We start from the raw sequence: 140,342 nt of genomic DNA, 5'->3' as shown, positions 1-140,342 counted from the left end.
TCAGTAGCATATGGGGCTCCCACAGGAAAACTGCCTTGAAGTAGATGATCAGCCACGATCTGAAATGGAGGAACAGCCGAAAGGGGCCAAATGGCCTATTTCTTTGTGTCCATGGAATGAATATGATTTCCAATAGAAGTGTTAGAAATCAGACAGGTGACCTGTAGGATACTGCACTTCTCCCTGATTTTAAGAGATATGCTACTCAACTGTGGGCCCTGGTTCGGATGGTCATTCACCAGTTTCCTCCATCTACTTTCCCAACTTCAGGCCATTCAACTGTTGAGTGACCAATGCTAACTCTGTCTTTATCTGCTGTCCCTTCACATGTAACGCTCAACAGGAGTAACTGGGTAGGTTACAAGGATCCAGGGTGATTTCCTTAGCAATTTCCAATCTCCCACGTTCAAGTCCCAGTGATTCTGGAAACAAACAGGTGCATTTGTCAAAGCATGTGGGTGGCATGGTGGTTAGCACTGCTGCCTCACAGTGCCAGAGACCTGGGTTCAATTCCCGCCTCAGGCAATTGTCTGTGTGGAGTTTGCACATTCTCCCAGTGTCTGGGTGGGTTTCCTCCCACAGTCCAAAGATGTGCCAGTTAGGTGAATTGGCCATGCTAAATTGCCCATATTGTTAGGTGCATTAGTCAGAAAGGGGGTGGGTTGCTCTTCAGAGGGTCGGTGTGGACTTGTTGGGCCGAAGGGCCTGTTTCCACACTGTTAAGTAATCTAATTCGTAACCTCAGGCCATCCCAAAGACCTACCACAGCTAATGTCCTGCTTCATTTGTGCCGTCACTGTCCTTATTCAGAAAGCTTGATTGCCCATTTGCATACTGCAAGCTTCCTCAAACTGCAATGTGACGACAAGACCAGAAGGTACAATCTCTAAGGTGAATGTAAAATATCAAATATCAGGTACGAACAAGGCAGTTCTAACCAACATTCTGGTCAATTTTATCCCTTAAAACAGCATTTCTAGGGAAGATTCGATGATGCAGAATTTTCTTAGTACTGAACCTCCCAATAGCATCCCGTTCTTTTAATATTGACCAACAACAGTGCGGGGCTCCCTCAGTACTGACCCTGCCGACAGTGCGGGGCTCCCTCAGTACTGACCCTGCCGACAGTGCGGGGCTCCCTCAGTACTGACCCTGCCAACAGTGCAGGGCTCCTGTCAGTGGAATAACTGTCTCTCAGAATCATTTGGTATTTCTGTTAAGTGAATCACTCCTCCATGGGCAGTGTAATCAGAACCCATGGTGTGCACACAGTCAGCTCAATTCAGCATTGACAAGCTGCACTTTGTCTGCAGAATGGTCACATTTCTACTGATGGATTTACACTCACTCTAGAACCACAGTGGAACTTAAATATAACCTATTCTGCAAGTTGCAACACACTTTGCCAGGAGTTGGAACAGATACTGTTTGTGGAAACAAATTGGATTTCAGAGAATAATGGGCAACAAAGTCTTTATTTTGAGACAGAAATGTTTTACTTTAGAATACAATAAAGTATCAACTTCTGCCATTTGATAGTTTTTCTACTATTATCAGCATAAATCTCGGAGACATTCTCCAGGCCAACGTATGTACCTTTTGTCTCGATCTGTTCCAGTTTAATTTCAAACCCAATGCCCCATTCAGTTAGTCAACAGAAACCTTCAATTCTGCACCTCAGGAACAGAATGCGAATTAGACTCCAGGATTCAGTGTCTGTGCTGGTGCAGCAAGACTTTAAAGACAATGGACAAACACTACAATTCAGGATACAAGGGAAACCTGGACAATTTCTGTCAATGTGAAGGTGCATGGAACTTATTTCAGGTTATAAATGTCACCTCAATTGCCTGAAGACATCTGGAGCACGCTGACTGCTTCATTCAGTTGTTCAGTCCAGTCTCCATTCCCATTAATCACTCCTGAGTTATCTTTGAACGGGAGATTTTTGAACAGGATATCACTAAAGTGGTTACTACTGTAGGTTCTAAAACAAGAAAAATGCTTTCTTGGGAGAAGGGAAAGGGGTTAGACTTGGGTCAGAGGTGCTGAGGCAAGGTAAATGGATAAGAGGGAGAAATGAATGAAGATAAATGAATTTTAACTCTCAAATCCAAAGTACCGTCAGCCAGTGTGTTCACTCCACGGGAAACCAAACTGCTGGGGGCACAACGTGTCGTATTCTGGAACCATCTCTGGACAAAAATAAAAACCACAGAAGATGATCCCTTGACGTGGCTTCTTAGCACTTGCCATTAGTGGACTCGGAGTCAGGAATGGGGAGTGAGGGGTATCTCCAAAGGCAGGGGAATAGGGAAAGATGTGGGATTGTCTGTGTTACACTTCACAAAGAGTTCACGGAAGGCAAAGCAGAGCTGGGTACCCAGATTGTAAAAGAAACCACATTAATGCAAACTCCTTTGTCAATGCACAAATGGAAATTGCCAGCACCAACAGCTGCAGCTTATCAAGGCCTCTCCAGTCTCAGTCCTCAGTCTGTCTGCCTATAGTTAAAGGGGAGGATTTAGATTGACAATTTATCACACCCACTTGCACGATACAAAAATCATATTAACACCAGTCTCCTCTGAAGCGGTCTGGCTGTATTCACAGCTGAAGTGTCTATGTCATGTCATCAATGATGGCACACATGGCTGCGTCTTTATCACTAACTTCCTCACTCTTGGATGAGGAGTCTATCTGGGTTTCTGCTTGACCGCAGCCAATGCACTCGTCCGTGTCGAGGGGTTCAACCTTCACCTTGGCCATGAGGTCCCCAGCCTCAGGCAGGTCATCGGGAAGCGAGGAGAGGCTGCTCTGGATCAGCTCCATCACCCGGTCCAGATGCTTTTGGAAGCGTTCGGCCGTCTCCAGGCGCTGCCTCTTCTGCACCTCCATCATCACGCGCAGTGTCTCCCGGGCCTGGTGGGGGCGGTACTCGTTGATCAGGTGATGCATGTGAACAAACAGGAGCTTCAGGTCCTCCAGTTTCTCCTCCCGTTTGATGCTCCCGGGGCTTTTGATCAGGATGTCCAACAGGTCCAGGAAGTTCACCAGAATGGACATGTTGAGTTTCTTGAGCTCTTTCTTGTGGTCGAACTGCGAGGGGTGGAGCCTCTCGATGCCCTGACCCTCCAACGGGCGAATGATCAAGTCATCGCACTGGAACTGGTTACCAAACATGGTGTAGCTGTCCCTGATGGGAGGCGGTGGCTTCGGAGCAAAGCCTTTGCGGACATTGTCATCTGTGTACTCCTTGTAGTACTGCGCAGGAGGAAGAGGCAATGCACTCACCTGTTGTGGCTCACCCATTGCACTCAATGGAACTGGAACTGCAAAGGACAAAAAAATAAGGAATGAGCTCAAACCTGTGGCTTTCGTCTTCATTATCAACAAAGCTGCCACTCAACTGCTGCCCATCTGCTGCTACAGGTAGAATTGAATGTGTCAATTTTAAAATTCTCATCCTTGTTTTTAAAATTCGTCCACAGCATCACCCTTGCCTATTTCTGTAACCACTCCAGGCCTAAAAGATCTCTGAACCCCTTCAACCCTGGCCTCCAATTTTCACTGACAACAGGAGCTCCAGCTGCTAAGACCCTGATCACCAGTAGTCCCTTCCAAAACCTCACTAGCTCTGTTACCGCCCTTAAGACTTCACTTAAAATCCACTTACTTATATCTCCTCATCTGTCTGACAGTAGTATTACAGTGGGGTAAAAACAATGACTGCAGATGCTGGAAAGCAAATACTGGATTAGTGGTGCTGGAAAAGCACAGCAGTTCAGGCAGCATCCAACGAGCAGCGAAATCGACGTTTCGGGCAAAAGCCCTTCATCAGGAATAAAGGCAGTGAGCCTGAAGCATGGAGAGATAAGCTAGAGGAGGGTGGGGGTGGGAAGAGAGTAGCATAGAGTACAATGGGTGAGTGGGGGAGGGGATGAAGGTGATAGGTCAGGGAGGAGAGGGTGGAGTGGATAGGTGGAAAAGGCAGGTAGGACAAGTCCGGACAAGTCAAGGAGACAGTGCTGAGCTGGAAGTTTGAAACTAGGATGAGGTGGGGGAAGGGGAAATGAGGAAACTGTTGAAGTCCACATTGATGCCCTGGGGTTGAAGTGTTCCGAGGCAGAAGATGAGGCGTTCTTCCTCCAGGCATCTGGTGGTGAGGGAGCAGCGGTGAAGGAGGCCCAGGACCTCCATGTCCTCGGCAGAGTGGGAGGGGGAGTTGAAATGTTGGGCCACGGGGCAGTTTGGTTGATTGGTGCGGGTGTCTCGGAGATGTTCCCTAAAGTGCTCTGCTAGGAGGCACCCAGTCTCCCCAATGTAGAGGAGACCACATCGGGAGCAACGGATACAGTAAATGATATTAGTGGATGTGCAGGTAAAACTTTGTTGGATGTGGAAGGCTCCTTTAGGGCCTTGGATAGAGGTGAGGGAGGAGATGTGGGCGCAGGTTTTACAGTTCCTGCGGTGGCAGGGGAAAGTGCTAGAATGGGAGGGTGGGTCGTAGGGGGGTCCACCGACTCCCACAGCAACTCCCCTTCCTGGACCTCTCCATCTCCATTAGTGACGGCCAACTTGACACTGACATTTTTTACAAACCCACCGACTCCCACAGCTACCTGGATTACACCTCTTCCCACCCTATCTCTTTCAAAAATGCCATCCCGTATTCCCAATTTCTCCGCCTCCGCTGTATCTGCTCCCAGGAGGACCAGTTCCACCATAGAACACACCAGATGGCCTCCTTCTTTAGAGACTGCAATTTCCCTTCCCTTCCCTTCCCTCCCCACTCCTTTCCGCCTTCCGCAAAGACGTTCCCTCCGTGACTACGTGGTCAGGTCCACACCCCCCTACGACCCACCCTCCCATTCTGACACTTTCCCCTGCCAACGCAGGAACTGTAAAACTTGCGCCCACACCTCCTCCCTCACCTCTATCCAAGGCCCTAAAGGAGCCTTCCACATCCATCAAAGTTTTACCTGCACATCCACTAATATCATTTATTGTATCCGTTGCTCCCGATGTGGTCTCCTCTACATTGGGGAGACTGGGCGCCTCCTAGCAGATCGCTTTAAGGAACATCTTCGAGACACCCGCACCAATCAACCAAACCGCCCCGTGGCCCAACATTTCAACTCCCCCTCCCACTCTGCCGAGGACATGGAAGTCCTGGGCCTCCTTCACCGCCACTCCCTCACCATCAGACGCCTGGAGGAAGAACGCCTCATCTTCCGCCTCGGAACACTTCAACCCCAGGGCATCAATGTGGACTTCAACAGCTTCCTCATTTCCCCTTCCCCCACCTCACCCTAGTTTCAAACTTCCAGCTCAGCACTGTCTCCTTGACTTGTCCGGACTTGTCCGACCTGCCTATCTCCTTTTCCACCTATCCACTCCACCCTCTCCTCCTCTCTGACCAATCACCTTCATCTCCTCCCCCGCTCACCCATTGTACTCAATGCTAATCTCTCCCCACCCCCACCCCCACCCTCCTCTAGCTTATCTCTCCACGCTTCAGGCTCACTGCCTTTATTCCTGATGAAGGGCTTTTGCCCGAAACGTTGATTTCGCTGCTCGTTGGATGCTGCCTGAACTGCTGTGCTCTTCCAGCACCACTAATCCAGTAGTATTACAGTGCAGAAGGTTGTCAGTCAGCCCAGACGACAGGGGGGCGGGGGGGGAATTAACCCCCACTCCCCGTCACAGACCCAGACAGAGGGAGAATAACCCCGACTCACCATCCCCATCCACACAGGGTGGGGAATAACCCCCACTCCCCATCCCCAGCCAGACAGGGAGGGGAATAATCCCAAGACCCTGTCCCCACCCAGACGGGGGGGTGGAAGGAAATAACCCCAACTCCCCATCACACTCCCAACAGGGGGGGAATAACCCCCACCCCCCCAGAGGGGGAATAACCCCCACTCCCTGTTCCCACCCAGACGGGGGAGGAAGAAATAACACCGACTCACCATCCCCACCGAGACAGGGGGAGGGGGGAATAACCCCAACTCACTACCCCACCCCCCCCCCAGAGGGGGAATAACCCCCACTCCCTGTCCCCAACCAGATGGGGGGGGGGGGGGGGGAACAACCCCCATTCCCCATCCTCACTCCCCACCCCCACCCCCCACCCAGACCCAGACCCAGACCCGGGGGAAGGGGATAACCCCCACTCCCCGTCCCCACTTTAGGGGGAATCATCCTCACTCCTCACTGACACAGGGGGAGGTGAAGGGGCTGAACCGCTCACTCCCAACGATTTGGGGTTAAATACCCGCGGAGTTCCCGTTGATGTGATCCTTAACCGCGGGGATGGGGGGGAAAGGGCACAGGTGGGTACAACCCTGGGCCTGGGGGAGGCTCAAGCCCCAATCCCCGGCCTCACGTACTTACCGCCGCCGAGCAGCGTCTCCAGGCGACGGGCCGCTCCGATTGGTTAAACACCTGCAATGGGCAGTTCCCCATTGGATAGGTGAGCTGTCAGTCACAGTGACGGATGGGGCACATGATGTGGGTAGTGGGCGGGGTTATTACATCCGAGCATGCGCACGTCCCCATCTTTACACTTCCCAGGGACCTCCCTGTAAATGCATACACACACATACATTCATATACATACATATACACACACACATACATACATATATATACACATACATTCATATGTATACACACACATACATACATATATACACACATACATACATTCATATATATACACACACATACATACATATACACACACACATACATACATATACACACACACATACATACATATACACACACACATACATACATACATTCATATATATACACACACATACATACATATACACACACACATACATATATACACACATACATACATTCATATATATACACACACATACATACATATACACACATACATACATTCATATACATACATATACACACATACATACATATACACACATACATTCATATACTCACATACATGTGATCTATATGGACTTCAGTAAGGTGTTCGACAAGGTTCCCATGGGAGACTGATTAGCAAGGTTAGATCTCATGGAATACAGGGAGAACTAACCATTTGGATACAGAACTGGCTCAAAGGTAGAAGACAGAGGGTGGTGGTGGAGGGTTATTTTTCAGACTGGAGGCTTATGACCAGTGGAGTGCCACAAGGATCGGTGCTGGGGCCCTCTACTCCTCATTCTTGATGAAGTGCTTTTGCTGAAACGACGATTTTCCTGCTTCTCAGATGCTGCCTGACCTGTTGTGCTTTTCCAGCACCACTCTCATCTTGACTCTGATCTCCTGCATCTGTAGTACCCACTTCTGCCCAATTCCCAATCCATGACAATTCTCCACCCCATGTGCTTTAACTTTGACCTCTAACCTCTTATGGATGAGGGCACTGTATCAAAACCCTTCTGAAAATCCAAAAAAAACACATCCAATGGTTCTCCCTTATCTACTCTATCAGATACATCTTCAGAAAATCTCCAGTAGATTTGTTTATCATGATTAGCCTTTTATCAACTCAGGCTGGCTTTGTCAAATCCTGTTAAAGCTTTTCAAATGTTTTGTAATCGTGTTTTTTTTTATTAAAAGCTGTTTTCTCATCAACCTATTCAGAGATGTTATTGACACCTTTGGAGCAGGTGGGACTGGAACCTGGCTCAGAGGTAGAGATCAACTAGGAGAAAGTGAGGACTGCAGATGCTGGAGACCAGAGTTGAAAAGTGTGGTGCTGGAAAAGTGCAGCAGGCCAGGCAGCATCCAAGGAGCAGGAGAATCAACGTTTCAGGCATAAGCCCTTCTTCAGGAATGAGGCTGGTGTGCCAAGCGGGCTGAGATAAATGGTAGGAGGGGGTAAAATTTGGAGGAGGGGCGCTGGGAATACGATAGGTGGAAGGAGGTGAGGGTGAGGGTGATGGACCGGATTGGGAAGAAGATTGCAGGTCAAGAGGGCAGTGCTAAATCCGGAGGTTGGGACTGAGATAAGGTGGGGGGAGAGGAAGTGAGGAAGCTGGAGAAACCTACATTCATCCCATGTGGTTGGAGGGTTCCTAGGCGGAAGATGAGGCGCTCTTCCTCCATGTGTCGTGTTGCCATGGTCTGGCGATGGAGGAGGCCAAGGACCTGCATTTCTTTGGCGGAGTGGGAGGTGGAGTTAAAGTGTTCAGCCACAGGGCGGTCGGTGCACCCGATGTGGTCTCCTCTACATTGGGGAGACAGGCCGCCTACTTGCGGAACGTTTCAGGGAACACCTCTGGGACACCCGCACCAACCAACCCAACCGCCCCGTGGCTGAACACTTTAACTCCCCCTCCCACTCCGCCAAGGACATGCAGGTCCTTGGCCTCCTCCATCGCCAGACCCTGGCCACACGACACCTGGAGGAAGAGCGCCTCATCTTCCGCCTAGGAACCCTCCAACCACATGGGATGAATGTAGATTTCTCCAGCTTCCTCATTTTTCCTCCCCCCACCTTATCTCAGTCCCAACCCCCGGATTCAGCACCGCCCTCTTGACCTGCAATCTTCTTTCCGACCTCTCCGCCCCCACCTCCTCTCCGGCCTATCACCCTCACCTCCTTCCACCTATCGTATTCCCAGCACCCCACCCCTCAAATTCACCCCCCCACCTTTTATCTCAGCCTGCTTGGCACACCAGCCTCATTCCTGAAGAAGGGCTTATGCCCAAAACGTCGCTTCTCCTGCTCCTCGGATGCTACCTGGCCTGCTGCACTTTTCAACTCAGAGGTAGAGATGTACCACTATGCCACAAGAGGCCTTAATGCCTCCTGCTCCATTCACACCCCTCATTTTGGGAACTCCACCTACAATGCCGTGTTTCTTCTCCAGGCTTACAGGCAAAAGCTCAAGCAGGAGACCCCCCTCGTGGACACAGGTCTATGTACAGAGGAATGTTAAGAGTTTGAGTCCATTCAGTATTCTAACAACAGTAGGGTAGAAACTGTTACAAAACCAAAAGGTGCATGTGTTCAGGCTTCTGTACCTTCTCCCCGATGGTAGAGGTTGTTGAAAAACATTGCCATGTTGGGATGGATCTTTGAGAATGCTGGCGGCCTTTTCTTGACTGTGGGCCATGTAGATGGACTCTCTAGGTGGGAGGTTGGCCTTTGTGATTGTCCGGTCCAAGTTCACCACTCTCTCTGTAACTGTCTCTGACCTTTGAATGGTCCAGTTGCCATACCAGGGAGTGATACATCCAGACAGAATGCTCTCTATGGCGCACCTATAAAAGTTGGCAAGGGTATTCGCCGTCATGCCAAATTTCTTCAACTGCCTAATGAAGAAGCATATTGTTGGACCTTTCTAACCATTGCGTCCACATGAAGAGTCCAAGGAAGCTTGTTGTGGATGCTGTTGTTTTCCTATTATTTACTTATCTATGCTACTTAACTCTATGATCTGCCTGTATTGTTCGCAAGACAAAGCATTTCACTGTGCCTCGGTACACGTGACAATATATTTAATTCAATTCAGTAATTGGTGTTGTGGTTCTGTTTGTCGAGCTGGGAATTTGTGTTGTAATTGGTACCGTTTTTAACACATTTTCCCCACTTCAGCAGAGTCTAGCACTATAGGAAAGTGCCCAGTAGAGGGGGCATAAACTCTTTCATTCAGTATACACTTATAATGGGGGCATAATTTTATCAAATTTGAGCAAATGAGTTCAGGATCTTCACTTTGACTTGTGCATTCCATCATAAACTCAGGGATCAGACTGGCTGTAATTAAGTAATGAGTCAAAATTCCTGCCTAAAAGGTCACACCACAATTGGCGAAGTTGCATTTGTCTAGCACCATCTCAGGTCACTCCACCATCATGGCTTTACAGCCGATGACCTATTTATATTTGAAGTTGTTGTAATGGAGGAAATGTATCAGCCAACATGTGCACAGCAAGATCCCATAAGATTTCTTTAAAAGATCTTTTACTGACGTTGATTGGGACCTAAATGTGACCAGCCTCAGTTCACTGCTGAGAACTCCTTTTGCTCTTTTAAATGGTGTTCCTAAATCTATTTACATCCATCTGAGAAGAGGCTCAATATATACTTTAAAAATTTATACAAAGACAAACCAAACTTTTATCTTAATCATTAGTGCCTGTGCCTTTTACTTCCCAAATGTTAATTTTAAATCATTTCCACACTGTAAGTAATCTAAGTAATCTAATCTAATCATTCTGCAAACATCGATGGAAAAAGAAAAATCAGTATAAAAATTGCACAGTTAATATTAGGTGATAACACCAAAATAATTTATCAATAATAAAATATCAACGTAATAGCAAATAGTTATTAAAACGTACATAATTAATATCAGGTGACAATATAAAAATCAACATAAAAAACAATATCAATGTTTAAAAAATTGCACAATTGCTATAATATGTCCCACGAAACCTAACATTTCCAGCACCGAAGAATGATTTGAATCACACTGACTGAAGTTTAACTTAAACAGGAAAGGAGAAAGTATTTTCTGGCGAGTTAATGATTTATTGCAGGGCTATGTAGTTCAGCACAAAACGAATGCCGCTGCGAGCAGGGTTCGAACCTGCGCGGGGAGACCCCATTGGATTTCAAGTCCAACGCCTTAACCACTCGGCCATCACAGCACAGCAACGCCTGGCGGCGCCGTCTCTAAACTGAGTCATAGCGGTGGGCGGTGTCTCGACTCTCGAGGTGGGGTTGGTTAATATGAGTGACAGGCCCCGGACGGAGAGGGCGGGGCCAGTCGTGGGGGCGGGGCCAGCCGGTTACGTAACAGAGAACAGAAACAGCATCATGGGGACGGGGGAACAGACTTGCATTTGTATAGCGCCTGTCATTGCTTCTAGAACATCTGAATGTGTTTTACAGCGAAGAAAGTCATCTTATTTTGACGTATAATCGATCATAGTTTGTTTTGCATGGCCTCTATGACGTTTGGGGCCTTTTTCTCAATATCGTCTTGAGTTAGTACAGCTCAATTGTTGTAGTAGCAGTCCCATTTGCACGATAGAGACAACATTACTAAAACATGCAATTATTATAGAGCCTTTAATGTCATTAAATCTCTCAAGATGTTTTTCGAGAGCGTGGGTCAGATGCAAAATGTAACAGAGGCAACATTTAATTTCATCAAAATTTAACACAGGACCCACTGAGGCAACTGGAGATGTTTAGCGATGGAATTTCAGAGCTTGTGACCAGGTTAGCTAAAACAAAACTACTGCACTGGCAATGGTATATCAAGGAGGCTCAAGAGACTGGAGTTGAAGGTGCTCAGAGAACTGGGCTGCAGAAGGTTTGTTTGGGTGGGGGACTGATGCATAAGGGAATAGTTCTGGAAGAGTTATAAAGAACAAAGAAAATTTACAGCCCAGGAACAGGCCATTCGGCCCTCCAAGCCTGAGCCGATCCATTTGTACTGTCTAAAACTGTCGATCAATTCCTAAGCATCTGTATCTCTCTGCTCTCCACCTACTCATGCATCTGTCCAGACGCATCTTAAATGAATCTACCGTGCCTGCCTCTACCACCTCTGCTGGCAATGCGTTCCAAACACCCACCACCCTCTGTGTGAAGTACTTCCTGCGTGTATCCCCCTTAAACATTCCACCTCTCACCTTGAAAGCGTGTCCTCTCGTTATTGAAACCTTCACCCTGGGAAAAAGCTTGTCTCTATCCACCCTGTCTATACCCTTCATGATTTTGTAAACCTCAATCAGGTCCCCCCTCAATCTCCTTTTTTCTAGTGAAAATAAACCCTAACTTATTCAACCTCTCTTCATAGCTAGCACCTTTCATACCAAGCAACATCCTCATAAACCTTCTCTGCACTTTTTTCAAAACATCCACATCCTTTTGGTAATGTGGCAACTAGAACTGTCCACAGTATTCTAAATGCGGCCGAACCGATGTCTTGTACAATTTTAACACGACTTGCCAACCCTTATACTCAATACCCCGTCCAATGAAGGCAAGCATACTATATGCCTTCTTGACCACTTTATCCACCTGTGCAACAACCTTCAGGGTACAATGGACCTGCACTCCCAGATCTCTCTGCCCATCAACTTTTCCCAAGGCTCTTCCATTCATTGTATAATTCGCTGTAGAATTAGACTTGCCTAAATGTATCACCTCACATTTGGCTGGATTGAAAGTCATCTGCCACTTTTCCGCCCAACTCTCCAGTCTATGTATATCCTCCTATATTCTCTGACAGTCCTTTCTGCTTTTTGCCACTCCACCAATCTTTGTGTCATCTGCAAACTTGCTAATCATACCAACAGTGCCCTCTTCTAGATCATTTATGTATATTACAAACAACAGTGGCCCCAACACTGACCCCTGTGGAACACCACTGGTCACCTTTCCCCATTTTGAGAAACTCCCTTCAATTATTACTCTCTGTCTCCTGTTGCTCAACTAGTCCTTTATCCACCTAGCTAGAACACCCTGCAAACCTGAGACTTCACTTTCTCCATTAGTCTACAATAGGGAACCATATAGAGTCAGAGTCATAGAGATGTCCAGCATGGTCATCTTTGGTCCAACCCGTCCATGCCAACCAGATGTCTTAAATTAATCCAGTCCATTTGCCAGCACTTGGCCCATATCCCTCAAAATTCTTCCTATTCATGTACCCATCCAGATGCCTTTGAAATTTTGTAATTGTACCAGCCTTCACCACTTTCACTGGCAGCAAATTCCATACACACACCACCCTCTGCGTGAAAAAGTTGCCCCTTAGGTCCCTTTTAAATCTTTCCCCTCTCACACTAAACCTGCAAGGTTTGTGAAGGTTTGTAGCTCAGGTTGAGGTTTAGGGTGTAGGTTTGCTCGCTGAGCTGTAGGTTTGATATCCAGATGTTTCATTACCTGGCTCGGTAACATCATCAGTGGTGACCTCCAAGTGAAGCGAAGCTGTTGTCTCCTGCTTTCTATTTATATGTTTGTCCTGGATGGGGTTCCTGGGGTTTGTGGTGATGTCATTTCCTGTTCGTTTTCTGAGGGGTTGATAGATGGCATCTAGATCTATGTGTTTGTTTATGGCGTTGTGGTTGGAGTGCCAGGTCTCTAGGAATTCTCTGGCATGTCTTTGTTTAGCCTTTCCCAGGATAGATGTTTTGTCCCAGTCAAAATGGTGGGTTTTTTTCCTCCGTGTGTAGGGCTACGAAGGAGAGAGGGTCGTGTCTTTTTGTGGCTAGTTGGTGTTCATGTATCCTGGTTGCTAACTTTCTTCCTGTTTGTCCTACGTAGTGTTTGTGGCAATCCTTGCATGGAATTTTGTAGATGACGTTGGTTTTGTCCACGGGTTGTACTGGGTCTTTTAAGTTTGTTAGTTTTTGTTTGAGAGTGTTGGTGGGTTTGTGTGCTATTAAGATTCCGAGGGGTCTTAGTAGTCTGGCTGTCATTTCTGAAACCTGTTGGACTATAACCTGGTGTTGTGTGATTTTTAACTTTGTACACCCTAGACCTCGATGAGCACCTCGCCAAGACTTTCCCCACGCCTCCACTTCTTGCCTTTAAACAGCCACCAAACCTTAAACAGATCATTGTTTGCAGCAAACTGCCTGGCCTTCAGGACAATACCAAATAAATCTATCGTGGTAGACGCTGCAAGACGTGGCAGAGTGTTGACACAGATATCACCATTATACGTGGGGACACACCCACCATATACACAGCAGGTACTCACTTATGTAACATGGCTAATGTTGTCTATCTCATACGCTGCAGGCAAGGATACCCTTTAGGCACGATCCATTGGCGAGAATGATCAGAGGCTACGGCAACGGATGAATGGACACTGCACAACAATCATCAGCCAGGAGTGTTCCCACTCGGTCAGGGTACACTTCAGTGGTCCAGGCCATTCAGCCTCAGAATTTCAGGTGACCACCCTCCAAGGCAGACTTCGGGACAATGGCAAAGTGGCCAATAGCCAAGTTCAGTACCCATGGAGATGGCCTCAACCAGGACTTGGGGTTCATGTCACACTACAGATGACCCAACTACACTATACACTCTCTCTCTCACACACACACACAAGCCCACTCACACAGACCCTCTGTCATACACAAGCTCTCTTTCATATGCACACACACATTCTCCACACTCACACCCACACCTGTAACCTCTCACAGATTTATACCCCATTATACTCACACACAGACACACACTCTCACCTCCACATAAACGCAATCCCCTGCACACACACATATAAGTTTGTGGGGTGAATTTGTACATGGAGAATTACATTTTACTTTGATCAAAAGCTGCATAAATTCATGCAGGATTCTGTAACTCCCACTTCAGAAACAGTCTGACCAAACATTGGGATACAGACAGACTTCAACCTCACACCACAGATATCGCTGTGAGCAGAGTTTGAAACTGTGTGAGGATACTCCATTGGATTTCAAGTCCAACGCCTTAACCACTCGGCCATCACAGCACACACCACCAAGGCTTATCTGAGCTGAGATGGCACCTATTGTTAAAAGCTGTCTTGAGAATGTAACTTTAAAGAAGTTCTTGGATTTACATATGAAGGAACCAAAACTAACATGATCATTCTAAAAGATTAAAAATCACACAACACCAGGTTATATTCCAACAGGTTTAATTGGAAGCACTAGCTTTCGGTGCGCCACCTGATGAAGGAGCAGCGCTCCGAAAGCTAATGCTTCCAATTAAATCTGTTGGACTATAACCTGGTGTTGTGTGATTTTTAACTTTGTACACCCCAGTCCAACACCGGCATCTCCAAATCATTCTAAAAGATGAACGACTTAAGCTAAATGTTTTAAATATAACCTGTACTATAAATTCTACGTCTTTTGATTCTGCCCCACAACCACCTGATGAAGGAGCAGTGCTTTGAAAGCTAGTGCTTCCAAATAAACCTGTTCGACCATAATCTGGTGTTGTGTGATTTTTAACCCTAAACCTATGCCCTCTAGTTCTGGACCTCCTCACCTCAGGGAAAAGACCTTGTCTATTTACCCTGTCCATGCCCCTTATGATTTTATAAACCTCTATAAGATCACCCCTCAGCCTCTGACACTCCCGGGAAAACAGCCCCAGCTTATTCAGCCTCTCCCTGTAGCTCAATGTTGAGCTCTGTCTAATCAGAAGATATCAAACAGTCTTGGGGTTGACTCTGTTGCGCTCTGCCATGAGTATCCAAAGGGAGCAGATGTGGATGGTTTCTAATCAACCTCTTCAGTCAGGTCATCAGCCCTCTTGTGGTTCAGTGGTGGTGTCCCTACCCCTGGACTGGGAGGAGGCCTGGGTTCAAGTTCCACCTGCTCCATTTCTATCAGGAAGTAGGTTAAATACAAATAAAATTCAGTCACACTAGGGTGCAAGTCCCACGTGCTCGAGAGGAATGAAGCAAAACATACCTGAACATGTTGATGGGAGATATCTTCAAGCAGGTCACAAAGGGTCTCTTGTGGTGCGGTGGTAGCATTCCTACCTCTGGGATTAAAAAGGCCTGAGTTCAAATCCCACTTGCTTTAACTATGTGTAATTAGCATAACTGACATCTTTCTCTACTCTGCAATATCATGACAGACCCCTGGAGCAGGTGAGATATGAAATCTCCTGGCACAGAAGGGAGCAGATGTATTCTGTACAGCTCCTGATAGTCCTCAGTCATTATGACTTGCGATAATGTGTGAAGCTACCTTATTATGTAAGAAAGGTGCCTTTTCTGTTTAGACACATCAGTGGTCTACCATTGAGCCACAAGTCCTAGAGATGGACAGCACGGAACCAGATCCCTCGGTCCAACTCATCCATGCCAACCAAATATCCTAAATTAATCCAGTCCCATTTGCCAGCATTTGGCCCATATCCCTCTAAATCCTTCCTAATCATATACTCATTCTAATGCCTTTTAAATGTTGTAATTGTACCAGCCTCCACCACTTCCTCTGGCAGCTCATTCCATACACGCACCACCCTCTGCATGGAAAAGTTGCCCCTTAGGTCCCTTTTAAATTTTTCCCCTCTCACTCTAAACCTATGCCCTCTGGACTCCCCCACCCTAGGGAAAACACATTGTCTATTTATCTTATTCATGCCCTTCATGATTTTATAAATCAGCCTCTGAAACTCCAGGAAAACAGTCCCAGTCTATTCAGCCTCTCCCTATAGCTAAAGCCCTCTAACTCTGGCAACATCACTGTAAATCTTTTCTGAACCCTTTCAAATTTCACAACATCCTTCCCATTGGAGAGAGACCAGAATTGTACACAATATTCCAAAAGTGGCCTAACCAACGTCCTGTACAGCCACAAGAGATTGAGAAGATGAGTCCTTCATGGTAACCTCAGCTGGTGCGGGAATTGAACCCATGCTCTTGCTGTTATTATACATCACATAACCAGCCATTCAAGTTAACCAACCCAACATCAGTAAGATCATGGACGATCTGCTCTTGCTTCGACATCACTGTCATACCCGCCCTCCACAACTCCCTTCGAGTTAATCACTCCGGGTGGTGGAGAATTCAAAATATTGGTGACCCACTGAGAGAAGAAATTCAGTCTTATTTCCATGTTTAATGGGAGAGCCTCTTATTTCAAAATGTACCCCCTAGTTACAAATTCACTCGTGGGGAAACATCCTGTCAATATCTATCCTGTCAAGCCCCTTCAGAATTCTATATTTCCACAAATTCAAGTGACTGCCTTTCAGCAAGTGAGAGTAAAAATCGATAATATGAAACCGAGAACTCCTCTCTCTTCTACCTGATTAATTTTCATTGTCCACTTTCTGTTGTAAAGGTTTATTGACTGACTCAGAGTTGCCATTCTGTCCTGTTGGTTTTCCTGCGAACCGTCCTCACTGTGGTTTTATTCCTCATAGGCAAAGGGCCAAATTCATATCAAATTCTCCACTGATTGCCGATAAGATTTATATTACATTTTGCTTCTTGCACAGGTCAGCAGAATAGAATGCAATGGAGGAGAACTTGAGAGAAAGCCTTGCATTTTTATAGCAGCTTCCAAGATATTAGGTCCCTAAACACTTCACTGCCAATGATGTACATTGAAAGTATAGTCACTGTTACAGTGTGGACAACCAGATCCCACAAAGGGGGCTCTGATTTGGACAAGATAATCTAATGCAGTGACATTGGATGAGGGGTAAACATTGGCAAGGACTTAGAGGAACATCTCCCTGCTCTTCGTCAAAATATTCCCATGTGATCCTTTATATCTACCTGACCAATCACATTGGGCCTCAGAATAACATCTGATCCACAAAGACGTCACTCCAACAGTGCAGTGCTCCTTCAGTACTGCCCCTCTGACAGTGCAGCACTCCCTCAGTACTGACCCTCTGACAGTGCAGCACTCCCTCAGTACTGACCCTCTGACAGTGCAGCATTCCCTCAGTACTGACCCTCTGATAGTGCAGCACTCCCTCAGTACTGATCCTCCGACAATTCAGCACTCCTCAGTACTGACCCTCTAATAGTGCAGCACTCCCTCAGTACTGACCCTCTGACAGTGCAGCATTCCCTCAGTACTGACCCTCCGACAATTCAGCACTCCCTCAGTACTGACCCTCTAATAGTGCAGCACTCCCTCAGTACTGATCCTCCGACAATTCAGCACTCCCTCAGTACTGACCCTCTAATAGTGCAGCACACCCTCAGTACTGACCCTCTGATGGTGCAGCACTCCCTCAATACTGACCCTCTGACAGTGCAGTACTCCCTCAGTACTGCCCCTCTGATGATGCAACACTCCCTCAGTACTGACCCTCTGACAGTGCGGCACTACCTCAGTACTGACCCTCTGACAGTGCAGCACTCCCTCAGTACTGACCCTCTGACAGTGCAGCACTCCCTCAGTACTGACCTTCTGACAGTGCAGCACTCCCTCAGTACTGACCCTCTGACAGTGCAGCACTCCCTCAGTACTGACCCTCTGACAGTGCAGTACTCCCTCTATATAGTCTTTTTGATGGTGCATTTCCTCACTGTCAGTGCAGTGAATCATGGAATATTTACTGAAGCCTCTGGAGAGGGATTTGAACCCACAACCTTATGACTCAGACATGAGTGCACTATCCCCTGATAGTTAATGCACTGATGAAATGAAACTAATATTTCACAATTGTTGAATTGTCTTGGACCCTAAGCACTTACAGTCTTCACAGGAAACCCATGACTTTGAGCTCTCTCAGGTAAACTATTATGATCCTGGAAACCAGAGCCCCCGGAGGAAACGAAAGGCAGACACAGAGAGTCACCCGAGGCTGGAATCGAACTCGGGTCTCTGGTGCTGTGAGGCAGCAGTGCTAACCACTTCATGACAAATAGAATATTGAGGGGCCTGGAATAGATTGGACATGGAGCAGATGTTTCTACTCGTTAGGGAAACTAGGGCCATGGAGGCCAAGTCATGAAGTGTATGTTAAAACAGAGAGAGATTGGTACTAAATGAGTGAGGGGGTCAAGAGTTATGGAGTTAAAAATCACACTACACCAGGTTATAGTCCAACAGGTTTGTTTGGAAGCATTCGCTTTCAGAGTGCTGCTCCTTCGTCAGGTGGTTGTGGAGTGTAAGATTGTAAGACACAGAATTTATGCAAAAGTTTATAGTGTGATGTAACTGAAATTATACATTGTTGGTTAACAAACAATCAAGGCAGTTTTCAATGTATAATTTCAGTTACATCACACTGTAAACTTTTGCATAAATTCTGTGTCTTACAATCTTATGCTCCACAACCACCTGATGAAGGAGCAGTGCTCTGAAAGCTAGTGCTTCCAAACAAACCTGTCGGACTATAACCTGGTGTAGTGTGATTTTTAACTTTGTACGTCCCAGTCCAACACCAGCATCTCCAAATCATAAGGGTTATGGACGAATTCCAAAACTAGAGGCCGTAGGTTTAAGAGGGGAAAGACTTAAGAAGGACCTGAGGGGTAACTTTTTCTCGCAGTGGATGGAATGAGCTGCCAGAGGCAGTGGTGGCCTTGGTTACAATTACAAGATTTAAAGGGCATCTGGATGGGTGTGTGATAGGAATGCTGGCAAAAGGGACGAGGTCAGATTGGGATGTCTGGTCAGCACAGACAAGTCAGACTGAAGGGTCTGTTTATATGCTGTAAGATCTATGACTCTATGGATGGGGTTGAGAGAACAGACTAGACGGGCTGAATGACCTAATTCTCTTTCTGTATCTTATGGTTTTATGGTCAAATGCAGCCTCATTTGTGATACTGTCACTGTTGTAATGTAGCAAACATAAAACCCAATATTTGCACAATATGCTCTCGAAATCTGTAAGCTGATGTTGGATGTTGCCAGGGTTGGAGAATTTCAGATATAGGGAGAGGCTGAACAGGCTGGGGCTGTTTTCCCTGGAGCGTCGGAGGCTGAGGGGTGACCTTATAGAGGTTTATAAAATCATGAGGGGCATGGATAGGGTTAATAGACAAAGTCTTTTCCTTGGGGTGGGGGAGTCAAGAACTAGAGGGCATAGGTTTAGGGTGAGAGGGGAAAGATATAAAAGAGACCTGAGGGGCAACTTTTTCACACAGAGGGTGGTTAGTGTATGGAATGAGCTGCCAGAGGAAGTGGTGGAGGCTGGTACAATTGCAACATTGAAAAGGCATTTGGATGGGTATATGAATAGGAAGGGTTTGGAGGGATATGGGCTGACATGTGGGATTAGATTGGGTTGGGATATCTGGTCAGCGTGGACGTGTTGGACCAAAGGGTCTGTTTCTGTGCTGTACATCTCTATGACTCTATGACTCTATGACCAGATAATTTGTTTCTCAGGTGTCGATTGAGGGGTGAATATTGGCCATGACAATTGGGACTGGGTTCTTTTACAAAGTACTGCCATGGGGCTGAGAGGACAGACGGTCTTTCAGTTTAACGTTTTCTCCAAAAGACTGCTTCAACAGCCCTTCAGTATTGCACGGGAGAATCAACCAGGATCTTGCACCGGAACTTGAACCCACAATGTTGGGACTCAAATACACTGAATTGGTGAACATTGTAATGGGTAAAACAGCTCGCACTGCTCTGTTGCAGGTCCCTGGACCAGAGTATTCAGGCTGGTCGCATTACTGTGTATAATGGGATTCCAAATCTCACTGTCCTGGCCTAGCCCTGAGCCAATGGTCACTCTTTCCGGCTCAGGGTATGAGAGAATCGATTGCGTCCCTGGGATCCCTTGTGAGGCATGGGGAGGAGACACCACCCTCACTGATAAGAATCCAAAACTCTGCTCAAAAACAAACAGGATAGCCCTCTTCCTGATTTCTGATTCCACCTGCAGGGACCTTGAAATCAGGAATCCTTGAACTCCTCTGTGAGTATTTGGATTATCTATCACTATCCAATGTGAGTTATATGACTGTATTGGTTATAATCTCCTGAAACTGCTCAGAAAGAATGAGGTGATGCAACTTGCATTTATATAGCACCGTTAACACAATATAACATCCCATGATGCTTTCCATGAGTATTGCCGAACAATGTTTGACACTGGGCCACTTTCAGAGCTATTAGGACAAATGACCAAGTGCTTCATCCAAGAGTCAGGTTGAAAGGGGTGTTTTAAAGGGGGGGACATTTTGGGCACTCAGGCCCCATGGAGCTGAAGGTACAGCTGCCAATGGAGAGAGATGGAGATCAGGGAGACACCAAAATTCAGGGGATTGGACGAGCACAGAGACCTCAGGGGGCTTGAAGGACTGGAGGAGCTCACAGAGATAGGGAAGCAGGTGAGGAGGGATTTGAACACAAGGTGCGAATTTTAAAATTGAGGCATTTCAGGGCCTGGAGGCATCAGTGAATACAGAGGTGATGAGTGAACGGGATTTGGAGCACAATTAGCAGAAGGATTTATGTGAGGGAACCTTAATGAGTGGATGATAGTGTACCAGATGCACAATTACAGCCCCATGTGATATAATGGTACCAGGGACAGATGAGGTGAATCCTATTATACCACAAACAACATGTCCTTCCATGGGCCATCCTGGAGAACAGAGGACAATGAAGCAAACCTTGGACAAAGGAGTTACCGATATTTAATTCTTAACATGATCTGGGTTATTGTCTGTCCTGTGCCAAAGTGCTGAAACTGATTGGTTTAAAAAGACATGCTCATAAATAATTGACTTTAATCCCTGCCATCACTTAGTGCAGCTCCTGGAACTGAACCAATAGCGGTTTCATCTGAAGAGGGAGAGAGAGAGAGCGCGAGAGCCACGGCTAATTCCCTAACATGAAATTCTGTAGCAATAAATCACAAATTCCGGTCAGTCTGTATTTTTAAATTCCAGAAAAGCAAAGCATATTTACATTTCAAAAGTGTCTTTCAAAATCTCAATAGTCACTGTTGTAATTTAGGGAACGCAGCAGCCAATTTAGGCAGAGAGGGATCTCACAGCAGCAATGCAATGATGATCAGATAATCTGTCTTTTGCTATTGACTGAGGGATAATTGTTTCTCCTTCACTCGCAAAGGTAGATTGGTCATTGATTTAAAAATCTCCTTAAAAAGGGGAATATTCCAGCAGTCCAGTGCTCCCTCAAAACTGCTCCTCTGAGAGTGTGGCACCCCCTCAAGACTGACCCTCTGACAGTGCAGCACTCCCTCAGTACTGACCCTCTGAATGTGCAACATTCCCTCAGTACTGACCCTCTGACAGTGCAGCACTCCCTCAGTACTGACCCTCTGACAGTGCAGCACCCCCTCAGTACTGACCCTCTGACAGTGCAGCAGTCCCTCAGTACTGACCCTCTGACAGTGCAGCACTCCCTCAGTACTGACCCTCTGACAGTGCAGCAGTCCCTCAGTACTGACCCTCTGACAGTACAGCACTCCCTCAGTACTGACCCTCTGAAAGTGCAGCACTCCCTCAGTACTGACCCTCCGACAGTGCAGCACCCCCTCAGTACTGACCCACACACGGACGTACGCGCAGACAATTACACACAGACGCACGCGCAGAGACAATTACACACGGACATGCGTGCAGACAATTACACACGGACGCACGCGCAGAGTGCAGCACTCCCTCAGTACTGACCCTCTGACAGTGCAGCACTCCCTCAGTACTGACCCTCTGACAGTACAACACTACAACTCCCTCAGTACTGGGCCTCTGACAGTGCAGCACTCCCTCAGTACTGACTCTCTCACAGTGCGGCACACCCTCAGTACTGACCCTCTGACAGTGCAGAACTCCCTCAGTACTGGCCCTCCGACAGTGTAGCACTCCCTCAGTACTGACTGTCCGACAGTGTGGCACCCCCTCAGTACTGACCCTCTGAAAGTGCAGAACTCCCTCAGTACTGACCCTCCGACAGTGCAGCACTCCCTCAGTTCTGACCCTCTGATAGTGCAGCACTCCCTCAGTACTGACCCTCTGACAGTGCAGCACTCCCTCAGCACTGACCCTCTGACAGTGCAGCACTCCCTCAGCACTGACCTTCTGACAGTGCAGCACTCCCTCAGCACTGACCCTCTGACAGTGCAGCACTCCCTCAGCACTGACCCTCTGACAGTGCAGCACTCCCTCAGTTCTGACCCTCTGACAGTGCGCACTCCCTCAGCACTGACCCTCTGACAGTGCAGCACTTCCTCAGTACTTCACTGGAATGTCAGTTTTCTGGCAGAAAGATATGGGAGCTCTCCTCTCGGCTTCAACTGACAGTGTAAATCTGATATATAGGGTCCGACAACGTGTTCATCTGTTTGCATAGCTTGGCCAGTACAGAGCCATTTAACTTGCACTGCAATATTAATCCATGAAAGCAGTCATGACCCTGAACCAATGTAACTGTTGCCTGTGACACCTATGCACTGTACTATTTTCCCTACTCTTCTGCTAATTCCATGTGCGGGAGGGTCGTGTCATGGTTGGTATGGTTGCAACAGGATGCACTGCAGTCCCTCACCCCTTGTACCCCTGCTTTGTTCTTTGGCCAAGACAGCCAAATCTCGGCAGACTATTTGACTGTAGCGTGCATCACACAATGTCAGGTTTTTCGCCTTAAATGGGTAACCATTTAACGAGTCAGATCGGGACAATTGCACTGTGAGGCTGGCAGGAAGTCTTAGGATGACACCAGGTGCTGGGAAAGAGTGTGTGATAGAAAGACAGTGTTCCTCCTCTCTCTCTTGCTCACTGCCAGTGTCAGTCTTGTCAGACAATGGATGGTTTATGGATAGTCTGCGTGGGTTTGCTCCGGTTTCCTCCCACAGTACAAAGATGTGCAGGTTCAGTGAATTAGCCATACTAAGTTGCCCCATAGTGTTCAGGGATGTGTAAGTTAGGTGCATTAGTAAGTGAAATATAAAGTAATGGGGTAGGGGAATGGGTCTGAGTGGGATACACTTCAGAAGGTTGGCGTGGACCTGTTGGTCAAAATGGCCTGTTTCCCCATTGCAGGGATTCAATGTGAACATGGGGAGATTTATTAATAGAAGCCCTGTATAGGCTATTCAAACCCACACAGACACATATGCAAACTCCACACCACACAGGCAGTCACCAAAGGTGGAATTGAACCTGATTCCGGTGATGTGAGGCAGCAGTGCTATTCACTGAGCCACCATGCCACCCAAATGAGTCCAAGGCAGGCAGTGGAATTTAATGTGACCTTGTCTTCGGCGGGTCAGTGTGGATTTGTTTGGCAGAATGGCTGTTTCCATACGGTAGGGATGTGAGCAAGAGGAGATTTATTCATAGAAGCCCTACAGAGGCCATTCAGCCCATCATGTCTGCACCGGCCCTCTGAGTAGGATCCAACCCATATCTTGCTTCCCTCCTCCCCTGTGCCAGTAACCCTGTATTTCCCGTGGGTAACCTGCATATCTTTGGACTGTGGGAGGAAACAAGCAGAAACCCATTCGGACACAGGGAGAACGTGTAATCACCCGAGGCTGGTATCGAACCTGGGTTCCTGGCATTGTGAGGCCACTGTGCCTCTCCAATCTAACTGCCCAGAGGGCAGTGTAATTCAACCATGCAATAGAGTCACGATAATTCTGTGCTTTCCAGTCTTAATAGTCACCAGCCACATGTGGCAAACTGAAAATGCTTTGGATTTCAGATTTATCCAATTGCACTACAGATTACTGACAAAGGAGTGAGTGATTGACTCTGACATTAGACGTGTGATATCAATCCTCATATTTGCATGGTATTTGTTTAAGGTTCCAGTGTTTTCGTACTATGATGCTGAAATAAAAAGCATAGTGTCCAATGGTTTCTGAACATTGTGAATTGTTAACTTCCTTAGAAACTGAATGCTGAGAGATATTTGTTCTTGGCTAAAGATACGCATGCGAAGTAGATTGGACTGTGTTGTATGTATGTGGTTTCCAACCAAAATTAATGCTTGTGGTTAACACAGTATTGCCATAGCAACACATGTGATGAGTCAACAATGTCTGTTGGACAACACAAATGTAGAGTAAGCAAAGGTTCTGCTCCTTGCATGGGAACTGGTTGGGTGTCAAGGAGAGCACTTTTGCCCTTCATAAAATGATACAGAACAGAGGAAGGCCAAGCAGTCCATCAAGGCCCCTGCTAGCTCTTTGAAAGAGCCATTCAATATGTCCGCTCCAATTTTCAGCATCCAGTCCTAAAATCAAATCTCATTTCGCAGTGCTGTGGTGTCAGGAATCAAACTCACAACCTCTGGGCTCCTACTCCAGTACCAGGGTTGAGCCAGGGATCAGATTCACCAGCAGCATCTAAGATTTCAATGCATCGTATACACAGCACAGGAATAGGTCATTCAGCCCAACATGACTTGGTCCTTTAACGTCATGATGGGGAAGTGGAACTCCCTCCCTCTCGGCAGCTCTTCACCCTGGGAGGGAGAGGGGAGGGGGGAAATCTGTTCACTTGTAGCAACTGGAGTGAATCCAGGGAGGGACGAGACTCTGCAAACTCAGAGTATTTGAAGATCTGAAGTTGGAAATTTCAAAATCAACAGATGAAGGGCTTATGCCGAAAACGTCGACTCTCCTTAAGGCAGGAATAGGATACTGATTAAGGATGATCAGCCATGATCATATTGAATGGTGGTCCGGGCTCGAAGGGCAGAATGGCCTACTCCTGCACCTATTGTCTATTGTTTTATTGTCTATTGTCTATGATAGATCGGTCTTGCCAGATTGTATTCTGTATTTACTGCCCTACGGCAGGGCTTGGGACTGGGAAGTGGGTCATCAGGGCCCAGTAACTAGTGTGTGGGGAGGGGGTGTGCACTGTACCAGAATTGGGGGATGGGGAGCACCAGAGTCTATGATGTCTCCCCCATGGAGGATAGTATTTACCTTAAGGGATCAGTAATCCAGAACACTGACTAATAATCCACACAACAGCAGTTTGAAACTCAAGCGAAGAGCCTGGTCGTGATGAAAGTGACAATGAAGTTTCAGATAGTAGGAAAACTCAAACCACTCACTCACTAAAGCCTGTCAGAGAAGGAAATTTTCCAGCTCAATCTAATCTAGGTCCAGATGAAACTCCAAATGCACACCTACTCTGGACTGGCTCTGGAACATGGCAGCAATATCCTTTAATTTTTAAATCCATTGGCAGTGAGTGGTTCAAAGGAAATGGCTCATCACTTCCACTTCGGGTGTGCAAGGACAGGCAATAAATGCCAAACTTATAGTTGGCACCCACACATGAGGAAGGTACGTTAAAACAAAAACAGAAATTGCTGAAGAAACTCGGCAAATCCGGCAGAGTCTGTGGAGTTAATGTTTCCAGTCCAGTCACCTTTCTTTAGAGGTGACTGAAAACTCGCACTGTTAACTCTGCTTTCTCTTTGCAGACTCTGCCAGACCTGCTGAGCTTCTGCAGCAATTTCTGTTTTCATTTGAGATCTCCAGCAACCACAGTTCTTTGTTTCAACTGAGATGTTTTAACATAAAGCCGATCTCACAGGTCAGGGGCGAGACTGGTAACAAACTGTTGGCCCTGGGGGAAGAAGGGCCTCTGAACCATCCCATCCAGCAGGACACTGCCTGTTCCGCCCTGTCTGTCTTGTCCTGGGCCAACATCAGGAACACTAGACTGGCAGCCCTCATCCGAATCCAAAGAGGCCTTTTAAAGATGGCATCCGTGCCAAGGATGCTCCTCAATTCCAGGATATCCCAGCAGTCCTCGATTTACAAGAGTGTTTCCAGGAATGAGGAATGTCAGGAACAGATTGAAGAAGTTGGGATTGTTTTCACGGGGAGAAGGCTGAGAGGTGATCTGATAGAGAGGTTTTCAAAATCAGGAGTGGCTGGATAGAGTCACTCGGGGGAGAAGCTGTTCCCACTCATAGAAGAGCGATGTTCAAAAGATACAGGAGTGAGGCGAGAGAAAACGTTTTGACACAGTTAGTAGTTAGAGTCTGGAACACACTGCCTGGGAATGGTAGGTTCAACTGAGGTGTTCAAAATGGGTACTGGTGATTGTTTGGATGGACACAGTGTGCAGGGGTCTGGGGAAAAGACAGGTGATTGGCACTTGGTAATGCACCTAATGCAGGTACGATGGGCTGAGTTACCTCCTCCTGCATCAGAGCTGAAAATGTGTTGCTGGAAAAGCGCAGCAGGTCAGGCAGCATCCGAGGAACAGGAGACTCGACGTTTCGGCCATAAGCCCTTCTTAAGCCTTATGTCCGAAACGTCGATTCTCCTGTTCCTTTGATGCTGCCTGACCTGCTGCACTTTTCCAGCAACACATTTTCAGTTCTGATCTCCAGCATCTGCAGCCCTCACTTTCTCCTCCTGCATCACCTCAATTCTGTGACTCTGTAATTCAGTGACCAGTTGCCCTGGAAATAACACATGGTAAGATAGAGCTGGAGCCTTCAGGATGGAGTAGGTAATTAATGAGGCGAGTTTGATATGACAAGAAAACGTTTTTGTTTCTCTGTTTGTTCACAGGCTGTGGGTGTTACTGGCTAGGCAGCAATTATTGCCCATGCCTAATTTGCCCAGAGGGCAGTTAAGAGTCAACCACATTGCTTTGGGTGTGGAGTCACACACTAGGTAAAAATGTTCCTTCCCTAAAGGGCATTGGTGAATCAGGTAGGGGTTTCCTCTGATAATTGATGGTCATCATTAGACTCCACTAATTGCAGAATTATTTTTTGTTGAATTTAAATTCTACCATCTGCTGTGGCAGGTTTTGAACACAGGTCCCCAGAACGTTATCTGGGTTTCTGGATTAACAGTTCAGTGATAATACCACTAGACCATCACTTCCCCCATCCCATTCGCCCTTACGGTGAAAAACCCTCCAAGAAGGTGCAATTGCCACTTAGCCATGAAATGCAAGATTCAGTTCATAACACCATTAGGGTGCAGAAAGAAACCATTTGGCCCATCAAATCCATGTGGGGAATGTGATTCTTGGAATTAAATGTTGCATCCTGACTTAGTTCATTCCATTTCTGGAAGTATTGTCCCTTTCTGCGTGCAATAATGTTTGAAAGCTTCCTGAAGAAGGGCTCATGCCCGAAACGTCGATTCTCCTGCTCCTTGGATGCTGCCTGACCCGCTGCGCTTTTCCAGCAACACATTTTCAGCTCTGATCTCCAGCATCTGCAGTCCTCACTTTCTCCTAGAAGCTTTCAAAATATCCCAGGGAGGAGATGATCTCAGCATACCATAAAGCCAATAACTTGTGTGTAATTAAGAAGTAAACTTCACAAATATTCAGCCTTTCCTGAAGTGACTAAAACATATTCGAATATACCCAGTGCAGGGCATTAGAGAAATGCCTCATTCTGGTGTGTAAAACAGAAAAGGACAAATATCCTTTGATTAAACAGAGTAGATGAGTGTTTCTTTAATGTCAAGCCTGGAATCTGCTTGACAGTAGTTGTTGAGGACAAGGTACTGTTGATTGAATCCACCACCTCAAAAGAACAACTGCGGTTAAATGAACTAATATTCCTACAGTGCCTTTTATAAACTTGGGCTGTGTGTCTAGAGGTGCCTGAAGTTGACAGAACAGGTTAATAGGGTAGTTAAGAAGACCTATGAGATACTTGCCCTTATCAATCATGGCAGAGATTATAAGAGCAGAGAGGTTATGCTGGAGCTGCACAGAACTTCAGTTAAGCAACACCTGGAGTACACTGTGCAGTCCTGGTCACCGCACTATAGGGAGGATGTGATTGTACTGGAGGGGGTGCAGAGGAGATTCACCGGGATGTTTCCTGGGATGGGGCAGTATAGCGATGAAGAGAGACTGGATAAGCTCAGGTTGTTTTCTGTAGAGCAGAGGAGGCTGAGCGGGGACCTGATGGAGGTGTATAAGATTATGAGGGACATAGAAAGCCAGTGTTGCCCTTAGTTGAAGGGTCAGTAACAAGGAGGCATAATTTTAAAGTGAAAGTAGAAGGTTTGCTGGGGAATTGAGGAAAAGTCTTTTGACTCAGAGATTGGCAGGAATCTGGAATGCACTGTCTGAGAGGGCAGTTGAGACTGGAAACCTTTAAAAAAAATACATGGATGAGACTTGAAATGTCATAACATTCAAGGCTATGGGCCAAAGCGGGATTATTGTAGATACAGTTAGTTCTGCTATAACACGGTAGTTACGTTCTCATGTAACCTTTATAGCAGCACCATTTAAACCAACCATTATAACCAATACATGCTTTAAAGGTTCGCGTGAGAGAAACAGTGTTCTCAATTTGTCCATCGTGTTACAGTGAATTCACGTTAACAAAACGTGCATTATAACAGAATGACCTGTAGGTCAACACAGACTCAAATGGAAGAAGTGCCTCAATGATTTTATGACTTCCAGATGTACCAAAGCACTTTACAACCAATGACATTGCTTCAATGAAGGAGAAAGTAAAGGATGCTGAAAACATAAAATCAAAATAACTATTGCGGGGAATACTCTGGAGAGAGAAACAGAGTTGACGTTTCAGCTGGCTGGTCTTTTGGCCAAATTGGAGAAAAGTGAAATCAGTTTTAAGAATCAGTTGGTCAGGAGGGAAGGTCTGAGGTAGGGTGGAAAGGGAAAAGGGACAAAGTGCCTTTGAAGTTTAGTCATCATTGTACTGGAAGAAACACACAGCAGAAACCCCCAGATAGCAACATGGCATACTGCCCATCTACAAGGGGCACTAGAGTCACTCACAAATACGCATGCAAATATAGGAGCAGAGGCAGCTATTCAGCCCCTTGAGCTTGCTCTGCCATTTAACAGGATGGGTGGCTGATCTGCTTATGTGTTGAGTACCACGTTCCCCTCAAGGCCCTGTTCATTGTATGAATCAACTAAGCAAGATATGACATTATTAAAGTATCTGAGCTGGCCATGTAGACACAGGTGGAGAGAGACAAAAATGTGCAAACAAGTCAGTTGCCAGGAAAAATCATTGGCTTAATTTTATGCCTATTTGTCATTTTATTTCATTTTATTGGATTACTTTTACAATTAAGGCTGTTCTGTTTGTTAAGAGACCTATAAAAGTTGCTTGTATTTTAAGATTGTGCACAGCTTTTCCAGTGGACACAGTGGTGCTTAACCCTTAACCCTTACATTGCTGGATAAACTATGCCCGAAGTCATAATAAATTGTTAAATCTTACTAAAACCAGACCGAGCTGCTAGTGTTTATTTGACCGATCGTAGAACCGAGAGGCCCTTCCCAGGGGTCTAGATCTTCATCACGTTCCCCTCTAACCCCAGATAACCCTTGATTCCCCAGCCCATGAAGAATCTGTCCACCCCCACCTTAAAAATATCCGATGACCCTGCTCCACTGCCTTCTGTGACAGAGTTCCAGAGGCTCAACCCTCTGAGAGAAAAAAAATTCTCCTGCTTTCTGTTCTGAAAGGGTAGCCCCTAACTTTGAATCTTCTGCTGTAAAATTCTTTGGTACATCTTAAGGTTGTAAAATCATAGAGTTATCCAGCACACATGAGGCCTTTCAGCCCGTTGAGTCTGCATTAACCTATCTAAATCAGTCACACTTTCCCAGCACTTTGCCAGAATGTTATGACATTTTAAGCGCTCCCTAGTTCTTGACTAGAGGAAGAGGAAGAAACATCCTTCCCACATTCACCTTGCCAGGACTATTCAGGATCTTATTCCTTGCTTTCCTGGGCTTTCTCCTCTTCCTGCTGCTCTTCACTGATCTCTTCCTTACGCTTTTCTTTAAACACTTCCTCAAAATTTGCTGCATTTTCTTCTCAGCAGCTGGAGTGACAATTAACTTCAGACACAGAATAAGGGAAACTGAGCTTGGAGCTTCCTTTTTTTTGAGATACATCAGTCAGGTCATTGTCAAACTTCTTAACTCCAGTTCAAACAAGCCCAGCCTGTCCAACTTATCTTCATGAGACATCCAGGCTCCTTTATCAGCTACTATAAACCCATGAATGTTACAACCATAAAAGGACTAGGGCAGCAGATGCATAACAGCACCACCCTCAAGCCGCAAACCATCCTAACTCGGAAAAATATTGCTGTTCCTTCACAGTCACTAGGTCAGTCAAGTCACCATAGACCATAGGGCTGCTCTCTCATTAGAGAGAGACCCACAACTGGTGGTGATTTAACAAGAGGACCACCACACCTCAGGCAAGGGGAGAGGTTGAGAAGGTAAGTCCTTCATGGTAACCTCAGCTGATGTGGGGATTAAACCTACAATGTTGGCATCTCTCTGCTTCAGGAACCAGCCATCTCAGTTAAACTGACCCCCGGATGAGGTCAGTGCTCTGGAACTCGCTCACTAACAGCACTGTGGATGTCCATCCCTCCCAAAGACTGGAGTTCACCAGTTCCAGCTCATGACCAGCTTTGCAAGGTCAGTTAGAGGGTGCTCAATAAACGCTGTCCAAACCAGCAACGCCCATGAAAGAAGAGAAACCAGAATCTATTTTAGTGAAATAAAAACAGAAAGAGTTAGTGAAACGCAGCAGGGATGTGTCTGGCAAAATCCGTGGAGAGAGAAATGGAGTTAATGTTTTGAATCCAATTTGACTCTTCCTCAAATCCATTGGGTGAGACAGAAGGAGAAAAATACAGAGGGAATGGTCAAGTAAAGGAGAAAGAACTGAGTCACGTTATTTATTGTGGCCCAGAGTTACATTGTCATAGATTACTCCCTGTCACTTTACAGTCACTAACGTGACAATATAACTGTGGGGAGGGTAGGGTGGGGGTTGAGAGAGATGGAAACAGAGGGAAGATACAGCTGAGAGAATTGGAAAAAAATCAGGGAGCTCAGAGTGAGTGAAAGGAAAGCAGAAAATTGCACAACTTGATGAGCTGCTGACAAGAGCACAGAGTTGTGTGATTAAGGTGTCTGCTCGATGTGTTGTGTGTTCCCCTGTGATAGTGACCTGTTCACATTGCCTGAACAAACCCATAGCCCCAGAACACTCAGAGCATTCTCAGCACTCACTTGGGCCCTGACTTTGTGTTTGTTCAACTACAGGATATAAACACACAGCACATTAGAGTGCACTGTGGTTGAAAAGTGACAAGGGGGTCTCCATGGCAGTAAAACTCTGTGTTTGCAATCCTTCAAAGGGCTTGTTCCAGTCTTCGAGAGTTGGATTCACGGCCTGGCAGTCAGCTACCGGCTAAAGAGTGACTATCAAATTGAAATTGGCAGCTGACAGTAACACAGACAAAAGGGGACTGAGAAAGGGCAGTTAGTGTAGAGTGATAATTGAAAAAGCTCAACACAGGAAAAAATGAAAAATAAAAGAAATGAAACAGGAAAAATACTGAACTGAAATGCAATTACAGTACAAATATGGCCATTTTCAAAAGAAAAGTTCTAATGTTTATTTTTAAAACATGGAATGGATGAATGAAAAAGAAAAAAATGTTACATCAGGAGAGACTAAACAGACGATGTATTGAATAAGCTTTGAATAAATTGTACTTCATCTTTTCTGATTATGTGAACCAACTTCTACCCAGTATTGGTGCCTCTATGGTTCCAATCTCACTCTGAAGCCCATTCTGGAGATTGAGCACAAAGTCTAGATTGACTAATACCCAATGTGGTACTGAGGGAGCACTGCATTGTCAGAGGTTCAGTACTGAGGGAGTGCGACACTCTCAGAGGGTCGGGACTGAGGGAGTGCTGCATTGTCAGAGGGTCAGTTTTGAGGAAGTGCTGCACTGTCAGAGGGTCAGTCCTGAGGGAGTACCACACTGTCAGAGGGTCAGTACTGAGGGAGTGCTGTACTTCAGAGGGTCAGTCCTGAGGGAATGCCGCACTGTCAGAGGGTCAGTCCTGAGGGAGTGCTGCACTGTCAGAGGGTCAGTACTGAGGGAGTGCTGTACTTCAGAGGGTCAGTCCTGAGGGAATGCCGCACTGTCAGAGGATCAGTCCTGAGGGAGTGCTGCACTGTCAGACAGGGGTGGTCCTAAGTGAGTGCTGATGTGTTGGTAGGGAAATTCTACAAAAGTGCTTCACTATCAGAGGGGCAGGACAGAAGGAAAGCTGTTGGGGGAAAGGAGGGGGGATGCAAAAACATTGACAAAGGCAATATTTACCCTGCCAGGTGGATGTCAAAGATTCCATGGCTTCTGTTTTGAAGAATGAACTATTTTTTAAAAGAAAATGTCTCTTGTTCTGGGCCAATATTTGCCCCTTAACAGAGCTCACTGAAAACAGAAATAAAAATATGGAGCCCTTCAATTACACAGTGGATGTCTGAACTTACTTAACAGATTGATGTTAGAATTACAAAACAGAAACTGGTGGGCGGATGGTTTCTTATTAAATAGTAAAGTAAACGCAAGGGATCACATGGTCTAATTCTGCTCCCAGTTCACATTTTTGTCCCTTCCCTCTCTCCCTGATGGCTTTGCCGATAATGAGGGACGAGCAGAAATAGAGAACATGCAAACTTCTGTCTATCTCTTCTTCTCGCCTTCTTCCTGTCCCAACTTCTTCACTCTTGCCCCTCCCTCCATTCCTTTCCCCTTATCTCTCTCTCCCTGTCCTTCTCTACCTCCAGTTCTCTCTCTCCCTCCATCCTTCCCTTCCTCCTCCTTCCCACTCTCTCTCTTCCTCTCCCTCCAGTTTTTTTTGTTTAGCTGTCATTAGTGTAAACTTAGTTGTTTTGCTGTAATTATTGCTGTCTGGGATTGGGGGGGGGGAGGTAAAGGGGGATTTTAGTTTATCTTTATTCCCTTGTCCCTCCCCTCCACCGTCTCTGGCCCTTTAACAGCAGCTGCTTCCGCGGTGGGAGGTGCCTGATGATTGCAGAGTTCAGGGACACACAGAGAGAAATACACACACAACAGGGTTTCAGAGGGACAGACACAAGTAGAGACAGAGAGAGAGAGATCGAGATAGAGACAGACAGGGACAGAGAAGAGAAGAGACAAACAGACAGAAACAGGGTGATAGAGACACAAAAAAGAGTCCTACACTGAGAAACGGGGAGACAGACACACACACACGCACAAATATTAACGAAGAGAGAGAGAGACGTTGACAAACAGAGAGTTAGAGATCGAGAGAGCAGACAGAGATAGCCATTCAGTTAGAGAGCACAGTCAGTGTGACAGACACCAGGATACAGAGACAGAGAGAGTGCGGAGTCGTAACATGCAGCCTCCCCCCAGGAAGGTGAGCAGAGACCGATCCTGGGGAGGGGTGGGGAGAACACAGCGGGGTACAAAGTTGGAATAATCACCTCTTCTTTCCCCCACTCCCCAGGGCCGAGTGAGCCAGGAGGTGAAGATCAGTTTCTCGGAGCAGTTGTGTAAAATACAGAACAAGCAGCAGCAGGAAGCCGAGCTACTGGAGGACATCAGGTAAATGGGTCCCAGTCCCTGGGCTGTGTGAATCCCTCCCTTTAAACAGACTGTACTTAACGCCCTCACACCTGCCCCAGGCACCTCCACTCTGTACCTTCCCTCTCTCCCACCCCCACTCTGTGCCTATCCCCTCTCCCCTTTGCCCCACTCTGTACCTGTCCCCTCTCCCCTTTCCCCCACTATGTACCTGTGCCCCTCCCTGCCCACACGGCAACTGTCCCCACACTGTACCTGACCCCACCCCAACTTTGTACCTGCCCCTTTGCCCCTACACTCTGTACCTCCTCACCCCTCTCTCTGTGCCTTCCCCCTCCTTATTCTTCCCCAGTACTCCCTTGTCATACATACTTCCTCTCATTCCTTCCATATTATTATCTTCACTCAGCTCTCCTTCCTTGCTCACCTTTTCCCTGTTCCTTAATCTGCATTATGCTATATGCCCTCTACTTATCCCTTTCAGGTGCCAAATCCTTAGAAACTTGAACATAGAAGGTATCTGCCATTCATTATGATCATGGCTGATCATCTAACTCAGTCGCCTGTTTCTGCTTTTCCCTATAACCCTCGATCCCTTTAGACCCAAGAGCTATCTTAGGTCTTTTTCTGTTTCTTGAAAATGAATGCTTTGGCCCCCAAGTGTTTTCTATGGCAGAGAATTCCACAGGCTCGCCACTCTCTCTGGGTGAAGACATTTCTCCTTGTTACAATCCTAAATGTATCTTTGTAATGTGACCCCTAGTTCTGGAGTCCCCATCAGCAGGAATGTTCTTCCTGTATCTAACCTGTCTAGTCGTGATATGATTGTAAAAGTTTCTATAAGAAAAGATGGAACTGGAGGCTTGGATGGGAAGCGTGAATTAAATATTAGACTGACTGACCTGAGTTTGACCTTTTGCTGTGTAATATTGGGGAATGGATAGTTCCCTTCAACTTCCTGAATGGAAATGTCTGCGAGTTCCAATCTTGCAACACAAAAACGCAATTGGTCTTTAATAAAAGTTTTGAAGGTCAAGAGCAGTTCAGAGGAGGTTCACTAGATTGATCCCAGGGGTTTGTCATGTGAAGAGAGATTGAAGAGTTTAGGCCTATACACACTGGAATTTAGAAGAATGAGGGGAGATCAAATTGAGGTATTCAGGATGATAAAAGGTGGGGATAAAATACAAGTGGAATGGATGCTTCCTCTTGTGGGGCATTCTGGGACAAGAGGTCACAGTCTTAGGGTAAGGGGGAGCAAATTTAAAACAGAGTTGAGGAGAAACTATTTCTCCCAAAGGGTTGTGAATCTGCCACCCCAAAGTGCGGTGGATGCTGGGACAGTGAGTCAATTTAAGGAGGAGTTGGACAGATTTTTAATTGCTAATGGATTGAAGGGTTATGGAGAGAAAGCAAGAAAATAGGGGTGAGGAGCATATCAGCCATGATCAAATGGCAGACCAGATTCGATGGGCCAAATGGCCTAATTGTGCCCATATATCTTATGAACTAATGAATTATGTTATCATAGAATCCCTACAGTGTGGAAACAGGCCCTTCAGCCCAACAAGTCCACACCAACCCTCCAAAATGTAACTGCCCAGACCCAATCTCCCTACTTACTCCTGACTAATGCACCTAACCTACACATCCCTGAACACTATGGGCAATTTAGCGAGCCAATTCACCTAATCTGCACATCTTTGGACTGTGGGAGGAAACCCGCGCAGACACAGGGAGAATGTGCAAACTCTGCACAGTCGTCCAAGGCTGGAATCGAACCTGGTCCCTGGCACTGTGAGACAGCAGTGCTGACCACAGAGCCACCGTGCTGCAGACCTAGAGTGAAGGGATAAAATGGAAGGCAGAGCTGGATTGGAGGGACCCCAACAAGAGGTCAGGGTTGGATTAGGATGCTGGCTATGGTTTTGGATATGACAGAGATCAGAGAGGGAGAGATGGGGAGATTTGAAGATAGAAATTGAGATGTTGAAGAAGCCAGAGATCCGGGGTATGGGTGGTGAAGAAGGATTAAGTGGGATTTGATATTGGAGTTTTATAACAGAAAGAGCACAAGGCTGTAAAAGGCATAGACTGATTTGGTGAAAATTAACGATGACTTGAATTAAGGATAAGATCAAATAAATTCCCACCCTCAAATAGCCCATTTTCCCTCCAGTCTCTGAATTTGTTTTTGTGATGAATCATTGAAAAAAGTATGCATTTAATTAAAGCTTTTCATCTTGTATTCAATTCACAAGAAATACCACTTTAAGGAGAAAAAGAGATGAATATTGGTTTATCCCCTTAAATTTCTTGCTAATTGTCCTAGTCAGTACAAGATAAAAAAAATTCAACAAAATGTGTAATTTGTCCAGTAGCTTCTATACCTGTTATGGAGAAAATATTAAGAAATAGGAAACTGCTGTGGTTTAATGGCCTGAGTGACCCAGAGATGAATCTTCCAGTCCGAGAGACATGGTAATTTGAATCTGCTACAGATCTAACAACCTGCTCCAAGCTTCGATTGTCCATAGTGAAGTTTCATGAAATCCTTCTGGACAGGAAATGAATGAAAGGTAACATGTAGGTGACGTTTTGAGAGTATGTGTTAAATAAATAAGGAAGACACTGTGTGTATAGTTTTGGTCTCTATAATTGAGGAAGGACATAATTACATGAGTAACCATTCAGAGGAGGTTCACTCAACTGATTCCTGGAATGAAAAGAGTTCTCTTGCAAAGAAAGGTTGGACCTGTATCCATTGCAGTTTCGAAGAATGAGAGGGGATCTGGTATCTTTCAATGAAATCCCAAACGGTCTTGTTAGGGTGGGTACTGAGATAATGTTTCTTCTTGTGGGAGAGGCTCAAACTAGGAGACAGAATTTAAAGACAATGGGCTGAGATGAAGAGTATTTTTTTTCCTCTCTGAGGATCATTGAGGGGTGAAATTTTCTTCCCAGAGCACAGTGGAGACTGTCATTAATAGATCAACAAGGGAGGTGGAGATATAAGATATTGACAGCATGGTGGAGTTGGGACCACAATCAGTGGGGAGGCCTGATCTTCTGCCACTGCAGTCCATGTGATGTAGGTAGACTTACAGTGTTGCTGGGAAGGATTGATCATCCATGTTCTTAGTGAGTTGGAGACCCAGTACAAGGAGCTGAATGGTCCATTCCGATTCCTAATTTGTATAGTTGTTTATGCTTGTTAGAGTTGAGCAGAATGAGAGCTGGTCTCAATGAAGCATTTTAAATTCTGAGACATGGTAGCTCCAGAGGATTTGTTCACCGCCCCCTGCCCCCCACCCCATCCCCCACACCCCCCCCAATCTCCCCCCCCCCATCCCCCATCCCCCATCCCCCATCCCCCCTCCCCCCATCCCCCCTCACCCCTCCCCCCATCCCCCCTCACCCCCCCCCCCCATCCCCCCTCACCCCCCCCCCCCCATCCCCCCTCACCCCCCCCCCCCATCCCACCATCCCGCTTTGACACGGGTTCTAGAACTAGGGGCTAACACTCTCACATTAAGGTTCAGCTGTTTAGGACTGAGATAAAGAGAGATTTCTTTCCTCAGGGATGCGAACATGGAAAAAGGCTTGGGGATGATAATTTCTTGAGTGTATTAAACACTGATTGATCGTTTTGTCGGACACTCTGGAAATCAAGGAAATCGGATGGAAAAGTGAAGCTTTATTTATTCTTTCAAAGGATGTGAGCATCATTGTCGCGGGGCTGCATTAATTGCCAATCCCTCATTGCCCTTGAGAAGGTGGTGGTCAGCTTTTTTTTTTAGTGTCATTGCTGTCTGTATGGGGCAGGTACACACAGAATACTGCTGATAGGATGAGGTGAATAATGAGGGAAACCTTATTTAATATAGTAGCAGGCTGAATGGACTGCACCCTGTTCTAATTTCTTCTGAATGAGAAGTACTTGTGCTTGGTGATGTTCTTCACTATTAGCAGTTGGGAGAAAATGCTAAGTAGACCTCTGCGTGTCTCAACTGTACAGAATTGCATAACTTACTGTCAAAAAGTGTGGCGTTGGAAAAGCACAGCCGGTCAGGCAGCATCCGAGGAGCAGGAGAGTCGACATTTCGAGCATAAGCCCTTCATCACGTTCCTGATGCTGCCTGACCTGCTTTGCTTTTCCAGCGCCACACATTTTGACTCTGATCTCCAGCATCTGCAGTCCTCGCTTTCTCCCTGCATAACTCACTTCTTCAAATTTTGTGTGGTCTTGTTGTAGCCACGGTGAAAGCTAATAGGGGTGGAAATGCTATCTCACTTTCCACAGGCAGCATATGTTGGACCAGACTCTGGGGAACCCCCCCCCCCCTGCCAATTAATGATGAGCCATCAAAAAAAGGCTGGAGGTTATGTAGTCTGTAGTATGTAGATGTAATGGATCTAGGTTTGCTCGTTGAGCTGGAAGGGTCATTTCCAGATTTTTTTGACACCCTACGGGGTAACATCTTCAATGGGCCTCCGGGCGAAGCAATGCTGATAATTCATGCTTTCTATTTATATGCTTGGGTTTCTTTGGGTTGGTGATGTCATTTCCTGTTCTATTTCTCAGGGGGTGGTGGATGGGGTCTAACTTGATAACAACAAAACACATCAAGTTAGACCCCATCTACCACCTCTCCTGAGAAATAGAACAGGAAATGACATCACCACCCCAAAGAAACCCAAGCATATAAATAGAAAGCAAGAATTATCAGCATTGCTTCGACCGGAGGCCCATTGAAGATGTTACCCCGTCGGGTGACAAAATGTCTGGAAATGAACCTTCCAGCTCAGCGAGCAAACCTACATCCTGCACCTCAACCTGACCTACAAATCTTCTCAAAACATGTAGATGTAATGGCAGCCAGAGTTACTCACTTCAGGGAAAGAGGCCGTCTGGGTCTTTGGGACTGAATGAGAATCAGCGCTTTCAGGGGAAACAGTGGGGCGGGGGGGGGGGAGGGTGGCGGTGAGGTGCGGTGAAGGAAGGGAAAACAGGGCTTTTTAGCAAAAAATGATGTGGAAAATTAGGATACAGAATAATACCAGCATACAAAGAGGCCATTCAGCCAGCCATACCAGTGGCATCTCTTTGATACAGCATCCAACTTGTTTCACTTCACTGCTGTTTCACCTTAGCCCTGAACATGTTCTTTTTTTGAGTCTACTCCAGTCTGTTTTCTGGAAGTTATTTATTAGTTTCCACCTCCTGCCTCTCCCTTAGATGTCTTAAAAATCATGTGGCTGGAAATAACAGTGGGTCATTACAAGCTAGGGTGTCAATGCTGCAGGAAAGTTCCACTTCATAGCCTCAAGTTGGTGAAAGGTGTCAACATTTGAAATGACTGTCTTGCCTTGTGGGTCGGGACTCTCTCTAGGGTTTGCAGGCTGAAAGGAAAGGTCATGCTCCTCATCTTAGCTGTGAGAATTGTGGCAATGAAGTGTGATAATTATTAGAGCCTGGAAGCTATTAATCTCTGCAATCAAGCTGTTAGAAAGAGGTGGGCGCAGGGGAATAAAAACAAAACCAGGGAGGATCACTCTCTGAGTCAGGGTCAGGACAATTAAACACAGCCGCAAGTGTAAAATGGAAGAAATATGAATTGCAGTAGACAATTCTTAACATCTGACAAATACTTGAAAGGAATAAATATAAAGATTTTTGAGAAAGAGCTGGGAAATGAAACTGAAAGAAAATCATATGAAATGAAATGCTCATTCAGAGAGCCAGAACATTCTGGGAACCTGGGTTCAAATCTCGCCAAGGCAGATGGTGGATTTTAAATTCAATAAAAATCTGAAATTAAGAGTCTAATGATGACCGTGAAACCATTGTTGAGAAAAAACCATCTGGTTCACTAATGCTCTTTCGGAAAGGAAATCTGCCATCCTTACTTGGACTGGCCTACGTGTGACTCCAGACCCACAGCAGTGTGGTTGACACACAACTGTCCTCTGGGCAATTAGGGATGGGTATAAACGCTGGCCTAGTCAGCAACATCCTTGTCCTGTGAATGAATAATTAAAAAAACACAAATTGTACCAAATTGTGAATTAGATAGCTCTTTGAAAGAATTGGTACAGGCCTGATCGTTGAATCCCACAGCTTGGGAGCAGGCCATTCAGCCCATACCAGCCCACCGAAGAACAACCCACCCAGACCCAACTCCCTTGCATCTTCCATGGCTGATCTACCTAACCCACACATGTTTGGACCATGGGAGGTAAATGGAGGGAAACTGCACAGACACGGGGAGAATGTGCAAACTCCACACTGACAGTCACCTGAGGCTGGAATTGAACCTAGGTCCTTGGGACTGAGAGCTACCGTGCCATCTGTGATGAACTGAATTTAGTTTATTCTTTCATGAGACATGGATATTTGTTGCCCAGCCCTAACTCCCTTTGCACTGAGTGGATTGCTTGGCAACTTTCACAATGTACTCAAGAGTCAATTACATTACTATGGGGTCCAGAGTCAAATGTAGGCCAGACCCAGTAGGGGCAGCAGAATTCCTTCCCCAAAGAGTATTAATGAATCAGAAAGATTTGTGACAACAATACTTGATTGTTCCATGGTTGCCATCACTGAGATTAGTTTTTAATTTCATATTTGCCATTAATTTAATTTTGATTCAACCATCCGATGTGCCGGGATTTGAACCTGTGCCTCCAAAGCATTAACCTAGGTCTTTGGATTATGAAGCCCAATGACAATGCATTATGTAACTGCGTCTCTTCATTTCCCTGCTCTCCTTCCCCACCCCCGAATGACCACGCTCTATGCTGTGTCTTCTATGATTCCTACTTTGACTTTGAAAGCTGAGATGCTCGATTGAATTGCTGAAGGCTGTTATACTGAGAGAAAATGAGGACTGCAGTTGCTGGAGATCAGGGTTAAAGAATGTGGTGCTGGAAAAGTACAGCCAGGTCAGGCACCGTCCAAGGAACAGGCAAGTCACCTGAGGCTGGAATTAAACCTAGGTCCTTAGGACTATGAAGCAGCAGTGCTAACCACTGTGTCACCAGTGATGGATTGTATTTATTTTATGCTTTCACTGGACAAGGCCGTTTGTTACCCAGCCCTAATTGCCCTCCTGCTCCTTGGATGCTGCCTGACCTGCTGTGCTTTTCCAGTGCCATACTTTTAAACCCAAAGCCTGTTGTACCTCTTCCATTTAAGAGGATTCATCAGTTTTCAGTTTGTGTAGCTGGTTTCAGTTTCTGGAAAGCTTTTGCGTGTTAGACGTGATTACCAACTCCACTCTTTTCTTTGCTAGCTCCACACTTACACTTGTGAGTCCTTGTCTTTCCATCTGTTCATGAGTGGTTTATGGATTCTGCAGGCTTCTGCCTACTATAACATGGATTCTAATTGCTCAATGCAGGTTTAATCTGACTCTGAATGGTCTAATATAGCCCGTATCATTTGGGAATGATTAAGCTTTTCACCTGTTAATCCTGACACGGTACGTCTTTGTAGGACTTGATTCCCAATTGCTAAGCAAATTGTAATGGCCTGCGTTACTGAATTGGGCTCATCTACATTGAAAAAATATAGTTTTGCATGCTGCTTAAACATTTGGGATCTGTTAGGAGGTCTACTGTGTCCCAATTTTAACGTAGGAATTTTGTGGACATCCTGACAATATGTCTTTGAGTTTCCTTGCTTTCAATTGATCCAACATGCATCCTGATCTTTTGCCTTTCTCAAGTGAGTTAAACTGACACCTCACCCAAGTTTGCCTGCCCACCAATAAACTCTGGTTTCAACACTCTTTGATACTATAATGACCAAAAATATTGAGGCTTGTCTCATGCATTGATTGATATTTTGAACCAACTTGTTGAGATGTGCATGGCTCTGGAGCAGGTTGGGCTTGAATCCACGCCATCAGGACCAGAGATAGGGACATTACCACTGAGCATAAAGCCCTTCACTCCAGTGTGTTTTAATAATGTCAACCATGTGTTTCATCTGTAGATTAGCTTGTTAGTTGACGGGTACAGTTACTGTGTTGAGCTCAATAAACTTCATCAGCATGCTGTTTCCACTTGCTGCTCACCAAGTGATGATAATGCTAATGGTCTAACAATCAGTTAGATTAGATTAGATTCCCTACAGTGTAGAAACAGGCCTTTTGACCCAACATGTCCATACCAACCCTCCGAAGAGCAACCCACGCAGTCCCATTCCCCTACATTCACCCCTGGCTAATGCACCTAACACTATGGGCAATTTAGCATGGCCAATTCACATCTTTGGACTGTGGGAGGAAACCGGAGCACCCAGAGGAAACCCACGCAGACACGGGGAGAATGTGCAAACTCCACACAGACAGTTGCCCAAGGCAGGAATTGAATCCGAATCCCTAGCACTGTGAGGCAACAGAGCTGACAGGGAATGATTATTTGATCATAATCATTAACATGACAAGGTCTGGATTTGTAGGAATACAGGGAGGTTAATTTAGTCTCTTGAACCTATTCTGCTGCTATTCAGATGGACAATGGTTGACACAAGCAACACAAAAACCTGTCTGCTTTCCTTCACTCAAGTCTTTTAATTCCCGGGCTCAATAGAAGCCTATTGATCCCAATGTTGAGATAGTCAGTTAATCCTCCCAACTTTACCAGCTTGTTGAGGTAGAGAGTTCCACAAGAGGCAAGAAAGTGGAGTTAATTTGAATAAATGTGAGGTTTGGATTTGGTATAACAAATGAGCAGGACTCATACAATTAAAAATAGGGTCTTGGGTGGTGCTGTAAAACAGAGAGACCCAGAGGTTCAAGCCCAGAATTCTTTAAAGTTTGCACCACAGGGTGGTTAAAAAAGGTATTTAGCACGCTTGCCTTCAGTGCTCAGGCCTTTGAGTCTAGGAGTTGGAGAGGGTTCGGAAAAGATTTACCAGGATGTTTCTAGGAATGGAGGGTTTGATTTATAAGGAGATGCTAGGTAGGCTGGGACATTTTTCACTGGAGTGTAGGAAGTTGAGGGGTGACCGTATAGAGGTTTACAAAATCATGAGGGGTATACATAAGGTGAATGGCAGGTACATTTTCCCTAGGGTTGGAGATTTCAAGACTAAGGGGCATATTTTTAAGGTGAGAGGAAAAAGATTTAAAAAGGAGATGAGGGACTTTTTGTTTTTACGCAGAGTGGTTCATGTGTGGAATGAACTGCCAAAGGAAGTGGTGGGTGCGGGTACAGTTACTGTGTTTAAAAGGCATTTGGATAAGTACATGAAAAAAGACGTGTTTGGAGGGACATGAGCCAACCACAGGCAGGTTGGACTCATTTCGTTTCTGACTCAATGACTATAAATGTACTTATGGAGACACTTTGGTTGTGAAAGACACTCTATAGATGCATGCTTGTGTTTTCATCTCGCCCTGCTTTTGCAAGTCAGCCTGGTTCAGGTAGCCAGGCCTCAGGGCTGAGGCTTGAACTCAATCTCCTGAACCAGAGACAGACGCACAACTTCATGGAGCCCACGGTTTAGTCTAGGGTGAGCAGTGAATTGTGGACCAGAGGATGACCAGCAAATGTGACTCTCTTACATAGAAAAAACAGAAAACAGAAGGATTGGGCCATTCAGCCCTTCGAGCCTGTTCCACCATTCAGTATGATCTCGGCTAATCATCCAGCTCAGTCCTCTGTTCCCACTTTCTTCCTCTACCCCTTTGATCCTTTTGGCCATAAGAACCCCTTGAAGACATTGATGTTTTGAATTGTTTGTTCTGGTAGAGAATTCCATTGGCTCACCACACTTAGGTAATGCAGTTGCATCACTTTGAGACTCAGTCCCTTACCCAAATATACTCCAGCCATGGAGGAGTAACAGTTCCTTATAGTTATACAGTGTCAGGACATGGCTGTGTGTTTCCTATATTACAATAGGGTGGAGAAGGCAGTTCGGACCGTCTTATCTGGCTCTCTCATTCTATAAGATCATGGCTGATCTGACTGGGACCAGTTTTCCAGTCTGTCCCCAATAATCCTTTTCTTTCTTATCAATCAAATATCCATCTCACTCAACCTTGAAATATTGATTAGATCTCCTACAGTGTGGAATCAGGCCCTTCGGCCCAACAAGTCCACATCGGCCTTCCGAAGCGTAACCCACCAAGACCCATTCTCCTATCCTATATCCACCCCTGACTAATGCACATAATACTATGGGCAGCTTAGTGTGGCCAATTCACCTAACCTGTACATCTTTGGATTGTGGGAGGAAACCCATGCAGACATGGTGCGAACGTGCAAACTCCACAGAGATAGTGGCCCAAGGCAGGAATTGAACCTCAGTCCCTGGCACCGTGAGGCAGCAGTGCTAACCAGTGAGCTACCATGCCACCCACATTCAATGCTTGTTGCTCTCGGGGGAAGAGAAGTCCAAACATTAATGTCCCTCCAAGAGAAGAAACTGCTCCTCACCTCCATCTTATTGGTTCACCATTTACTTCAGAATTGCAGATCCAGACTCTTCTTATAAAGGGAAACATCCCCCGATTATCTACTCTGTTAAGCCCCTCAGAAACTTCCATGTTTCAAAGAGATCATCTTCTGAACTCCAATGGTTCAATCTTTCCCCTAAGAGAAAGTATTTAATGGCTGTAGCTACTTTGACACATCCTGAAGAGTGATACAAATGCAAATTGTTTTGGTTATGGTGTTTACAGCATGCTCCCCCAACTCTGCTCCCCATCCCAAACACGACCTGTTTCCCCCAATATTGTCCTCCTACCAATTAGGAGACACAGACATTGAAGGTCACCCTTTAAATATACAAGAACCCAGTGTTGGAGTGATTCTTTGACGGAATTTCCATTTCAGTCTATTGTCCCCATTCAGTTCCAATGGCGCAACAGGCCCTTGCTGGTGTTTTCAATTGGAGTCCCAGTGCTGTCTTTACATCGCTAAAGTATGCACTGGGAAGTCTACACCCTACCTAAGTAAAGCTCAATCCGGGAAAACATCGGGCAGACTACAGCTCGCTGGCAGAGTCCAAAGTTGGAGCAGACTCACAGAGGAGATTGCATGTCCGGTGTAAAGTTTGAACAGTGAGGGATAATTCTTGTGTGAAGGGAGCTGAACACATTGAGCCTGTGATTCTTGGGTGGCTCCAAGGTAAACTTTAACAGTTGATTTATTTTCAATCTTTACCAGAAAGCCGAGACTGCAAATAAAACAAGATTTTGTGAGCCAAGTGTATTCAATCTGTTGGCCTCTGGATTTGTTAAAATAAAGACCAAGCTTTCCTCTGTGTCTTCAGTTTGAATGTGAGCTGGAACTGAACCTGTAATTAGGGGAGGTTACTTGAGTTAAACTTTGGCAGTCAGTTTCATTCACAGGCATAGGATTTGTTCGAATTACACCCTTGATATGAATCTTCTCTTAAGGTTTAAATAAACCTCCTGAAAGGGGTAAGGTATTCAGAGACAATTAAATCAGGTTGGGTCTCGTGGAAATGCATTAGGCATTTTTAAAAATCTATCTTCACAGGCACGTTTCCTACTTTTTCTGTTAGGGTGTAAGTTTAGTTGCCGAGGTCAGCATTTATCGCCCATCCCTAGTTACCCTTGAGTTGTTGTGCTGTCATAGTCTTACCAGACCATAGGTCTGCTTTCTCATTAGAGAGAGGTGAGTGGTGATGATTTAACATGAGGGTCACTGTATGTCAGGCAAAGGGAGAGGTTGCAAAGGAGAGTCCATCATGCTGTCCCCAGCCAATGTGGGAATTGAACCCATGTTGTCGGGATCAAGTTCGGCCACATTTCGAATATTGTGTACAGTTCTGGTCGCCACATTACCAAAAGGATGTGGACGCTTTGAGAGGGTGCAGAGAAGGTTTACGAGGATGTTGCCTGGTATGGAAGGTGCTAGCTATGAAGAGAGGTTGAGTAGGTTAGGGTTTATTTTCACTAGAAAAAAGGAGATTGAGGGGGGACCAGATTGAGGTTTACAAAATCATGAAGGGTATAGACAGGGTGGATAGAGACAAGCTTTTTCCCAGGGTGAAGGATTCAATGACCAGAGGTCATGCTTTCAAGGTGAGAGGTGGAAAGTTTAAGGGGGATACACACGGTAAGTACTTCACACAGAGGTTGGTGGGTGTTTGGAACACGTTGCCAGCAGAGGTGGTAGAGGCAGGCACAGTAGATTCATTTAAGATGCATCTGGACTGATGCATGAGTAGGTGGGGAGCAGAGGGATACAAATGCTTCGGAATTGACCGACAGGTTTAGACAGTGGATTTGGCTTGAAGGGCCGAATGGCATGTTCCTGGGCTGTAAATTTTCTTTGTTCTAAGTGAACCATCCTTTTGAAAAATAGCGGTCCATCTGGTGTAGGTGCACCCCATAGAACTGTTAGGAAAGAAGTTCCAGAGTTTTGTCTTTAGTGACAGTGAGGAATAGCGATATATTTCCAAGTCAGAAACTGAGAGTGGCTTGGAGGGGGAGCTCGCAAGTGGTGGTGTTCCCATGCACTTACCACCCTTGTCCTTTTTAGTTGGTTGAGATTGTGGGTTTGGGAGGTTCTGTCTAAGAGTTGTTGCTGTGTATCTTGTACATGGTACACTCTGAGCATTAATGGTGGAGGGAGTGAATGGGGTAACTGCACAGAGGCCAGTATCTCGACACCATTTGTTTACACATGTACAGTACTCAACGCTGAGTTCAGCTTGCTCAGAGCCAGCTCTGAGTGAACAGAACCTCTGACACTCCTGTTTATATCTGTCAGCCAGGGCTCCCTGATTGGACCAGGTTAACAGCCCAAATCAGGGAACTCACATTCTATGAGGTCTACCTCGCTGACCTCATTACAATAACTTCACCAGCCATCAGGGTTGCTTTGTCCTGGATGGTGTTAAGCTGCTGTGCACTGGTGTCACACTCGACCAGGCAAAACAAAATGAAAGTGGTGCACTTCTGTGGGTGTTTTATGTTCATGTATAATTACCTTTGGAGGCCATTTGATTATACGCACTAGTTAATTGAATTGTAGCTGTTTTGCTATTGATATTTGTGCTGATAAATGTGAGAAAAGTTGGACATTAATAATTAATTTAAGGGTGAGGCTGATTATAGTGGCAATGTCACTGGATTACTGATCCAGAGGCCCAGGTTAATATTCTGGAAGTTTAGATTCAAATCCCAACATTGGCAACTGGTGGGATTTAAATTCAATTAATAGCAAGCTAATTTCAGTAATGGTGATCATAGCACATATTATCGATTTATTTTAAAAGCCCACTATGTTCACAAAAGCCCCTTAGTGAAGGAAATCTACTTTGGCTACTTCACTGAGCCTCCACACCATCTGTTTGCCCCCTGCTTCTTCTCCACCTTTGTCAAAAGATTAAAAAATAAATTTCCAATCACTTTCAGTTTGAAAGAAGAGTCATGTCAGACTTGAAATATTAACTTAATCTCTCTCCACAGATGCTGCCAGACCTACTGAGTTTCTCCAGCATTTTCACCGTTTGTTTCTGCACTGGTCTAGCCGGTGAGTCCAGGCACACAGCGATGTGGTCAACTCGTAGCCACTCTTTGAGCTGGCTGAGTAAGGCATTTAGTTCAGAAGAAATTTAGTGATGGATGACAAATGTTAGCTTTTCTAGCAATGTTCACATCCCGTAAAAGAAAATGGAAAACTCATGCCCACTATTTTTGCAACTTTATACAAAATTATTGCTTTAAACTGTGCACAAATCTTGAGTTTTCAAATGCTGGGGAAGTGCTTCCAATGTGGGCAGAATAGCAACCAATTTACTGATTCACAGATCGACTTCCATTGCAGTTCCATGTTTTTGGACAGATTTGCCAATATTTTGAATTTCTGCGCCATATTTGGCATATACTGAAATAGCACTAACCATTTCACCAAAGTGTTATCAAACACAACACAGGATGAAGCGACAGAAGAAATAAACCCCACAGGTGATCCAAAGCTTGATCCAAGGGCATTTTAAAGAACATCTTGCAAGATGCCTGGTAGGGAGAGGCTGACGGACAATAGAGCTCACAGCAGGTCTATCAGAGAAGTAGTTGAGAGAGAAGATGCACAGATATTGGAGGGTTACAAGGTAGGAGGAAGTTTCAAGAAAATGCAGTGGCGTGGCTGATCAGTGGATACGTGACACAGAATGACAAACTTGTTGCTGTTGGTGAACAAGACTTAGTGAGAGTTGGTTGGGCCTGTATTATAAAGGAATAAATCCTGATCCCTGAGGGTATGTTTTCCAGTAATAACTGATGTGAAAATGCTTCTGCCATCACTCAAATCATAAGAATCTTGTGTGGATATTATTGTATTGAAAAATGTATTGCAGCTAACTATGATGTACAAATGCTACATTCAAAGGTACACAAGTGGCTGGGCTGTGATAGGTTTACATTTGAACAATATGCTTCAAATGACATGTCATGCTTCAAGTAATTGGAGGCAGGATGGAGTATGATTCCGACATGCAATCTGTTTAAGCAGCACTCCTCAGTACTGTCCCGTGAACAATGCTATGCTGTCTCATTAATGCGTCTCTCATAGTACAATGCTTTCTTTCTACCGTCCTTCCAACAGTGCAGTACTCCCTCAGTATCATCCTTCCAATAATGCAGCCCCTCTCTCTCAGTACTGCCTCTCCAACAATGCAATGCTTTCTCAGTGTTACCCCCAGCACTCCCTTGCTCCTGCCTTCTGATTATAGGCAGGGCTAAATTCTTGTGAAGAAAATTCTGTTGGACCTCTCTGCAGCTCTTTTGTTTAAACTGTAACCAGATTGTAATCTCCAGGATGTTAGGCTTCACCATTCTGACATCATTATGTTTTTGTATTTTGTTTCAGGTCGTTTAGCAAACAGAGAGCTGCAATTGAGAAGGAATATGGTCAGGTAAGGAGCTGTACCAGGGCTAAACCAGTAAAGTTCACAAGAGCCATATGAATTATGAGGCGATTTAGATTTTAAAATGGGGAAGATATTTTTAGGACCCCTCTACAGTGTGGAAACAGTCTACACCAATCCTCCAAAGAGTATCGCACCCAGACACACCCTATCACTGCATTTCCCATGGCCAACCTACCTAACCTGCACATCCCTGGACACTATGGGCAATTCAGCATGGCAAATCCACTTAACCCAGACATCTTTGGACAGTCGGAGGAAACCAGAGCAGACAATGTGGAGAATGTGCAAACTCCACACAGTCACCCAAGGCTGGAATCAAACCTGAGTTCCCGGTGCCGTGAGGCAGCAGCACTAACCATGAGCCACCGTACCACCCTGATAATTCTTGACCCCTTTTGTTTAGAAATCCCCATCTCTCAGTTATCCATCCCAGATTGACTTTGATTGACCTCGCGGGTTAACTTGACAATCAGTTGGCACCTTTTTCACCTTCAGTGCAAACTGTTGTGATTGTTTGGAACTTGACGCTCTCGTGTTTGTCCCGGTGAGTGCCAGAACTGAAAGCTAGGATAATGCGAGTGGAATCTCCCCAGCCCCTGAACAACATGGGTTGTGGCAAGAAAGTTGGCAAAATCACATGAGGTGGCTAACAAGGGGCTTCTCAATGGCCAGAGCATAAGGTCTCCTTTTCCAACCAGCATTGAATGGTGAGTCAAGGTTCATGCTGGTGAAAGAAGCCTATTTGCATTCACCAGTGTAGGCCAACATTATCACGCCATCTCACCTCATTAACATGCACCCTCCCAATCTCCTCCTCGCTGGATAGAAACAACATGGTGACAGTTCCTGACGGGCAGGTCCAAATGGTGACTCAAGCTCACCTGTAGCTCATCCGGACCTCCATGTTGGACACCAATATTGCGGGGCACATTCCATAGACAATGAGTATGTGCAACGCTAACCCCTCCCATCCTACTACACACCAGGACCTCCAGTTCCCTGTCGACATAGCTGGGGTGCCAATCTGTCAGACATGTCATGTGTTAGCTGACAGGAGCAGTATGCCAGCACTTGACCGGGTGCAGGGCTGCGCTTTAAAGATGGTACCAGTGCCAGGAATCCTGGTGAGTACTTCCACCATGGTGAGCGGGAATGGGATACCACAGGGGCATAGTCCATGGGTAATGAGTTGAATGTGGGAAGTGAAAACTCTTTAAGGCTCCATGAAGCTTGCCAAAATTGACACTTTACCAGAAGATGGCAAAGTTCAGCCCCTCATCTCTCTCTTTAGCAAGATTTTGACTCTGTACGACCAAGCAACTAATTGCCTTTGCAATTGCCCCTTTACTCCACTTACATGGTCCACTTCAATGTGTTTCCCTTAGTGTATTCTATTCTTGATTATAACTCCCTCATTGTTAATTTATGTCTAAGTGCGTTGTGGAAACATTACGTCAAATGAAGTGATGTGTGGATCTCCCTCCGCAAAACTGCCAGCTTAAGTAATAAATGTAAATCCAAGGATCAATGGACGTCTGTTGACCCAGGTTATTCAGGGAAATGGAATCAGAGACAATGGATGAACAGAGATCAGCTAGGATCTCATCGAATGCTTGACACTGAATGGCCACCTCCTGTTCCCTTCACTTGAGGAAACTATTTACACGGTGCGTTGACAACCCTGGTGGTTACTCTTAGCCTCCAAGTCCATTTGCAAGAGTATTCTCCACAGATCTAAGTGTCTGTCAAATCCATTTACATCCTCTTGTTGTCCTAATCTCTCCAGCAGAATGTCCTGGATAGAACCTCTGGCTGATGATGTGCTCTCCGATTCCACATCCAACACTAAATCACATCCCTACCCCTGGCTGCCATTACCACAGTGCTCCACTTCTGGCATTACCTGGTACTCCCCAGCCTGGGAACAGCACTCGAGGGAAATTGGAGAATATTGAGATCCACTGTCTCCCAGCGAGATACTCAGTATCTCCTCACATACTGCATTAGCCTTCACGTTGCACTCACTCAATCCTCTATAATAATCAGCCTTCCACCAGCCCCTCGGCCTTTCGTGCTTGCTCCCTCATTTGTGCTCAATGTCTTCCTTGGGCCTTTTGTTTGTCACTTCGGTTGAAACAAGTTTTCACCCCCTTCCTTAAAACCAACTCTGAACCAGAATCTCAAGTTTACGATGCACTCAGTGAGGCTCTAGATGAATTTAAATGGAAGCTAACAGAAGGAGCAAGTGCTCCTTCCCCTCTATAAAAGTTTCATCACATCTCTCCTGTCTGCGACCAGAATTTTGCTGAAGGATGTGAGAGGTTATTGGCTCAGGTGATAATGTTGAGCTGCTTCATGTGGTCCCAGGTTTTATATCACAGAATATATAGCATGGGACCAGTCACCTGTACAAGATGTTGGTGAGACCACATCTAGAGAACTGCGAGCAGTTTAGGTCCTTTTTGTTTAAGCAGTTCCAAGAGTGTTCATTAGAATGGTTCCTGGTTTGGAGGGCTTGTCATATGAGCAAAGGTTAAACAGGTTGGCACTCTGTTCCCTGGAGTTGAGAGGAATGAGAGGTGATCCTTATTGAAACAGGTCGGATTTTGAAGGGGCTTGACAGGGTCAATGGTGAGAGGATGTTTCCCTTCATGGGACAGTCTGGGACCAGAAGGTATGATTAGATTAGATTAGATTACTTACAGTGTGGAAAAGGCCCTTCGGCCCAACAAGTCCACACTAACCCGTCGAAGCGCAACCCACCCATACCCCTACATTTACCTCTTCACCTAACACTAGGGGCAATTTAGCATGGTCAATTCACCTGACCTGCACATCTTTGGACTGTGGGAGGAAACTGGAGCACCCGGAGGAAACCCACGCAGACATGGGGAGAATGTGCAAACTCCACACAATCAGTCGCCTGAGGTGGGAATTGAAGCCTGGGTCTTTGGCGCTGTGAGGCAGCAGTGCTAAACACTGTGCCACCGTGCCGCCCACATGGTGTAGTCTCAGAATAAAGGAATGCCAATTTAAGACAGAGACGAGAAGGAATTTCTTCTCTCTGAGGGTTGGAGCTCCTTGTGTATATTTAAGGTTGAGATAAATCCTTGTTCAGTAGAGAAATCAATGGTTATGGGGATAGGGCAAGAAAGTGGACGTGAGGAAGGTTGTATCAGGCATGAGCCTATTGAATGGCGGAGCGGGCTTGAGGGGCCAAATGGCCTACTCCTGTTCCTATTCCTTATGGTTTTATCATTATACCTCTCTGCATCAATAAAGTCCTCCTGATTTCCCCTGACAGCAAAGAAGGCGTGTCACGACCTGTGTGACTGGAATGCCCTCATCGCTGATGCCATTTGGCTGCATTGTCTACAAGTGGCTATGGAACATAGCAACAGCAGTAGGTCACTCAGACACCGACAACTACATTGGAAAAGAATTCCGAGTCAGGCAGGGCATGGGAGTGAAACTGTGAATGGAGGAACGAATGGAAAGTTTTCTTTTCCTTCTCAGTGTATCGTTAGTATTTGGAATTTCTTTCCCTAGAGAGCAGCGGAGGCAGGTTGTTTTGAATCTATTTAAGGACATGAGTGCCAGATTCTTGACTGACAATGGAAGCAAAGGATATTTAGGTTGGTCACAAAACTTATCAAGTGGCAGAGCACAATTGGAAGGTCATAAGCTTTTGGAATAGGGTGGGGATAGAGAAGTGGTTTGGAGTGAGGGAGGGAATGGGAAGTGTGGTTGGGATAAGGAAATGAAGGATGGTCACTTGGACTCAGATTCGGGGATGGGGGAGGACATTGGAAGGTCTTCTCAGGCCAGAACTAGACCTCTGCTTTCCTGCTTCTTGCAACTCTTGCTCCATTTGTTCCTGTTTACTTTTGGTCTGAACAGGAATTTCATTCCCGAGAATTCTTGGCTGGAGAGATCTATAAAAGGGTCTTGGCTTTACTTCAGTTTTAAGGCCTGGATTCGGTAATGGACACTGATTGGGAGCTGGACATAAGCCACAGTCTCCATGTAAATTACGGGCGCCATCTGAATCTAAATGGAACCTCCTAATAGTTGCTGAGGGGAAAGGTCAGCTCCTGATCATTGCCCAGTGACTTCCCTGGAAAATTTGCGTGTCCGCCTAATGTATTTTTAAACTTGGGACATAGTCACTATATGAGCTACATTTCATTAAGAGTCTCTCCAGCATGTTTGCAAGAAAAAAAATTCAATAAGCTTTGCTGATGTTGAGTAGGGGTGATGTCACCTTGTTATTCAGTCATGCTGCCTAGTTTTAAGGAAGTTGTTGAGTAATCAGACTTTTGACTCTGTCCTGTGGCAAAAGGCCAGAACCTGAGTAATCAGGCAATAGCTCCTTGACCAGTCTCCACGGTTTGGCTTTGAGTCAGTAGTTAATAATAATAATAATGAGCTGCTTTAAAATTCTGATGTGTGTGTGTGTATGTGGAGGGGGAGATGGTAAGAAGCAGGGAAGACCTTTCAATTTGTGGGAGAGATCAAAACTGAGGGGCATAAATTATTAATATTTATTGACTCTTTTGTAGTTTATGGGTGTCACTGTCAAGGGCAGAATTTATTTTTTTAGATTAGATTACTTACAGTGTGGAAACAGGCCCTTCAGCCCAACAAGTCCACACCGCCCCGCCGAAGCACAACCCACCCATACCCCTACATTTACCCCTTACCTAACACTACGGGCAATTTAGCATGGCCAATTCACCTGACCTGCACATCTTTGGACTGTGGGAGGAAACTGGAGCACCCAGAGGAAACCCACGCAGACACGGGGAGAACGTGCAAACTCCACAAAGTCAGTCGCCTGAGGCGGGAATTGAACCCGGATCTCTGGCGCTGTGAGGCAGCAGTGCTAACCACTGTGCCACCGTGCCGAGCTCTTATTACCCTTGGACTGAGGTGGCTTGCTAGGCCATTTTAGAGAGAAGCTCAGAGTCAGCCATGTTGCTGTGGGTCTGAAGACACATGTAGACCAGACTGGGTAAGGATGGCAGATTTCCTTCCCTGAAGGGTATCACTGAGCCAGATGGGTTTTTGTACCAATCAAACAATAGCTTCATGGTCACCATTACTAGTTTTATCTTCTGTATTTATTAATTGAATTTAAATTCCACCAGTTGCTGTGGTGTGTTTTGAACCTAGGGACACCCGGAGTGTTAGGCCGGACCTTTAGATTACTCCTTCAGTGACAACACTGCTGCACCATCATTCGCCCCTAGAATATAAATAAAAATCAGTCACTAAAAATCAAATAGGGAACTCAGAAGTGACCTCTTTGACCAGAGTGTGGTGAAAATGTGCTAGTCACTACCACAAGGAGCGCTTGAGGCAAATAGTATCGATGCATGGAAGGGGAAATGAAATAAATATGAGGGTGAAAGGAATAGCGAAAATGTTGGAATACACTGCTTAAGATTAGTATGTGGAAATATACAATGAAGGTCTTCAAAAGAATGTTTGATAGTTATTTGAAGAGAAATTGTTTCCATGCCATAGGAGGACCAAGTGGGGAAGTGAGACTAGCCATATGCAGAGAGCTGGCATGGTGATGATGGCTGAGTGGCCACTCCCCTCTTTGCTGTAATGGAGAGTGGGGCTATTCAACCAGCTGTGCTCACAAATCTTTCATTATTGATCCTGGCTTAAGGTACTTTCTTGCCCCACAACAGTTTACAAGATGCGGGGCTGTCTAGGAACTGTTCGTGGGGTTACGTCGAGGCAAAAAATACCCAGCAGTGGGGCAAGATAGTATGTGTTATTGTCCTATAATAATACAAACCTTTTGAGGATCATCTGCCATTGTTGCCTTGCTGACTTTGGCACTGACTTTAATTGTGTCTTCGAGAAGTTTGAGGTTTGTCTAGGTGGGTCTCTAACTGGACGGCACGGTGGCACAGTGGTTAGCACTGCTGCCTCACAGTGCCTGAGACCCGGGTTCAATTCCTGCCTCAGGCGACTGACTGTGTGGAGTTTGCACGTTCTCCCCGTGTCTGTGTGGGTTTCCTCCGGGTGCTCCGGTTTCCTCCCACAGTCCAAAGATGTGCAGGTCAGGTGAATTGGCCATGCTAAATTGCCCATAGTGTTAGGTAAGGGGTAGATGTAGATGTAGGGGTACGGGTGGGTTACGCTTCGGCGGGGCGGTGTGGACTTGTTGGGCCGAAGGGCCTGTTTCCACACTGTAAGTAATCTGATCTAATCTAATCTGGACAGGGTAGACTGGACAGAGACACAGAGCTAGGCCACCAACCTCAGTCAGACATATTGCTGGGGGTCCCATTATTTTACCTCTAAATGCCTCTCTCAGTCAAAATGTTTTATCCCCACATCTCCAACCTTTTTAAAAATTAATAAGCAAAACAGATCAATGGAAATAATAAACTTGTTTAAAAGCCTCTATGATTTTCCTTCTGAATCTTTGATTACTGCAGCATCCTGGAGATTCATTTCTAAAGACTTTTGCAGGGTTAGCAACACTGTGCAGGATCTCACACCCTCTCCAACTATTTTCCTGGTTTTTGAGGGAACTGAGTTCAAATGCAAGTCTTATTTCATCCCCCTGTGCGATCAAGTTGACTTTCACAGCACTATAGGCGACAAATCAGCCCGTCAGCTCTTTGCATACTTTTCACCTTTCTGTGTTTATTTTCCTTTTTGGATATTTTATTTGTTCTTTTAGGGGATGTAGACATTGCGTGCAATGCTAGTATTTGTTACTCATCACTAACTGCCCTTAAAGTGAACAAAGTGTTTGGCATCAACCACGCTACTGAGGATATGCAGTCACATGGACTTTTGCAACCAGCAGTGATCATTTCATTGTCACCAATACCAAGGCCGTGCTCAACTTCAGATTTTATCAATTGAACTTAAATTCCACCAGATGCGGTGTGTGGGATTTGAACTCCCAGAGCACTTATATTTGCCTCTGGACAGTAGCCCTGTGACATTAACACTCTGTCACTGTCACCCCCTTTCATTTCAGCTCAAAATGAGCTCTTCTCATTTCCCCAGAGTTGTCCACATCTGGGTTTTGTCAGCTAGCTGAAATACACATCAACCTCCATGAAGCAGCTCAATATCACAACCAGCTGTTACTCAGTGACCAAACACGCCACTTCCTACAGGTTGTCTGTCAACTCGACAGGAGGAAGTGGCTTCACTACTGTCTGCGCTGACCTCATCTTCCTTTGACGCTGAAGTTCAAGAAAGTTGTGCAACGTGGCCCTGAGGGCTCGAGAGGGTCAAGTCATACAATGTGGGAGACAACTGTTCAATGGTTTAAGAGTTTCTTTCTTTCAACAGTCTCTCTAACTGTAGAAACACTGCCCATCAGCAGGATTTGCATAGTACCTTTAACACGGTCAAATGCTACACAGGAGCATAACCAAGCCAGAAAAAAAAAATGACATTGAGCCACTTAAAGAAGTTTTAGGTTCAATAACTGGACTTTGGATAAAAATCTAGGTGTTTCTTAAAGTAGCAAAGGAGGGGAAAATGTCGAGGGAGGGAATTCCAGGGCTGAGGTCCCTGGACAGCGATGTACAAAGTAGTGGCTCTGAAAGAGTTAATATTGAAGTTGTACCAACTTCCGTCCAATCTGACAATGTCACACAGTCTTTGGCAAGAGAAACCAAGATTCCGGTAGAGACTGAGGTGCCATCCCTGGCTGCTGACCATCTTTGTAATCACGTCAAAGTAGTCGATGTAATTTTTACCAATGTAATCATGCTACAAACTACATCTTGGGCTCTCAGCACGGTAGTAGTGTTCCTGTCTCTGAGCTAGAATTCCCATGTGCTCCAGAGCGATGTCATAACATATCAGAATGGGTCGATTAAAGTTTTTATAAAGGAAAACTTGTCGTTAAGACAAGTTGGTCAAGATTGCCAAGTGATTCATTGGTAAGCAAACAGGACCTCAGACCCAACATAAAAAGGTGGATTAGAGGCTCCACTCCACCTGATCCACAAGCTGCTAGTGGTCGGTAACCCAGCATCTGGAAGGAGCCGTAAGCACAGCCACCAATCGTGGAGGAGGGGGGTGGGTGTGGTGGTGATAAAGTGTGGCGCTGGAAAAGGCACAGCAGGTCAGGCAGCGTCTGAGGAGCAACAGAGTCGACGTTTCGGGCCTAACCTTTCATCACCAATAGTGGAGCGGGTGTTAAAATGAGGAGGCTCAAGGCGCCAGAACTCGGAGTGTAGTTCTTGCAGAGAGTTGGAGGACTGGAAGGAAGTACTGTGATAGCGAGGGGTGGGTTGGAGGAATTGGATAACAGGGGTCAAATTTTGACATTGAGGGGTTACCAAACCAGAAGCCAGCGTAAGTCCATAAACACAGGGGTGATGATTGAGTTGGACTCGATGTAAGTTACGTCACAGAGCAGAGAGGTTTGGACAGTGTAGGTGCAAGCTGACATTGTGTTTTGATGATGAAATAAGGATGGAGTCTGTGAGGGGGTGCAGTGTGGAGATGAACCTCTGGTTCAGTTATCAGTGGATTCCAGGAGCAGTTAGTCTGGGAAAGGGTGTCTTCAAATTCTCATACCTGAGAGTTAAGTTTTCTTGATTGTTCTCTAACTTCACCCTGGGACTTGCGTAAAACCCAGGACAGAGCTCAATCACTGGACAGACCTCTCTGATCCTGCTTTTGATGCAAAGCTTTGTCTTTCAGGCATTGCAGAGGTTGGCCGGACAGTTCTTGAAGAAAGACTGGAATCGTGGAAAACCGGATACAAGTGACAACAGGTAATGGCTTCAGTCGGGAACTGTGAGAATCCTCTTCCTTTCAGGATTCCGTTGGATGCACTAAGACTTGGTGCAATGATGGGGACAGGATTTCGGGTCAGTAACCATTGTAAACTGATCTACGAGATTGGACCTCCCCGACCTAGTGACACTGGGAGACACAGACTACAACAACATGTGGTCAAAATCCACCATCTCAAGGGGCAGGTAGGGATAGCCAACAACTGACAGCATACTCATCTATTCCCAGAACAAATAAAACATCTGAACTGATTTTTAAAGAAAGACTTGAATTCATATAACACCTAATCTCAGGAAGTCCCAAAGAACCTACAGCCAACATTGTATTTTTTAGACATAGGCAAATGAGCACAGCAAGCTACCACCATTGGAAAATGACAAACACATCCTTTGGTTTACTGATGTTGTGTAAGGGATATATATCGACCTAGGACACCAGGGAGAATGTCAGATCTGAAAGGTAGGCCCTCCAGCAGTTCTTCTTCAACTTAATACCTCTCTGACAGTGTAGCATTCCCTCAGCACTGACCCTCTGACAGTGCGGCACTCCCTCAGTACTGACCCTCTGACAGTGCGGCACTCCCTCAGTACTGACCCTCTGACAGTGCGGCACTCCCTTGGTACTGACCCTCTGAGAGTACGGCACTCCGTCGGTCCTGCATTTGGAGTGTCCACCTGTGTGTGCTGCTCAATATCCCATGGAGCAGTTTGAATCGGCTGTTATTTTTTGTGAATCAGACTCGGCAGATGTTTGGCTGCAGTGTATGATATTTTCTGATCACAGTCTTTGTGATGGACTGGGTAAGTAAGCTCAGACTGTGAGGTGATCTAGTGACTCAGTGGAGAACATTCCTGTCTCTGAATCAGAAGCCATGTGTTCTCAAACCAGTGAGGGACTGGTGCTGAAATCATCTGACCTTTGACACTGCCATCTCAGGAAAGAATAATAAGAAATCCCAATCTGGGTCTGCTGGTTATGGACTGAGTCTTCTTGACGTGGTTTGACAGATTGACACTCGGCCTCCAAAGCCTCCTTACACCTGCTTAAAGAGGAAAGACTGTGTGTGTCTCTATGTGTGAAGGTACAAAACATAATAGAAGACATCAACTGTGACATACTCTCAAATCCTGTCTCCAGTCTTTGTGGCTAACCAGACTCTACAGTTCTTGCACCGATACAGAGAGTGGGTGACACAGTTATGCTACACTGCAGCTGAGACTAGGAAGCATGTTTTTTTTAACAGTAGCACACAGTGAATTTACTGAAGATCTAACATCTCAATGCTGCCCTGAATTAACTCCGCACGACTCTCAAACTCCAGCGTGTTTGTACTTACCAGTACTTCCTGAAATATATCAACTCTCTTCATGATCAAATGTTTCCTTCCTAAATGTGTATTCTGTTTTTGAACAATACTTCTGTATTTAATTGAATTTCCCTTCAATATTTTTGTAATTCTGGCCTCATGACCATTACATGTTCTGTCGTGTACTGGAGAGTACGCCATTTCTTGGACACCAACAAAATTAGCAAAGAACTTGTTTCACAATCATCTACTTTTACCTACCATCTCCCTGACCCCCAGACTCACCCTGATATCCCTCACATCCACTCTCTCCCCATGTCCCTCAATCCCACCCTCCCATGTCTCTCAATCCCACTCCCTCCCAACCCCTCCCCAGGTCCCTCAATCCCACCCTTCCATGTCCCTCAATTCCACCCTTCCATGTCCCTCAATCCTACCCTCCTATGCCCCTCAATTCCACTCCCTCCTATGCTCCTCAATTCCACTCCCTCTCAACCCCTCCCCAGGTCCCTCGATCCCACCCTCCCCAGGTCCCTCAATCCCACGTCCTCCCCATGTCCCAATTCCCACGGACCTGTATGTGGTGGTTTGGGTCAGGGCGATAGGGGGTGACCCAGAATGGGATGAGGTTATTGTGCTCATTGCCTTTTTGTGGCCAGATTGGTTACAGCCTGAATCCGTTAGCAGGGAGAGAAGGAATTCCTTGAGTGTGTATTCAGTGCCACATTTGTGTTCATGAAATGGTGTCACCATAACATTTTCTAACCCTCAATGACAAACCATGAGTTGTCTTACACCAATCACCTGCTGAGGTGGGCTGGTTTAGTGACCAGGTGTGAGGGTCAAAATGTTCCTGATGACTAATTCCAAACTCTCCAGTGGAGAGTATGAGAGAGTGATCCAGGAGTGGCTTTCTCTAAACCCCTAGCTTTTGTCTGTTTCCTTTCTGAGATGAATCTGAGGGTCCTGGGCTATTGGATTAACTGGAGCAGTTGCTCTGTTACGCTAACCGTTCCATCCCCCTGTTCCCCTGAAGCTGCTATCACGCTGATGTGTGTGTGTCTCTCTCTCTCTCTCTCTCTCTCTCTGTCTACACAAACACTCACGCACTCGCACGCACACACTCTCTTCAACCACACATGATCCTGCCTGATCTCTGACCCCAGGCTTAGTGTTCAACATTGTTTCCAGCACGTGTATGTCTTTTTCTGTAATGCCTGCAGCCCCAGAAACAGGGCATTTGGTCCATGCTGTTGGGTAGTTTTCACATGTGACTCCCTCATCATTGTGTTCTCCCAATCCTTCTTTACTCATCTAAGTTATCTGTAACTGCACCTACTCTCCTCAAACACACCCTGTTGGAGCAAGTTCAGTTATCCGTCTGTGAAAAGATGTTCCTCATGAATTTTCTTGTGGATTTATGAATGGCGATCTAATATCTGTAATGACCCGGCTTTGGTTGTCTCTTCAAAGGGGAAAGGTCAGGCTGAGATTTGCTGCTGCCTTCAGTGTCGGGGTCCCTGCTTGCTGGACAGTGGGCCAGTTTAGCAATCTGACTGGAAATTGTACAGGGCAGCAGATTCCTAGTCACTTGAACCACACCCTGCTGGGGGAAGTGGGCGCTACAGAGGGAAATGAGTGAAATATAGGAGGAAACGCCTGTGATCTGATTCAAGAATGGTAGGGGCTGAATGGCCTCCACCTGCTGCTGTACTCGAGGGGCTGAACGGCCTGTTGCTGTGTTCTAGGATGGCCTCAGTGGTCTGGCGTTCCACCATCGAAGCGACGGTCCAGCTCGGCCTGGCACGTGTTGCGGCAGCGGAGAATTACCGGACGGTCAATGTGGAGGCAGCGAAGACTGTGCGCTCGGCCAAGGAGCTGAGATTGAAGAAGGTGAGACACTGCTCCCTGGCTTTGCTGAGGTTTCTGTCTCATTTTGCTCTGAGCTGTGTATGGCCATTACCGACACAGGGAAGGTATTTTTGGGTGAGTAGGACAAGGTGTTATTGATGCCAATCTAGAGCTGGCAGAGGTTGGTGATTACCATTGACCTACTTCCATTTATAGCACAATTGACCCTCCTACTTGAGCCAATCCTTGGCAGGAGCAACCCGTGAAGTGACCCACTCTCTCCATATCCATGTATCAATCCCAAACAAATCCTAATGCCTCACTCTGTCGTCTTAGCCCTATGCTGAAAAATGTGTTGCTGGAAAAGCGCAGCAGGTCAGGCAGCATCCAAGGAGCAGGAGAATTGACGTTTCGGGCATCAGCCTTTCAGGAATGAGGGAGGCGTGCCAAGCAGGCTAAGATAAAAGGTAGGGAGGAGGGACTTGGGGGATGGGCGTTGGGAATGTGATAGGTGGAAGGAGGTTAAGGTGAGGGTGATAGGCCAGAGTGGGGGTGGGGGCGGAGAGGTCGAGAAGAAGATTGCAGGTCAAGAAGGCGGTGCTGAGTTCGATGGTTGGGACTGAGATAAGGTGGAGGGAGGGGAAATAAGAAAGCTGGAGAAATCGGCATTCATCCCTTGTGGTTGGAGGGTTCCTAGGCGGAAGATGAGGCGCTCTTCCTCCAGGCGTCTTGTTGCCATGGTCTGGCGATGGAGGAGGCCAAGGACCTGCATGTCCTTGGCGGAGTGGGAGGGGGAGTTAGTGTTCAGCCACGGGGCAGTTGGGTTGGTTGGTGCAGGTGTCCCAGAGGTGTTCTCTGAAACGTTCCTTAAGTAGGCGGCCTGTCTCCCCAATATAGAGGAGGCCATATCGGGTGCAGCGGATGCAGTAAATGATGTGTGTGGAGGTGCAGGTGAATTTGTGATGGATATGGAAGGATCCCTTTGGGGCCTTAGAGGGAAGTGAGGGGGGAGGCGTGGGCGCAAGTTTTGCATTTCTTGCGGTTGCAGGGGAAGGTGCCAGGAGTGGAGGTTGGGTTGGTGGGGGGGTGTGGACTTGACCAGGGAGTCACGGAGGGAGTGGTCTTTCCGGAACACTGATAGGGGAGGGGAGGGAAATATATCCTTGGTGGTGGGGCCTGTTTGGATAGAACAGTAGGAGGTCCTTTGCAGGTCTGTGAGAGTGTTGTCCTGAGCTGGGGTAGGTCTAATTGCAGGGAATGTAGGTAGCGGGGCATGGCTGCAAGTGTGGAGCGGAGGATCCGTTGGGAGGTCTGTTGCTGGAGGCTTTGGATTTGTTGTAGCTACTGGTTGTCCTGGTTGGGTCCAAATGTTGTTGGTCTGAACGTAGTCCGGGGTCGGTTCCATAGACAGGTGCTGAGGAAGGAGATGTGGCTATGATAGCGAGTCTAGTCCTTCTTAGCCCTATGTCAATCTCAAACTAATTCTACCGCCCCACACACTCTGCATAGTCCTGTACCAATTCAAAACTAATCCCACTGCCCCACACTCTCTGCATCATTTCCACTGTCCCAGTCTTTGCCTTCGGACCGGTATGAATGTCAAACTAATCTTACTGCCCACCCTCTCTCCACAGAGATGTATCAATCATAAACCCATCACACTGTATCACCTTGTGCTAGGATTGTACTTCTCTACTGTTGAGTGATTTTCATATTTCTGTTTACATACACACGTTATGCCATCAAACTACAGTGAGTGTGATTACCAACAAACAGATTATCATTGACTCAAACACAAGGACGATGAGCGCATTGTAATCATCGTGAGACCAGTAACCCGAAGAGAAAGGAATCCCCAAATTCTGATGAAAGGAAGCAATAGACTAAATCTGATTCATTCTAACTGCAAGACCCAAACTCAACGGACAATGAAGCACGTATTACCATCCATATGGTATTTATAGAGTCATAGAATCATTCAGCACGGAAACAGACTGTTCAGTCCAACCAGTCGATGCCAAACATAATCCCAAACTAAACTAGTCCCACCTGCCTGCTCCTGGTCCATATCCCTCCAAACCTTTCCTATTCATGAACTTATCCAAATGTCTTTTAAACATTGTAACTGTACACTTCCATAGAGTCATACAGCACAGGAACAGACCCTTTGGTCCAATTTGTCCGCACCGCCCAGATATCCTAACCTAATCTATTTGCCAGCATTTGGTCCGTATCCCTCTTAACCCTTCCTATTCATATACCCATCCAGATGCCTGTTAAATGCTGTAATTGTACCAGCCTCCACCAATTCCTCTGGCAGCTCATTCCATACACGTACCACCCTCTGTGTGAAAAAGTTGCCCCTCTAAATTCTTAAAATCCTCACTCCTTTCAATCCCTTCGAAAGTTACTCATTTTTAAATCTTTCCCATCTCACCTTGAACTTATGCCCTCTACTTCACTCCAAGATGAGTTTTTTTCTTAAAATAGTCAAGACCACACAAACACACAGTATTAAATTACAAGCATTTGCATCAGTTGGCACACAGATATGGCATTGTGTCTTAACAACTCTGTTACTAGTACATAAGATTTGTTATTTTTCCAAATGAATGTGCTTATCCCTCAAGCTGCTTTTCACTGGTACTTGTTTAGTACCTGAGGATCCCTGGGTGGAGGTAACACTGACAAAGTGTACATCTACCAACACCTTGCTCACTTGGCTCAAGCCAATCCCGATGGTGTAACTCAACAGGGTTCCTTTTTCAACTGACCAACCAACAACACCCTTCTGAAACAAATACTCATCTCCTCAGCTTCTCTGAGCTACTCACATCTATTCACTTTTAGATTTCAGTCCCTTTTTTTCAAGTGTGCATTGATCCACGGGATTTCCTTTTTCTCTGAACTGCCAACAGTAAGTGACCCCCTCAGGAATGGCTTTGCTTGTTTCTCCTTACATGAGCTTTACCCCAGGGTCCTACACACACACACTGACTCTCACTGGGGTACAGTCCCACACACACACACACACACACACACACACACCCCAAATAATTTGTTTCCATCTCTCTTTTCAGTTTAATGTCCATTTCCATAGATTAGATTCAGGCTGTCCTCCTACCTAGAAATCCCACTCGCACCTCTCCCCTCTGTGTGTGGATCGTTTCTCTAATCATAGACCTTGACAGGATACAAACCCATGACCTCTCCCAATCACATCGAGTCGGTAATCCTCATCAGGGTGGGGTGGGTGAGACCCATACTGTTTCTGTGTTTATTTGGCAGTGCTCAGAACAGCTGGTTAGAATCCAGTCAGAGCTGTTTGAGGCAGTGAAAGAGGTGAATAAAGCGAAGAAGAAGTATTGGCAGATGCAGAGGATTGCTGAGATTGCCCGGGAGAAAGCAGCGGAGGCTGAAGCCAAGTAAGGAACTCAGCGCGGAGTAAAACAGGAACTGGAGCAGGTTGGAAATGCCCATGGTTGGGGGAGGTGGGCGACGGGGCGTTCTGAAGAATATTTCCACTTTCACTCATATTTTATTCTCCAGATTTCCTTCACCACATCCAAACCTCCAAATATCACTGTTTCTCACTTATATATAGGTCCCATACACACTGACTCTCACTGGGGAACAGGATCCTCCACACACACACTGACTCTCACTGGGGAACAGGATCCTCCACACACACACTGACTCTCACTGGGGTACGGGGTCCCCCACACACACACACACTGACTCTCACTGGGGAACGGGGTCCCCCACACACACACACACTGACTCTCACTGGGGAACAGGATCCTCCACACACACACTGACTCTCACTGGGGTACAGGGTCCCCCACACACACACTGACTCTCACTGGGGTACAGGGTCCCCCACACACACACTGACTCTCACTGAGGTACGGGGTCCCCCACACACACACTGACTCTCACTGGGGTACGGGGTCCCCCACACACACACACACTGACTCTCACTGGGGAACGGGGTCCCCCACACACACACTGACTCTCACTGGGGTACAGGGTCCCCCACACACACACTGACTCTCACTGGGGTACAGGGTTCCCCACACACACACTGACTCTCACTGGGGTACAGGGTCCCCCCCACACACACTGACTCTCACTGGGGTACAGGGTCCTACACACACACACTGACTCTCACTGGGGTACAGGGTCACACACACACTGACTCTCACTGGGGTACAGTCCCACACACACACACACACACACACACACACACTGCCTCTTACTGAGGTACGGGATCCTACACACACACACACTGACTCTCACTGGGGTACAGTCCCACACACACACACACTGCCTCTCACTGAGGTACGGGGTCCTACACACACACACTGACTCTCACTGAGGTACGGGGTCCTACACACACACACTGACTCTCACCAGGGAACAGGGTCCCACACACATACTGTCTCTCACTGGGGTTCAGGGTCCCCTCCACACACACACTGTCTCTCACTGGGGTAAGGTTCCCACACAGACACTGACTCTCACTGGAGAATGGGGTCCCCCACACACACTGACACTTACTGGGGAATGGGGTCCCCCACACACACTGACTCTCTCTGGGGTTCAGGGTCCCCCCCACACACATTGACCCTCACTGAGATATGTGTTCCACAGACGCTGACTCTCACTGGATTGAGTACAGCACAGCAAAGGCACAAAAATAATGGTGTAATCATCCTGTGAACACTTGCCTCAGTCTCTATATTTACCCTGCTGTCAGGGATATCAGTGTGGTGCTGCGTGACATCATGACTTGGTGGAATTTGACCGAGAACTGCTGCAAACTCATCTTGCAAAGCTGCATCAGGAAGCGATCAGCTCCAGTCTCTCAAACAATGGCTTTGGCCTGAAGGATTTTTCTGAGCAATGTTTGGAGTCTGATTGTATGTAAGATACGAACATCTCACTTTGTGTTCTGAACCAAGTTACATCAGCTCTGGGGATCTGGGGATAAACAGCATTGATTCCTATCTGAGTTTGCCTAGTTTCAAGTTGACTACTAGAGGAAATTTTCGAGTTGTGCAACAAACAAAATGACTCATGTTTGTGCAACAGAATCTCAAGCCTGTTTCACTGGGCTAGTAATAAATTGACAGGGTATTTTTACCTTGCTCTTTTTAGGTCGAAAAAGAGTGAGTTTGGAATATTTCATTCAAAAACCAGTCTACAGAAGCTGACTGCAAAGGTAGGATTGGCAGGCATAAATCACAGGAGGCCACAGCTATAATACTGCTTCTGACCGCTTTTCCCATGGAAGTTTTCTCCCCGTTGTATGTTTATTCAATTTGTTTTTGGAAATTTCCTACTGAATCTGTCCCTTTTATCCAGCACATTTCACAGAGCCGTAGAGATGTCCAGCCCAGAAACAGACTCTTCGGTCCAACTTGTCCATGTTCAGCAAGATATTCCAAATTCATCTAGTTGCATTCACCAACATTTGGCCCATATCCGTCTAAACTCTTCCTATTCATATACCCATTATATTGCCTTTTCAATGTTGTAATTGTACCAACTTCCTCTGGCAACTCATTTCACACATGCACCACCCTCAACATTAAAAAATTCCCCCTTTTAAATCTTTCCCCTCTCACCTTTAACCTACCAGATCACAATTCGCTGTATTTATATAATAAATAGCTCCCTTCAGTTGCCTCTGTTTCTTTGGCCAATCAGTCTCTTAGCAGGATCCCAGTTAATGATTCTCCTGCCATTAGCTTCTCATTTGGTCTATCAAAACCCTTCCTAATTCGAACATCTCTATGAAACCTTATGTTTACCCTCTCTGCTTCAAAGAGTTCAAACTCAGCTTTAACAGATTCCACGTATTTGGATTCCCTCAACCTTGTCGCTGTCCCAGTGAATCTGCACTCTCTCTCCCATGCCGTCCTTGCTATGGTATGAGATCACAGGAGTCCACTTGCTGCCTGACCACGTATGTTTTGCATTAAAGCTCTCTGCCAGATTGTCCGAGTGCAGCCATCGGGTCACGGAAGCTCGGAATGAATACCTTCTCTCGCTTGCTGCTGTCACGGCACACCAGGACCATTACCTCCAGACTGACCTGCCCATTGTCATGAAGGTATGAGGTTGACCAGTCGAACATGCTTTATAATCACAAGATTACGTGCGTATAAAACAGGCCACTTAACAGACGACTTAATGGCTGCTTATTCTCCTCACTAGCCTCCCTTCGCCCTCACAAAGCAACTTGTAAGTCATCTCAATTGAAGGAGGTGATGTTAATTCAGATGGCCAGCTTAATTCTCTGGAGATATGGGTTCAAACCCTACCATGGTAACACGTGACATTCAAATTCACTTCGTAAATCTGGGAATGAAAGCTTGTCTCAGTGTTGGTGACCATGAAAGGACCATCAGTTATTTGCAAACATCCTTTGAGGAAGGAAATCTGCGTGGCCTACATGTGACTCCAGATCCACAATAATTTGATTCACCGTTAGAATCATAGAATGTTTTATCACAGGAGGCGGCCATTCTGGGTCTGTTGAATACACTATAGAACATAGAACATTACAGCGCAGTACAGGCCCTTCAACCCTCTGTTGGTTCCACAGGTTGGTGCAATCTGGAGCCCATTTAACCTACATTACTCCATTCTCATCCATATGCCTATCCAATGGCCTTTTAAGTGCACTTAAAGTTGGCGAGTCTACTACTGTTGCAGGCAGTGCATTCCAGGCCCGTATTACTCTGTGAGAAAAGACTATCTACCTATTCTAATCCCATTTTCTAATCCAACCTGGTCCATGGCCTTGCAGGTTACAATGCTCCAGGTACAAATCCAGGGGTCTTTTCAAAGCCGGTGGGCAATAAATACCTATAAATAATAACCAAAGTTGGCCTTGACAGTGCCCACACCTCTTGCAAGTAAAAAAAAACTTAAAACAACCACAGTAACTATGCTTTCATAGCAGGATTAACAGACCAAAATATAATGCCAAACACATCAGGGGATATTTGGACAGTCGGTCATAAATTTGGTTAACTAAGTATTATGGATTGTCAAAAAAGGAGAGTGAGTTCAGGGAGAGATCTCAGAGCTTGCTAACAGCTGTCAATGGTGGGATGATTAAAATTGGTGATGCAGAGGAGGGAAGAGTTGGAGGAGAGCAGAGAGCATGGAGGATTGTGGGATGGGAGGAGGTTCAAGAGATAGGGAGATGTGAGACCACGGAGAGACTTGGAAACTCGGATGAGAATTTCAAAATGGAGATGTTGCCAGATGGGAGTCAGTGTGAGCAGTGCAGGGGTGAACAGGACTCAGCATGATTTGGATTTGTGGAGGTTTGGATGAATTGGAGGTCAAGGGGTCTACAAGAAAGACATTGAAATAATTGGGTCCAGAGCTTACAAAGACCTGGGTGAGGTCATAGCAGCAGGTGAACATAGGAAAGTAGGAGCAGGAGTAGGCCATTCAGGTCCTTGAGCCTGTTTTGTGATTCTACATTGCTGATCACATACCTCAAAGATGACTTCCTATGTAATTTCCCTGTCCTTTGATGTCATTTGTATTTAGAAATTCAACAATCTCAATCTTCAACATTGACTGAGTTCCCATAACCCTCTGGAATAGAAAATTCCAAAGGTTCACCACTCTTTGAATGAAGAAACTCCTTACTTCAGCCCAAAATTACTTGTCTTTTATTCTGAGACTGTGCCCCCTGGTTTTAGACATTCCTCCAACACACCCACCCAACAGCAGCATCCCACCTGTATCCACCATTCTAGTGGCTTAAGAATCTTGTAAACTTCAATGAGATTCACCTCTGATCTTTTTACTAAATTCTAGAGAATACAGGCCCAATCTCCTCCATCACTCCACAAAGGAGAAACCTGCTCTCTTGAAAGTTAGTCTGGTGAACCTCTGATGCATTATCTCTATGACTATCACGCTCTTTATCAGGCAAGGGGAACCAAACCAGCTCTTCATTCGCCAGGTGCAACCTAACCAACGGTTCAGCACAATTGAAGCAAAACATCTTTATTTAGTTCTATACTCAAGCCCTCTTGTGATCAAGGCCATTGGACCAACGACTTGCTGCACCTGCATGTTAGCTGACAGTGACTCATGACCAAGGACCTGGGTGTTTAAAGGCATATGGGCTTATTGTCTTTCTTCAGTGATGTGGTGTTAGAATTTTGAACACGGTGGCTCAGTGGTTAGCACTGCTGCCTCACAGAGCCAGGGACCCGGGCTCGATTCCAGTTTCGGGAGACTGTCTGTGTGGAGTTTGCACATCCTTGCTCTGTCTGCGTGGGTTTCCTCACACAGTCCAAAGATGTGCAGGTCAGGTGAATTGGCCAAGGTGAATTGGCCACACTAAATTCCCATGGTGTTCAGGAGGTGTAGGTTAGGTGCATTAGAAGGGGTAAGTGTAGGGGAATGGGTTTGGGTGGCTTATTCATCTTTGGGTGAACTGGTATGGACCTGATGGGCCGAAGGGCCTGTTTCCACACTATAAGGATTCTGTTCTATGATGATTTTAGCCTTCATAACCATTTGAACAAAACAGGCTTTTATTTTCAAATACACTTCATAGCTTTTGTTGCTCGACCTCTTCCATTTTTTGAATGGGGTTGTGGTCAGTACGGGCTCTTTCTGAGAATTCTCAGTTGTTAAGATTTAGATAGAGTGTACAGTGAGAGTCTTTTTCCTCAGATGGTGATGGCTAGCATGAGGGGACACAGCTTTAAATTGAGGAGTGATAGATATAGGACAGATGTCAGAGGTAGTTTCTTTACTCCGAGAGTAATAGGGGCGTGGAACACACTGCCTGCAACAGTGGTAGACTCGCCAACTTTAAGGGCATTTAAGTGGTCATTGGATAAACATATGGATGAGAATGGAATAGTGTAGATTAGAAGGGCTTCAGATTGGTTTCACAGGTCGGTGCAACATCGAGAACATTGTAATGTTCTATGTTTGCTAATACATTGTGGATCCTGAATTACAGTAATGCTTATCACGTACCTTATGATGTTAAATGTGATCCCTCCCGGATTATGTAGCTGTACACTTGATAGGCTGCAAGCAATTTTTAAGTTTCTCTATTTGATGATACTGTCACATTTGCTCCAATTTGAAATTTCATGAGAAACCCATGACTGTAAATAAGTGGATGCTATATTGTTTAGTTTGGGATTTACCTCCTACTGGAGACTTTTCTATGTCCTTTCCAGCTTTAGATTAGATTCCCTACAGTGTGAAAACAGGCCCTTTGGCCTAACAAGTCCACACCGACCCTCCGAAGAGTAACCCACTCAGACCCATTTCACTCTGACTAATGCACCTAGCGCTATGAGCAATTTAGCATGGCCAATTCACCTGGCCTGCACATCTTTGGACTGTGTGAGGAAACCGGAGGACCCAGAGGAAACTCACGCAGACACGGGGAGAATGTGCAAACTCCACATAGACAGTCACCCGAGGTTGGAATCGAACCCGGGACCCTGGCGCTGTGAGGCAGCAGTGCTAACCACTGAGCCACCGTGCTGCTTTGTGTGGGTAGCCCTGCTCAGTATGACTTTGATCAGAAGGACATGGACTAGGTTTGCTGTCTGGATCTTGGTCGTGGATATAAAGGTATAAGGGAAACACACAGGCCATGGAAACAGGTTCATAAAATGACCAGAGGTATAGATAGGGCTGACAGTCAAAATCTTTCTCCTAGAATTGAAATATCTAATACTATGGGGGCATGCATTTAAGGTGAGGGGGGAAAGTTCAAAAGAGATGTGGGGGCAAGGCAGATACAATAGGGGCATTGAGGGGGCTTTTAGGTTCGCTCATGAAGAAGCAGTCAGTGGATGGATATGGACCAAGGCCAGACAGAAGGGATTAGCTGAGCTTGGTGCCATGTTTGACACAGTATTGTGAGCCGAGGGGCCTGTTCCTGTGCTGTTCTAAGTTCTAAGGATGCTGGGGAGAGAAAGGCCTGGTTTAGGTCCTGACTGTCAAAGGGAGAGAAATCCTAAGGAAGGAACAGGGTAAAAGTTGGACTTGGCAATGAGGCAACTCGGGTCATTACAGAAGTAGGTGTGAAACAGATTAGTACTTCCACTTTGTATCATTTCTGAATGAGGACGAGCTCAGTTCCAAACAATAAAATGCTTTATAAAAATGTATCTGTGCTTCAGCAATATAAAACTGCAGGATTTACAATAAAGAATGAGGGCATTCACTATTTTGCCTGTGCCCTCGCTGAAAGACCTCCTTCATCCTATTAGAATTTCAGAACAGTGCAATGCATCATGAGGCCATTCATCCCATTGAATCTGTGCTTGCTACTCCAAAGAGCAATTCAGTTGGCTCCACTCCCTCACTTTCTCCCATAGTCATAGAGATGTACAGCATGGAAACAGACCCTTCGGTCCAACCCGTCCATGCCGACCAGATATCCCAACCCAATCTAGTCCCACCTGCCAGCACCCGGCCCATATCCCTCCAAACCCTTCCTATTCATATACCCATCCAAATGCCTTGTAAATGTTGCAATTGTACCAGCCTCCACCACATCCCCTGGCAGCTCATTCCATACACACACCATCCTCTGTGTGAAAAAGTTGCCCCTTAGGTCCCTTTTATATCTTTCCCCTCTCATCCTAAACCTATGCTCTCTAGTTCTGGATTTTTCCACCCCAGGGAAAATACCTTGTCTATTTATCGTATCCATGCCTCCTTGTGATTTTATAAACCTCTTTAAGGTCACTTCTCAGCCTCTGATGTTCCAGGGAAAACAGCCCCAGCCTATTCTGTAGTCCTGCAACTTTTTTTCTTGGCCATGTATTTATCCAGTTCCCCTTTTAAATGCTTCTGTTCAATCTATTTCCACTGCCCTAGGCTGGAAATCCTAACAATTTGCTGCGTAGAAACTTTTTTTTTCTCATTTTATCTCTGGCTCTTTTGTAAATCACCTTAAATCTTTCTCCTGTTTGACCACGAGAAACTCCTTATTTATATTTATCTAAATAAAAACAGATAGACCTGCGGATGCTGTAGATCAGAAATACATATAAGCAGAAAATGCTGGAAAAGCACAGCAGGTCTGGCAACATGTGCAAAGAGAAATCAGAGTTGAGTGACCCTTCCTCGGAACAGAGTCCTGGATGTGGGTTCCAGGTCAACGGACCTGAACCGTTAACTTCAATTTCCTTTCACAGATGCCATCAGACCTGCTGAGCTTTTCCAGCATTTTCTGGTCTTGTTTCACACTTATCCAAACCAGTTTTCAGAGGAACGCATTGCCCTGCCAGTCTATTGCCCCCAATGTGGGAAAAAGAATGCAGAGGGTGGAGTCTGAGGTTCAAAGCCCTATTTGGATGAACGAAGAATTCTGCTGAAGGTTGTTGTGGGAATTTGCAGACTGTCGTCCTGGTGTTTAGTTTGGTTACTGTGACCTGTGTGCGATTACTCTGAGTTTGCAAAGCAGGCTCTGAGCTTTGGTTTGATGTTGGATGTGACATCACATGACTTTGCCAGCTGGCATTCTGTTTGAGGTGGATTGCCAAAGCCGTAAATTAGTGGCTCGCAGGAGATCTCAGCTTTGCTCTGCCCTCGCCCGAATGAATTCGACCAGAACGCCATGTGACTTTATGCGTGATTCGCAACATCAAAAAACCTCCTTGGTGGGTTAGATGTGATTTGACAAGAACAGGGTGGTCAATGACCAAGTAGATCCATGACCTTCCACATGAGCTTCCTCCCATGTGGATAATCTATTCCTCCAGTATCCCATCACTCCCTTCTCCCTCATGGCCGCATCTGGAGCAGCCTCTTCTCGTTTTCTAAAGACAAATGGGGGACTCCTAAGATGGATGATCACACAGCGCGTGTGACGTAAATTAGGAATGTCCATTAAAGTCTTACAAACTTATGTGGATGCCTCTTCGAAAGTATCCTATCTGGATGCATTACACCTTGGTATGGCAAGTGCCCTTCCCAAGACTTTAAGGAACTCCAGAGCTGTGGACACAGCCCAGTCCATCACACAAACCAATCTCCTATCCATTGACTTCACCTCCACCTCCCACTGCATTGGGAAAGCAGCTAACATAATTTAAGACCCCTCCCTCCCACCCAGTTATTCTCTCTTCCACCCTCGTCCATCAGGCCGAAGATATAAAATGTTTGTATACACGTACAAACAGATTTAAGAGCGGCTTCTTCCCCGCTGTTAGCAGACTTTTAATGGACCTGTTTAATGTCAATGTTAATCTCTTTCTCATTCTATTCTGTTACCCCGATGTATTTGTATGATAGGATCTGCCCATAAAGCCTGTAAGACAACCCTTTTCCCTGTACCTCAGTACACATGACAGTAATAAATCAAATCAAGTGTTGGGATGTGAGGGGGAAGCAGTGGATGCATGTTGGAAGCAAGGATGAGGGTTGTCTAAAATGATAACCCAACACTGTCCTCCGTCCAACCCCCAAGACCATCCCTCCCACCCATGGCAACTTCTTGCAGTCAAGTAGTACAATGTTCTCCCACCTTACCAGAACCTGAAGTAATTGTGGTCCAGGCAGGGATGTGTGCTCAAGCAATCGTTCATCAACAACTGGAAGGGCTCACCAGGCTCCAGGCCAGGAATGTGGAGCTTAGGCCTTCTCACCCAGAACTAAATTAGTGCCAAAGCAGATAGGTAGTGATGAGGATCTGGTACACCACCGTTTCTCAAAACATAGTTCCCTTCCCACCTCAGAGTCTGCCACCGCTCGGCCCAGAAAATGTAATTAACATCCTGCCTCCAAATACCCTCTGGGTCCCAGAACTGCATCGCTCCCCTCCCCCCCACACCCTGAGCCCAGACTGGAATTCCAACATGCACTGCTCATCCGGGAGAGAAATCCAGATTCCCATGGCCCTTTGTGTAAGGAAATGCTTCTGAAAAATCACTCACTGAATGGTCCCAACTCCAGTGTTAAAGTTCTGTCACCTTGTTGTCCAATGTTTCAGAACCTGGATGGGGATGTGTACGAGAAACTACAAGAATACTTCACCCTCATCAGCAAGACTGAGATAGACACTTGTCAGTCGGGGCAGGAGTGTTTCCGGAGTGTTCTAGAATCCTCCAGTAAGGTAGTAAGCTTTTAAACTTTCCATCTGTCTTTGAAAAGTGTGCAGTTTCTTTAAGTGAATCTCTCAAATTGTGGTTAATACTTATTTGCAGAGTCATACAGAACATTTGGCCTGTCAGGCCTGTGCTGGATCTTTTCAAAGTGTGATCTAATTTTGAACCACACGTCAGTGTTGTACAAATACATGTCTAATAGCCAACCCATTGCTATTACAGAACCGCAATGTTTCTGTTATCTGCAGATTCTAAGCTCAGAACCCATCTCAGCAGTTTGAGAATTTTAATTCATTGTGTAAATTAAGAAAATTAAATGTGGAATTTGATGTAGGTTTGCTCGCTGAGCCTGAAGGTTCATTTCCAGACGTTTCGTTACCCTACTAGGTAACGTCTTCAGTGGGCCTCAGGTGAAGCAATGCTGAAAATTCCTGCTTTCTATTTATATGTTTGGGTTTCTTTGGGTTGGTGATGTCATTTCCGGTGGTGATTCCATTTCCTGTTCAGGGGGTGGTGGATGGGTCTAACTCGATGTGTTTGTTGATAGAGTTCCGGTTGGAATGCCATGTTTCTAGGAATTCTCGTGCGTGTCTTTGTTTGGCTTGCCCTAGGATGGATGCGTTGTCCCAGTCGATCCTACATCCAAAACCTCAACCTGAGCTACAAATCTTCTCAAAACTCGTTAAATGTGGAAATACAAACAAAATTGTGTTGGTAGATGGGAATATGAAGCTGTTGGATTGTTTTTAACAATTACATTGGTTCGCAACTATTCTTTCAGGAAGTCTTGATTTGGTCTGGTCTACCCAGGACTCCAAGCAATCGGGTTGATTTTTAAGGCCACTCACTCTGTTTCAACCCCATTTCCAGCACTCCAGAGCTTCTTGCATTTACATTGCGCCTGTCACAACTTCCAGATATCTCAAACAATTTTCAAAAGTACATGTAGGAAAGACAGCCAAATTGTTCACACGAATAGTGATAATAATAACCGGGTAATCAGTTGGAGATGTTAGTTAAGGAATATATATTGGCTCCGGATACCTGGGAGAACTTCCCTGCTCAGATTCATACACAAGATCTTTGACCTCCACCTCTGAATACTGAAAGGGCTATATCAAGAATGTTTCAGTACTATCCAACTGACAGTGCAGCACCCCGTGCCCAGGGACAGTGCAGCACCCTCTGCCCAGGGACACTCAGTGCAGCACCCCGTGCCCAGGGACAGTGCAGCACCCCGTGCCCAGGGACAGTGCAGCACCCCGTGCCCAGGGACAGACGGTGCAGCACCCCGTGCCCAGGGACAGACGGTGCAGCACCCTGTGCCCAGAGACTGACGGTGCAGCACCCTGTGCCCAGGGACAGTGCAGCACCCTCTGCCCAGGGACACTCAGTGCAGCACCCTCTGCCCAGGGACACTCAGTGCAGCACCCTCTGCCCAGGGACAGTGCAGCACCCTCTGCCCAGGGACAGTGCAGCACCCCGTGCCCAGGGACAGACGGTGCAGCACCCTGTGCCCAGGGACAGTGCAGCACCCTCTGCCCAGGGACACTCAGTGCAGCACCCTCTGCCCAGGGACAGTGCAGCACCCTCTGCCCAGGGACAGTGCAGCACCCCGTGCCCAGGGACAGTGCAGCACCCCGTGCCCAGGGACACTCAGTGCAGCACCCTCTGCCCAGGGACAGTGCAGCACCCTCTGCCCAGGGACACTCAGTGCAGCACCCTCTGCCCAGGGACACTCAGTGCAGCACCCCCAGGGCTGACAGTGCAGCACCCCGTGCCCAGGGACACTCAGTGCAGCACCCCCAGGGCTGACAGTGCAGCACCCCGTGCCCAGGGACACTCAGTGCAGCACCCCCAGGGCTGACAGTGCAGCACCCCGTGCCCAGGGACACTCAGTGCAGCACCCCCAGGGCTGACAGCGCAGCACCCTCTGCCCAGGGACAGTGCAGCACCCTCTGCCCAGGGACACTCAGTGCAGCACCCCGTGCCCAGGGACAGTGCAGCACCCCGTGCCCAGGGACACTCAGTGCAGCACCCTCTGCCCAGGGACAGTGCAGCACCCCGTGCCCAGGGACACTCAGTGCAGCACCCTCTGCCCAGGGACAGTGCAGCACCCTCTGCCCAGGGACACTCAGTGCAGCACCCCGTGCCCAGGGACAGTGCAGCACCCCGTGCCCAGGGACACTCAGTGCAGCACCCCGTGCCCAGGGACAGTGCAGCACCCCCAGGGCTGACAGCGCAGCACCCCGTGCCCAGGGACAGTGCAGCACCCCGTGCCCAGGGACAGTGCAGCACCCCCAGGGCTGACAGCGCAGCACCCCGTGCCCAGGGACACTCAGTGCAGCACCCCCAGGGCTGACAGCGCAGCACCCCGTGCCCAGGGACACTCAGTGCAGCACCCCCAGGGCTGACAGCGCAGCACCCCGTGCCCAGGGACACTCAGTGCAGCACCCCGTGCCCAGGGACAGTGCAGCACCCTCTGCCCAGGGACAGTGCAGCACCCCGTGCCCAGGGACACTCAGTGCAGCACCCCGTGCCCAGGGACAGTGCAGCACCCCGTGCCCAGGGACACTCAGTGCAGCACCCCCAGGGCTGACAGTGCAGCACCCCGTGCCCAGGGACAGTGCAGCACCCTCTGCCCAGGGACACTCAGTGCAGCACCCCGTGCCCAGGGACAGTGCAGCACCCTGTGCCCAGGGACAGTGCAGCACCCCGTGCCCAGGGACAGTGCAGCACCCCGTGCCCAGGGACAGCGCAGCACCCCCTCAGTACCTCAACAGATGTTCTGCTGACGTCCTCACTCATTATCTGTGGCATCTTGCTGTGTAGAAAATGGCCGCCTTGTTTGTGTTAGTGGAACAATGGTTGTTACATTACAATGCGCTCCGGCAACAACAACTTGCATTTGTGTAACTCCTTAGAGCCGCAAACTATTTTCTCACTGGGTTTCTCACTGAGCCATAGATCAGGTCATCAAACATTGTCAAAGACAGTCAGTTTTAAGGATTGCCTTGAAGGAGGAAAGAGAGGCAGAGAGGAGGAGAGATTGAAGGAGAGAATTCCAGAGCTTAGGATGTAGACAATTGGAGACACTGACCTTGGATTGTTGGACTGACTAAAGCCTGGAATGTCTATGAGAGACCAGAATTGGGGAGGGTGGGTGGTCACCATTGTTTCAGAGGAGAGCAGGGCTAAAGGAGGTGACAGAGATGGAGAAGGGTGAGGTTCTGTGAGGATTCTAACACGAGATTGCAAAGGCATAAAAGTGAGCACAGGGGCAGTGCGTGATTGAGACTTGCCTCGTAGTGACGGGGCAGGATGGTTGTTGGCTTCGGGACAGCCGAAGGATATGGAGGTGGAAGGCAGGAGGCCAGCGGGTGATGCATCCCCCCAGTGTCTGCAAGATGTATCAGGCCTCATTGTAAATCCAAATCCCTGTGTGGGAGGAGGTCCAGTTCCTTCAGCTGACATCACGAGTACACAAAATGAGGATCCTCCTGTGCTCCCCCCTGCAGATTTCCCGGGACTACGACCTTCAGTTATTCCTCCAAGAGAACCCAGTGTTTACGGAGCCCTCTGTGTTTGTCTTCCAGCCAGCTGGTTCTGACAAGGTAAGCCAGTCAATGAAGGGATGGAGTTTGTTCCCACTAGTTTAAGCTGCTTTACCTCCCACAGCATCCTAAACGCAGTCTGTGAGCCCTTTGAGTTTCCCTGGAGCTCATCGGCCGGAGTAAGTTCTCAGGGTAGGCGCCTCACTGGCAAGGTGGGTACTTTGCCCGTCCCTTGTTTCCCTGAGACAGTGTGGTGAGCTGCTACCTTGAACCCACTGGCCTGCTCTTTCGGGATGGCACTGTGGAGCTGAGTGAATGAACGTTCCACCAGCCGCATCCAGGAGGAGGATTGTGAGGCTGTGAGGGGTCCCCTGATGAGCTGAGCCACTTGTCAAACCTCCAGGGGTCACAGGATTAGGAGGAGGCCATTCGAATCCTCAAGCCTGTTCCGTCAATCGGTTCGAACATAGGCAGGGGCCTGTACTCTAGCTCCATTTACCTACCATTTGTTCCATAGCTCTACATATCCTTACACATCAAAAGCTTACCATTCCGTGAGTAAATTCGGGAAGGGGGGGGATTTCCAGATTCCTTCCGTCCAGTTTGATCTTCGAATAGGGTAACACATCAGCACAACATTGAGGGCTGAAGGGCCTGTACTGTGCCAAACTGTTGTAAGTCTCACTCTGAGGAAGTGCTCTCTGATATTACCCCCGAGTGGATTTGCTTGAATTTTAACGTAATGCCCTCCACCACCTTCCCCCCCCCCCCCCCCCCCCCCCACCACCCCTTGCCTTTTGTTCAGCCACCCCCTACTTGCCCAGAGGAAACAGTTTCTCTCTATCTACCCCATTATCACCTCCTTCACACATCCTAAATACTCTGACAGGTCACCCTGTATTCTTCCCAAGTCTAGTCCGTGAAATTATTCCTCTGAGTTTGACTGTTCAATCCCCATGACTCTACTCTGCATCCAGTCCAAGGCTATTGTGTCCTTTGCAATGAGAGATGTCCACAACTAAAAACAGTTCTTCCAGGTGGGCTCTGAACAAGGCTCTGTCTGTCTGGTACAGGCTTCTGCCTCATCTGGTTATCCTTCAGGTGGTGCTGGTGGTCATTCTGTTGATAAATGGGAACTCCCTCACTGCTGGACTGTCCAACCCTCGCAGTGGAGGAAGGGTCAACACTATGAAACAGTGTGTTGACTGACCAATGTCATGCGTTCCAATGGTGGGGTTTGAACTCCCAACTCTAGGCTGTTTTGAACCCCCCGCCCTCCCCTTCCCCTTTCTGTATTCTGTTAGACATGATCGCTGATCCTCAATATACAGATTATTAAATCCACTGGAGCAAAGATGATCTGGAGCTGATCTCCTGTGGTCAGCCTTGTTATCAACAGCCATTTACTAACTGACTCCCTGTGTATTTCATAGGTTTGCCGATTGGAAATACAGCCCGGTGACAGAGACAGAGAGTCCAGTCTGGACAAGGAGGCACGCAAGTGGGCAACTAAACTGGCAAATAACCACAAAGTCATCGCCCATGGCGAGCGGGTCAGTGAGAGTGACTACACAACATTGCTGTTTGCTGATGCTGCTAAGTTCATTGTCTGGAAGAAAATGTCTTCTCTTTACAATCTCCACACACCATCTGATCTCATCTACAATTTCCACACGATGTATGATAAGATTTATGATCTTCACAAGTTGTGGAATACAGTTTGTGAGCTCTACCCATTTCCAATGTACTCTGCTGTCTGTAAAAGTTACACTATCGCTCCATTACCTCCACTCAATTATCTACACATGCGATATGATTATTGTCTGTCTTCCACATGCTATACCATTGCTCTGAGGTGTTCACTCCACACGCTATATGACCTTTCTACAATGTCCATATGTTATATGATTGCTCTATAATCTTCACATGCTATAAGATCCGCTGTACGTATTACATGACTCCTCTGTCCAGTACAGTTTACTCTGTGTCTTCAACAGGCTGTATGATCTGCTGTGGAATGGCCTTACACATTCTGATACTCTTTACACTTCCTTTCAGGTTTTACGCAATTTAGATCAGCGAAGGAAGCTCTCATCTGAGGAAGAGATTTCAGGTGTTGAGGCCAAGATGGAGGAGGTTAAGGAGAGCATCAGGAAAGCAGAGGTGATACCAGGAGGGCCATGAATCCTGAAGGTCTTTCTCTGAAGGTTTTGTGAATATGGAACTGGCCCAAATAATGTGGCAGCAGAGAGCTGACTCAGTGGAGATACTGTTACTCTCTGTACACTACTCATCCCTGTGACCCAGGGAGGGACTGTTACTCTCTGTACACTACTCATCCCTGTGACCCAGGGAGGGACTGTTACTCTCTGTACACTACTCATCCCTGTGACCCAGGGAGGGACTGTTACTCTCTGTACACTACTCATCCCTGTGACCCAGGGTGTGACTGTTACTCTCTGTACACTGCTGTCATCCCTGTGACCCAGGGAGGGACTGTTACTCTCTGTACACTGCTGTCATCCCTGTGACCCAGGGAGGGACTGTTACTCTCTGTACACTGCTGTCATCCCTGTGACCCAGGGTGTGACTGTTACTCTCTGTACACTGCTGTCATCCCTGTGACCCAGGGAGGGACTGTTACTCGCTGTACACTGCTGTCATCCCTGTGACCCAGGGTGTGACTGTTACTCTCTGTACACTACTCATCCCTGTGACCCAGGGTGTGACTGTTACTCTCTGTACACTGCTGTCATCCCTGTGACCCAGGGTGTGACTGTTACTCTCTGTACACTGCTGTCATTCATGATGGGATAGAATGACCTTTGCTCTGGGCAGTGCTCACCCTCGCACTGGGATGGGATCCACAGTGGACGATATTGCCCGACATATACAGTGGTGGTCCTCCCAGTGTACAGCAAGCAGGGGATGGGATGGCAATGGGGACCGGTCTTCAGACTCCAGCAGCTGTTAAAGGCTGGCTGTTTCACCCCTGCAGCTCATTAGCTATGGGAGCCTGGGTACTGATTTCAGGCTAACTTCCCTTTACAACCCACCGCATGGCGCCACATTATGAATTTTGTTTGTTGCTCCCCTGCCCCCTCTCCCTTTGTCCCATCTCCCCTTAACCCCTCTTCCTCTGCACTCCCTCTCTACCACCACACGCCCCCAGATAGCTCTGGAATTTCAAGCTTACCTTTTCAATTTTAGGGGAATAAATCTTTTGACTGCACCTGAATTATCATCCAAGCCTTCTGCTACTGGATTTCTTGACAATTGTCAATTTGGTTTTCTGGGCCAGATCCAATCTTTCAAGTTAGAATTAATTATTCCTTCTCTGGATACGTAGCTGTGCTTCCCCAGAGCAAACCCATGGTAGATGGATCAGTGTCTCCTCAACGCTCTCTGACTGATCGATTCCCTACAGTGTGGAAGTAGGCCATTCAGCCCATGGAGTCCATATGACCCTCCGAAGAGCATCCCACCCAAACCCACCCTATCACCTTTCTTTTCCTATGGCTAAACCACTTTAGCTGATCATTACAGGCAGTTTAGCACAGCCAATCCATCTGACCTGCACATCTTTGGACTGTGGGAGGAAACCGGAGCACCCGGAGGAAACCCACGCAGACACGGGGAGAATGTGCAAACTCCACACGGACAGTTGCCCGAGGTTGGGATCGAACATGGGACCCTGGTGCTGGGAGACAGCAGTGCTAACCACTGAGCCACCGCGCTGCCCCTGATACCAGATCCATTTGGCCCACTTCAGATCCAAGGACCAGGTCTAGCAGTGCCTCCTTTCCCTGGATCAGTCCTGAACAATGACATCTTACTGTTTCTTCCTCAGACAAGCAAGTTGAAGGCGGATTCCCGCCTGAACCTGCTACGCGAGGCTGGCCTAGAGGTGGACACTTGGTTGGCCAGCACCATGAACCAAGCTAGTGAGGAGCTGGAGAGAGAGAGAAAGCTGAGTGAGGCCCGAGTGTCGAATGGAGGCCTCCCAGAGGTGAGTGAGCTCCAGGCCGTAGTGCTGTCAAGGCCCTGTTATTATAATGTGTCGGAAATGGACCACTATCTCCAACAACAACAGCAACATCACTCTCATCAAACTGACGTGGCAGCAGCCTCAGCACCAGCGAGGGGCTGGGTCTGCTCTGTCTGTCCGTGCTATGGTGGTGGGACCGTGGCTTGAGATGTCTCCAGCAGCAGCAACATGCTGGGTCTGACCTTGGAATCCATGCTCTGGAGGTGGTGGCATCCCATAGCCACCCCCAGAAACCCAGGAGCCAGGGAGGGAAAAGACCAACTTTCTCCGAACTCACTCAATTATTTCTTTTTATAATTTCTATCATTAAAATGGCACCCAATTGTGGTGACTTCTACAAATCTCATTGTATTTATAAAAATACAAATGAAAATAGATTGTTATCTATTCTATCTCTCACTTTCACCTTTCTCTTTCACTTCCTCTATCTGTCCCTTTCTGTCTCTCCTCGCCATCTCATTTGTTTTTCCTTCTTGTCCTCTCCAATTTACTGCATTCCTCCCTCTCTCTGTCCCTCCCTCTCTCTATCCCTTCCTCTCTTCCTCTCTCTGTCCATCTCTCTCTCTCTGTCTCTCTTTTGCTGTCTCTCTCCATCTCTCGCTCTGTCTCTGGCCCTTCTCTCTGTCTTCCCCCTCTCCGTCTCTCCATCTCTCCGTCTTCTCTTTTCATGTCTCTCTTGCCCTGTGTCTCTCTCTGTCGCTCCCTCCCTCCCTCCCTGTCTCTCTCTCTCTCTCTCTCTCTCTCTCTCTCTCTCTCTCTCTCTCTCTCTCTCTCTCTCTCTCTCTCTCTCTCTCCCCATCTCTCCCTCTCTCTTTTTCCATATCTTCACGCCCTCTGTTTCTCTCTCTGTCGCTCCCTCCCTGTCTCTCTCTCCCCCTCTCTCTCACTCACTCTCTTTCTTTCTTTCTCTCACTCTCCCCCTCTCTCTGTCTATTTTCCCATTACAGTTGTTTGCCTCAATTTTCAATTTATTTGTTTTTTTCGCAGTTTGACGAGTTAGATTTCACGGATTTTGAGGAATTTGATGACACCAATGAGATCTTTGATGAGGGCAGTGAAGCAACCCTTGGCAATTCCCCCCGAATGTACCCAGTGCTCTGTAAAGTTCTCTACAGTTACCAGGTGAGGAGATCAGGGGCCAGCTAACCCCACTGCATTGTGGGTCACCCACTACTTTTGAGTTAAGAGATTGTCAGTTGAATCTCATGTTAAAGACGACAGCTCATACCTCAGGCAATGGGATAGTAATGAGATAATCCTGTCACTGATGATCATGGGACTAGAAAGAACTTTACCCACTGCTCTTTCAATTATCGATGTGGGAATCTATTATATATTCACTTATACTTGTGAGGGTGGATGAGATCACAAATTAACACACCATTCAAATGACAACCTCTCTAACAGTGCAGTGCTCCACTAAAACTGACCCACAGACAGTGCAACTCTGCCCCAGTACTGACCCACAGAGAGTGTGGCACTCATTCAGTACTGACCCTCGGACAGTGTGGCACTGCCCCTCGGACGGTGTGGCACTCGCTCGGTGCTGACCCTCGGACGGTGTGGCACTCGCTCGGTGCTGACCCTCGGACGGTGTGGCACTCGCTCGGTGCTGACCCTCGGACGGTGTGGCACTCGCTCGGTGCTGACCCTCGGACGGTGTGGCACTCGCTCGGTGCTGACCCTCGGACGGTGTGGCACTCGCTCGGTGCTGACCCTCGGACGGTGTGGCACTCGCTCGGTGCTGACCCTCGGACGGTGTGGCACTCGCTCGGTGCTGACCCTCGGACGGTGTGGCACTCGCTCGGTGCTGACCCTCGGACGGTGTGGCACTCGCTCAGTGCTGAATTGAGTTTCAGCCTGGATTATGGATTTTGTCTCTGGAGTCAAATTTGAACCAACAGGCGTCAGACTGAGAGGCAGGAGACTGCTAACTTCAAAGGCATAGAGAGAAATGCTTGTGATTGTTGGAGTTTCAATGATCTCAGCTCCAGGACATCTCTGCAGGGGTTCCTCACGGTAGTGTCCTTGGCCCAACCATCTTCAGCTGCTTCATCAATGACATTCCCCCCATCATAAGATCAGAAGTCGGGTAGTTAGCTGATGACTGCACAATGTTCAGCACCATTTGTGCCTCCTCAATTAGTGAAGCAGCCCACATCCAAATACAGCAATATCCAGATTTGAGCTGAAAAGTAACATTTGTGGCACGCAAGTTCCAGGAAAAAATTATCTTGGATAAGTGAGAAACTAACCATTGTTCCTTGACACTAAACAGTGTTAACATCACTGAATCTCCCGCTATCAACATCTTGGAGTTGCTTTTGACTAGAAACTGAACTGGATTCGCCATATAAATACGATTGCAAGAGCAGGTCAGAGAGTAGGGATTCTGGAGCAAGTAACACAACTCCTGGCTTCCAACCACTTTCCACCATCTACATGGCACAAGTCAGGAGTGTGATGGGACACTCTCCCACTTGCCTGGATGGGTGCAGCCCCAACAACACTTAAAACGCTGATACCATCCAGGACAAAGCAGCCACTTGATTGGCACCACATCCACACTCTTTACCATCAATGCTCGGTCACAGCAGTGTGTACCACCTTCAAGATGCACCACAGAAATTCATCAAGGCTCCTTCCTCTCCACCTTCGAAATCCACTGATGATTCAATGTCAAAGTGTAAGGGTCGCAGATACATGGGCACACCACCCCCTGCAAGTTCCCCTCCAAGCCACTTACCATCTGACTTGGAAATATATTGCTGTTCCTTCAGTGTTGCCAGGTGTCCTGGAACTCCCTCCCTAAGGGCATTGTGGGTCAACCTACAGCACATAGGGCAATTAGGGACGGGTAATAAATGCTGGCCAGCCAATGATGCCCACATCTCAGGGTTGAAAAAAGAAAAGAAATGGTGCCGAATGAACCAGGTGAAGGCAGAGCTGAGCCCCCCCTGGACAGAAACACTCTGGGCTGCAGTTTTGGGTCTGTGTCAGTGTTTGTACTAAAGGAAGATCTTTCATCGAGTTGGGAACAGGCTGGCCAATCAGCTGGAGTTCCTGTCTGACCCCAACTCAGTGAATCTCTAGTGAGCAGCTCTCACGGACAGGAATGAGATTGATCTCTATTGTGATGCCCACTTGATTTTCAGCAAGCAAACTCACCCTGTCACCCAAGTGAGAATGTTGCAGGGGATAGGATTTCCCAACCGATGACATTTGCTGTACCTGTCTATGTTGATTTGTTTTATGGCAGGTATTTATTGCTTTTTGCCAACCTGATCAGGTCATAGCTATCGCTCACACTTGTACTTTGATAATGAGGAACCTCTCCACAAAGTTCAAATCTACTCCCTGCCTGTGTGCTTTCACAGGAAGTGGTTGGGTGTGCTGAGTGAGCAGGATTTTGAATCTTGAAACTCAGGAGACCATTCAGCTCATTATGACAATGCTGGCTTTTTGAAAGAACGATCCAGTTAATCCCACTGCCTTGCTTATTCCCCTTAACGCTGCAGCACATATCGTTTTCACATATTAATCCACTTCCCTTTAGGAACTTCTATTCTTATGATCCCAGCTGATGGTAATATTAAGTCAAATCCCTGATAAATCCAGGCTTGATGGATCATAGGTTTTGGTTTGCAATATGTTTACCACCATGGTCAGTCACTGAACATGTTCATGTGAGGCTGACAGTGTACTTCTAACAAAAGAACAGAAGTTTTTTACACAAAGAAAAACTGTAGTGTCAAGAATGGGATGCAACACTCTAGCTGGGGACTCATCAGTGTTTGTTTTAGTAGTTTAGCACATAATTTCTTTAACTTTATACCACAGTTTATAATGTCAATGAGTGATTTCCTCAGTGTCTATCTTCCTATGTACAGGCCACACAGTCTGATGAACTGACCATCACTCTAGAAGAGCAGCTGGAAGTGATTGAAGATGGTGACATGGAGCATTGGGTGAAGGTGAGTTCAGTGAGGATGATCGAACATGAACCTCTTCATTTTCCAACAGACTAATAATGCAGGGCTCCATTCCCAACTCATTGACTGAGCTCGTCCATCACTGACTGAGCTGAATTCAGGGCTGGTCTCCCACTGACTGAACTGGGATTCAGGGCTGGTCTCCCACTGACTGAACTGGGATTCAGGGCTGGTCTCCCACTGACTGAACTGGGATTCAGGGCTGGTCTCCCACTGACTGAACTGGGATTCAGGGCTGGTCTCCCACTGACTGAACTGGGATTCAGGGCTGGTCTCCCACTGACTGAACTGGGATTCAGGGCTGGTCTCCCACTGACTGAACTGGGAATCAGGGCTGGTCTCCCGCTGATTGAGCTGGGATTCAGGGCTGGTTTCCCTCTGACTAAGCTGGGATTTGGGACCTTGTGTTGTCCAAAAACTGTGAACAGTAATTTATAAATCCGATTTAATTCTGGAAAGGTTCTTTTAGTAATCAACAAATGTTGAATGACTTCATTGAATACACACAACCTCTAATTCCAACTGCACATTTGTCTCTCCCAAAAAAATCCAAAGTTAGTTATATTTAATGTGATGCTTAAGCCAAATGTAAGCTTTTGATCCGCAGTCTTCCAAGGGACAAGGGAGCACTGGGAGAGCCATACACCGTGTACAAAATATCCCAACTGAGTGACATAGACAATATTAGCCATGGGGAGGTCGCTGAGAGTCAGTTATGCCCCATGTTCAGATTTTGCATGTTAATGTTTGGCTAAAGCCCTGGAGGGCTCGCTATCTGTGACCCCCCCCCAGAGAAACTAAGTGCCAAAAGTTTGTACGGCTGAGCGGCTGTGTTTCCAGTTTGAGGTTCTCTCTGAGCAGACTTTCAGTCGGCAGTTCATTGACTTATTCTTTGAAGCTGGTACAACTGGCTCTTTGATAGAGCTTTCCATCAGTCCCATTCTCCTGCTGTTTCTCCATCATCTCTGAACTTTTATTATCTCATCACTGAGACATTCAAAACCAGGAACGAGCAAGTAGGAAAGGGAGGCTGCAGTCAGTCAGGAAGTAAGATTAACTGGATAATCCTTTTAAAGGGCTGGCCAATGTAGGATGAGTTGAATGGCAGCAGACTTCTGATCAGTCTTTTAATATGACTGTTCTTCAGCTCTATGGTGACATGAGTATAATCCCAACTTCTCCAATCTCCCCATGGAGCTGAACTCTCCACCACACCCGAGATCCTTTTCGTAAAGAAGAAAACATCTTCCATGAGTCCTAATTGCATGCTCTCGCTTTGGGGTGGCACGGTGGTTCAGTTGTTAGCACTGCTGCCTCATGGCATCAGGGACCCAGGTTCGATTCCAGCCTGGGGTGACTGTCTGGGTGGAGTTTGCACATTCTCCCAGTGTCTGTGTGGGTTTCCTCTGGATGCTCTGGTTTCTTCCCATGGTCCAGAGCTGTGTATGTTGGGTGGATTGGCCATGTTAAATTGCAGGGTTACAGTGATAGGGAGGTGGGTCTGGGTGGGAATATCCTTTGTAGGGTTCAGTGTGAACCCAATGGCTTGCTTCCACGTTGGAGGGATTCTGTGTTTCGAAGATCTGGAACATAAGAACTAGGAGCAGGAGAAGATAATTCAGCCCATTCATTCCTGCCCTGACATTAGGTATGACCAAGTGAAAGTGAGGACTGGAAGATCCTGATGAAGGGCTCCTGTCCAAAACGTCGATTCTCCTGCTCCTCGGATGCTGCCTGACCTGCTGTGCTTTTCCAGCACCGCTCTAATCTTGATTCGGTATGACCATGCTCTGTGTTCTTTCCAAGGATGGACACACCTTTGCTAAATGCACCAGGTTCTACCAGTCTCATCACCAACCCAACAAAACTCTTTGCTGAGATCTTGGTCAATTTTTAAATTTATTTGTGGGATGTGGTCACCAGTGGCCAGGCCAGCAGTTATTGTCCAACCCTAGGTGTTTCTGAGAGGGTGATGGTGAGCCACCTTCTTGAACCACTGCAGTTCCTTTGGTGTAAGTAGACCCACAATGCTCTGAGGGAGGCAGTTCCAGAAGTTTGACTGAAGGAATGCTGGTATATATTTCCATGTCAGGGTGTTGAGTGGCTTGGAGGGGGACTTCTAGACGCTGGTATACCCCCGTGCCTGCTTCCCTGTCCATCTAGGAGGTGGAGTCGTGAGTTTGGAAGGTGCAGTAGAAGGAGTCTTGGTGAATCTCTGTGATTCATCTTGTAGGTGGTGCACACTACTACTACTGTGCATTGCGGTGGACAGAGTGAATGTTTAAGGTGCTCTTTTCTGTCCTGGACAGTGTCGAGTTCCTTGGGTATTTTTGGAGCTGCACCCAGGCAAGTGGGGAGTATTCCTTCAAACTCCAGACCTGTGCCTTGTAGATATTCCACAGGCTTTCGGGGGTCAGGGAGTGGGTTACTTGTCATGGTCCTTGTCTTGTTTTTGCAGCCACAGTATTTGTTTTGTGGGGGTTGGTCGCATTCAGCTTCTGGTCAACGAATGTTGGCAGCGGTGGAACTCAGTGATGGTAGTGCTGCTGAGTGTCAAGGGGAGATAGTTAGATTTTCTCTTGGAGTCATAGAGTCATAGGGATGTACAGCACAGAAACAGCCCCTTCAGGCCAACCTGTCCATGCCGCCCAGATATCCCAACCCAGTCTAGTCCCACCTGCCAGCACCCGGCCCATATCCTTCCAAACCCTTCCTATTCATATACCTATCTGGATGCCTTTTAAATGTTATAATTGTACCAGCCTCCACCACTTCCTCTGGCAGCCCATTCCATACACGTCCCACCCTCTGCGTGAAAACGTTGCCCCTTAGGTCCCTTTTATTATCTTACCCCTCTCATCCTAAACCTATGCCCTCTAGTTCTGGACTCCCCCACCCCAGGGAAAAGACCTTGCCTATTTACCCTATCCATGCCCCTCATGATTTTATAAACCTCTATAAGGTCACCCCTCAGCCTCTGATGCTCCAGGGAAAACAGCCCCAGCCTGTTCAGCCTCTCCCTATAGCTCTTGTTGGAGAAATTTGCTTATGATCCTCAGTCTTGTTTTTTAATTACTTTTGTCTATCCCTTCTTCAGGCCCGGAATAAAGCTGGTCAAATAGGCTACGTGCCTGAAAAGTATCTCCAGTTTCCAGGTGGGAACAGCCTATCCAGCAAAATCTCCATGGTAACATCCTCTGACATTATGTCTTATTCCTCATCGAACAGCTCTGCTGAGCAAGAACTGATGACTTGCAGTGTCGTAGAGCAGCCAGCAGATGGAGGTAGGTCAAACATTGATCTATAACCCATTGTGAAGGTGCTTTTGGGGCCACAGTGCAGGGATTATTACCACCCACTCCTGAACCATACCCCACCGCCCGCTGTGAAATACTAAGAAAGAAGGTGAATCAGGAAGGGTCCTTTAATAGGCACAGAGTTTCAGCTAAAACATCTGTACACTGTGGAAATATAGGGGAGACCTGATTTGGAGCTTGGGCCATAATAACCTTCATCCTGTCTCTGAAGCAAGAAGTTCCAGATTTCTTATTCCAAGGACGTGAGCACAAAATTCAGCCTGAGTACTGACCCTCTGACAGTGCGGCGCTCCCTCAGCACTGACCCTCTGACAGTGCGGCGCTCCCTCAGCACTGACCCTCTGATAGTGAAGAAGGCGTTTGGTATGCTTTCTTTTATTGGTCAGAGTATTGAGTACAGGAGTAGGGAGGTCATGTTGTGGCTGTACAGGACATTGGTTAGGCCACTGTTGGAATATTCCGTGCAGTTCTGGTCTCCTTCCTATCGGAAAGATTTGTGAAACTTGAAAGGGTTCAGAGAAGATTTACAAGGATGTTGCCAGGGTTGGAGGATTTGAGCTATAGAGAGAGGCTGAATAGGCTGGGGCTGTTTTCCCTGGAGCATCAGAGGTAAATGAGGGGCATGTATAGGATAAACAGACAAAGTATTTTCCCTGTGGCGGGTGAGTCCAGAACTAGAGGGCATAGGTTTAGGGTGAGAGGGGAAAGATATAAAAGAGACCTAAGGGGCAACTTTTTCAAGCAGAGGGTGGTACGTGTATGGAATGGGCTGCCAGAGGAAGTGGTGGAGGCTGGTACAATTACGACATATGAAAGGCATTTGGATGGGTATATGAATAGGAAGGGTTTGGAGGGATATGGGCCGGGTGCTGGCAGGTGGGACTAGATTGGGTTAGGATATCTGGTCGGCATGGACAGTTTGAACCGAAGGGTCTGTTTCCATGCTGTACATCTCTATGACTCTCTGACTGTAAGTGCAACACTCCCTCAGTACTGACCCTCTGACAGTGCGGTACTCCCTCAGTATTGACCCTCTGACAGTGCAGCACTCCCTCAGTCCTGACCCTCTGACAGTGCAGCACTCCCTCAGTATTGACCCACTATTGGAGCAGTACTCCCTCAGCAGTCCCTGTTCCATTCTCTGAATAGTGTTTTTTCAAAGAGAGTACTGAGGGTGTGCTCCATTGCCAAGAAGGCATTATTGAGTAACAAATGATTGTATGGCCAACTTATGATTCTGGTTGTGATCTGGAAGGGGGTTTTGAGGTTCTGATATTTTTGTGAGGTTGCTGGTCTGGGAGATGCTGTAGACTGAACCTTGACCTCACTGTAACAGCGTGGATCACAGTCTGCGGAAGGATAGCTTATCCTCACATCTCTGGGCTATTGGTGGGAGTGATGTTGAAGAGCTGATGTTGTGGATGTTGTTTCCCCAGTCTGCTTGGCCCGGGCGTTGTACGATTATGAGGGACAGAGCGCAGAGGAGCTGTGTTTCCCTGAAGGTGGTCTGATCAAGGTCCTTCACACTGATCAGCGCGGAGTGGACGATGGATTCTGGGAAGGAGAATTCAATGGCCGTATTGGTGTGTTTCCATCCTTGCTCGTCGAGCTGCTGTCTGGGGAAGGCACAGACCTGGAGCCGGAGCTGACGCTGGTACTATACACAGGAAATTTGTGGATGTTAATCAGTCTGTGCAGCTTTGTGAGCTTATTTAAACCTCTCATCATCTTCTCTCTGTTCAGGCACCGCACAATGACTTCACTTCCCCTTCCTCCCGCTGTGGACTCTCCATTTTTGAAGTGAGGGAGGCAGTGTTGGACTGGGGTGGACAAAGTTAAAAATCACACAACGCCAGGTTATAGTCCAACAGGTTTAATTGGGAGCACTAGCTTTCGGAGCATCGCTCCTTCATCTCACAACCACCTGATGAAGGAGGAGCGCTCCAAAAGCTAGGGCTTCCAAATAAACCTGTTGGACTATAACCTGGTGTTATGTGGTTTTCTAACTTCCTCCATTTTGTGGAATTTTCATAAAGTCTTGCCTCCCGTTCCTGCTGCTCTTCAATCGTTACTGCTCTCTGCCCTTGTTTCCGATAATCTTCCTGTAGGGGGGATATCCCAGAAAAGCCTTCCAGCTGTGATCCAAACAATATCCCTGATTCATCCTCACCTCCTTAGATTCTCTGCTCAGTGTTCCTCTAATGTTATAATTAGAATCCAGTTTGGCCTTTCATGAGTCTGTATGTTGGACAGCACAACGCAGGATGACACCAACCTTGGGCAGATCTGTATGGAGGTGACACGGTCAAACATTAGAGGAGGTCAAGAGTCCAATGCCCACAGGCCCAAGTGAGCAGACTGCAGAACAAGGTGTTTCCCCAACCCTCCTACAGTCATTTCACGTGTAATCAAATTGGCAAATCAAGGCTTTGTCTCACATTAGGGATGGGATGACACCAACTGCGATGGCAAACAACTAGCCTCCTTGCTAAATACCCAACTGTCAAAGCATCATTCATTCAGAATTCTTAGTATCTGTAATCTTGTCCGAGGCTGCATGTACCCCTCCGTTACTGTGCATGTACACTTTTTCTCACACACTTTCTCTTTCACGGCTGACTATATCCCGATATCTTCCTGACACATTGTCGCTCTCCTTCCTCCACCGTCGCCGCGAACCATGACGTCACTTCCGCCCCCACTGACCTCGCAGCCTCCGCGATCGCCGCCCAGACAACAGCCTCCACGATCGCCAGGAAGGCCATCGCCGACAGATTCGCGGCCTCCGCGGCTATCGGGAATAACACCGTTTCTGTCGTCGCCACAGCCACTTCCGCCGCCAGTGACATCACTAACCTGCACAACCACCATGCCACATGCGTCTCCGCACCCACGCCGATCTCCATCCCCGCCCCACGCCTAACCCCGCCCCCACGCTGATCTCCGTCACCACGCCTAACCCCATCACCACACCTAACTCCGCCCCCACACCGATCTCCATCCCCGCCCCACGCCTAACCCCGCCCCCACGCTGATCTCCGTCACCACGCCTAACCCCGCCCCCACGCTGATCTCCGTCACCACGCCTAACCCCGCCCCACGCCGATCTCCGTCACCACGCCTAACTCCGCCTCCACGCCGATCTCCATCTCTGCCCCCATGCCCAACCCCGCCCCCACTCCCAGCTCCAGCCCCACACCAGGTCCTAGCTCCCAGCCCTGCCGTGTTTTCACCATCCCTCCAGAACTACCCCTCTCTGAGGATGAAAGATCAGTCCTCAGCAGAGGCCTCACCTTCATTCCCCTATGCTCCCGGATTAACGAGTTCAACACGCGGCGTGACATCGAACAATCTTTCCGCCACCTTTGCCTCCTCACCTACTTCTCCAACCAGGATTCTTGCCCACCCTCTGACGGCCCCTTCTCCCACCTCCAACACACCCCATCCACCTGGACATCCCGTGCTGGCCTCTTACCCGCCCTCGATCTCTTCATAGCCAACTGCTGCCACAACATTAACCGCCTCAACCTCTCCACCGCTCTCACCCACTCCAACCTCTCACCCTCGGAACGTGCAGCCCTCCACTCCGTCCATTCCAACCCCAACCTCACTATCAAACCAGCAGACAAGGGAGGCGCGGTAGTAGTTTGGTGCACCGACCTTTACACCGCTGAGGCTAAATGCCAGCTCGCGGACACCTCCTCCTACTGTCCCCTTGACCATGACTCCACCTCCCACCACCAAACCAACATCTCCCAGACCATCCATAACCCTCATCACCTCAGGGGATCTTCCATCCACCACCTCCAACCTCATCATCCCACAACCCCGCACTGCCCGTTTCTACCTCCTGCCCAAAATCCACAAACCTGACTGCCCCGACCGACCCATTGTCTCAGCCTGCTGCTGCCCCACCGAACTCATCTCTGCATACCTCGACACGGTCCTGTCCCTCTTAGTCCAAGAACTCCCCACCTACGTTCGGGACACCACCCACGCCCTCCACCTCCTCCATGATTTTCGCTTCCCCGGTCCCCAACGCCTTATCTTCACCATGGACATCCAGTCCCTGTACACCTCCATCCCCCATCACGAAGGACTCAAAGCTCTCCGCTTCTTCCTTTCCCACTGTACCAACCAGTACCCTTCCACTGACACCCTCCTTCGACTGACTGAACTGGTCCTCACCCTCAACAACTTCTCTTTCCAATCCTCCCACTTCCTCCAAACCAAAGGAGTAGCCATGGGCACCTGCATGGGCCCCAGCTATGCCTGCCTCTTCGTAGGATATGTGGAACAGTCCATCTTCCGCAGCTACACTGACACCACCCCCCACCTTTTCCTCCGCTACATCGATGACTGTATCGGCGCTACCTCGTGCTCCCACAAGGAGGTTGAACAGTTCATCCACTTTACCAACACCTTCCACCCCGACCTCAAATTCACCTGGACCGCCTCAGACTCCTCCCTCCCCATCCTAGACCTTTCCATTTCTATCTCGGGCAACCGAATCAACACGGATATTTACTATAAACCAACCGACCGACTCGCACAGCTACCTAGACTACACCTCCTCCCACCCTGCCCCCTGTAAAAATGCCATCCCATATTCCCAATTCCTTCGTCTCTGCCGCATCTGCTCCCAGGAGGACCAGTTCCAGTACCGTACAACCCAGGCGGCCTCCTTCTTTAAAGTCCGCAATTTCCCCCCAGACGTGATCGATGATGCTCTCCACCGCATCTTCTCCACTTCCCACTCCTCCGCCCTTGAACCCCGCCCCTCCAACCACCACCAGGACAGAACCCCACTGGTCCTCACCTACCACCCCAACCAACATCCATATACAGCGTATCATCCGTCGTCATTTTCGCCACCTACAAACGGACCCCACCACCAGGGGTATATTTCCCTCCCCTCCCCTATCAGTGTTCTGAAAAGACCACTCCTTCCGTGACTCCCTTGACAGGTCCACACCCCCCACCAACCCAACCTCCACTCCCGGCACCTTCCCCTGCAACCGCAAGAAATGCAAAACTTGCGCCCACACCTCCCCCCTCACTTCCCTCCAAGGCCCCAAGGGATCCTTCCATATCCACCACAAATTCACCTGCACCTCCAGGCACATCATTTATTGCATCTGCTGCACCCAATGTGGCCTCCTCTATATTGGGGAGACACCCACCTACTTAAGGAACGTTTCAGAGAACACCTCTGGGACACCCGGACCAACCAACCCAACCACCCCGTGGCTCAACACTTCAACTCCCCCTCCCACTGCACCAAGGACATCACCAGACCATAGCAACACGACGCCTGGAGGAAGAGCGCCTCATCTTCCGCCTAGGAACCCTCCAACCACAAGGAATGAACTCAGATTTCTCCAGTTTCCTCATTTTGCCTCCCCCCACCTTGTCTCCGTCCCAACCCTTGAACTCAGCACCACCTTCCTAACCTGCAATCTCCTTCCTGACCTCTCCGCCCCCACCCCCACTCCAGCCTATCACCCTCACCTTAACCTCCTCCACCTATCGCATTCCCAAAGCCCCTCCCCCAAGTCCCTCCTCCCTACCTTTTATCTTAGCCTGCTGGACACACTTTCCTCATTCCTGAAGAAGGGCTTATGCCCGAAACGTCGATTCTCCTGCTCCTTGGATGCTGCCTGACCTGCTGCGCTTTTCCAGCAACACATTTTCAGCTCTGATCTCCAGCATCTGCAGTCCTCACTTTCTCCTCTCTCCTTCCTCCACCCCCGTTGCTCAGTTAACCTGTGTTTCTCTTTGTAGTTTGCCGTAACCCTTTCAACCAGGCATCACCAGAATGTGAGGCTCCTTCCTGCCTTTAGGAAAAAGTTGGATGTTCACCCACTGAGATCTGATCAGTGTAGAGAGTCTACAGTTCCCTCATTTTTACCACATGGACTTTGCACTGTTGGTTCAACAGATAGAAAATATACAGGACTGGATAGAGGCCATTCTGATGCTCAGACACTCTGCTGCTGAACTGTTGTTGACCACCTTGTTTTATTTCCCAGGATCCGACATCCCCACCTCCGTTCTCTCCTCCTGCTCCTGACTGCGGTGCGGTGGCATTTCACAATGTAGCATCCGCACAGCAAGAGAGACTCCAAGTGTCACCTAGAAACAGTGGTAACTATATTGAATGTGTTCTTACACCCATTGGGTCTCACTCGTCAGCCCCTCCAGCCAATTACTGAAAAAGTGAAAAATCACACAACACCAGGTTTATTTGAAAGTACAAGCTGTTGGATTGTTGGACTGTAACCTGGTGTGTGATTTTTGTTCAAAACTGGCACCTCCACATCGTTACTGAAAAAAAAACATGTAGGAACCCATTCAGTTACAGAGGAATTGGAGGACGCCATTCTCCCTTTTGATCCTATTCCATCATTCGATGAGATCCTGGTTAACCTGTATCTTAATTCCATCACTGGATTAGTGGTGCTGGAAGAGCACAGCAGTTCAGGCAGCATCCAATGAGCAGCGAAATCAACGTTTCGGGCAAAAGCCCTTCATCAGGAATAAAGGCAGTGAGCCTGAAGCGTGGAGAGATAAGCTAGAGGAGGGTGGGGGTGGGGAGAAAGTAGCATAGAGTACAATGGGTGAGTGGGGGAGGAGATGAAGGTGATAGGTCAAGGAGGAGAGGGTGGAGTGGATAGGTGGAAAAGAAGATAGGCAGGTCGGACAAGTCAAGGAGACAGTAACTGAGCTGGAAGTTTGAAACTAGGATGAGGTGGGGGAAGGGGAAATGAGGAAGCTGTTGAAGTCCACATTGATGCCCTGGGGTTGAAGTGTTCCGAGGCGGAAGATGAGGCGTTCTTCCTCCAGGCGTCTGGTGGTGAGGGAGCGGCGGTGAAGGAGGCCCAGGACCTCCATGTCCTCGGCAGAGTGGGAGGGGGAGTTGAAATGTTGGGCCACGGGGCGGGTTGGTTGATTGGTGCGGGTGTCTCGGAGATGTTCCCTAAAGCGTTCTGCTAGGAGGCGCCCAGTCTCCCCAATGTAGAGGAGACCACATCGGGAGCAACAGATACAATAAATGATATTGGTGGATGTGCAGGTGAAACTTTGATGAATGTGGATGAACCCTCCCATTCTGGCACTTTCCCCTGCCACCGCAGGAACTGTAAAACTTGCGCCCACACCTCCTCCCTCACCTCTATCCAAGGCCCTAAAGGAGCCTTCCACATCCATCAAAGTTTCACCTGCACATCCACCAATATCATTTATTGTATCCGTTGCTCCCGATGTGGTCTCCTCTACATTGGGGAGACTGGGCGCCTCCTAGCAGAGCGCTTTAGGGAACATCTCCGAGACACCTGCACCAATCAACCACACCGCCCCGTGGCCCAACATTTCAACTCCCCCTCCCACTCTGCCGAGGACATGGATGTCCTGGGCCTCCTTCACCGCCGCTCCCTCACCACCAGACGCCTGGAGGAAGAACGCCTCATCTTCCGCCTCGGAACACTTCAACCCCAGGGCATCAATGTGGACTTCAACAGCTTCCTCATTTCCCCTTCCCCCACCTCATCCTAGTTTCAAACTTCCAGCTCAGTTACTGTCTCCTTGACTTGTCCGACCTGCCTATCTTCTTTTCCACCTATCCACTCCACCCTCTCCTCCTTGACCTATCACCTTCATCTTCTCCCCCACTCACCCATTGTACTCTATGCTACTTTCTCCCCACCCCCACCCTCCTCTAGCTTATCTCTCCACGCTTCAGGCTCACTACCTTTATTCCTGATGAAGGGCTTTTGCCCGAAACGTTGATTTCGCTGCTCGTTGGATGCTGCCTGAACTGCTGTGCTCTTCCAGCACCACTAATCCAGTATTTTGTTTTCAGCATCTGCAGTCATTGTTTTTACCTTCTTAATTCCATCAATCCATCCTTGCTCAGCAACACTGGAGTCCTTTTGGAGCACTACACATTAGCCATGGGAACAATAAAGTGTAGATCCAGTACTGAAAGGATCATAGTATGAGGGAAGATTGCCTTGGGTTGCCTGAACTCTGGAACTTTAAGGAGAGAACATGAGGTTCTAAGATCCTAAAATGAATTGACAGGGTCAATATAAATTATTTTCCATTGATGGAGAGAGTTGATGAACTCTGGAACTTTAAGGAGAGAACATGAGGTTCTAAGATCCTAAAATGAATTGACAGGGTCAATATAAATTATTTTCCATTGATGGAGAGAGTTGAAAAGTGTGGAAAAGCACAGGAGGACAGGCAATATCTGAGGAGCAGGAGAATCAACGTCTCTCCTTCATCGGGAAGCCCTTCTCCAGCATCTGCAGTCCTCACTTTCTCCTAATTGATGGAGAGAATCTTAGATGAGATGGCGTCATCTTCAAATCAGTGTCAGGCCATTCAAGAGGCAGGTTCGGAAACACGTCTTCATGAGAAGTGTGGAACTCAGAACGGACAGTAGAAGCTAACTCACTTCACAATTATAATCTGAGATTGATAGATTTTTGCTAGCCAAAGGTATTCAAGGGAATGCAGCTCGTTCAGGTGACGGCAGTGAAGCTGTGGAACTGCTATGATCTTGGAAAATAGCAGGACAAGTTCCAGGAGCTGAATAGTCTCCTCCTGTGTCTTTATCCGACCATGTGACCATGCTTTAGCTGCTCAGGCCTTAGGTATACACTGATCTCTTGAAACACCGTTCATTCCTCAAAGCCAATATCCTTAACCAAGGGGGTCCCTCTTAATATCGTCTATAATTCTTTATCTTGAAAGGTTGTAGATGTTCCATCATACTTAAGGCTGAAACAGACAGCTTTTTGGTCTCTGGGGAGGATTTAAGGAGGGGTAGGAGGTCTGGGTGATGTAGTGGTAGTGTACCTATCTCTGAACTAGGAGCTCTGGGATCAAACCCCATCTCGGTACTTGATGGCCGTGCTTAATAATGCAGCTAAATAGTTTTTGTTGATCATCAAAATGTAAACCTCCTTCCGATAGCCCCATGGCAGGTACTAAGCGAGAGATTCCTTGTTGGGCAGATTTATTTAGCCACGACGGGCTCCCCACAGTAACAGACCCTGTGTACAGGTTCATGCTCTGAACATTAGTGTTCCCATTCTGAGAGACTGGGACAGAATAATACACAGTCGCACAATGTGAGGAATAAGCAGGAAAGTGGATTTGAAGCTGAAGATCTGTATTGAATAGAGGGGGAGGAGGCTCGAGGGCGCATTTTATCTGTTCCTCATCCTCAATGTTCTTATCTCAATCGTTTGTCATTCTGCAAAAGGAACCAGCCCAATAATTATAACTTACCATTGGCTGTGTTCAGAAGAGGCTGTTTGCTCACGTGGGTTGGTCGGGGACTTTGTTACACAACCTTCAGGGTTAATGTCCAACCAGAGTTAACAACATTAACTGTGAGTATATACATCTCGGGGATTCTGGAACATGCAAAACTCATTCCACTTTATTCCCCTTACAGTTTCTGCTGTTCTCAAGGAGGGATCCCATATCCTGGAGCCGATTACCGAAGTGCCTGCGGGACGACTGAGACCAGTAAGAGAGGATTTATCTGAGAAACAGTAATGTGTAACTCACCATCATTGGGCTCCCATCGGGGGAAATGTCTCATCCTGGGAGCAATACATTCCACAAAGCTGTGCTTTTGCCTCTTCATCTGTTCCCTTTGAAACCTCTGATGGCCACATCTTATCTTTCACCAGCCCCCACTCAGCCGTCACCTGTGGCTCAGTGGTTAGCACTGCTGCCTCACAGCGCCAGGGATCCAGGTTCAATCCCAGCCTCGGGGTGACTGTCTGTGTGGAGTTTGCACATTCTCCCTGGGTCTGTGTGGGCTGACCTCCGGGTGCTCCGGTTTCCTCCCACAGTCCAAAGATGTACAGGTCAGGGTGGATTGGCCAGGGGAAGTGCAGGAGTGGGTCTGGGTGGGATGCTTTTCAGAGGGTTGGTGTGGGTTTGACGGGTTGAATGGCCTGCTTCCACACTGTAGGGATTCTATGATTACCTCTGTGCTCACTGATCTCCATGGGCTCCCAGACCCACACCAGCTCCATGTTTAACATTCTCATCTGTGTTCTCAAAGTTCTCACCAATGCCTCATACCTTCTTATCTCCATCATTCCCTCCAGCTCCTCAAAGATCCAGGATCCATACATTATTCCACTTCAGAGCTGGTGCTCATCCCCAACTTTAATACCCCCCACGATTGGTGGTCGTGGCTTCGGTCACCTGGCCGCATGTTTGGAAATTCTCTCCTGTAGATAAAGGCTCCTTCAAACCTACCTTGAACCAAGTTGCTGGCTCACCGACACAATCTCTCCCTCTGTAACTCAGTGTCACATCCTCTTAGTTAATCGCTCCTGATAAACTTTGTGGGACCAGAAAACCTATTAAAGGTGCAAAATAAATATAAGTTGTTCTTGTTGAGAACATGAGAGGGGCCCGCAGTTTGTTTATTTTGGTAAGCCTGAGCTGGGAGTGCAGAATGGAAAGGTGGTCAGTGTTATGACTCAGTTGACCCAGGGTGGGCTGGTGTATGTGCGTAAAGTGTGGGGCATGTCAGATCTTTGGTGACACTTGCTGTCTTTGGTGCATAAATGTAGAAATAACTTGGAGAGGGAATTGACTGGTGCCTTAGGAATGGAATGAAATATTTTATTGTTATGAAGACGGGGGTCATAGATTCATAGAGATGTACAGCCTGGAAACAGACCCTTCAGTCCAACCCGTCCATGCTGACCAGATATCCCAACCCAATCTAGTCCCATTTGCCAGCACTTGGCCCATATCCCTTTAAACCCTTCCTATTTATGTACCCATCCAGATGCTTTTAAATGTTGTAATTGTACCAGCCTCCACCACTTCCTCTGGCAGCTCATTCCATGAACGCACCACCCTCTGTGTGAAAAAGTTGCCCCTTAGGTCCCCTTTTAAATTTTTCCCCTTTCACCCTAAACCTATGGCCTCTAGTTTTGGACATCCAACCCCCCCCCCCACCACCCCCCCCCCCCCACCACCCCAGGGAAAATACCTTGTCGACTTATCATATCCACACCCCTCGTGATTTTATAAACTTCCTATAAGGTCACTCCTCAGCCTCTGATGCTCCTGGGAAAACAACCCCAGCCTGTTCAGCCCCTCCCAATCGCTCTCACCCTGGCAACATCCTTGTAAACCTTTTCTGAATCCTTCAAGTTTGCACTTGTAAGATCAGCAATCCTTGCCCATCCCGGATTGTCCTTGAGAAGGTGGTGTGGACCATAAGGTGAATATACTTACACCATGCCGTGTTGCTGCTCCAGGATTTTGATCCTTCAAATGTCTGAAGAGCCGATGTACATGCACATTAGGATGCTGTAGGTTACGTAGAGATGCTGGGTTTCCCATGCATCTGCTGCCCTCTGCTGTGATGGTTTACAATCTTTGTTCAATGTTTGAGTTGATGGCCCAGTGCTACCTTTTGGTTATGAATTCCTTTGGTTTGTGTTGAACCCAGGGGAATAGGGGAGGAGCCACAATCATAGAGTGAGGGAACATTATTTCAATCTAAATGCCCTGAATTTGTGTTTAACAAATGGCTCACGTGATCCTTTGTTGCTGTTCAACTTTTCAGATTCGAGCTGCCCCTCCTCCACCATCGTCCATTCCGATTTCACAACAGGATGAGGAACTCCTTGTCTGAATATTCCCACCTGAATTCCAACCAACCCTACACGTGGAGCCAAAGCCAACTGGAGGAATGGGTGACGGGCCTTTGGTTCCAGGATTGGTGCTTCACATGGGAGATATGAGGGGGGTTGGACTGCAATCCTTGTCAGAATTCACCATGGCCTTGAATTTCCGCAGATGGAGAACCAGGAACCATCAGCTTCCAGATAGAGGATGGGTCCTTGGTGTGTTAATTGAGGGCTTTCTCTGAGAACGCCAACCTTTTAATTCTCAACAATTTAAACTTGTGCAAAGCCTCTCTCGTGATGAGACATTCCTGGGACCTGAACATGGAATCATGTGAGCATATAAGACACATTCAAGGAGTGAACATTGTCCAATGGGATTTGGAATTCCCTTGTAATTGGGTCCAACCAATGACCTTTCACCCTTTGTGAAGCCAAGCTGATCGCCTTGTCCTCTGTTTGCTGCCAGGAGCACAAATGGGGTTTCACAAAGGGGCATTGTTTTGTGGCAGTGTCCTGGGGTCTCTGTCATTTTGATCTGTCTGCAACAGAGTCATTCGGCGAGGTATGAAGCAGTTATATCCCAGTTAGTGCGCATCTGTGACTGAATGGGATGAGTGATGGTAACTTTATTACTTCTTTGATTTTATTGGCAGCCTGTGCATTGTCAACCCGTTGAGCTGTCAATCATTGGGAATTACCTCTGAGTCCTCAGTAATGAAATGGCACATCTCGAGAGCATTTCAGGTGAATTAGAGGTGCACGTCGAAGGCATAGGTTTCATTGATTTCATTTCCTACTGGGGGTGTGAACGTACTGGAAATACTAATAGTTATTGACCATCCTTAGTTGTTCTGGAAAGATGGTAGTGGGCTACCTTCTGAAGTCAATGGGATTAATACAAATGGAGTGTCTTCTCAAACTCCTTTTGGAAGGTAGTTATGGTAAATCACATTGATGTGTAATAGGAGTCGTGTAGCGATTCAAATCGCGTAAGGATTACAGATACCCTTCCCTAAAGGACATTGGTGAGCCAAATGTGTTTTTCTGATAGCCTCATGGTTACTTTCACTGAGGCCAATATTTTATTTCCAACTGCTTTCTGACTCACGTCAAATTCTGAAAGGTCCCACCAGGAGCATGAGGACTGCAGCATTATTGCACTAATTGAGTGAGACCTCCACCAATGGTTCAAGACAATGGCCCATGCCCACCCTTGGAGGGAATAAATTGCAATAGACAACACAATACTGGTCTTGCCAGTGGACCATGATTCTGGAATTAACAAAATTAATATGTAGGGACATGCTTACTCAGAGTGGACTCCGGTTCTGGACTAAGAAAATATTGGGGCTAGGATGGAGATGTAGACTCAACCAATCAGTGGAGACGCTGGAGTATAGTGTGTTAGAATCGGACCTCAACAATGGAATGAGTCTGTGTTTGGCAGAACCTTGAGCCCATTGCTTCTAAAGAGCTCTGCATTCACTGTCTACCACCTTTAGAAAGGATGTCAAAATCTCGAAGCGTTTGCAGACAGGTTTGTCAGAATCCTACCAAGAGTGGGGAACGCCAGCATTGTGAAAAGACTGGAAATACTGGGATCAGTCCCTGTAGAGCAGAGAAAATTATGGGGGTTTTGATAGAGGTGAAGAGTTTTGACCAGAGTGAATTGAAGAGATTTATTTCCAGTGTTGGGAAGGTCATCAACCATAAGCCACTGATTTTAAGTTATTTGACAAAAGAACCAAACAGGAATTGAGGATTATTTTTGTGCAGTCAGTATTTTTCTTAATATTCACTCAAGGGATACGGGTTTCATTAACTGGGCTGGTATTTATTGTCTATCCCTAGTTCCCCTTGAGATGAGCTGTCTCCTTGTACCACTGCCCACATCTGGTACAAGTACATCCACAATCCTGTTCCAGAGGGTTCTGGGATTATTATTCAGTGACGGCGAATGAAGCTGATATATTTTCCCAAGTCAAAACGGAAAACACCTTGGTGGGGAACTTGCCTGTGGTGGTGTTCCCATTCATCAAGCCCCTTGTTCCTTCTAGAAAGTAAATTAAAAAAACGTAAAGTTGCCATAATTTATGAAGGTCACCACATCTCAGGCAAGGGGGTAGACTGAGAAGGAGAGTCCCCCATTTGTGGCAACATCAGCTGTTGTGGGAATTGAACTCACTCTGCATCACAAATCTGCCATCCAGCCAGCTGAGCCAACTGACTGTATTAAAAAGTACTGGTTGTGGGTTTGGAAGGGGATTCCTAAGGAGCTTTGATGAATTGCTGCAGTGCATCTGGCAGATGTACACACAGCTACAACAGTGTTGGAGGAAGTGAATGGCACAATATCTATCTAAACAATCAAGCAGGTTGCTTTGTCCTGAATGGTGTCAGGCTTCTTGAGTGTTGATAGCTCTGCACTCATTCAGAGAAGTGGGGAGTATTCCATCACACTCTAGACTTGTTCCTAATAGAGGTAGTGGATGGGTTTTGGTGAGTCAGGCAAATGGGTTTCTCACTGCAACATTCCTAGCCTCTGACCTGCTCTTGTCGCCACATTATTTACATGGCTGGTCCAGTTCAGTTTCTGGTCAGTGATAACCCTCAGGATGTTGATGGTAGTGCTTCCAGCCCTGGTCACCATAGAATTGTTATGGTGCAGGAGGCCATTCAGCCCATTGTGCCTGCACCAGCTCTCTGAGCATTTTATTTAGTGACAAACTCCTGCCTTTTTCTCAACATTGTATATTGTTTGTATGTGAATAGTCATCATCCAATTCCCTCTTGAATGGCTCAATTGAACCTGCCTCCCCCACAATTCGAAGCAGTGCTTTCCAAACCTGTATAGAATAAGTTTGTCTCACTTCCTTCATTACAAAAGCTGTGTAATCTGGCTCACAATCCTGTTATGATCAGGGGAAATTTCCCTTATTTACTCTGTCCAGTCCCTCCATAATTTTCAAAATTTATATCAATACTTCGTCTCTCCATACAAAATTGTCCCAATTTCACCAATCGATACTTGTAACTAAAGTTTCTCATCTTTAGAACCACTCTTGTAATGCCATTCGAAGTTAAGATATGATGGTCATGTCTGACACTTGCATGATGAACATGCTATTCATCATTTGTCAGCCCAAACCTGGATATTGTCCCAAGTCCTGCTGCGTTTTGACATTGAGTGTTTCAGTTTCTGAAGAGTCATGATTGATGCTGAACATTGTACAATCATCAGCAAACATCTTCTGACCTTATGGTGGAGGCAAGGTCATTGAAGAAGCAACTGAACACAGTTGGGCCAAGGACACTACCCTGAGGAGCTCCTGCAGAGATGTCCTGGAGCTGAGATGACTGACGTCCAACAACCACAACCATCTTCCTCTGTGCCTGGTATAACTAGAACCTGTGGACTCCCATTGACTCCAGTTTTATTAGGGCTCCTCAATGCCATGTTTAGTCAAATGCTGAATTGATGCCAAGGGCTGTCACTCTCTCACCTCACCTCTGGAGTTGAGCTCCTGTCAAGTTTGAACTAAGCCTGTGATGAGATCAGGAACTGAACAGCCCTAATGGAACCCAAGTTATTGCTACATAAGTGATGCTCAATAGCACTTGTTGATAACCCCATCCATCATTTTACTGACAATTAAGTCTAGACTGATGGGGCAGTAATTGGCTGGTCCTGCGTTTTGTTTACAGGATGTACCTGGACAATTCCTGCATTGCAGGGTAGGGGTCAGTCTTGAGCTGTATTGGAACAGCTTGATTAGGGTAATAAGTCTTCAGAATTATTATTCAAAATGTCAGGGCCCATAGCTTTTGCAGTATCCAATGCTTTCAGCCATTTCTCAGGGGTTCAGTTGCGTTGATCTTTAAAATGCCGTGAACAGATGCAGAAAATAATTAGGAAGGCTAATGGAAATGCAGGCTTTTATATCTAGAGGAACTAGAGTACAAGGATTCAGATAGGTGAGGGTCCAGAAGACTGGAGGTTGGCTAACGTGGCACCATTATTTAAGAAAGGTTGTAAGGACAAGCTAGGGAACTATAGACCGGTGAGCCTGACGTTGGTAGTGGACAAGTTGTTGGAGGGAATCCTGAGGGACAGGATGTATATGTATTTGGAAAGGCAAGCACTGATTAGGGATAGTCAACATGGCTTTGTACATGGGAAATCATGTTTCACAAACTTGATTGAGTGTTTTGAAGAAGTAACAAAGAGGATTGATGAGGGTAGAGCAGTAGATGTGATCTATATGGACTTCAGTAAGGCATTCAACAAGGTTCCCCATGGGAGACTGATTAGCAAGGTTAAATCTCATGGAATACAGGGAGAACTAGTCATTTGGATACAGAACTGGCTCAAAGGTAGAAGACAGAGGGTGGTGGTGGAGGGTTGTTTTTCAGACTGCAGGCCTGTGACCAGTGGAGTGCCACAAGGATCGGTGCTGGGCCCTCTACTTTTTGTCATTTACATAAATGATTTGGATGCGAGCAGAAGAGATACAGTTAGTAAGTTTGCAGATGACACCAAAATTGGAGGTGTAGTGGACAGCAAAGAGGGTTACCTCAGATTACAACAGGATCTGGACCAGATGGGCCAATGGGCTGAGAAGTGGCAGATGGAGTTTAATTTAGATAAATGCAAAGTCCTGCATTTTGGAAAGCAAATCTTAGCAGGATCTATACATTTAATTGTAAGGTCCGAGTGAATGTTGCTGAACAAAGAGACCTTGGAGTGCAGGTTCATAGCTCCTTGAAAGTGGAGTCACAGGTAGATAGGATAGTGAAGGCGGCGTTTGGTATGCTTTCTTTTATTGGTCAGAGTATTGAGTATAGGAGTTGGGAGGTCATGTTGCAGCTGTACAGGACATTGGTTAGGCCACTGTTGGAATATTGTGTGCAATTCTGGTCTCCTTCCTATCAGAAGAATGTTGTGAAACTTGAAAAGATTCAGAAAAACTTTGCCAAGGTTGGAGGATTTGAGCTATAGGGAGAGTTTGAACAGGCTGGAGTTGTTTTCCTTGGAGTATCGGAGGCTGAGGGGTGACCTTATAGAGGTTTATAAGATCGTGGATAGGATAAATAGACAAAGTCTTTTTCCTGGGGTAGGGGAGTTCAGAACTAGAGGGCATAGGGTTAGGGTGAGAGGGGAAAGTTTTAAAAAAAAAAGGACCTAAGGGACAACATTTTCGTGCAGAGGGTGTTACGTATGTGGAATTAGCTGCCAAAGGAAGTGGTGGAGGCTGGTACAATTATAATATTTAAAAGGCATCTGAATAGGTATATGAATAAGCAGGGTTTGGAGGGAAATGGGCCAGGTGCTGGCTAGTGGGACTAGATTAGATTGGGATGTCTGGTTGGCATGGATGAGTTGGACCGAAGGGTCTGTTTCCATGCTGTACATCTCTATGATTCTATATTATGCTGCAGTTATATGAAATCCTGGTTGGACCCCACTTGGAGTACTGTGAGCCCATCTGGGCGCCACACCTTAGGAAGGATATATTGGCCTAGGATGGAGAACAACAGAGATTTTACAAGTATGATGCCTGGACTTCAGGGTTACATTATCAGGAGAGATTATACAAATTAGGCCCATTTTCTCCAGAATTTTGAAGGGTAAAGGGTGATCTGATCAAAGACAGGGTAATTATCGATAAACTATATTCACGCATTGAGGATTCTAGAACAAAAGGTCCTGATCTAAAATGTAGGGCCAAACTGTCCAGGTGAGATGTTTGGAAGCACTTCTGTACACCAGGATGGGAGATGTTTGGAACTCTCTTCTACAAAAGGCAGTGGATGCTGGATTAGTTGTTAATTTTAAATCTCAGATAAAGGTTTGTTAAGCAAATATATCAAAGGATATGGGCTATCGAATTAGGCTACATATCAGCCATGATCTCATTAAGTGGTAGAATAGGATAAAGGGCTGAATGGTCTATTCCGGTTCCTATTTTCCTGATATCACATGCAGTGCTTTGAATTGACTGGAGTCTGGCATCTGTGGTGATGGGGAATTCCAGTGGGAGCTGCGATAGATCATAGGTTATTGTAAATGCTTCAGCCTTTGGCACTGATGTGGGATTTTTGTGGAGTGTCGTCTTCCAGTCAGCTGTTTAATTGTCAACCATCATACATGACTGAAATGTGGCAGAGTATATATCTGATCTTTTGGTGTAGAATAATTTAGCTCTGTCATTTGCTGTTTATGCTGTTTGGTATGCAAGTAGTCCTGTTTGGTCGCTTCACTAGGTTGGCAGCTCATTTTAAGGTTTGCCTGATGCTGCTCCTGGCATGTCCTCCTGCACTCTCCATTGAACTGGGATTGATCCATGTGATAGAAATAAAGTGAGGGATATATTAGGCCATCAAGTTGTAGAGTCCCCTGAATTGAACTGCCTAGAAGCAGATTAAATAGTACCTTTCAAAAGATAATTAGATAAGTATTTGGAAAAAGAAAAATAGAGAAGGGGATAGGGAAAGAATAGGGGATCAGAAGAGTCATAGAGATGTACAGCATGGAAACACACCCTTCGGTCCAACCCGTCCATGCCGACCAGATATCCCAACCCAATCTACTCCCACCTGCCAGCACCCAGCCTATATCCCTCCAAACCCTTCCTATTCATGTACCCATCCAGATGCCTCTTAAATGTTGCAATTGTACCAGCCTCCACCACTTCCTCTGGCAGCTCATTCCATACATGTACCACCCTCTGCGTGAAAAAGTTGGCTTTCTGACAGGAACAGGAGGGAATAAGGTTGACTGAAGGTGGTTCAGAGTGAGGCTGTGTGGGAAGCATGTCTTTCCAGGTGGTTTACTCTTGGCTCAGGAAACAGGGAGACAAAGGCTAATAGGACTAGGCAGTGAAGACCATAATCAGATTAGCTACTATCTCACTGAGTAGTGGAGAAGATTTGAGGGGCTGAATAGCCAGCTGAGCTGAATTCATACGTAGGAAAAAAAATATACACTGAGTTTATGACAGAGCTATCGACAACATGCTGGAAAGGGGAGTCATTCCCACTGTCCTAGACAATATGTATCTCTCTTAAACAATTCATAAGGTGATATAATTTATTTACAGTTTTGTGTGGAATCCTGCTGTATATGAATTGGCTTTCAGGTTTCCTGTATTACAACAGTGACCAGGTTGAAGAAAGTTCCTCATTGGGCTATGAAGCACTGTGCATCATCCTGCCATTGTGAACAATACTTTAGAAACGCAAGTTTTTCTTTCTCAGCTTCAGAATGTGGACAGAGAATTTGTTTTTATCAAGTCTGAATCTGGAAGCACATTGTACAGGAATAATAAACCAACACTACTTTAAACTAACCTTTTGAGTCTATGACTTGGGACAAAGACCAAATTTGGGAAAAGGCAGGGATTGAGGGTTGGGACAACAAAGCTGCTTTGGGATCAAGTCAGAGGTCATTCCCAGGTTTTGCAAAATAAAATCTCAGCCAGCACAATCATTTCAGTACTGAGGGTGCTCTGCAGTGTTGGAGGGGTAGTACTGAGGAAAGATGGTGCTAAAGTACAGCTGTCAGAGTTACAGTACTGAGGAGGTGCTGCAGTGTCTGGGAAGCAATGGTGGATAGTGCTATACAGAGGCGGTGTGGAACATAAAGAACACTGGAATGGTTGGGCCAATGGTTTGTTTCTGTGCTGGAAATTCTTCAAGCTATCCCAAGTGTGACGGGTATGGAACAGATCCCAAGTGTGAGTTAAGGCCCTGCAGCCAACAGTCATCTTGCCCAGAAAACAACGCAAGAAGTGTGAGCAATACATGAAGCTGGAGGGGAGACGGTGTGGGGGGTACAGGAAGCTGGAGGAGAGACGGTGGGGGGGTACAGAAAGTTGGAGGAGAGACGGTGGGGGGGGGTACAGAAAGTTGGAGGGGAGATGGTGTGGGGTTACAAGAAGTTGGAGGGGAGAAGGTGTGGGGGGTACAGGAAGCTGGAGGAGAGACGGTGTGGGGGGTACATGAAGGTGAAAGGGAGAAGGTGTGGGGGTACATGAAGGTGGAGGGGAGACGGTGTGGGGGGTACATGAAGGTGGAGGGGAGACGGTGTGGGGGGTACATGAAGGTGGAGGGGAGACGGTGTGGGGGGTACATGAAGGTGGAGGGGAGACGGTGTGGGGGGTACATGAAGGTGGAGGGGAGACGGTGTGGGGGGTACATGAAGGTGGAGGGGAGACGGTGTGGGGGGTACATGAAGGTGGAGGGGAGACGGTGTGGGGGTACGGGAAGTTGGAGGGGAGACGGTGTGGGGGTACGGGAAGGTGGAGGGGGGAAGGTGTGGGGGTACGGGAAGGTGGAGGGGGGAAGGTGTGGGGGTACGGGAAGGTGGAGGGGAGAAGGTGTGGGGGTACGGGAAGGTGGAGGGGAGAAGGTGTGGGGGTACGGGAAGGTGAAAGGGAGAAGGTGTGGGGGTACGGGAAGGTGAAAGGGAGAAGGTGTGGAGGTACGGGAAGCTGGAGGGGAGAAGGTATGGGGGTACGGGAAGGTGAAAGGGAGAAGGTGTGGGGGGTACGGGAAGGTGAAAGGGAGAAGGTGTGGGGGGTACAGGAAGGTGGAGGGGAGACGGTGTGGGGGTACAGGAATCTGGAGGGGAGAAGCCCAAGGCAGGAGGAGTTGGATAGTTGAAAAGATTTCGAACAAACCTCGCAGTTCAGAACTGGGCACACACAGACTGTTTAGGAAGAGGCTGCTCACCTATCGTTGAGATCGTTCCAATTCATTGGAATTTGGAACTCAAACAGAGTAGGCATGACCTTAATGAATGGTGGAGCAGGCTTGAAGGCCAAATAGAGTCATGTAGTATGACTTAATACCTCTCTTAATTCATGTGTTTGCATTATGGCTGTCAAGCAGAGGAGGAGCTGATGCCTGAAGCTGTAGGGTGGACACATGAGCCGGGTGTGATGTGCTCAGATCGATTCCCAATTCTCTATCAGTGACCCATCAGGCGAATCGAGCTCAGAATGCAATTTGAACTGAAATGGCACCAGAAGCAGATTTGACAATAAATTTCTTCAGCTAATTTCTCTCTTCAAGTATTTATCCATCGTATGGGGCAAAGAACAGGGAAATCAGACAGCTTCCTAAAAGGGCTGAATGTCCTCCCTCTGCGGGTGTCATTCTACAAACCGACTGCTTGGCAGTGTGGAGGAATAGAGGGATCTTGGTGTTCAAGTACATAGATCCCTCAAAGTTGCCACCCAAATGGATAGGGTTGTTAAGAAAGCATATGGTGTTTTGGCTTTCATTAACAAGGGGATCTACAAGTCTCTGGTGAGACCACACTTGGAATATTGTGTCCAATTCTGGTTGCCCTACTATAGGAAAGGTACAGAGGCTTCGGAGAGGGTGCAAAGGTTTACCAGGGTGCTGCCTGGACTGGAGGGCTTGTCTTATGAAGAGAGATTGACTAAGTTTGGACTTTTCTCCCTGGCGAGAAGGAGGAAGAGAGGTGACCTGATTGAGGTATACAAGATAATGAGAGGCATGGATAGAGTCAATAGCCAGAGACTTTTCCCCAGGGCAGGATTGACTGGTACAAGGGGTCATATTTTTAAGATATTAGGAGAAAGGTATAGAGGAGACGTCAGAAGTAGGTTCTTTATACTGAGAGTTGTGAATGCATGGAATGCGTTGCCAGCTGTGAGGGTGGAGGAAGCAGAGTCATGGGGGATATTTAAGCGACTGCTGGACATGCACATGGACAGTAGTAAGTTTAGGGGTGTGTAGGTTAGGTTATTTTATTTTACATTAGGATTAATCCTCAGCAAAACACCGTGGGCCAAAGGGCTTGTTCTGTGCTTTACTTTTCGAGGTTCTATGCTTATCTCGCCATGTGCTTGCGTTTTCCTTTCAACAACAACACCTTATATTTGTGAAGCATCTTCAGCGTAATGAAACATCCCAAGCGACATCGCGGGGACATCCTGAAACTAAGTATGACGCCAAGTCACATAAGAAGACATGAGGTCAGATGGCCAAAGATATTTTTAATCAATCTGTTCAGATATGTTGTGATCCACCTCTGACGCAGGTTCGACTTGACCCCAGGCCTCGTGGCCCAAAGGTAGGGACACTACCAATGTGCCACAAAAGCTATAGGGAGCAAGGTGGCCATATGTTTGCTCAAAAGAGTAGGTCTGAATAAGTGAACTAAGAGACTAAAATGAGGCTGATTGAGGATTCCAGTTCACGGAGTTTATGCAGCTGAAGGCACCTACACCAACTGGAGTTCTGAAACTGGACTGGAAGCATTAACTCTGCTTTCTCTCCACAGGTGCTGCCAGACCATCTGAATTTCTCCAGCGATTTCTGTTGTTGTTTCCTATCTCTACCATCTGCAGTTCTTTGTTTTATTTGAAAGTAAAACAGGTTATTTGGGAAGTATCACATTTGGGGGAGCCCGCTGCCTGTAAATTTGGCTGCTGGGTTTTCCACCATCAGTACATTCCAAAGGTACTTCATTGGTTGTGAATGCTTTTGATGTTATGAAAGAACGTAGAAATGCAAGTCTTTTTAAGGAGGGATTTCTTCCTCTCTGCTTCCCACACTGTTCTACACCAGGTTTTGGGCTTTTTAACTGTTCAGGATTGGTTTAATTAATCTCCAGGAGTAAAGTAAAATGAGGGGTTAAACATCACTGAACACTAATTTTCTTCCCAGAGGGAATCTGTGAACAAACAGTGAGAAAGGACTGCAGTGCCAGCTAATGCCACCAGGGTGTGCAAGAGGCCTGTGCATGTCTGGGCTGTCCTCACTCATTTCACTAAAGGCCGCTTTCGGAGCTGATGAGAATTGAACTATGGCATTGAGGTGTGTGGGCAAGTTGACAAGCAATCTCTTCAGGTTGGGGGTGAAACCCCATGTTTCCCCTTCCCCTCCACCCCAACTATACCCAAGCTCGGCACAGTCCCAGAGATCTGGGTCAGGCTGAAATGTAAACAGGGAAGTTAAAGGTTATATGGATTTGAGCTTACAATCAGACCAGCCAGGATGCCCCAGCTAGCTGACCATCTTTCTGCCTCGCTGGTTGTGTATCTGGTACTAGAGTCCCAGCTCCCAAGTGCAGAGTGCGAGATGGACCAGTGGGACAGTGTAGTTTTGAAAGGAGGTTCCTCGCCAGCGGTTAGGATTGGGGACTAGTGCTGAGATTGTGTCTGAGATCAGGCGAGGCCTTTGGTATCGTCATCTCCAGGCCCATCACTGGCTGTCTGCGCCTTGTCCGGAAGGGAAGACACAGCCCTGAAAAAGAACAGACAGCAGCACTCAGTCACTTAACATCAGAGTGACAGTGATACAGTCACAGACACACACACACATACACTGCACATCATTCCAGAGTGAACAATGAACCATTTGAGTGTGCTGCATTGCACACGTTCACACACCACAAATTTACTCAATTATTTACACTCGACTACAAGGGAAGGTGGCCAGAGAGAGTGAGAGAGAAAGAGAAGTGGGGTTGAAAGACGAATAGACAAAGGACAGGGAGAAAAATGAGAAATGATATAAGTGGGAAAGAGAAGTTAGTCAGACTTAGCAATGGTCACAGACTGAGCAGCCAGCAGAGTCAGTGATTCAGATTGATCACTAATTATTCTTTATTTCTATCCAAAACATGATATTCTTGAGAACCCATCTGTGAGAAGCTCATTCTCGAGTCACAGCTTGATTAGATTAGATTACTTACAGTGTGGAAACAGGCCCTTCGGCCCAACAAGTCCACACCGCCCCGCCGAAGCGCAACCCACCCAGACCCCTACATTTACCCCTTACCTAACACTACAGGCAATTTAGCATGGCCAATTCACCTGACCTGCACATCTTTGGACTGTGGGAGGAAACCGGAGCATCCGGAGGAAACCCACGCAGACACGGGGAGAACGTGCAAACTCCACACAGTCGCCTGAGCTGGGCAGGAGCAGACTCCTGGAATAATACAAAATGAATTATGAATCTGATCTCTGTGAATCTGCAGATCCTTTGTCAGATGGGAAGCCTGTACTCAGTCATCCACTGACATTTTTCGCAAAATGACAAAGAAGATCAGTCACCAACCAGGCGAGGAGAATGTGTAAGCACAGAGAGGGGAGTGGGGGGGATGGGAGTGGAGTGAGGAGTGAATGAGATGGAGTAATGAGTGGGGTTTGAGGTAGACGAGGAAAGGAAGTGGGGGGGCGTGGGGATTGTGGGAGGGCAATGTTCAGAGCCGACTGAGTCTGAGGGGAACCCAACCCACGACACACAGCTACGTACCTTTATCATCCCCTCACTGGCTGTGCTTTCATGGGTGGTGGGTTTCTCACACTCCGGGTCTGTCTGCGTTGTGACTGAATGACCCCGAGAACATGTTTCAATCGCAGGCAGCCTGCTCAGTTCCTGCGCCCACTGACCTTTCCCAACACGTGTAACCCGAAACCTATAGTCAAGAGATAATACATCAGTCAGAAACACATGCAATTATATTTGGGCTACAGACCACCCCAAATCCCAGCTCAGTTAGCGAGAGACCGTCCCTGAATCCCAGCTCAGTCAGTGGGAGACCAGCCCTGAATCCCAGCTCAGTCAGTGGGAGACCAGCCCTGAATCCCAGCTCAGTCAGTGAGAGACCAGCCCCGAATCCCAGCTCAGTCAGTGGGTGACCAGGCCCGAATCCCAGCTCAGTCAGTGGGAGACCAGCCCTGAATCCCAGCTCAGTCAGTGGGAGACCAGCCCTGAATCCCAGATCAGTCAGTGGGAGACCAGCCCTGAATCCCAGCTCAGTCAGTGGGAGACCAGCCCTGAATCCCAGCTCAGTCAGTGGGAGACCAGCCCTGAATCCCAGCTCAGTCAGTGGGAGACCAGCCCTGAATCCCAGCTCAGTCAGTGGGAGACCAGCCCTGAATCCCAGATTAGTCAGTGGGAGACCACCCCTGAATCCCAGCTCAGTCAGTGGGTGACCAGCCCTGAATCCCAGCTCAGTCAACACCACACAATGAGGCTAAGCATGTCGATGAGGAGCTACCTGGACCTGAAGCCTGGCTGTGGGCCATGTGGTGAATGGGCTGTTATGGAGAAGCAGTGGGACCAAGGGCTGTGGTGGAATACCCCACTCTCTGTGTGGATACATAACTTATTAATTTCTGGAGATAACCAGACTGTTTGTCAAAGAAAAAAGTTATCTTTTGCTTATATGGAGAGGTATTGAGTACAGCAGCACCAAAATTGTGTTAAAACAGTACAAATAACTGATGGCCTCAGAAGGACTGCTCTGACCAATTCTGAGAGACCTCACCTTCAAAAGGATGGCAAGTCTTGGAGAGGGTGCATATTAGATTTACATATGAGTATTATCACATAGTAGTATTATCTACTCCTTAATGGGATACGTGCATCAGTTGGTCAGGCAGCATCCAGTCCTCACTTTCTCCTACGTGCATCAGTTATTAGGCCAGCTTTTAATGCTCTTGAACTGCCAGGTGGGACTAAGTTTCGTTTGGGATTATGGTTGGACCGAAGAGTCTGTTTCCATGCTGGATGACTCTATCACTCTATGACTTTGAGTGGCTTGCTCGACTATTTCAGAGGGTGGTTAACAGTCAACCACATTACTGTGGAGAAAGTGAGGCCTGCAGATGCCCAAGATCAGAGTCAAAGACTGTGGTGCTGGAAAAGGAACAGGAGAGTCGACATTATGGGCATAAGCCCTTCATCAGGAATCACATTGCTGTGGGTCTGGAATCTTGGCAAGACTAGGTAAATATGGCAGATAGTGTCCCCTTAAAGGTCATTTGTTAAGCTGAAAGTAAAAACAGAAAGTGCTGGAGATGTATTTTCATAACAATCAATTATAGTTTCGTAGTCACCATCACTGAGATAAGCTTTATATTCCAGGATGTATGAATTATGTCCAAATTTTCACCAGCCATTATGGTGAGGTTAGAGCCCCTGTCCCAGAACATTAGGCTGGCCCTCTGGATTACTTGTGAAGTGACATTATCATAATCTCCCTCATCAAATAAGCCATAAATCAATCATTTCGGTAATAGTAGGCAACTGAGCCAGTCATCTCAAGAAGCACATTTAGAAGGTTGAGCAATAAATCCAGAGGTGTGTGTTTGAGGGGAGTGTGGGGATGAAAAGATTGATCTTTAATTGAGTAAGTTATGTGCTGCATCAAAGTGTGGTGAAAGAAGATTCGATTATAACTTTGAAAAGGGAATTGCAAAACTATTTGATGTGGAAAAGTCTGGAAGGCTGTGGGGGAAGAGAATGGGATTGGGACTTATTAGATAGCTCATTCCTAAGGTCAGTGCAAGGCATGATGACCTTCCTCTGTACGATCGTATTCTGCGGAATCAGTGTGGAGCCAGGCAACTCCTATCAGTTAATGTTCTGGCTTCTGCAATATTAGCCTGAACACCAGAGATTGTTTCCTAATTGTAATGAGGTCAGGTTTGAGGAACTTGCGGTTTCTTGTACCTGCCCACAGAGAGGACAGTGACCTCCACTCCGTGATTCCTGCTCTTGGTCTCTTTGGCTCGTCTGTGTATCTGCAATGCAGATCTCTTCCTTCTCTGATTGCAGCTCAGACAGGCTGATCCAGCACTTCCTGCAACCACAGAGTGCACAGTATGATGGTGATGGATCAGGGGAGGAGCTCTTGGCACAGCTGGTTCAGGGAAAATTGGACTGAAAATTAAGAGCAAGAACAATATGGAGTTAGACAAAGAGGAAAGTTCCCTCTACTTGTTTAAATTAAAAATACAGCTCCCTCTATACAGTCCTCATCAAACATTCCCAGGACATGCACAGCACAGGTTTAGATACAGAGTAAAGCTCCCTCTATACAGTCCTCATCAAACATTCCCAGGACATGGACAGCACCAGGTTAGATACAGAGTAAAGCTCCCTCTATACAGTCCTCATCAAACATTCTCAGGACATGGACAGCACCAGGTTAGATACAGAGTAAAGCTCCCTCTATACAGTCCTCATCAAACATTCCCAGGACATGGACAGCACCAGGTTAGATACAGAGTAAAGCTCCCTCTATACAGTCCTCATCAAACATTCCCAGGACATGGACAGCACCAGGTTAAATACAGAGTAAAGCTCCCTCTATACAGTCCTCATCAAACATTCCCAGGACATGGACAGCACAGAGTTAAATACAGAGTAAAGCTCCCTCTATACAGTCCTCATCAAACATTCCCAGGACATGGACAGCACCAGGTTAAATACAGAGTAAAGCTCCCTCTATACAGTCCTCATCAAACATTCCCAGGACATGGACAGCACCAGGTTAGATACAGAGTAAAGCTCCCTCTATATAGTCCTCATCAAACATTCCCAGGACATGCACAGCACAGGTTTAGATACAGAGTAAAGCTCCCTCTATATAGTCCTCATCAAACATTCCCAGGACATGGACAGCACCAGGTTAGATACAGAGTAAAGCTCCCCCTCCACTGTCCCCAGCAAACACTCCGAGGCACAGCAAGATGCTGGACAGATTAAAGCTTCCTCAGTTACTGAAAGTAAAGCTTCCTTTTCACTGTCAACATCCAAGAATCCCAGGACAGCACACGATGATTCACAGAGTAAAGTTCCCTCAACTCTTTTAAAGTGAAAGTAAAGCTACCTCTACATTGTCAGTCATTCCCACAACAAATACCACAAGTCTACAGCACCTTTCAGCATTTCAGCACATCTCAATGTATGATATAGCCAGTTGGATACTTTGGAAATGCAGTCACTATTGTGATAAAGGAAACACAGCTGCTGAAGTCTACACAACACACTCTGACCACACCTATAAGGTAATGACCAGACTTGCTGTTTCTAGTGTTGATGGTTGAGGGATAACAATCCTCCTGGGACATTGGGAATAAAGTTCCTATTTCTTTTCATAGTGACACCTTGTGATCTTTTACATTTGTCTGAGAGAGAAAAGATTGGGTTTGGTTATAATGTGTCATCCAAAAGACAGCAGGCCAGTTCATACATCTCGCCCTCATTGCTGTCCCTTTCACACTGCAGTACTCCTTCAGCACTGGTCCATTCTGATAGTGCAGACAGAGCTCAGAACTAACAGTGCAGATATTCCTTACAACCACCCTTTGACAGTGTAGTGCTTTTTCAGTACTGCCCCAGCACTGCAAGTGCAATGTTCCCTCAGTACTACCTCTCTGACAATGCAATACTCCCTCAGTACTGACTCTCTGACAATGCAGCACCCCCTCAGTATTGACCCTCTGACAATGCAGCACTCCCTCAGTAGTGACCCTCTGACAATGCAGCACTCCCTCAGTACTGACTCTCTGACAATGCAGCACCCCCTCAGTACTGACCCTCTGACAATGCAGCACTCCCTCAGTAGTGACCCTCTGACAGTGCAGCATTCCCTCAGTAGTGACCCTCTGACAGTGCAGCATTCCCTCAGTACTGACCCTCTGACAGTGCAGCGCTCCCTCAGTACTGACCCTCTGACAATGCAGTACTCCCTCAGTACTGACCCTCTGACAATACAGTGCTCCCTCAGTACTGACCCTCTGACAGTGCAATGTTCCCTCAGTACTATCTCTCTGACAATGCAGCACTCCCTCAGCACTGACCCTCTGACAGTGCAGCACTCCCTCAGTACTGACCCTCTGACAGTGCGGCACTCCCTCAGTACTGACCCTCGGACAGTGTAGCACTCCCTCAGTACTGACCCTCTGACAATGCAGCACCCCCTCAGTACTGCCTGTCTGACAATGCAGCACTCCCTTAGTACTGACCCTCTGACAGTGCAGTGCTCCCTCAGTATTGCCTCTCTGACAATGTAGCACTCCCTCAGTACTGCCTCTCTGACAATGCAGCACCCCCTCAGTAATGCCTCTCTGACAATGCAGCACCACATCAGTACTGCCTTTCTGACAATGTAGCACTCCCTCAGTACTGCCTCTTTGACAATGCAGCACCCCCTCAGTAATGCCTCTCTGACAATGCAGCACCACCTCAGTACTGCCTTTCTGACAATGTAGCACCCCCTCAGTACTGCCTCTCTGACAGTGCAGCACTCCCTCAGTACCGACCCTTTCACAATACAGTGCTCCCTCAGTGCAGCCTCTCTGACAATGCAGCACTCCCTTAGTACTGACTCTCTGACAGTGCAGTACTCCCTCAGTACTGCCTCTCTGACAATGTAGCACTCCCTCGGTGCAGCCTCTCTGAAAATACAGTGCTCTCTCAGTACTGCCCTCCAAAATTACAGCAATCCAATCAGTAGCTTTCCTCTCAACAGGGCTGTTGTACCTTAGCATGACCCTTCTAACAGTAAATTCTAGTGCAATTTCTGCTTCTGTTTCTGTTTTGGATCTTAAGCATCTGTTGTTCTTCGTTTTAATTGAGTGCACTCTGGTACTTCCTTAATACTGCTATTTTGTTCAGCTCAACAGCAAGGGCATCAAGTTGCCTTAAGTATTTAAACATTCTTCTCAACTCACCTATTCCTGAAGTTGATTTTCCTTTGAGTGAAAATTTGCCCTGACTTCCTTACTTATTCTTAGTAATTTTAATTTGTGTCATTTTAGGAATTGTTGTCTCCAACATAATTATCTCGATTCTAAATGTTAAGTGTTATGCATTCTGACTTTGGACAGCCAAGTATTGAGCTCTGAGGCATGAGTTACCTCTTGGAGCCTTGTCAGTGTAACATAAGGCGCTGACTCTCCAGTACGGCCGCATCTGTGAGGTTCATGATGCTGAAACAGGGAAATTCAGACTCTCACCATCTGGGTAATGCAGAAAAAATCAAGAACTCCTTTTCAGTGATTATGGAAGCAAAGTTCTAGTTCCCAGAGTGAGGATTTTTTCTGCCATTGTATCCATTTTCATGAATAATAACATGGATTTTCCCCATCACACTTCACAAAATTATTCACGTCCAAAATTCTGCCGACTAACTCAGATCAAGACCTACTTCAGTCACTGCTTTCTCAGTCTTGCTCACCTATGCTGGTTCACAGTCCAGAACCTCCTAAATTTTAAAGTCCTGATCCTTGTTTGCAGTTCCACCCTGGTCTTATTCTTCCCTATCCCCAGTAAAATCCAACAAACCTAGAACCCTTCAAGATTTCTGTGCTTTTCCTCTGCATTCTAGCCTCCTAAGCATTCCCAATAGTCATCATTCTAACATTGCTGGCTGTGTCTTCACCCACCTTGATCCCAAGCTATGGAATTCCCTCTCTTTCCTTCTCTACCTCTCTCTGCTTTAAGATGCTCCTTTCCCAAGCTTTTGGTCATCACTGCTCCTTGTCCGTATTTTTATTGAATATGTTCCTCAAGATAGAAGTATGTTTTCACCCATATACTCTGAACAAACACATTTTGGAGACAGAGATGGGAATGATAAATAAAATGCTTGAGCGATAACTCACGTTTAGATCCCTCTTTCCTCTTACCTGGGTACTGGAGGTTTCACCTGTTCATGTTCCCTTAGCAACTCGTTGAGCGCCTCCACGTTAGCTGGGCAACAGCACAAAGACAGAAGATATCACCAAGACTAAATAAGAACAAAACAAGCAATAATGGTCAAGACCCTCCTCCTGTCCTTTCAGCCTGTCCCTCACAATCACGATACATTGGCCATCACATTATACACACGGCCCATCCTGTTCATAACCATGTGATCACTTGGTAGAGGCAAAGGGAAGGAATAAAAAATCTGGCGGTGGGGGGGGGGGAGGTGACATTTAGGAAATTCTTCTCTGATCTATTTGGGTGAACGGAACTGATGCAGAAGATTAATCTTGTTCTGAATTCCCTGGAGTATATGCCCTTTTGAAGGTTGGGGTTGGGGGGGGTGGGGAAACAAGAAGGACAACAGCAAAGGAGCATAAAGAGATTGAATAAGAGAAGAAAATAGAGTATGCAAGTAAGCTTGTGGGAAACATACAAACTGATTGTAAAAGCTTCTATAGATACGTGAAGAGATAAAAGATTAGTGAAGATAAATTGTAGGTCCCTTACAGCCAGAAACAGAGAACACGATAGCAGGCCAATTAAATACATACTTTGGGTCAGTCTTTAAAAAGGACAAAAATAATATCCCAAAAAATATTGGGGAATACAGGGAACTGAAGGAAATCAGTCTTAGTGGGAAGTGGTGTTGGGAAATTGATTGGGTTAAAGGCTGATAAATCCCCAGGGTCCGATAATCTATATCCCAGAGCAGTTAATGAAGTATCCTAGAAACAGTAGATGTATTGATGATCACCCTTCAAGATTCTTAGATACTCTGGAACAATTGCTATGGATTGGAGGGTAGCTAATCTAACCTCCATTTAAAATAGGTGGTAGGGTGAAAACAGGGGATTTTATACCTATTCGCCTGACACCAGAAGTGGCAATAACACTACAGTTCATTAGGAATGATTTAACAATAGAACACTTGGAAAACAGTGACAGGATTGGGCAGAGTCAGCATGGATTTACAAAGGGCAAGTCACACTTGACAAACCCACTGGAATTTTCAAGGCTGTAACTAGTAGAGTTGATAAGAGGGAGCCAGTGGATGTGGGTTAATTGGACTTTCAGAAGGCTTTCGATAAGATCCTACGTAAAAGATCAGCATGTCAAATTAAAATGCATGACACTGAGGGTGGTGAACTGACATGGGTAGAGAATTGGTTGGCGGACCGGAAACAAGTGATAGAAATCAGTGGGTATTTTCCCAATTAGCAGCCAGTGGTATTATGGTACTACCAGGATCAGTACTTAGACCTCTGTTATTTATGATTTAGATGGAAAATTTCATTGTAATGTCTCTAAATTTGCAGATGACACACAACTAGGCTGAAGAGGGAACTGTAAAGAGGATGCAGAGATGCTTCAGTGTGATTTGGACAAGTTGAGTGAGTGAGCAAATATAGTTTCTCTGCTAGAAAGGAGTATAGGAAGGTTCAGGGAAAGCTTGGTTATCCCGGTTTAACTTCTGCAACTTCCTGACCAGGAGCATTTATTGAGAAATTAACGGATTATTAAAACTAAGAAAGTGTAATCTGTCAGTATCATGTGTATTTATGTAAAAAGATTTCACATTTCACAGGATAGAACTAATGGAATATGATCAGGTGTATCCAAGAACTATTTGAGAAGTTAGGGAGGTGATTGCTGCAAGTGATATTTGTATCATCAATAGCCACAAGTGAGGTGTTGGAAGCCTGGAGGTTGGCTAATGTGGTGCCATTATTTAAGAAAGACTGTAAGAAAAAGCCAGGGAACTACAGACCAGTGAGCCTGTCCTCAGTAGTGGGTAAGTTGTTGGAGGGGATTCTGAGGGACAGGATTTACATGTATTTGGAAAGGCGAGGAATGATTAAGGAGAGTCAATATGGCTTTGTGTGAAATCGTGTCTCACTAGCGTAATTGAGTTTTTTGAATAAGTCACTAAGAAGATTGATGAAGGCAGAGTGGTAGACATTGGTGATATGGATTTCAGCACAGCGTTCAACAAGGTTCTACATGGTAGACTGGTTAGCAACGTTAGATCACAGGAATCCAGGGGGAGCTAGCCAGTTAAATATAAAATTGGCTTCGAGGTAGGAGACAGAGGTAGTAGATGGTTGTTTTTGGACTGGAGGCCTGTGACCAATGGTATACTGCAAGGATTGGTGCTGGGTCCAATACTTTTGTCATTTGTATAAATGATTTGGATGTAAGTTTGCAAATGATTCTAAAATTGGTGTGCAGTGGACAGCGAAGAAGGTGATCCCAGAATACTGTGGGACCTTGGTCAGATGGAACAATGGGCCGAGAAGTGGCAGATGGAGTTTAAAATTAGATAACTATGAGGTGTTGCATTTTGAGAAGGCAAACCAGGGCAGGTCTTACAGTAGGGCCCTGGGGTGTGTTGCTAAGCAAAGGGACCTCAGGGTTCAGGTGCATAGCTCCTTGAAAATAGAGTTACAGGTGGTGAAGATGGTGTTTGGTATGCTTGCCTTCATTGGTCAGTGCATCAAGGATAGGATGTGGGATGTCATAATGTGGCTGTACAGGACATAGGTTAGGCGACTTTTAGAATACTGGTCCCTGCTATAGAAAATACGTTGTTAAACTTGAAAGGGTTCAGAAAAGGTTTACAACAATGTTGCCAAGATTGGAGGGTCAGATCCAAAGGTTGAACAGGGTGAGGGTGTCTTTGCCTGGACTGTTAAAGGCTGAGGGGCGAGTCTTTTCCCCAGGGTAGGGCAGTCCAAATTTAGAGGGTATAGGTTTAAGATGAAAGGGAAAGATTTGAAACAGACTTGAGAGGCAATTTTCTCATGCAGAGGGCGGTGCGTGTATGGAACCAGCTGCCAGAGGAAATGGTGGAGGCTGGTACAATTACAACATTTAAGAGGAATCTGGATGGGTTCATGAATAGAAAGGGTTTAGAGGGATATGGGCAAAATGCTGGCTAATGAGACCAGATCATTTTGGTTTATCTGGTAGCATGACCTGGTTGGACCGAAGGGTCTGTTTTCATGCTATATAACTCTATGACTTTATGGTCATTATTTCAAAAGGGTTGGAGTATAACAGTAGGGAAGTGTTACTGCAACTGTACAAGGTGCTGATGAGACCACACTTGAGTCCTGTGAGCTGTTTCAGTCCCTTTATTTAAGGCAAGATATTGAATTGAATTGAAATGAATTTATTGTCACAGTGAAAAGCTTTGTCATGTGAGCAATACAGGCAGATCACAGAGTTAAGTCGCGTAGATAAGTAAATAATAGGTAAACAGCGGCAAAAACAAAAACACAGGGATAGGTGAATGTTAAGAATTTGTGAGTCCATTCATTGGAGTCAGTTCAGAGAAGGATCACTAAGATGATCCCCGGTAAGGAAAGATTCTGTCATGAGCAATGGCTAAATAGGTCAGGATTCTACTCACTGGACTTTGGGAGAATGAGAGGTGATCTCATTGAAATAAAGAGGATTCTTAAGGGGCTTGGCAGGGTCAATGCTGAGAGGATGTTTCTCCTCACAGGAGTGTCTAGGACCAGATGGTACAGTCTCTGAATTAAGGGGTGCCAATTTAAGTATGAGAAGAGGAGGAATTTCTTCTCTCAAAGGGTTGTGAGTCTGTGGAACTTCTTGCCACAGAGAACAGTGGGGACTGAGTCCTTGTTTATTTAAGGCTGAAATAGCTGAATTCTTAATCAGAGGAATCAAGGGTTACAGGGAAAGGGCAGGAAAGTGGACATGAGGAACGTCAGATCAGCCATGATCCTACTGAATAGCATAGCATGCCCAAGGGGATGAACGACTTGCTTCTGTTTGTATTTCTTATGATCTAATGGTCTTAATTAGGGAGAAGCAGTTCAGTCAGATATAAAGATTTGATTTGGAACGTTAATTTCTCTAGATTTGAAATGCTGTAAAATGATAGTTTGGGGAATAGATGAAACTTTGCTGTGTCTCAAGATATTTCAAACTGTGTTCCATATTTTGATATCTTGGTTTATTTTATTTATTCCCTATTGCATAATAAACTTCTGCTTTATTGTTAAAGAAACTCTGCAGCCTTGTGTGCTTATGATTCAGTGAATGACCACCATGTTAAATAAAATGAAGTATCATCTATTAAGCAGATTTCACACTGGGATATGACTCATCCATCAATAACATTGGCTGGGATCATAACAATTTGGATTTAAAGGACTTCCAAATTTACACCTCCACCACCCAGAGGAACAAGGACAGCAGGTGCCTGGGAACAATAACACTTTAATGATCCCCTTTCAGGGCACTGACACATCCCTCACTTGTACAAATGTCAGCTGCTCATTCACCATCACTGGGTTAAAATTCCGTAAATTCCATGCTAACAATACTGTGGGAGCACCTTTATCACACAGAATGCAGGAGTTTAAGATGGTGTCTCACAGGAACCTTCTCAAAAGACAATTGGGGGTGTTGAACATGTCAACAACAACCACATCCTGTGAATTAAACTTAAGGAAAGATTCAACCAGAATGCTTGCTTGCTCATCATCACTTTCACAAGTTATATACCAATCGAGGGCACTATATTTTTTCTTTTGTTTTGTATTCACTTGTGGGATGTGGGCACACTGGCTGACCAGCATATTGCCTATCCCTGGTTGCCCTTGAGAAGATGGTGTGGAACTACCTTCTTGAACGACTGTAATCAGGCCACAATGCTGCCAGGAAGCAAATCTCAGGATTTTGGACCAAAGACACTGAATGAACGATGTTCGGATGGTGAGTGGCTTGGAGGGGAACTTGTATGTGTATCTGTCGCTATTGCCCTTCTATGTAAAAGTGGTTGTAGGCTTGGAAGGTGCTATCTAAGGATCTCCGGTGAATTTTTTCAGTGCATCTTGTAGATAGTAGACACTGCTGCTACTGGGAGTTGGTGGTGGAGAGAGCAGATGTTACTGGATGTGATGCCAGTCAAGTGGGCTGCTTTGTCCTGGGTGATGTAAAGCTTCTTGAGTGTTAGTGGAGCTGCTTTCATTCAGTCAAATGGGGAATATTCCATCAAACTTCTGACTTGGGCCTTGTAGAAGGAGGACAGGTTTTGGAGGGTCAGGAGCTGAGTAATTTGCTGCAGGGTTCCTAATCTCTGAGGTGCTGTTGTCGCCACTGTATCTATATGGCTAGTCCAGTCGAGTTTCTGGTCAATGATAGCCCCCAGATGTTGATAGATAAATGGGAGGGGGGGTGGGGCTGGGGAAAAGATAGCTGAGAGTGCAATAGTGGATGGGGTTGGGGGTAAAGATGATAAGTTGGAGAGGAGGTGGAGTGCACAGATGGGAAGGAAGATTGACAGGTGGTGCTGAGCTGGAAGGTTGGAAATGGGCGGCACGGTGGCACAGTGGTTAGCACTGCTGCCTCACAGTGCCAGAGACCCGGGTTCAATTCCCGCCTCAGGCGACTGACTGTGTGGAGTTTGCACGTTATCCCCGTGTCTGCGTGGGTTTCCTCCGGGTGCTCCGGTTTCCTCCCACAGTCCACATGTGCAGGTCAGGTGAATTGGCCATGCTAAATTGCCTGTAGTGTTAGGTAAGGTGTAAATGTAGGGGTATGGGTGGGTTGCGCTTCGGCGGGTCGGTGTGGACTTGTTGGGCCAAAGGGCCTGTTTCCACACTGTAAGTAATCTAATCTAATCTAAAAACTGGGTAAGGTGGGGGGAGGGGAAATGAGGAAACTGGTGTCTCGGACATGTTCCCTAAAGTGCTCTGCGAGAAGGCGTCCAGTCTCCGGGACACCCGCACCAATCAACCCCACCACCCTGTGGCCAAACATTTCAACTCCCCCTCACACTCTGCTGAGGACATGCAGGTCCTGGACCTCCTCCATCGCTGCTCCCTCACCACCTGACGCCTGGAGGAAGAATGCCTTATCTTCCGCCTCGGGACCCTTCAACCCCAGGGCATCAATGTGGACTTCACCACTTTCCTCATTTCCCCTCCCCCACCTCACCCCAGTTCCAACCGTCCAGCTCAGCACTGTCCTCATGACCTGTCCTATCTGTCAATCTTCCTTCCCATCTATCCGCTCTACCCTCCTCTCCTACCTATCACCATTACCCCCACCTCCATCCACCTATTGCACTCTCAGCTACCTTCTCCCCAGCCGCACCCCCCTCCCATTTATCTCTCCACCCCCAAGGCTCCCAGCCTCATTCCTGATGAAGGGCTCTGGCCCAAAACATCAATTCTCCTGCTCCTCAGATGCTGCCTGACCTGCTGTGCTTTTCCAGCAACACAGTCTCAATCTGATTGCCAGCATCTCCAGACCTCACTGTCTCCTCTATGTCGACAGAGATAGTTAGTTTGTCTTTTATTGAAAATGGTCATTGCTTGACATTTGTGTGGCATGAATGTAGCTTGCCACTTTCCAGCCCAAGTCTGGATATTGTTCAGGTTTTGTTGCATTTGGACATGGATTGCTTCAGAATCTGAGGAGTGATGAATGGTGCTAAACATAGTGCAGTCATCGATGAACATTCCCACTTCTGACCTTATGATGGGGGAACGGTCATTGATGAAGCCACTGAAGATGGTTGGGCTTAGGACACTACCCTGAGGAACCCCTACAGAGATGTTCTACAGCTGAGATAACTGACCTACAACAACTACATCAATCTCGCTTTGTTCCAGGTACGTCTCTAACCCTTGTAGATTCTTCCACCTGATTCCCATTGACTCCAGTTTCACTAATGATCTTTTTTGCCACACTCGGTTGTGCGTGGCCTTGATGTCAAGGGCAGTCATTTTTACCTGCCCTCTGGAATTCAGCTCCTTTGTCCATGTTTGAACCAAAGCTGTAATGAGGTCAGGAGCTGAGTGACCCTGGCAGAATCCAAATTGGACATACATGGTTTGATCCAATACAGATCCATTTATCACCATCACAGATTAAAATCGTTTGTAAATGATCCCAAATTTTTGCCTTTGGTTTATAAAATTACAAGTATCGAATTTATTGAGCATCCCTGAGTTTGGTATAAGTGAGGGATTTGCTTGGCCATTTCAGAGGGCAGTTAAGAGTCAATCACGTTGGTGTGGGACAAAGTCACCTGTTGCTCCACTGCAGGTAAGGACAGCAGATTTTCCTAAAAGGACATTAGCAAACCTGTTGGATTTTGTGACTATGTGACAGCTCCATGGTCACTTTTACAGAGATGAGCTTTTCATTTCCAGACTTTTAAAAACTGAAATCAAATTCTCAAACTATCCCAGGGATTCAATCCTCTGGATTATCAGTCCAGAAATGTAACTCATTTGTAGATTTGGATAGTGCCCCATTGCCACATCAAAGTTCACATCCTCATATAGTCTGCAGAGCAGCATTGCAGAAGGAGCTCTATTTTGTATCTAACCCTGTTCTGAACCTGCCCTGCGAATGCTTGATAGGTCAGTTTAGAAGGAGCTTTATTCTATATCTAGTATATGCTTTATGTGCCAGGGGAGTATTTGATGCAGCAGTATAGGGAAAGCTTTACTCCCCATGTAACCTCAAACTACATCTGTCCTGGGTAGGTTTGATGGGACAGTGTGAAGAGAGCATCACTCTATTTGTAAGCTGTGCTAGGCCTGCCTTGGGAGTGTTTGAGGACAGTATAGAGGGAGTTTTACTCTGTATCTAACCTGTGCTATATCTGACCTGAGAGTGTTTCATGGGGACATAGTAAGGGGAGCAGTGCTGAAGAAGACTCATATTGAGCTAAAAATGTTAACTCTGATTCTCTCTCCACAATACTGCTTGAACTGCTGAGTTTTTTTCTCAAGCATTTTCAGTTCACATAAATGATCTGGAAGGGGGCATTGATAGTCTGATCATTAAGTTTGCAGATGACACAAAGATTGGTGGAGTAGCAGAAAGCATAGGGGACTGTCAAAGAATACAGGAGAATATAGATAGATTGGAGAGTTGGGCGGAGAAGTGGCAGATGTGAGGTCTAATTCTAGAGTGAATTATACTGTAAACAGAAGAGCCTTGGGAAAATTTGCTGAACAGAGAGACCTGGGAGTGCAAGTCCATTGTACCCTAAAGGTTGCTGTGCAGGTGGATAGAGTGGTCAAGAAGGCATATGGTATGCTTGCCTTCATTGGATGGGGTATTGAGTATAAGAGCTGGCAGGTCATGTTAAAGTTGTACAAGACTTTAGTTTGACTGCATTTAGAATACTATGTACAGTTCTGGTCGCCACATTACCAAAAGCTTTGGAGAGGGTGCAGAGAAGGTTTACGAGGATGTTGCCTGGTATGGAAGGTGCTAGCTATGAAGAGAGGTTGAGTAGGTTAGGATTGTTTTCAATAGAAAAAAAGGAGATTGAGGGGGACCTGACTGAGGTCTGCAAAATCTTGAAGGGCATACACAGGATGGATAGAGATAAGATTTTTCCCAGGGTGAGGGATTCATTATCGAGACGTAACGCGTTCAACGTGAGAGATGAGAAGTTTAAGGGGGATACAAGTGGAAAGTACTTTACCCAGAGGGTGGTAGGTGACTGGAACGCATTGTCAATAGAGGTAGTAGAGGCAGGCACGGTAGATTCATTTAAAGTGCGCATGAACAAATGCCTGAGTAGGTGGGGAGCAGCGGGATGCAGATCTTTAGGAATTAGGTGATAGCTTTAGACAGTGGATTTGGATCGGCACAGGCTTGGAGGGCCGAAGGGCCTGTTCCTGGGCTGTAAATTTTCTTTGTTCTTTGTTCTTAGTTAGAAGGATCATTACTCTGTATGTAACACATGCTATACCTACTATGGGAGTATTTGCTGACAATACAGGGAAAGATTTATTCTGTTCAAAAACAGTGTTCTGTCAGTCAGCTCCAGAGAGGCTGATGGTTCATTGTATGTGTTCTATTGAGAATATGTGGGCAGGACCCGACTCTCTGTTCCTTCAAAGATGCTTACCTTCATTTTCAATTATGCATTGCACAATCTGTCCAACAGTATCCTGGTTCGATTTGCTAGTTTCCTGAACATCTGCAAACAAGGTGATGACTTGATTAAGTGTTTGAGAAATTAAAGATTTGCATTTCTACAGTGTTTTTCAGGACATTCCAAGTGCTTAAAAGACAATGAAATGTAAACAATGTTATAATGCAGTAAATACAGCACTCCCTCAGTACTGACCCTTTGACAGTGCAGCACTCCCTCAGTCCTGACCATCTGACAGTGCAGCACCCCGTCATTACTGACTCTCTGACAGTACAGCACTCCCTCAGTACTGACCCTCTGACAGTGCAGCACTCCTTCAGTACTGACCCTCTGACAGCGCAGCACTCCCTCAGTACTGACCCTCTGACAGTGCAGCACTCCCTCAGTACTGGCCCTCTGACAGTGCAGCGCTCCCTCAGTACTGGCCCTCTGACAGTGCAGCACTCCCTCAGTATTGACCCTCTGACAGTGCAGCACTCCCTCAGTCCTGACTGTCCAACAGTGCAGCACTCTTTCAGTACTGACCCTCTGACAGTGCAGCGCTCCCCAGTACTGACCCTCTGACAGTGCAGCGCTCCCTCAGTATGGCCCTCTGACAGTGCAGTACTTCCTTAGTACTGCCCCTCTGACAGTACATTGATTAGATTAGATTAGATTACTTACAGTTTGGAAACAGGCCCTTCGGCCCAAAACGTCCACACCGACCCACCGAAGAGCAACCCACCCAGACCCATTCCCCTCCACCTAACACTACGGGCAATTTAGCATGGCCAATTTACCTGACCTGCAGGAAACCGGAACACCTGGAGGAAACCCACGCAGACGCGGGGAGAATGTGCAAACTCCACACAGAGAGTCGCCTGAGGCGGGAATTGAACCTGGGTCTCTAGCGCCATGAGGCAGCAGTGCTAACCAATGTGCCGCTCATTGTCATTTAGTTCTGACCTCCAACAGTGCAATACCCCGTCAGAATTGCCCCTTCAACAGAGCAGCGTTTCCTCAGTTCAGCTCCTACTACAGTTAAATTTCCTCAGTTCTGGCACCAGGAGTTCCAGTCTAAATTATGTGTGAGTGTCTGTGTGTCAAACCTTGAAACATACTCCTCAGACTCCGAAGGCAGTGAGTCAACCACTGAGCTGTGACTGATTGTCTAACCATCAGTAAAAATGTTACTGCAGTGAGCGTACCAAGGGCAGAGATGTGTTGAAGACAGTGTCCCCCTTCATTGTGAGGTCTGTCCATATCCGCAAATAGTAATGTACCATCATTCCAGTAACAGAGCGAATAATGAACAATCAGGGGTCTGCGAGTCATAGAGTCACAGAGATGTACAGCATGGAAACAGACCCTTCGGTCCAACCCGTCCATGCCGACCAGATATCCCAACCCAATCTAGTCCCACCTGCCAGCACCCGGCCTATATCCCTCCAAACCCTTCCTATTCATACACCCATCCAAATGCCTCTTAAATGTTGGAGTTGTATCAGGCTCCACCACATCCTCTGGCAACTCATTCCATACACGTATCACCCTCTGCGTGAAAACGTTGCCCCTTAGGTCTCTTTTATATCTTTCCCCTCTCACCATAAACCTATGCCCTCTAGTTCTGGACTCCCCAACCCCAGGGAAAAGACCTTGGCTATTTACCCTATCCATGCCCCTCATAATTTTGTAAACCTCTATAAGGTCACCCCTCAGCCTCTGACGTTCCAGGGAAAACAGCCCCAGCCTGTTCAGTCTCTCCCTGTAGCTCAGATCCTCCAACCCTGGCAACATCCTTGTAAATCTTTTCTGAACCCTTTCAAGTTTCACAACATCTTTCCGATAGGAAGGAAACCAGAATTGCACGCAATATTCCAACAGTTGCCTAACGAATGTCCTGTACAGCCACAACATGACCTCCCAACTCCTGTACTCAATACTCTGACCAATAAAAGAAAGCATACCAAACGTCCTCTTCACTATCCTATCTACCTGTGACTCCACTTTCAAGGAGCTATGAACCTGCACTTTAAGGTCTCTTTATTCAGCAACACTCCCTAGGACCTAACCATTAAGTGTATAAGTCCTGCTAGGATTTGCTTTCCCAAAATGCAGCACCTCACATTTTTCTGAATTAAACTCTATCTGCCACTTCTCAGCCCATTGGCCCATCTGTTCCAGATCCTGTTGTAATCTGAGGTAACCCTCTTCGCTGTCCACTACACCTCCAATTTTGGTGTCATCTGCAAACTTACTAACGGTACCTCTTATGCTCACATCCAAATCATTTATGTAAATGACAAAAAGTAGAGGGCAATTTACCGATCCTTGTGGCACTCCACTGGTCACAGGCCTCCAGTCTGAAAACCAACCTTCCACCACCAACCTTTGTCTTCTACCTTTGAGCCAGTTCTGTATCCAAATGGCTAGTTCTCCGTGTAATCCATGAGATCTAACCTTGCTAATCAGTCTCCCATGGGCAACCTTGTCGAACGCCTTACTGAAGTCCACATAGATCACATCTACTGCTCTGCCCTCATCAATCTTCTTTGTTACTTCTTCAAAAAACTCAATCAAGTTGGTGACACATGATTTCCCACACACAAAGCCATGTTGACTATCCCTAATCAGTCCTTGCCTTTCCAAATACATGTACATCCTGTCCCTCAGGATTCCCTCCAACAACTTGCCCACCACCGAGGTCAGGCTCGCCGGTCTATAGTTCCCTGGCTTGTCTTTACCGCCCTTCTTAAACAATGGCACCACGTTTGCCAACTTCCAGTCTTCCAGCACCTCACCTGTGATTACCGATGATACAAATATCTCAGCAAGAGGCTCAGCAATCACTTCTCTAGCTTCCCATGGAGTTCTCGAGTACACCTGATCAGGTCCTGGGGATTTATCCACCTTTAACCGTTTCAAGACATCCAGCACTTCCTTCTCTGTAATCTGGACATTTTGCAAGATGTCACCATCTATTTCCCTACAGTCTATATCTTTCATATCCTTTCCCACAGTAAATACTAATGCAAAATATTCATTTAGTATCTCACTCATTTTCTGTGGCTCCACATAAAGGTCGCCTTACTGATCTTTGATGGCCCTATTCTCTCCCTAGTTACCCTTTTGTCCTTAATATATTTGTAAAAACCCTTTGGATTCTCCTTAATTCTATTTGCCAAAGCTATCTCATGTCCCCGTTTTGCCCTCCTGATTTCCCTCTTAAGTATACTCCTACTTTCTTTATACTCTTCTAAGGATTCACTCGATCTATCCTGTCTATACCTGACATATGCTTCCTTCTTTTTCTTAACCAAACCCTCAATTTCTTAAGTCATCCAGCATTCCCTATACCTACCAGCCTTTCCTTTCACCCTGACAGGAATATATTTTCTCTGGATTCTTGTTATCTCATTTCTGAAGGCTTCCCATTTTCCAGCCATCCCTTTACTTGCGAACATCTGCCCCCAATCAGCTTTTGAAAGTTCTTGCCTAATACCGTCAAAATTGGCCTTTCTCCAATTTAAAACTTCGACTTTTAGATCTGGTCTATCCTTTTCCATCACTATTTTAAAACGAATAGAATTATGGTCACTGGCCCCAAAGTGCTCCCCCACTGACACCTCAATCACCTGCTCTGCCTTATTTCCCAAGGGTAGGTCAAGTTTTGCACCTTCTCTAGTAGGTACATCCACGTACTGAATCAGAAAATTGTCTTGTATACACTTAAGAAATTCCTCTCCATCTAAACCTTTTAAACTATGGCAGTCCCAGTCGATGTTTGGAAAGTTAAAATCCCCTACCATAACCACCATATTATTCTTATAGGTAGCTGAGATCTCCTTACAAGTTTGTTTCTCAATTTCCCTCTGACTATTGGGGGGTCTATAATACAATCCGAATAAGGTGATCATCCCTTTCTTATTTCTCAGTTCCACCCAAATAACTTCTCTGGATGTATTTCAGGGAATATCCTCCTTTAGCACAGCTGTAATGCTATCCCTTATCAAAAATGCCACTCCCCCTCCTCTTTTGCCTCCCTTTCTATCCTTCCTTTAGCATTTGTATCCTGGAACATTCAGCTGCCAGTCCTGCTCATCCCTGAGCCATGTTTCCATAATTTGTATGATATCCCAGTCCCATGTTCCTAACCATGCCCTGAGTTCATCTGCCCTCCCTGTTAGGCCCCTTGCATTGAAATAAATGCAGTTTGATTTATTAGTCCTACCTTGTCCCTGCCTGCCCTGACTGTTTGACTCACTTCTGTTCTCAGCTGTACCCATCTCAGATTGATCTCTTTCCTCACTATCTCCCTGGGTCCCCCCCCCACCTTACTAGTTTAAATCCTCCCAAGCAGTTCTAGCAAATTTCCCTGCCAGTATATTAGTCCCCTTCCAATTTAGGTGCAATCTGTTCTTCTTGTACAGGTCACTTCTACCCCAAAAGAGATTCCAATGGTCCAAAAATGTGAATCCTTCTCCCATACACCAACTCCTGAGCCATGCATTCATCTGCTCTATCCTCCTATTCCTGGCCTCACTAGCTCGTAGCACTGGGAGTAATCCTGATATTACTACCCTTGAGGACCTGCCTAAGTCTCTGTAATCTCCCTTCAGAGTCTTAACCTTTTCCCTTCCTATGTCGTTGGTTCCAATGTGAACAATGACCTCCTGCTGGCCCCTCTCCCCCGTGAGAACATTCTGCACCCTCTCTGAGACATCCTTGATCCTGGCACCAGGGAAACAACACACCATTTTCTTTTTCTCTGCTGGCCACAGAAACCTCTGTCTGTACCTCTGACGACAGAATCCCCTAACACAATTGATCTCTTGGAAGCTGACGTACCCCTCGTTGCATTAGAGCTGGTCTCAATACCAGAAACTTGGCTGTTTGTGCTACGTTCCCCTGAGAATCCATCACCCCCTACATCTTCCAAAAGCATACCTGTTTGAAATGGGTATATCCACAAAAGACTCCTGCTCTAGCTGCCTACCTCTCTTACCCTTCCTGGAGTTAACCCGTCTATGTGACTGTATCTGAGACTTTCCCCCCTTCCTATAACTGCCATCCATCACATACTGTTGCTGTCGCAAATTCCTCATCGCTTCTATCTGTCTCTCCAACTGATCCACTCGATCTGATAAGATTTGCATCGAACAGCATTTATGGCAGATATAATCCGCAGTAACTCTTAAACTCTCTTTAAACTCCCACATCTGACAAGAAGTATATATCACTGTAAAGGCCATTTTTGCTCCTTCACAATCTACAGACCCAGAAAATAACACTGTCTTATTCCTCGACAAACACTACCCCAGGTTAAATTAATAGCTATGGCTTATATTTTAAGTTTAATCAAGTGACTTATCTCCAAAAACATATAATCAAGAAAGAATCCACTGGACCCACTACTGCATCCTTTCTCTTGGACAGACTTAAAACAACAATTAACTTATCTGATTCTGTGTTGTGAACTTCGCCCAACAGTTCCTCCAAGATTAGTTGTGAATTTCACTGTTTGTTAATTTTCCCAGATGCACTCCGATGTCCAGCGATACACGAATTCAACCAGCAAAGGGGGTAACTATGTCGGTTTCTTCTCTCCCTCTGTCTCTCTCTCTCTCTCCTGCAATGTCCTTACCGTGTGCTTCCTTTGTCTCTCTTCTCCCTTTTAAACTGCTGTTGTTTTGACTTTGTTTTCCCAAAGTTCTAAAACAATGCAACAGCATATAAAACAGTAATTACTGCTGCTGGAATTCAAGGAAATCACCTCCAACACCTAAAATACCTCAAAAAAAGGAGCGGGTCTTCCAGCCAGAAATTTTTCCCGTCCTCCATCTTGGATTACCCAGAATCCTAGCTAGTTTAAGGATAAAAGCAATAAAGCTTTTAGGATTGAGATGAGCAGAAATGTCTTCACTCAGAGGGTGGGGAGTCTGTGGAATTCATTACCACAGAAAGTGGTTGAGGCCAAAACATTGTGTTTTCAAGGAAGAGGTAGATAGAGCTCTTGTTAGGGATCAAAGAATAAGTGGGGAGGCTAGGATTGGGGTATTGTGCTCAATGATCAGCCATGATCATATTGAAAGGTGGAGCAGGCTCGAGGGGTTGAATGGCCTACTATTACTCCTATCTTTCATGTTTTTATGATGGACAACAGATGCTGACATTTAACCTTGGGAGAAAGGTTTGCACTTCACACACTTACATGCATGGAAACCCTAACCAAGCACAGAAACAACATCTACATTGATATCACTAAAGTAAAACCAAGAACTGCAGATGCTGGAAATCCAAAACAAAACCAGAATGCTTCGATGAACTGGACCTGAAACATTGGCTCTGCTTTCTCTGCACAGATTCCGCGAGACCTGTTGAGCTCCCCCAGCAATTTCTGTTTTTGTTCTGCACTGATATGCTTTGGTTCCCATCTGCAAATCAGCCTCTTCAGAAAAAAAGAAGAAAGAAACTAAAAAGATTGCCCTACTAAACTGTACGGACCATCTGGTGGAACAGTGTCCTCTTGTTCTGCGTCCATCTCCCGTGATGTCCGGCAGTGATAGCCCTTCTCCTTCAAGATGTGGCATAGCAGGACACCCATTAGCCCCATCACAAAGAACACCAGAACCAGCAGCAAGATGGTGTACAGGTTTTGAGGATGAGCTGTCACCTCTTCAATTTCCCCATGATTCTCCATCTTCTACACTCTCCTATTGAAACAAAAACCAAATAATCTTTTAATGAGAATTTCTTGATTTTCTTTAAAATGGTGTAAACTAAAAATCCTGGTTGAATTGTAACTCGTAACACTTTCACATCACAATGACATCTTGGCAAGAGAGTGATACTAATCAACCACACTAGTCCGCAGACCATCACAGAAGTATAAATGACCAACTGAGTCCTTAAGATGGTTAGTCTGCCTGAGTTTAGTCACTATTTAAGATAAAAGACATTCACAACCAGGTTTCATTGATAAACAGAAAAATAAAACCTACTTATGAGAAAAAAGCTTATCCTTTAACAAGTGGTGAAATGGATCACGGATTACTATTTTGCAGACTTAAAGTGTATCTCCTTTAAATCCAAATCCACACATATTCATTCATAAATAGGGCAAAAAAGACAGACAGTTCTGCAGAAATATCATGGATAGAAAACAAAGTCAAAATTCTGTGCATCAAGAATCCAAACCATACGAATGCGGGAACTTGGCAATGTGAGATGACCTTTTCACAATTATTCTATTTTCGGATGATAACACATTGATCCTCAGCTGCAGAAGATCCTTAAATTGGTAGCCATTCAGTTAGACCTAGGTCTTTGTTTGAGTTGGAGGTTGTTCTTTTTGAAGTGTTTTGGTTTCTTTTTCATTTGCAGAGGGTATCAGACTGAGAGTGATAGGGAGAAACCAGTCTGACTTGCAAGCTCCTTGGAGGTCTGAGTGCAACTTCCCTCTCTCAGTTCTGTGACAAACTGTTTTTCAACTCCAAAAATTGTTACTTGGCAGTTTTATCATTAAACCAGGAGCATCTGATGCCAGTCTTTCTCACAAAAATATTGAATCCAGCTTCTCAAAACAGTTACATAAATGACCTTGTCTCAGCAATAAGTGAAAACCACAAGGTTTCACTATTAATCTTTGAGTTGTGAAAAACAAAGGTGTATTCCCTGTCCCACTGCAGTATCTAAACCTCTATTATGCCCATTTTGTGTTTCCAAAAAAATGCAGTCCTTACAACAGGTCACTGGTCGGTTGAGGAGTTTTGCACGAGATCATGTGGTGTAAGCAGGAACTTGAACAACTGTAATGGGGCGTTTCTGAACAAGTCACATTCAGACAAGACCATTCAGCCCACGGAGCCTGTTCTGCCCCACAATTAAATCCTGGCTGATATCCACATCAACTTCATTTTAAGTGGCTAGTTAGTTTTGTTGGCTAAAAGTGTGATGTGGAATAATGCTAAGAGCATTGGCATGTACTTACTTTGGTTTAGATTAGATTAGATTAGATTACATTATAGTGTGGAAACAGGCCCTTCGGCCCAACAGGTCCACACTGCCCCGCCGAAGTGCAGCCCACCCATACCCCTACATTTACCCCTTACCTAACACTACGGGCAATTTAGCATGGCCAATTCACCTGACCTGCACATCTTTGGACTATGGGAGGAAACCGGGGCACCCGGAGGAAACTCACGCAGACACAGGGAGAATGTGCAAACTCCACACAGTTAGTTGCCTGAGGCGGGAATTAAACCCGGGTCTCTGGCGCTGTGAGGCAGCAGTGCTAACTACTGTGTCTCCGTGCCGCCCACTTTCCACTTGCCTAGGCCCACAGTGATATTGTAGGATAAGCCATGAGAAACGGGTCTTTGGTGGACTGCTGCAAAGGGTAAAAGAAGTGGGAGGTAATACACAGCTACAAAGAACGGTATAAACTAAAGGGCAATGTTCTAAAGAGTGTGCAGGAACAGAGGCCTGGGTGCAGAGTTCTCTCTAATTTTCTGATGGCTGTGTGGGCCTCTGAGCCACACATATAGCAGCAACCTCTGAAACTTGAAATCAATTGCACTATCAGTATGCAAACACCAACCACTGTGCGTGGAATTTCAGTATAATTTCAGTTACATCACACTGTAAACTTTTGCTATAAATTCTGTGTCTTACAATCGTGTCCTCCACAACCACCTGATGAAGGAGCAGCGCTCTGAAAGCTAGTGCTTCAAATTAAACCAGTTGGACTGTAACCTGGTATTGTGTGATTTTTAACTTCAGTTATATAGAATGATTAGAGAAATTGGCACTGTTTTCCTTGGAATGGCAAAGGCTAAGAGAAAATTTGCTTGAAGTTTTCAAACTCACAGTCTGGATTTAGTGGAACGGAGAAATTGTTGCTGCTCATAAACAGATCAAAAACCAGAGGGCACAATTTTAAAGTGTTTTGCAAAAGAAGGAAGTGTGAGGTGAGAAAGATCTTTCTCAGTCAGCAGTAGTTACGGAATGGAATGCACTGCCTGGAGGCAGGTTCAAATGAGACATTCAGGAGGGCATTGGATTCTTATTTAAATCAAAACAATGTGTAGGGTAATGGGGAAAGGCAGGAAATTTGGTATGAAGTTAAAATGCTTTTGGAGCCAAAGCAGAGACAGTGGGCAAATGACCGGAACAATTCAATGATTCTGCGAAAGCAGAGAAAGATGCTGCACCATCTACTGCAGCTGCCAACCTATTCAGATGTCTTGAATCCTGCTCACCTCTGAGATCAAATGAAAATAGCCAAGAGATTGGGGAGAAGAACATACATCCTTCCTCCTTTATGATTAAATTCCTTAGCATAGGCTTTGTGTAAAAGTGGGATGTTTGACTTTTTTTGATCATGGTATGTGGGTGTTGACAGTGAGGATAGTGTGTTTATTCCCCACTCCTAGTTGCTCAGGGCACTGTGAAGAGTCAACTTACTTTCAGCTTGGACATACTCAAACAATAGAAGTCCACCTACTACTTGATTCATTTGCTTTTGTTCTGTATCTTTCAATATCTTATCCAAAAATATTCAACAAACACATCGAGTTAGACCCCATCTACCACCCCTGAGAAAAAGAACAGGAAGTGACTTCACCACAGGAAATGATATCACCAACCCAAAGAAACCCAAACATATAAACAGAAAGCAGGAATTATCAGCAGTGCTTTGCCTGAGGTGCACTGACGATGTTACCTAGTAGGGTGACGAAACGTCCGGAAATGAACCTTCCAGCTCAGTGAGCAAACCTTCATCCAGAACCTCAACCTGAGCTACAAATCTTCTCAAAACTCACTGATATTCATCAACTTAAGTCTGGAAAGTTTCAAATCAATCATAGCCCCAACAAAATTTGAGAAAAACTCCAGATTCCTACTACCATCTTCATGTAGATATACTTACTGCCATCTGCCTTGAATGGTCTAATTTTAAGGTCACATGTTCCCTGCAATGTAAAAATATTTTTCTCTATTGACATAATAAATCTTTAACCATCTTAAACTGCTACTTGGTCACCTTTTAAATTGTACTCAAAACAGAACACAAGCTAGCCAATGGAACCTGCCCCTGTAGTTTAACTCCTTTAACCCTCATATCATATTGTATAACATATAGAAGCAGAATTAGGCCATTCGGTCCATCAGTCTGCTCTGCCATTCAGTCACAGCTGCTATGTTTCTCACTCCCATCATCCTGGTGAAGTGAGCATTTTGCTTTCTCCAAGGCTCATATATCATTCCTGAGATGTTTTTCTCAGAACTAAACACAGCACTATCAAATAAAAATATAAGTTAGTTTGGAGGGGCAGTGCTGATGGAGTGCTGCACTGTTTGGAGGGGCATTGCTGAAAGAATGCTTTACCATTGCAGTGCTGAGGAAAAGGTTGGAGGGACAGTGCTGAAGGAAAAATCAACCAGACAGAAGTGGGTACTGCAGATGCTGGAAATTAGAGTCTGGATTAGAGTGGTGCTGGAAAAGCACAGCAGGTCAGGCAGCATCTGAGGAACAGGAAAATCAATGGTTTGGGCAAAAGCCCTTCATCAGGATGGCAGATCAGCCATCTTGATGAAGGGCTTTTGCCTAAAACATTGATTTTCCTGCTCTTCAGATGCTGCCTGACCTGCTGTGCTTTTCCAGCACCACTCTAATCTAGTGCTGAAGGAAAGTTGCATTGTTGCAGGTGTAGAGCTGAGGGCATGCTGCACTGTCAGAGGACCTATACTGAAGGTGTGCTACTTTCTCAGAGGGTCAGGAGTACTACACTGTCAGAGAGGCAGTAATCAAGGAGCGATACATTTCAAAGGATCAATACGAGGCAGCACTACACCACAGGGAAGTCAGATCTGAGGGAGCACTATATTGTTGGAAAGTCAGATGTGAGGGAGCACTACATTGTTGGAAGGTCAGACCTGAGGGAGTGCTTCATGTTGGAGGGTGACTTCTGGGAGTACACTGCACGTTGGAGGAGGTGTTGTATTTTGAATGTGAAAAGAGGCTCATCTACTTCAGTTACATGCATTTGGATTCGCTCAGATCAAAACGGATTCAACCAGAAAATCTAGTCATTTTCACATTGTCGAAGGTTTGTGATTTAAACATTACACTTCAAAAGTATTGCACTGAGTTTAAGTGCATTAGGATGTCCCGACGTGGTGAAAGATGCTATGTAAATTCAGGCAATTTCTTTCTTTATAAACGAACGAAGATCATTGTCCAAGATCAGGAAAGCATTTCATAAAACCGCTTCGGCAACTTCGCTTTATGGGGACTGGTTCCTCTCATTGTTGGGTCTAAACTGAAACTGATTTTGTCTTGACACGCACCTCCCTCACCTCACTGAGCACATTTACATCTTACAACAGGGTGTCAACTATTCAAATGGGTATCAGGAAGGACCGTGAATATACCTTCTACAAGTGTAGCAGATTCCTGGCAGGGGGGAAAAAATGACATGAGACCTTTGTGAATCACTTCGAAGTTATAAAACATCAGGACGTAGGGAGCTTTCAAACACACAGGTACAAAGTGCCCACTGCAAAGCAAATTAAATTAAATTCAGCATCTCTTCTGTAAACTCAGGTCATTCAATGAATCGTTGCAATAATACCAACCTTGACTTGATCCCGAGGACTAAATCCCGTTGTGTTTACTCTGGTTCCTCACGTTGACGTCAAGTGTCATTGCATCTCGTACGTTCTGGGATTCTAAAAATGCACATCTGCTTACTCTGTCAGTCCCACCTCCTAAAAGCTGCACGTATTAAAATCCCAAACTTGGTGTCACTTACTGCATCTTAACTAACCTTGTCCTCTGCTCCCTCTCACAATGCTCTGACTTGTCTCCTGAATGGGTTAAACTGCAGGGAATAGATTGGCCCACTGCGTCAGCATCATCACAGCGAATCTGAGCGGGTCATGTTGAAGGATACCGGCTTGTCCTCCGTTCAAGTTAGGCTGCAGAAAGGAACATAGAGAGAGCCTGCAAGGTGATGCAAGTATCTGCTCAGCTCTCCAGTCCTGCTCTGCCCTCTCTTACTCCTCTCTATCAGTGTTCAGTTCCATCGCAAATCCAGCTCTTGGCTTTGCTCTTTCAGTCATTAATTTCCTGGGTCTGCAACATCTGGTAGTCGCCACTCCAGCACTTCCTGCGGTATAGGTTGGACCTGCCAGTCACTCACTGGCCTGCTGCATTATAAACATGACCTTCAACTTACTCATTCTCCTGCTCCAGAATCCTGTAGTGGGATTTTTCAACACTCACTCACTGCTGAAGTAGGGCTGAGACCCATGACTCATTTACCCACTGCTACCTGTCTCAGTTATACTTGGATGAGCCAGCAACCAGATGCTTAAATGGTCATCACTATGTAGAGTGCAGAAGGGCCTCAGGATATCTGTATATTTGGGCACCTGCTGGAAAAGCTCAGCAC

At 46.5% G+C, this 140,342-nt stretch overlaps 3 protein-coding genes and 2 non-coding genes across 9 annotated transcripts; 1 reads left to right on the top strand and 4 right to left on the bottom strand.

Annotated features, from left to right (window-relative positions):
* Positions 1-1,456: 1,456 nt before the first annotated feature.
* Positions 1,457-6,502, bottom strand: med7 (mediator complex subunit 7). Of its 3 annotated transcripts, none has more exons than XM_072590366.1 (2): positions 6,400-6,502; positions 1,457-3,332 (listed from the first exon to the last, which is right to left on the bottom strand). In XM_072590366.1, exon 2 carries the CDS (start codon positions 3,310-3,312, stop codon positions 2,623-2,625), a length of 690 nt encoding a protein of 229 aa, XP_072446467.1. In that variant the 5' UTR covers positions 3,313-3,332; positions 6,400-6,502; the 3' UTR covers positions 1,457-2,622. The 3 variants fall into 3 exon arrangements, with proteins under 3 accessions (XP_072446467.1, XP_072446468.1, XP_072446469.1); XM_072590367.1 differs by lacking the exon at positions 6,400-6,502 and adding an exon at positions 6,281-6,391; XM_072590368.1 differs by lacking the exon at positions 6,400-6,502 and adding an exon at positions 3,677-3,996.
* Positions 6,503-10,568: 4,066 nt separating this feature from the next.
* Positions 10,569-10,650, bottom strand: trnas-uga (transfer RNA serine (anticodon UGA)). The gene has a single exon. It is a non-coding gene; the product is annotated as a tRNA-Ser (tRNA).
* A 3,748-nt stretch (positions 10,651-14,398) lies between these two features.
* trnas-uga (transfer RNA serine (anticodon UGA)) lies at positions 14,399-14,480 on the bottom strand. Its single transcript has one exon. It is a non-coding gene; the product is annotated as a tRNA-Ser (tRNA).
* Positions 14,481-33,291: 18,811 nt separating this feature from the next.
* LOC140491910 (F-BAR and double SH3 domains protein 2-like) lies at positions 33,292-107,781 on the top strand. Its single transcript, XM_072590365.1, has 20 exons — positions 33,292-33,665; positions 33,756-33,853; positions 48,695-48,740; positions 57,459-57,532; positions 60,609-60,753; positions 64,000-64,136; positions 65,872-65,935; positions 66,701-66,829; positions 73,727-73,849; positions 77,360-77,455; positions 78,829-78,948; positions 79,454-79,558; positions 81,246-81,404; positions 82,431-82,565; positions 85,334-85,417; positions 88,533-88,719; positions 90,189-90,406; positions 94,785-94,899; positions 98,222-98,295; positions 100,373-107,781. The coding sequence occupies exons 1-20, from the start codon at positions 33,645-33,647 to the stop codon at positions 100,439-100,441; spliced, it is 2,199 nt and encodes a 732-aa protein (XP_072446466.1). The 5' UTR covers positions 33,292-33,644; the 3' UTR covers positions 100,442-107,781.
* Positions 107,782-110,581: 2,800 nt separating this feature from the next.
* On the bottom strand, positions 110,582-139,861 carry LOC140491772 (RELT-like protein 2). 3 transcript variants are annotated; one of them, XM_072590173.1, is made up of 8 exons: positions 139,716-139,737; positions 139,525-139,617; positions 134,389-134,597; positions 127,879-127,950; positions 118,904-118,967; positions 114,939-115,148; positions 112,734-112,896; positions 110,582-111,716 (listed from the first exon to the last, which is right to left on the bottom strand). In XM_072590173.1, exons 3-8 carry the CDS (start codon positions 134,582-134,584, stop codon positions 111,675-111,677), a joined length of 747 nt encoding a protein of 248 aa, XP_072446274.1. In that variant the 5' UTR covers positions 134,585-134,597; positions 139,525-139,617; positions 139,716-139,737; the 3' UTR covers positions 110,582-111,674. The 3 variants fall into 3 exon arrangements, with proteins under 3 accessions (XP_072446274.1, XP_072446273.1, XP_072446275.1); XM_072590172.1 differs by having other exon boundaries at positions 139,525-139,861; XM_072590174.1 differs by lacking the exon at positions 139,525-139,617 and having other exon boundaries at positions 139,716-139,770.
* Positions 139,862-140,342: the final 481 nt, after the last annotated feature.

Source organism: Chiloscyllium punctatum, chromosome 20 (genome assembly GCF_047496795.1).
Source record: "Chiloscyllium punctatum isolate Juve2018m chromosome 20, sChiPun1.3, whole genome shotgun sequence".
Classification (NCBI taxonomy): Eukaryota; Metazoa; Chordata; class Chondrichthyes; order Orectolobiformes; family Hemiscylliidae; genus Chiloscyllium; species Chiloscyllium punctatum.
This window is presented reverse-complemented; position numbering and strand designations above follow the sequence as displayed.

What these genes read in the sequence shown, in the direction of transcription:
- LOC140491772 (XM_072590172.1), bottom strand. Translation starts at nt 134,584, where the DNA reads ATGGAGAATCATGGGGAAATTGAAGAGGTGACAGCTCATCCTCAAAAC. An exon ending in ACTGTCCTCTCTGTGGGCAG is followed by an intron (nt 112,897 to 114,938) that starts GTACAAGAAACC and finishes TCTTGACTATAG; the next exon opens with GTTTCGGGTTACACGTGTTG. An exon ending in CCAGTGAGGGGATGATAAAG is followed by an intron (nt 111,717 to 112,733) that starts GTACGTAGCTGT and finishes GTTCTTTTTCAG; the next exon opens with GGCTGTGTCTTCCCTTCCGG.
- LOC140491910 (XM_072590365.1), top strand. Translation starts at nt 33,645, where the DNA reads ATGCAGCCTCCCCCCAGGAAG. An exon ending in GAGCTACTGGAGGACATCAG is followed by an intron (nt 33,854 to 48,694) that starts GTAAATGGGTCC and finishes ATTTTGTTTCAG; the next exon opens with GTCGTTTAGCAAACAGAGAG. An exon ending in TCATCGCCCATGGCGAGCGG is followed by an intron (nt 78,949 to 79,453) that starts GTCAGTGAGAGT and finishes ACTTCCTTTCAG; the next exon opens with GTTTTACGCAATTTAGATCA.
- med7 (XM_072590366.1), bottom strand. Translation starts at nt 3,312, where the DNA reads ATGGGTGAGCCACAACAGGTGAGTGCATTGCCTCTTCCTCCTGCGCAG.